At 42.9% G+C, this 144179-nt stretch overlaps 4 protein-coding genes across 10 annotated transcripts in view; 3 read left to right on the top strand and 1 right to left on the bottom strand.

The window, feature by feature from the left end:
* LOC124038628 (zinc finger and BTB domain-containing protein 18-like) overlaps positions 1-8956 on the top strand; it is a 12013-nt gene extending 3057 nt beyond the window's left edge. The window contains exons 1-4 of one of the 6 annotated variants that reach the window (XM_046354704.1): positions 612-844; positions 3259-6579; positions 6619-7315; positions 7391-8956. In XM_046354704.1, coding sequence (XP_046210660.1) covers positions 640-844; positions 3259-4886 — 1833 coding nt within the window. In that variant the 5' untranslated portion in view covers positions 612-639 and the 3' untranslated portion in view covers positions 4887-6579; positions 6619-7315; positions 7391-8956. Of the gene's footprint in view, positions 1-611; positions 845-3258; positions 7316-7390 lie in introns of those variants that run through there. The other 5 variants (XM_046354705.1, XM_046354702.1, XM_046354703.1 and 2 more) reach the window with 5 other exon arrangements.
* A 30984-nt stretch (positions 8957-39940) lies between these two features.
* LOC124038627 (adenylosuccinate synthetase isozyme 2) lies at positions 39941-68197 on the bottom strand. 2 transcript variants are annotated; one of them, XM_046354699.1, is made up of 13 exons: positions 67948-68197; positions 52883-52985; positions 50271-50339; positions 50112-50162; positions 48101-48167; positions 46791-46898; positions 46594-46675; positions 46354-46480; positions 44002-44156; positions 43441-43565; positions 43175-43272; positions 41845-41943; positions 39941-41724 (listed from the first exon to the last, which is right to left on the bottom strand). In XM_046354699.1, exons 1-13 carry the CDS (start codon positions 68137-68139, stop codon positions 41672-41674), a joined length of 1329 nt encoding a protein of 442 aa, XP_046210655.1. In that variant the 5' UTR covers positions 68140-68197; the 3' UTR covers positions 39941-41671. The 2 variants fall into 2 exon arrangements, with proteins under 2 accessions (XP_046210655.1, XP_046210654.1); XM_046354698.1 differs by having other exon boundaries at positions 41845-41994; positions 67948-68194.
* Positions 68198-68548: 351 nt separating this feature from the next.
* LOC124038626 (cation channel sperm-associated protein subunit epsilon-like) lies at positions 68549-86191 on the top strand. The gene is made up of 22 exons (XM_046354697.1): positions 68549-69094; positions 69283-69331; positions 69607-69680; positions 69842-69905; positions 70010-70095; positions 70180-70204; positions 70306-70383; positions 70478-70578; positions 70660-71155; positions 71338-71806; positions 80294-80733; positions 80917-80975; positions 81078-81156; positions 81246-81298; positions 81535-81588; positions 81666-81699; positions 81941-82020; positions 82129-82228; positions 82325-82405; positions 82533-82690; positions 85604-85657; positions 85778-86191. The coding sequence occupies exons 1-22, from the start codon at positions 69024-69026 to the stop codon at positions 85911-85913; spliced, it is 2841 nt and encodes a 946-aa protein (XP_046210653.1). The 5' UTR covers positions 68549-69023; the 3' UTR covers positions 85914-86191.
* A 26134-nt stretch (positions 86192-112325) lies between these two features.
* On the top strand, positions 112326-127301 carry LOC124038625 (p53 apoptosis effector related to PMP-22-like). The gene is made up of 3 exons (XM_046354696.1): positions 112326-112768; positions 124146-124286; positions 125447-127301. The coding sequence occupies exons 1-3, from the start codon at positions 112564-112566 to the stop codon at positions 125656-125658; spliced, it is 558 nt and encodes a 185-aa protein (XP_046210652.1). The 5' UTR covers positions 112326-112563; the 3' UTR covers positions 125659-127301.
* Positions 127302-144179: the final 16878 nt, after the last annotated feature.

The following is a 144179-nucleotide window of genomic DNA, read 5'->3' as shown; positions in this document are numbered from 1 at the left end:
GTTAGGGAAATGAATTACGGTAATGGCAAGGGCAGTGAACCATACAAAAGGGTTAGGGAAATGAATTACGGTAATGGCAAGGGCAGTGAACCATACAAAAGGGTTAGGGAAATGAATTACGGTAATGGCAAGGGCAGTGAACCATACAAAAGGGTTAGGGAAATGAATTACGGTAATGGCAAGGGCAGTGAACCATACAAAAGTTGAAAACAATATCAGCTGCGTGGATCTGTCAGTTGAAAATGGGCTGTGCTGGCCTTTGTTTATGGTTACTGGAAGGAGAGCAGGCGGCAAAAAAAAACACACACAAACTTGAGGGTATTTAAATTCATTGCGCAGGAAACTAGGTTAGAAAAAAAGTGTTGGTTTTCACACAGACCTATTTTCTTAAGTTATCCTTTAGAGTGAAGAGGTAGGGGGGAGTTGTCTAGTTCTCCACCCAAGCACCTCAATACATGTACCCCCTTTTTTTAGAGAGAGGAGAGAAAAAAGAAACAAAGTTGTATAAAGGAGAGGCTGGTGGCAGAGTGTAGAGGAGTAGCATATGGCTGTAAAAGGAGCACAGCTGGAGGTAGCATTTCCATCTGAACATGATGTCAGAGCAGCTGACAGGCTGCCATCCCCCAGTCTTTTATTCTAATGCACAGACTGGGAGTTAGTGTGTGTGCGGATCTGTGTTCAGGAGGAGGTATCTCATTCCCCTCCAACATCTCCTCCGCTTTGCATCTGTCTTCCACAGTTTGCATTTTTTTTTCTCCTACCCCCTCATTGATTCTGCAAAAAAGCTGCAGCCGGCCCAGCTTTTCTACTACAGTGGACTTAATCAAGTTGATGCATACTGCAGGTACTGTGGGAAGGGGTCCGGGGCCCTGGGAGGGTTTTATTTTGTATGAGTAGCTCTGGCTTTTCCAGGGCTTTTCCCAGGGTCAGGCTACTTTTAGTCAGAGCTCTATGGAATAGGAAGTGAAGGATTTAGTCTACATGTTGTGTATGTGTACAGTAGTTGTTTACTGTAGCTAAGCAGGGGACTGGTGTAGTCAGGAAGAGCTTTCCTAGTTTTTCTCTGGTTTGTAGTGAGCAAGTTGGGCTTGGAGTTGAATGTTTGTTGAAATTATTGTCATTTGTTTCAAACAAAATAAATGTATTAATTTGTGTTTAACTAACGATTAAATGCAATTGAACGTGTATTTATTGTCTGGTAAACACAGTATTAAATTGATCTAATCTGATCCAACAGATAACTGCTACTATCAAAATGGTCAATCTTTATACTCAACGTTATTCTGGTTAAAACATCCACAAACAATGTCAAAAAAATAAAATACAAATCTATAGGGTCATTTTTACTAAGAATAATTCAACCTTTTAAATCTAACTTTTGGGGCGGCAGGTAGCCTAGTGGTTAGAGCGTTGGGCCAGTAACCGAAAGGTTGCTGGATCGGATCCCAGAGCTGTTGTTCTGCCTCTGAATAAGGCAGTTAACTCACTGTTCCCCGGTAGGCTGTCATTGTCAATGAGAATTTGTTCTTAACTGACTTTCCTACTTAAATAAAGGTTCAATAAAAAAATACAAAATAACTGTCTTTGAAATGACTTGAAAGCCTGATGTCCTCTTTCCCTGGCTTGTGTTCATTTTTTCTGTTGGTGGTGACTAATTTAGAAGTTGCAGATTTGAGCTGCCTGAATTGGCTAGACAGCTGTAATCGCACTCCTCCTAGTCTTAATCTCTTTATCTGGGCAGCAGCTGCCATATGGCCCCAGTCAGCTGGATCAGATGTTTGTAAGCCTCCTTCTCTGTCCCTCTCTGTCCTGACAGACCCCTAATTTGATCGCTGCTACCTTGTCAGTTGTCCTACTATCTTTATTTTTAGCCATCTTAAGGATTAGGATGGCTGTAGACTACAGGGCACTTAAAGTGATTGTACTGTACATCTTCAGTGCGTTCTCTTTCGGGAGGATGTGCGGTTTCTAGAAAGATTTGAGGAGGGGGAGCGTGGGGGTGGTGGGAGTTGCCTTGTCCCTCTAAGCCTCCCATTAAGGGAAATCTGAACTCTGCTCCAGTGAGGGGGATCACACACTTGTTCACTCACATTCAAAAGGGTTTATTTAACGGCTTAATGTTCAGGCTCATGTATTATTTCAGGCAAAAAAAGATACTTGGTTTACAGGTGTGCTCTTTTTTTTCTCATTCAAAAGTATGAATCTCTATTATTCAAGTTTATTTAATGAAATGCTTTTCTGGAATAGGACTCTCTTTTTAGCAAATGTAAATAGCAGTGGGAGTTGACAATAAAAGGCCTTTTGTCATTAACACCAAGGCAACCTGTTTTTCAAACCCTTCAATTCCGCGTGTACAGTCGTTATTCTCAGTATACTTACAGTAGGCCTCTGGAATCGGTAGCTTGTGTATGTGAGGATTGCATGTGTACCTGAAATCCTGTTACCTAAAGAGTCTGGCCAGGCCAATGTGGGTTATTAAAAATAACCTCACTAGGAGCTGGGAGAGTAAAGTGTGGAAGCAGTTCAGTTAGCAGGCGGGCGGGGAGACATCTGTGTGAACAGGAGGAGGTTAGCTGCTGAAGCCTCTCTGTGATCATGTGGAGCAGCCATTGGTCGCAGTCTAGAGCAACACCTCTCCCAAATATTGTCCGGAAACATTTAGGTTTATGGAGCAATTAGACTCTACCTGTTTTTTATTTGGTGTTTGTGTGTCTGAAAGTTGGAGTCTGTTGGTGGTAAAACATGTTAGCAGAATCTAAAAAGGAAAATGAGTCTGGTGATGTTTTAGTGACAGTTTTGTAAATGTATTTTAAAATGTCAAGGATTTCTTGTGTAGGCACATTTTTGTTCCCTTTTGGGTGAGTGAGAGAGAGGGTGAGTGAGAGAGAGGGTGAGTGAGAAAGAGGGTGAGTGAGTGAGTGGGTGAGAGGGTGAGTAAGAGAGAGTGGGTGAGTAAGAGAGAGGGTGAGTGAGTGGGTGAGAGAGAGAGTGCGTGGGTGGGTGAGAAAGAGGGTGAGTGAGTGAGTGAGTGAGTGAGAAAGTGGGTGGGTGGGTGGGTGAGTAAGTGAGAGAGTGGGTGAGTGAGTGCATGAGGTGAGAGAGTGGGTGAGTGGATCCAGACAGATTGTCTACAAGCTAAAACAAAAATAATGTACCTCTAACATCTTCTAAAATAATGTACCTCTAACATCTTCTAAAATAATGTGCCTCTAACATCTTCTAAAATAATGTGCCTCTAACATCTGCTGTCTGTTCTAGGTTATGAAGACATCATGGAGTTCCCAGACCACAGCAGACATTTGCTACAGTGTCTGAGTGAGCAGAGGCATCAGGGTTTCCTTTGTGATTCCACTGTGCTGGTCGGCGATGCCCAGTTCCGGGCCCATCGAGCAGTGCTGGCTTCATGCAGCATGTACTTCCATCTCTTTTACAAGGACCAGCTGGACAAAAGGGACATTGTTCATCTGAACAGCGACATTGTTACAGCCCCAGCGTTTGCTCTCTTGCTGGAGTTCATGTACGAGGGGAAGCTCCAGTTCAAAGCCCTGCCCGTGGAGGATGTGCTGGCTGCTGCCAGCTTCCTCCACATGTACCACATTGTCAAGGTCTGCAAGAAGAAGCTGAAGCACAAAGCCACTGCGGAGGCAGACAGCACCAAGAAGGAGGAGGACGCTTCCAGCTGCTCTGACAAACTAGAGAGCTTCTCCGAGGGCAGCACGGGCCAACCAGCCACAGCTGACCTATTGCCCAGTGACGATGAGGACCTGGAGTCCAAGCAGGACCCCAGTAGCCTGTGGATAAGGCTACCCACTGACCGGGCAGGCACCCCGGCCACTGCCACCAGCCCAGGGGAAGATGACGCCCATGGCAGTCCCCCCAAGCTGCAATCCCCAACTGGCAGCCCCAGCAGCTCTATAGGCTCCCTGTCCCGGAGGTCTGTGGGCTCCCGTAGAGTGTCGTCGGATGCAGACTGTGTCCTGGACTTGTCTGTGAAGTCCAGCCTGACTGGGCCCAGCGAGGCCTTGTCCAATAACCCTTACTTCTGTGGTGTGGTGATGCCAGATAGCCTGCAGGGCACCCCGGTCCAGGTGAAGCAGGAGAAGAACACGGGCTCAGACCATGAGGACCTGGTGAGTGGTGACTACGAGATGGACCACAGCGGGCCCAAAGCCACCCCTCCCAGAACCAACGGAGGTCTGAACCACCACTTGGTCAGCAGCCATGCTCACAGACGCCTGGAGGCCCACCTGTCAGCCCTGCGTGATGCCACCCTGGCCAGTGAACTGGAGCGTGACGACAAGGTCAGCAATAATGACATGCTGGGCGGAGAGAGTGAAAGGGCCCAGGTTGAGACGGCCAGCATCGACAGCGCCCTGCTGCCCTACGTGTCCAATATGCTGAACTCCCCTCACACTCAGATCTTCATGTGCCCCCTGTGCAACAAGGTGTTTCCCAGTCCGCACATCCTCCAGATCCACCTCAGCACACACTTTCGCGAGCAGGAAGGCGTGCGCGCCAAGCCCGCCAGCGACATCAACGTGCCCACCTGCTCCATCTGCGGCAAGACGTTCTCCTGCATGTACACCCTGAAGCGCCACGAGCGGACTCACTCTGGAGAGAAGCCATACACGTGCACCACGTGCGGTAAGAGCTTCCAGTACTCTCACAACCTGAGCCGGCACGCTGTGGTGCACACCCGAGAGAAGCCGCACGCCTGCAAGTGGTGCGAGCGGCGCTTCACCCAGTCTGGGGACCTGTACCGCCACATCCGCAAGTTCCACTGCGAACTGGTCAACTCGCTCTCTGTCAAGAGTGAAGGTCTCAACCTACCCACCCTCCACAGGGACTGGACCATAGAGGATAGTTCTCAAGAACTGTGGAAGTGAAGCCTGCTGAAATAATCAAGACTCCTTTGTTTTTAAGCTAAATGAGTGAGGTGTCAGTGAAGGTTGGGCAGAGGTAAGGGAGTTGGAGCACGGGCTGTGGGTTGTGGGTAGGAGAGGGGTCTGATTTAGTCATGTTTCTTGTACGTACATTACAAAATCTGGTTAAATGGCACTTTAATAGAACATGAAGATGTTACTACTGTTTTCAGTTCCAGTCCTTTGTTCTGTTCTAATCTTTTATTTGTTCAGATTTAGTTCAATATAAAAAAACATGGGCGCTGGAATCAACAGCCAGTTGTCATGTTCTTGTGTATAGATACACTCCTTAATCTAAGGCACACCTTCAACAACAACCATATGAAGTGTTCAGGTAACACACTGACGTTGAAGATGATTAGAATACACTAAACGGGTACTGCTCATCAATTTATACCAGTACACATATGTGTGTGTGTATTAATATGTTTGTATATAGTGCACTATATTTTTATTATCAAATTTCATTGGTGTGTGTCTGTTTGTGTGTGTGTGTGTGTGTGTGTGTGTGTGTGTGTGTGTGTGTGTGTGTGTGTGTGTGTGTGTGTGTGTGTGTGTGTGTGTGTGTGTGTGTGTGTGTGTGTGTGTGTGTGTGTGTGTGTGTTTAAGGAAGCTGGGAAGAGGTCTGCTCTAACAAGCTTCTGCTCCTTAAGCTCTTGACTGATGAAAGACATATGGCACTCATGCAATGTACAGCTTCCTTTTTCACATGAATTCAAGTATTTTCTAAAATTCTTTATGAATGATTATTATACAATTTCTTAAATCTATCTGCTGCCTTTAAACATCCCTTTAATTTCATTTGGCTGTATCCTATAGGTTTCTGTAGTGATTATGGATTTATTTTTGGAAAATGGGATCTGATATTGCATGAAGTCCAACCTGTATATTTGAAATGTGAATTACTGTATAACTGTACACTATCATTGAGCAAATCTAGAACAGACTATGTGAATATCCAAGGGTGCAGTCAGTTAAGAAACACGGAATATTCCAGTTATGGAAAATGCATGAATATGATTTATCTTACATTTTCTTGTTGTTGTTTTTTTTGGGGGGGGGGGTGTATTCTAAATTAACTTATTTAATTCTAAAGTAGTTTATTTATTTTCTTTGCTCCTTTTGAGAGTCTGTCGGGACTCCTTTGAAATGTTCTTCTGGGCTGTGAAGATGGTGTCAATGCACTGGTCTTGGGTTTGAGTTTGTGTAACGGAATGTGAGGTGAAGTTTGTCTTCAGACTGACAGAGGTGGCAGTGTGGGCTGAATGCCAGTAGTGACCTAACTAATCTACTGAAGATCTCCTCTACTGTGTTTGCCTCCCGCCCACACAGCACTTCATCACAGTCTACTCTGCTGCATGGTGATCAAGGAGTTAAGGTTCCCAACTACTGTAGCTATATCCAGTTAACATTCTGCTTTGGTATTTTCTGCTTTCTCATCGACATTAAGTAAGCGTTGTGGGTCATTTATTTATATTTTTATTTTACACTTGTTTCTAACTGTGCGGCCAATGAGAAGGTTTCTCACTGATCTATGAGAGAGATGCTCACCTGCTCATACATGAGTACTCCTGAAGGTTCTTTGTTTCAACAGTAAAGCCTGAGTACTCCTGAAGGTTCTTTCTGTTTCAACAGTAAAGCCGGAGTACTCCTGAAGGTTCTTTGTTTCAATAGTAAAGCCTGAGTACTCCTGAAGGTTCTTTCTGTTTCAACAGTAAAGCCGGAGTTCTCCTGAAGGTTCTTTCTGTTTCAACAGTAAAGCCTGAGTACTCCTGAAGGTTCTTTCTGTTTCAACAGTAAAGCCGGAGTACTCCTGAAGGTTCTTTCTGTTTCAACAGTAAAGCCGGAGTTCTCCTGAAGGTTCTTTCTGTTTCAACAGTAAAGCCGGAGTACTCCTGAAGGTTCTTTCTGTTTCAACAGTAAAGCCGGAGTACTCCTGAAGGTTCTTTCTGTTTCAACAGTAAAGCCGGAGTACTCCTGAAGGTTCTTTCTGTTTCAACAGTAAAGCCTGAGTACTCCTGAAGGTTCTTTCTATTTCAACAGTAAAGCCTGAGTACTCCTGAAGGTTATTTATGTTTCAACAGTAAAGCCTGAGTACTCCTGAAAGTTATTTCTGTTTCAACAGTAAAGCCTGAGTACTCCTGAAGGTTCTTTCTGTTTCAACAGTAAAGCCTGAGTACTCCTGAAGGTTCTTTCTGTTTCAACAGTAAAGCCTGAGTACTCCTGAAGGTTCTTTCTGTTTCAACAGTAAAGCCTGAGTACTCCTGAAAGTTCTTTCTGTTTCAACAGTAAAGCCTGAGTACTCCTGAAAGTTCTTTCTGTTTCAACAGTAAAGCCTGAGTACTCCTGAAGGTTCTTTCTGTTTCAACAGTAAAGCCTGAGTACTCCTGAAGGTGCTTTCTGTTTCAACAGTAAAGCCGGAGTACTCCTGAAGGTTCTTTCTGTTTCAACAGTAAAGCCTCCTGAAGGTTCTTTCTGTTTCAACAGTAAAGCCTGAGTACTCCTGAAGGTTCTTTCTGTTTCAACAGTAAAGCCGGAGTACTCCTGAAGGTTCTTTCTGTTTCAACAGTAAAGCCGGAGTACTCCTGAAGGTTCTTTCTGTTTCAACAGTAAAGCCGGAGTTCTCCTGAAGGTTCTTTCTGTTTCAACAGTAAAGCCGGAGTACTCCTGAAGGTTCTTTCTGTTTCAACAGTAAAGCCGGAGTACTCCTGAAGGTTCTTTCTGTTTCAACAGTAAAGCCGGAGTTCTCCTGAAGGTTCTTTCTGTTTTAAATGGTAAAAGCTGAAGAATCAGAGAGCAGCACTATACGATCCTAATTTGAATGTCTGCGTGTATCTGTTTGAGTGCTCCTATGTACGTACTGTATGTATGTACATGTGCGTGTTTTGTACTGAAAGCGTAATCCTTACTTTTGAAGGGGGAGAATTGGCATGCTTGAGTGCACCATTAAAGCTTATTTAACTGAGATGTATTGCTGAAAATCTGCCTTTATGAAAATTACAGTTATAAATGATAGATTCACGAAATCATGGATACTATTACATTCAAGAGGAGATGTATTTAATCGTGAAATGATTGAGTTAACCTTAATATTATAATATCTCATTTTCATTTGAACTGTTCTTTATTTCAATATTTTATTTAGGATTTTTCACATTTTTAGGAATGTGAACATTCTGAGAAAAAAATCTGCACTCAAAAAATGTTTGTGCACAAAAATCATGGAATCAATCAATCGAACAAAAGCAAAAGTTGAACTCTACACAAACTCCGTTGTTATTAGTATGGTTATGAATGTATGCACATTGGCATGTCTGGCATGTCCACACTGGTCCGGGGGTTTGGTTTGCTCTTCAGTGGACGTGGTGGTGGCAGCATCAGCTGGTGACATGGGTGCTCCTTGCCAACTGCACACACTCATGGCATTTTGCACAGTGGTAATTGATCTCTTTGCATCCATGGAAAATATATCATATGTGAGTTAGCTCTCTGTTTGAAGACTTATTTACAATTATTGCTGACTTCTTATTGTACTTGACCGCCTTAAACTACTGTAAACAGCTTGGTTTATTTTCACGTTATCACTGGAACACTGAAAGTCTGTGTAACTGGACTGTTTATTGACCTTTTTGAAATGGAAAGGAAGCTGTGAAATGATCCAATAAGCATCTCCGTTTACATCAATCCAACTTTGGTTACTTGAAAACAGGAAAGGGCCAATGGGGGAAAAAACATTCAAATGTAGACGACAATGAAGAGAGGGGAGGGGGGAAATAGAAAGAAATTGGTTGAAAAGGACAATCACTGTCTGAAAAATAAGCAGATTTTGATTCAAATATATTTGCTTCCCTGTCAGATTTGGTTTAGTTGTCTGGATTTAAGCATTTAGCTTTGACAATCATAGTATGTTTTGTTTTTTTCTCAAGGGGAGTCAATTCTAAGGCTGTTTAGTTTTGTACTTTTTTGGTGTGCTGTTGTTGAAATTTTTAAATTGTGTGCAAACTGCAATAAATTATAAGAACCTTAAAACTCAACTCCAATGTAAATGTGTGTGTTTAATTTGTCATAAAGAGTGAATAACATGGGTCCCATTCAGTCGGCACAATACTACTGCACATTTAGAGGATTAGTTAAATGCTTATTATACTTATTAATACAGCTTAGAGCCACAGTCATATTTAAACAGAAGGAAGATGTCATCTGCTGAAATTATTGTAAAATACATTTTTTTCTTAATTTAATTTCATAAGTGTTTAAACCAACTGGACTTCTCAGAGGCCTGTATGTATTAGATACAAGCTCAATCAAATGTTACAATTACCGATGTTGGAGAAGCTACTCTGAAAATATAGTTTACCAAGCTACCTTTTACTTCACACTGGAGGAAGTTAAGCTACACTAAAGCTACCCTTAAAAATATATAGTTTACCTAACTAAAGTTACTTTGAAAAAGTAGTTCACTACATCCAAATGACTTTGTGAAAAATTGTCATATGTAAATATCAGATTACAAATTGCAAGAACAGATATTAACATAATTTAATAGTTTAATTTAGCCTATTAATCACATAAACAATGTTTCAAGTGAGAATTAGGAAGGTCTGATGCCAAAAAATAAAGTAAATTCTTGCCTACTTCACCCATATTTTATTTTTGCAAATAGTAGTGTGTAGTTCCAGTAGTTGGCTACACCACTACATGGTAAAACAGTAGTGTGTAGTTCCAGTAGTTGGCTACACCACTACATGGTAAAACAGTAGTGTATAGTTCCAGTAGTTGGCTACACCACTACATGGTAAAACAGTAGTGTGTAGTTCCAGTAGTTGGCTACACCGCTACATGGTAAAACAGTAGTGTGTAGTTCCAGTAGTTGGCTACACCGCTACATGGTAAAACAGTAGTGTGTAGTTCCAGTAGTTGGCTACACCGCTACATGGTAAAACAGTAGTGTGTAGTTCCAGTAGTTGGCTACACCGCTACATGGTAAAACAGTAGTGTGTAGTTCCATTAGTTGGCTACACCGCTACATGGTAAAACAGTGTGTAGTTCCAGTAGTTAGCTACACCACTACATGGTAAAACAGTAGTGTGTAGTTCCAGTAGTTGGCTACACCGCTACATGACTAAAAGTAATTAACTACTGAAAACATAACCTTGACTTGAATTTAGTTAAACTATCACCAAGCTACTGCAAAATGTAGTTTAGTTACTTGTTGTTCACTGCTCCCCAACACTGACAATTACACACAACCCTAAGTGTGTATCATTTAATGCGATATATTAGCTATACTTACACATCTGAGTAATTCAACATATTCTAGCATTGCTCTTCAGAACTAACTATAGTGACTGTGATTCTGTACTTAGTGTATAATCATAATAGATATGAAAACACTATATCTATCAGCAATGAAGGTAAGGGAAGCCTTGGCATTATTAATTTTTCTATGCCATGTTGTGTGTGTCTGTGTGTGTGGGGAGAGGCTGTGGATTGGGCCACTGTAGTTGCATGGCCAGTGTGTGTGTGTGGGGGGGTGTGGATCTAGATTGAGCACCTGTAGTTGCATGGCCAGTGTGTGTGTGTGTGTCAGCAGAGGCTCTAGATTGGGCCACTGTAGTTGCATGGCCAGTGGGCGTGTGTCAGGAGAGGCTCTAGATTGGGCCACTGTAGTTGCATGGCCAGTGTGTGTGTGTGTGTGTTTGTGGTGGTGGTGGGGGGGGCTGTGGATCTAGATTGGGCCCCTGTAGTTGCATGGCCAGTGTGTGTGTGTGTGGGGAGAGCCTGTGGATCTAGATTGGGCCCCTGTAGTTGCATGGCCAGTGTGTGTGTGTCAGGAGAGGCTCTAGATTGGGCCACTGTAGTTGTATGGCCAGTATGTGTGAAGGGGGGGGGGGGGGCTATGGATCTAAATTGGGCCCTGGTTGTTGCAGGGCCAGTGTGTGTGTGTGTGTGTGTGTGTGTGTGCGTGCGTGCGTGCGTGCGTGCGTGCGTGCGTGTGTGTTAATACATCTGGCTGGCTCAGGCGTGTGCTGGAACTGAGAAAATGTGCAGCAGCTTGTCGAGAACCCCCCTCCACAATACACACACACATCCTCCTGCCAAAGCTCCTCAAGTACAGTTTTCCAAGAAACAATTCAGCTTTATCTAATGTCTAGCTGTTCTGCAAACCTGGCCTTGCAGATGCATTAAGGACTGACCACAGTGAGAGTTATTCATTAGGGCATTACTACAGACATGCTGTAAGCCACCCCCCTTCACCAGCAACACTTAACACCCCCATCTCCCAATCACTGGAAGATTTGCTTCTCTTTTCACAGGCATGATATTGTTTATGAAACATGTAAGTGTTTGTCACTTGTAGATTTATTCATGTTGCCTATTCAGAGGCATCATAATAACTACATCCATGCATCATAATAACTACATCCAGGCATCATAATAACTACATCCAGGCATCATAATAACTACATCCAGGCATCATAATAACTACATCCAGGCATCATAATAACTACATCCAGGCATCATAATAACTACATCCAGGCATCATAATAACTACATCCAGGCATCATAATAACTACATCCAGGCATCATAATAACTACATCCAGGCATCATAATATTCATTATTTCAAAATACACCTTTATTTTTACATCAGTTTTAACTATGTCCATGCAATATTATCACATGTGCACATTTTTCATTATTTCATTTATTGAATTCCACTCCTTAGACAGGAGCAATGACATCAAGTTGACACTATGGATTTTCTTTAAGTCCCAAAAATAGTCATTAGAAAGACAAAAATATCACCACTATTAATGACCCTAAGTAACTATGTATTGTTTGAAAGTGTCATGAAAAATAATGAACCTTTACCTACTTCATTATTGCTAGCTACACTAGGCTCCTGAACTGGCATCTGCTTGAAGAATACAATTTGCTCTCAGATGGAGCTGGGTGTATTTAGGTCATTAATTTGTATCTGTCCTTTGTTTATGTAAGGAACGGGGACAAAATGGCAGCTGCAGAAACATTTCTCTGTGCCGAAGGGTAGTGGGCTCAACATGTTGGAATCGGCGACCAGCTTGTAGCTACAACACAGAAGTTTGTGTGAGCCAGTTCTCTACCAAGCTGTGAGCGCCTGGGCAGGGGAGAGACAATCACATGCTTTCACAAGGCCAGCTATGGCAGTGAAGTTACAAACATTCATACTGAATTGGTCTGCACTAAGTGTCCTGCTTCATATGAAAAATGTATCCTAACACCCCCACAAACGAAAGGCTGATTTGCTTGAGATGACTGTTGCTGTTGAAGAATTAGAAGTCTTGCAGTACATTCTCAAGAAGCTATAGGAGATACTGTTGCATCAGATACACAAGTTAAGTGTACCTTTGCAGAACAATTTTAATTGAGGTCAAATATCTAGAGAGCAAATATTATACATAGGAGGTAATAAAAATGTCTAACCAATAACCACACAACTCTAAACGTGCTGATTTTTCAATGCCAAACATGAAATGTTTGCAGTTGTGCCGTGGAATTAAAATGGATTGAATGCAGCATTAAGTCTGAAGAAAAAAGGGAGAAGTGTACAAGGGCAGAACTTTTAAAAGGTTACGATAACAGACAGGAGGGAGGAATTTGCCTTTCTTTTGATTGTTTGCGTATTTAAAAAGCATCCCATCGTCAAGCACTCAGCATACAAAGACAGAAGGCTAGCAACAAGCACCTTGTCTCCACCCAGACAAAGCAGTTGTCTCAAACTTGAATGTCAGTGTCTCTGTTAGAGGGGCCCAGACCATACCCCTCACACACACACACCATACCCCTCACACACACACCATACCCCTCACACACACACACCATACCCCTCACACACACACACCATACCCCACACACACACACCATACCCCTCTCACACACACACCATACCCCTCCCCTCACACACACACCATACCCCTCTCACACAAACACCATACCCCTCACACACACACACCCCTCACACACACACACCATACCCCACACACACCATACCCCTCACACACACACATACCCCTCACACACAAACACCATACCCCTCACACACACACACCATACCCCTCACACACACACCATATACCCCACACCATCACACACACACACCATACCCCTCTCACACACACACCATACCCCTCACACACACACACCATACCCCTCACACACACACACCATACCCCTCACACACACACACCATACCCCTCACACACACACACCATACCCCTCACACACACACACCATACCCCTCACACACACACACCCCTCACATACCCCCCTCACACACACACACGCACACAACACAAACACCATACCCCTCGCACACAAACACCATACCCCTCACACACACACACCATACCCCTCGCACACAAACACCATACCCCTCTCACACAAACACCATACCCCTCGCACACACACACCCTCCCCCAGGAACTTTTTGGGGGGCTTGTATGGTATGAGATCACACTCCCGACAGCTCTTTTGTGTGAGTCTTTCGAGGAGTGGGAAAAAATAATGGAGCTCCACAAATAAGAAAGAGTGGGCTGTATGGATGGTAAGAGGAAAGAAAGAGTGGGCTGTATGGATGGTAAGAGGAAAGAAAGAGTGGGCTGTATGGATGGTAAGAGGAAAGAAAGAGTGGGCTGTATGGATGTAAGAGGAAAGAAAGAGTGGGCTGTATGGATGTAAGAGGAAAGAGTGGTCTGTATGGATGGTAAGAGGAAAGAAAGAGTGGGCTATATGGATGTAAGAGGAAAGAGTGGTCTGTATGGATGGTAAGAGGAACGAGTGGGCTGTATGGATGGTAAGAAGAAAGAGTGGTCTGTATGGATGGTAAGAGGAAAGAAAGAGTGGGCTGTATGGATGGTAAGAGGAAAGAGTGGGCTGTATGGATGGTAAGAGGAAAGAAAGAGTGGGCTGTATGGATGGTAAGAGGAAAGAAAGAGTGGGCTGTATGGATGTAAGAGGAAAGAGTGGTCTGTATGGATGGTAAGAGGAACGAGTGGGCTGTATGGATGGTAAGAAGAAAGAGTGGTCTGTATGGATGGTAAGAGGAACGCGTGGGCTGTATGGATGGTAAGAGGAACGAGTGGGCTGTATGGATGGTAAGAGGAACGAGTTGGCTGTATGGATGGTAAGAGGAACGAAAGAGTGGGCTGTATGGATGGTAAGAGGAACGAGTGGGCTGTATGGATGGTAAGAGCCAAGAGTGGGCTGTATGGATGGTAAGAGCCAAGAGTGGGCTGTATGGATGGTAAGAGCCAAGAGTGGGCTGTATGGATGGTAAGAGCCAAGAGTGGGCTGTATGGATGGTAAGAGGAACGAGTGGGCTGTATGGATGGTAAGAGGAACGAGTGGGCTGTATGGATGGTAAGAGGAACGAGTGGGCTGTATGGATGGTAAGAGGAACGAAAGAGTGGGCTGTATGGATGGTAAGAGGAACGAAAGAGTGGGCTGTATGGATGGTAAGAGGAACGAGTGGGCTGTATGGATGGTAAGAGCCAAGAGTGGGCTGTATGGATGGTAAGAGCCAAGAGTGGGCTGTATGGATGGTAAGAGCCAAGAGTGGGCTGTATGGATGGTAAGAGCCAAGAGTGGGCTGTATGGATGGTAAGAGCCAAGAGTGGGCTGTATGGATGGTAAGAGGAACGAGTGGGCTGTATGGATGGTAAGAGGAACGAGTGGGCTGTATGGATGGTAAGAGGAACGAGTGGGCTGTATGGATGGTAAGAGGAACGAGTGGGCTGTATGGATGGTAAGAGGAACGAGTGGAGGAACTGTATGGATGGTAAGAGGAACGAGTGGGCTGTATGGATGGTAAGAGGAACGGGTGGGCTGTATGGATGGTAAGAGGAACGAGTGGGCTGTATGGATGGTAAGAAGATAGTCTCCTGTAATTCAACTGTGGAGCACCTTGTCAGTATGGATGAGGCTGTAATATGTTGATATTCCTAGCTTATTGCATACATTTTTTGTAAGCAATATGTCCAAAATATCCAAATGTAGAATCAGAACGTAATACTGTTAGATATACAGTTGAAATTGGAAGTTTACATACACCTTAGCCAAATACCTTTAAACTCAGTTTTTCACAATTCCTGGCATTTAATCCTAATAATAATTTCCTGTTTCGGTCAGTTAGGATCACCACTTTATTTTAAGAATGTGAAATGTCAGAATAATAGTAGAGATAATTATTTATTTTAGCTTTAACTTCTTTCATCACATTCCCAGTGGGTCAGAAGTTTACACACATTCAATTAGTATTTGGTAACGTTGCCTTTAAATTGTTTAACTTGGTTCAAATGTTTCGGTTAGTCTTCCACAAGCTTCCCAAAATATTTGGGTGAATTTTGACCCATTCCTCCTGACAGAGCTGGTGTATCTGAGTCAGGTTTGTACGCCTCCTTGCTCGCACAGGCATTTTCAGTTCTGCCCACAAATGTTCTATAGGGTTGAGGTCAGGGCTTTGTCATGGCCACTCCAATACCTTGACTTTGTTGTCCTTAGGCCATTTTTCCACAACTTTGGAAGTATGCTTGGGGTCATTGTCCATTTGGAAGATCCATTTGCGACCAAGCTTTAACTTCCTGACTGATGTCTTGAGATGTTGCTTCAATATATCCACATAATTTTCCTTCCTCATGAAGCCATCTATTTTGTGAAGTGCACCAGTCCCTTCTACAGTAAAGCACCCCCAAAACATGATGCTGCCACCCCCGTGATTCACGGTTGGGATGGTGTTCTTAGGTTTGCAAGCCTCCCCCTTTTCCTCCAAGCATAACAATGGTCATTATGGCCAAACAGTTATATTTGTTTTCATCAGACCAGAAGACATTTCTCCAAAAAGTACGATCTTTGTCCCCATGTGCAGTTGCAAACCGTAGTCCGGCTTTTTTATGGTGGGTTTGGAGCAGTGGCTTCTCCTTGCTGAGCGGCCTTTCAGGTTATGTCCATATAGGACTTGTTTTACTGTGGATATATACACTTTTGTACCTGTTTCCTCCAGAATCTTCACATGGTCCTTTGCTGTTGTTCTGGGATTGATTTGCACTTTTCGCACCAAAGTACGTTCATCTCTAGAACGCGAGTCCTTCCTGAGCAGTATGACGGCTGCGTGTTCCCATGGTGTTTATACTTGCATACTATTGTTTGTACAGGTGAACGTGGTACCTTCAGACATTTGGAAATTGCTCCCAAGGATGAACCAGACTTGTGGAGGTCTTTTCTTTTGATCTTCCAATGATGTTAGGCAAAGAGGCACGGAGTTTGAAGGAGACCTTGAAATATATCCACAGGTACACCTCCAATTGACTCAAATTATGTAAATTAGCTTATCAGAAGCTTCTAAAGCCATGACATCATTTTCTGGAATTTTCCAAGTTGTTTAAAGACACAGTGAACTTAGCGTATGTAAACTTCTAACCCACTGGAATTGTGATAGAGTGAATTATTAGTGAAATAATCTGTCTGTAAACAGTTGGTGGAAAAATGACTTGTGTCATGCACAAAGTAGATGTGCTTACCGACTTGCCAAAACTATAGTTTGTTAATTAACAAATAATTTGTGGGGTGGTGAAAAACTAGTTTTAAGACACCAACTTAAGTGTATGTAAACTTCCGACTTCAACTGTAGTAGTAAACAGTACGTAATACAGTATTTAGACTCCATAGTAAACAGTAAGTAGTACAGTATTTAGACTCCATAGTAAACAGTAAGTAGTACAGTATTTAGACTCCGTAAACAGTAAACAGTAAGTAGTACAGTATTTAGACTCCATAGTAAACAGTAAGAAGTACAGTATTTAGACTCCATAGTAAACAGTAAGTAGTACAGTATTTAGACTCCGTAGTAAACAGTAAGTAATACAGTATTTAGACTCCATAGTAAACAGTAAGTAGTACAGTATTTAGACTCCATAGTAAACAGTAAGTAGTACAGTATTTAGACTCCATAGTAAACAGTAAGTAGTACAGTATTTAGACTCCATAGTAAACAGTAAGTAGTACAGTATTTAGACTCCATAGTAAACAGTAAGTAATACTGTATTTAGACTCAGGCTATACGTACGTCAATGTGGAGAAGGCAGACTATTTCTACCTAACCAATCAGAGCTGTTGTGTTGTGGACGCCCTTGGTGTTGAGGCACTGATTACTTCCAGATCGGTTCACTGTGTGTGTGTGTGTGTGTGTGTGTGTGTGTGTGTGTGTGTGTGTGTGTGTGTGTGTGTGTGTGTGTGTGTGTGTGTGTGTGTGTGTGTGTGTGTGTGTGTGTGTGTGTGTGTGTGTGTGTGTGTGTGTGTGTGTGTGTGTGTGTGTGTGTGTGTGTGAAGAGAGGTTTGGACAGGCTGCCATGAGAAAGCCCCCCTGCACGCGTCAGTCTGTTCCAGACCGCTCCGGCACCTGCCTGCTGCAGAGGTGAGTCAGGAGGCAACACACACACACACACACGGAGAACAAGGCAGCACCCCCACACAGAGCCACATGTGGGCGAGCCAAGACAGAGGGCGCCTCCAGGGAGCAGGCAGACAGCTGTGGGAGTTGAGGACTAACACTTTGCTCCCCGTTGCATATTATTCACCATACCTTTACAGATCACATAGGACTGGGACAATAATATTTTGTCCATGGCAAAAATGAAATCACGTAGCAGATCAAACCCTTTAGTCCTTTAAAAACCAGCTGTAATATATTGTGTGCTACAGCTTGATAAATAAATACATATGACTCTAGATGACAACATAATGTATGTTTCCAACATTAGGACTGCTTTCCTAAAGGAGTTAAATCCGCTTTGTGTTATGCTTCCTTGCCACACTACCAAGGAGTATTGCGATACTGGTATCATCCCGGCCCTAAAATCACTAGCAATGTGACAGCTACAGTAGACAGGTGCATCTAAATTCCTTCATTATAGCCAAACAGTTCTATTTTTGTTTCATCAGACCAGAAGACATTTCTCCAAAAAGTACGATCTTTGTCCCCATGTGCAGGTGCAAACTGTAGTCTGGCTTTTTTATGGTGGTTTAGGAGCAGTGGCTTCTTCCTTGCTGAGCAGCCTTTCAGGTTATGTCGATATAGGACTCGTTTTACTGTGGAAATAGATACTTTTGTACCTGTTTCCTCCAGCATCTTCACAAGGTCCTTTGCTGTTGCTCTGGGATTGATTTGCACTTTTCGCACCAAAGTACGTTCATCTCCCCCCTTTAAGATTTAGATGCACTATTGTAAAGTGACTGTTCTACTGGATGTCATAAGGTGAATGCACCAATTTGTAAGTCGCTCTGGATAAGAGCGTCTGCTAAAGGACTTAAATGTAAATGTAAAAATTTCTAGGAGACAGAATGCGTCTCCTTCGTGAGCGGTATGACGGCTGCATGGCCCCATGGTGTTTATACTTGAGTACTATTGTTTGTACAGATGAATGTGATATCTTCAGGTGTTTGGAAAGTGCTCCTAAGGATGAACCAGACTTGTGGGGGTCTACAATTTGTTTCTGAGGTGTTTGCTGATTCCTTTTTTCCCCATGATGTCAAGCAAAGAGGCACTGAGTTTGAAGGTAGGCCTTCAAATACATCCACAGGTACACCTCCAAATACATCCACAGGTACACCTCCAATTGACTCAAATTATGTCAATTATTCTATCAGCAGCTTCTAAAGCCATTACGTCATTTTCGGGAATTTTTCAAGCTGTTTAAAGGCACAGTAAACTTAGTCTATGTACACTTCGAACCGACTGGAATTGTGATACAGTCAATTATAAGTGAAATAATCTGTCTGTAAACAATTGTTGAAAAAATGTATTGTGTCATACACAAAGTAGATGTCCTAACCAACTTGCCAAAACTATAGTTTGTTAACAAGAAATGTGTGGAGTGGTTGAAAAACAAGTTTTAATGACTCCAACCTAAGTGTATGTAAACTTCCGACTTCAACTGTAGGTGTTCCTTTTGTCCAGGTGGGAAAGGGCAGTGTTGAGTGCAATAGAGATTGCATCATCTGTGGATCTGTTGAGGCGGTATGCAAATTGGAGTGGGTATAGGGTTTTTGGAATAATGGTGTTGATCTGAGCCATGACCAGCCTTTCAAAGCACTTCATGGCTACAGACGTGAGTGCTATGGGTCAGTAGTCATTTAGGCAGGTTACCTTAGTGTTCTTGGGCATCGGGACTATGGTGGTCTGCTTGAAACATGTTGGTATTACATAGTCAGGGACAGGTTGAAAATGTCAGTGAAGACACTTGCCAGTTGGTCAGGGCATGCTCGGAGTACACGTCCTGGTAATCCATCTTGCCCTGTGGCCTTGTGAATGTTGACCTGTTTAAAGGTCTTACTCGCATCGGCTTCGGAGAGCGTGACCACACAGTCGTCTGGAACACCGCCTGGTATGGCAACTGCACCGCCCGCAACCGCAGGGCTCTCCAGAGGGTGGTGCACTCTGCCCAATGCATCATTACTGCATTACTCAGACCTACATACTGTATTCTATTCTAATGTATTTTGTCAATGCCACTCCGGCATTGCTCATGCTAATATTTATCTATTTCTTAATTCCATTTTTTTGCTTTTAGATTTGTGTGTATTGTTAGATACTGCTGCACTGTTGGAGCTAGGAACACAATTTCTCTACACACACAATAACGTCTGCAAAATATGTGTGACCAATAAAATTGGATTTGATTTGATATTCAGACTGTAGCACTGTGATACACCGAACAGAGATACTTGGTGTGGTATATTCAGACTGTAGCATGCTTGTGTGCGAGAAGTAAGTCCATAATTCCTGTAGCCTATGTATCCTTGCATAGTGTTTGAGCGTGTGTGGATGCTGCCTGCGTGGTTCAAGCCTGGTTTAGCGCAGGAACAGGAGTGTCACTGTGTTCTCTCACCCTGAGATGCCAACCTCTCCACTCCCTCCTAGCTCTGGAGTAGCAAGCCCCATCTGTCACCTCCCTCTCTCCCCACCAACCTGCAGCAGTGCTGGGGTGGCCCCAGGCCCTCTCCCAGGATTAATGCTTGCATCCTGATCTGGGTTAGAGAGGGAGAGACATGGGCCCAGCCTGTGGGACCTGGCACATGCAACACATTCTGCTGTCTTATTTAAGGCAACATAATACTATTAGTCGGATATCAAAGAGAGCTGTTGAAACGTGACATGGGGAGATTTGTCCAATATCGGGTTGCATTGGCATTGTGCAACACAGGTACTGTATATCAAATCAAATTGTATTTGTCACATGTACCAAATGCTTACTTACAAGACCTTAACAAACAAAGCAGTTCTAGAAAGAGTTAAGAAAATATTTAGTAAATAAATAATTTAATAAAAACTAACAATAAAAAACAATAACAAGGCTATATACAAAGGGTACCGGTACCAAGTCAATGCGTGGGGGTACAGGTTAGTTGAGGTAATTTGTACATGCAGGTTGGGGTAAAGTGACTATGCATAAATAATAAACAGTCCAGGTGGCCATATGATTCATTGTTCAGCAGGCTTATGGCTTGGGAGTAGAAGCTGTTAAGGAGCCTTTTGGACCTACACTTGGTCCTCCGGTACCTCTTCCCGTGTGGTAGCAGAGAGAACAGTCTATGACAATTTTTTGGGCCTTCCTCTGACACCGCCTAGTGTATACACTACTGTTCAAAAGTTGAGTCACTTAGAAATGTCCTCTTTAAAAAAAAAAAAAGTGCATTTTTGTCCATTAAAATAGCATCAAATTGATCAGAAATACAGTGTAAACATTGTTAATGTTGTAAATGAGCAGTGAGAGGCCCCGGTGCACAACTGAGCAAGAGGACAAGTACATTAGACTGAGCAAGAGGACAAGTACATTAGAGTGTCTAGTTTGAGAAACACACACCTCACAAGTCCTGAACTGGCAGCTTCATTAAATAGTACCCGCAAAATACCAGTCTCAACGTCAACAGTGAAGAGGTGCCCCCCGGGATGTTGGCCTCCCACTCTTTCTATTCTGGTTAGGGCCAGTTTGCGCTGTTCTCTGAAGGGAGTAGTACACAGCGTTGTACGAGCTCTTCAGTTTCTTGGCAATTTCTCGCATGGAATAGCCTTCATTTCTCAGAACAAGAATAGACTGACGCGTTTCAGAAGAAAGTTCTTTGTTTCTGGCCATTTTGACCCTGTAATCGAACCCACAAATGCTGATGAACCAGATACTCAACTAGTCTAAAAAAGGGCAGTTTTATTCCTTCTTTAATCAGGACGACCGTTTTCAGCTGTGCTAACATAATTGCAAAATGGTTTTCTAATGATCAATTATTCTTTTAAAATTATAAACTTGGATTACTGTAGCTAACACAACGTGCCATTGGAACACAGGAGTGATGGTTGCTGATAATGGGCCTCTGTACGTCTATGTAGATATTCCATACAAAAATCTGTCGTTTCCAGCTACTATAGTGATTTACAATATGAACAATGTCTACACTATATTTCTGAATAATTTGATGTTATTTTAATGGACAAAAAATGTGCTTTTCTTTCAAAAACAAGGACATTTCTAAGGGACCCCAAACTTTTGAACAACAGTGTATGTCCTGGATGGCAGGAAGCTTGGCCCCAGTGATGTACTGGGCCGTATGCGGTACCCTCTGTAGCACCTTGCGGTCAGAGGCTGAGCAGTTGCCATACCAGGCAGTGATGCAACCCATCAGAATGCTCTCGATGGTGCAGCTGTATAACTTTTTGAGGACCTGGGGAACCATAGCAAATCTTTTCAGTCTCCTGAGGTGGAAAAGGTGTTGTCGTGCTCTCTTCACAACTGTCTTGGTGTGTTTGGACCATGATAGTTTGTTGGTGATGTGGACACCAAGGAACTTGAAACTCTTGACTCCACTACAACCCCGTCGATGCATGTTGTCCATTAGGTCTTATACATGCTTTGTACATAGCATTCCATTGGAAGTGGAAGATATATATATAGATATCGCTGCAATAGTGTAAAATAAGAAATCAGAGCTGAACCTCCACCTCCTATAGGTAATGTTGACCCATTCAGACTCCTCTAGTTTAACTTACTATGCACTAGTGTCCACTGCTTGGGACAATTAGCATGTCTAACTAGACGCTTCTGGCAACAGATGTTCAAAGAGCCCTCTCAGGGAAACCATGCCATGGTAAGGCCCCTTGGATCATCACTTACTAAACAAACAAATCCAACTCAGAACAGAAAAGTTGGAACCAAATCCCATGCCTCAGTCTTAGTCTGTCTGTTACACCTGCACAACTGTGATGTGGAAGCCCCAGAGGAGTGTTTTGTCCTACAGAAGGTCAACTCTGAGCAGGCTGGACAGCATCTATCATGATGTGAGGAGGAACGGGGGCGCGTAGCCGACTGTGTGAGTTAACGACGGCCCCCTTTCCCTGAACACATCTGCACATTGCATTGTCATTAGAGCTCCCACATCTCTCAGGATCACTGACAAAGTGAACAATACCAACATTCAGCTGCAACCATATGGGGGAAGAGAAAAGAAACAAGTGTACTAGCATCTGTTTGGCAGTATTCAGAAGCTACGTTTCAAGATGAATTTCACTGTGTTAACTAAGTTTTTCTCCCCTCGAACCCCCTCTCTTTCTCTCTGACACTGAAATGTAGTGCTAGGTGCACTCCATTCTGCTGTATCTTGCAATTACCAGCAGTTCCTTAATGTGGCATCTTAATGGGGCTGTGGGTTGTCTGCCGTCCCAGATGGTAAAACAAGGTGCTTTCCACAACTCCCTCAGAGACTTTGAATCCAGCTGGATTAAGTTTTTCCTCGAGATCAGCATTGGAATTCTACCTCTTGGCTGTGATTAGCTGCAAACCCAGCCTTTAGTCTCTTTCTACCTCTTGGCTGTGATTAGCTGTAAACCCAGCCTTTAGTCTCTTTCTACCTCTTGGTTGTGATTAGCTGTAAACCCAGCCTTTAGTCTCTTTCTACCTCTTGGTTGTGATTAGCTGTAAACCCAGCCTTTAGTCTCTTTCTACCTCTTGGCTGTGATTGTGGTCCTTCTGTAGCTCAGTTGGTAGAGCATGGCGCTTGTAACGCCAGGGTAGTGGGTTCGATCCCCGGGACCACCCATATGTAGAATGTATGCACACATGACTGTAAGTCGCTTTGGATAAAAGCGTCTGCTAAATGGCATATATTATATTATTATTATTAGCTGTAAACCCAGCCTTTAGTCTCTTTCTACCTCTTGGTTGTGATTAGCTGTAAACCCAGCCTTTAGTCTCGTTATACCTCTTGGCTGTGATTAGCTGTAAACCCAGCCTTTAGTCTCTTTATACCTCTTGGCTGTGATTAGCTGTAAACCCAGCCTTTAGTCTCTTTCTACCTCTTCGCTGTGATTAGCTGTAAACTCAGCCTTTAGTCTCTTTATACCTCTTGGCTGTGATTAGCTGTAAACCCAGCCTTTAGTCTCTTTATACCTCTTGGCTGTGATTAGCTGTAAACCCAGCCTTTAGTCTCTTTATACCTCTTGGCTGTGATTAGCTGTAAACCCAGCCTTTAGTCTCTTTATACATCTTGGCTGTGATTAGCTGTAAACCCAGCCTTTAGTCTCTTTCTACCTCTTGGCTGTGATTAGCTGTAAACTCAGCCTTTAGTCTCTTTCTACCTCTTGGCTGTGATTAGCTGTAAACCCAGCCTTTAGTCTCTTTATACCTCTTGGCTGTGATTAGCTGTAAACCCAGCCTTTAGTCTCTTTATACCTCTTGGCTGTGATTAGCTGTAAACCCAGCCTTTAGTCTCTTTATACCTCTTGGCTGTGATTAGCTGTAAACCCAGCCTTTAGTCTCTTTATACCTCTTGGCTGTGATTAGCTGTAATCCCAGCCTTTAGTCTCTTTATACCTCTTGACTGTGATTAGCTGTAAACCCAGCCTTTAGTCTCTTTATACCTATTGGCTGTGATTAGCTGTAATCCCAGCCTTTAGTCTCTTTATACCTCTTGGCTGTGATTAGCTGTAAACCCAGCCTTTAGTCTCTTTCTACCTCTTGGTTGTGATTAGCTGTAAACCCAGCCTTTAGTCTCTTTATACCTCTTGGCTGTGATTAGCTGTAAACCCAGCCTTTAGTCTCTTTCTACCTCTTGGCTGTGATTAGCTGTAAACCCAGCCTTTAGTCTCTTTCTACCTCTTGGCTGTGATTAGCTGTAAACCCAGCCTTTAGTCTCTTTCTACCTCTTGGCTGTGATTAGCTGTAAATCCATCCTTTAGTCTCTTTATACCTCTTGGCTGTGATTAGCTGTAAACCCAGCCTTTAGTCTCTGGCTGTGATTAGCTGTAAACCATCCTTTAGTCTCTTTATACCTCTTGGCTGTGATTAGCTGTAAACCCAGCCTTTAGTCTCTTTCTACCTCTTGGTTGTGATTAGCTGTAAACCCAGCCTTTAGCTGGCTGTGATTAAAACCCAGCCTTTAGTCTCTTTCTACCTCTTGGCTGTGATTAGCTGTAAACCCAGCCTTTAGTTTCTTTATACCTCTTGGCTGTGATTAGCTGTAAACCCAGCCTTTAGTTTCTTTATACCTCTTGGCTGTGATTAGCTGTAAACCCAGCCTTTAGTCTCTTTCTACCTCTTGGCTGTGATTAGCTGTACACCCAGCCTTTAGTCTCTTTCTACCTCTTGGCTGTGATTAGCTGTAAACCCATCCTTTAGTCTCTTTATACCTCTTGGCTGTGATTAGCTGTAAACCCAGCCTTTAGTCTCTTTCTACCTCTTGGCTGTGATTAGCTGTAAACTCAGCCTTTAGTCTCTTTCTACCTCTTGGCTGTGATTAGCTGTAAACCCAGCCTTTAGTCTCTTTATACCTTTTATTTGATGGCATACTATACGGAATAAATTTAAATACTTCAATAATGCCTTGAAAAACAGACAAGAAGATTAGAGGTCACCTTCATAGTTGTTTAGGATGTTTGAGGGATTTTGAACAAGGTGTGAATGGGGATGTGAATGGGGATGTGAATGGGGATGTGAATGGGGATTATGTGAAGAGAAATATACTGAGAGTCAAGTGTTATTTTTTATTATTATTATATTATGGAAGGAGAATTTTCACACTATAAAATGATAAAGACTATTATTGGCAGTGGAATTCAGGCCTTTATATTGCCTTTAACCCAAATGTTACTGTACATCCACTCTGCTGATTAACATCACATTGACAGATTATTATATATATACTTTTTTTTTTTACAATGTTTGTGGAGATATGCTCTGAAGGTCGACTGACCGAAAGCTTAGCCTCTATTAAAAGAGAAGTGTGCAGAGATTCTTCCTGTTTCTCCCCCCCAAATAATTACAATAATTAAAACTATTGGAACAAAATAATCATTGTACTAAATGTGATGATATTACATGGTAAATTCAGACTATTAGGTGTTACATTTCCTCCTGTCCCACAATATCAATATGTCCTCCAAGCCTCCTAATGTTCCAAAATGTCCTCCAAGCCTCCTAATGTTCCAAAATGTCCTCCAAGCCTCCTAATGTTCCAAAATGTCCTCCAAGCCTCCTAATGTTCCAAAATGTCCTCCAAGCCTCCTAATGTTCCAAATGTCCTCCAAGCCTCCTAACGTTCCAAAATGGACTTCCAAAGACTTTGGCAATTTGTTTTCTCCAAACACCCTGCCATGGTGTCAAGTCAAACACCCTGCCATGGTGTCAAGTCAAACACCCTGCCATGGTGTCAAGTCAAACACCCTGCCATGGTGTCAAGTCAAACACCCTGCCATGGTGTCAAGTCAAACACCCCGCCATGGTGTCAAGTCAAACACCCTGCCATGGTGTCAAGTCAACTGTCTAAGTATCTTCTGTAGGTCATGCTGATAAGCCACCCAGCTCTTTTCAACCCCTTGCCCAAACAGGGCTGTCCCTCCTGGGCAAATCAAATATTTAAATTAACAACAGCCCAGGCGCCATAAAGCTGATGGGTGGTGACATTACATCTGTCAGGGTAGGGGAGGGGTGTGTGGTCGCAGCAGCTGCCGGAACGAGTCTGGACACTACTGGCGCCGACACTTGTCCGTTCTGGAGACACAGGGCCGGCAAATGTCCAGCCACCTGCAGCCACAGTCTAACAGCCATGTTGCTACTGTTACTCAAGACAGGGTGCTGTTTCTGGCCAAAAAAACACCACTGAGTCACAATATATGGAGATTAGAGGGGCAAGGCACTAATTGTACATCAATCTGGATAACAGCAAAATTTTGGAAAGACAGATTTTTGTTCTGGATTTGTAATGTTGTTTGTTTGTTGTACAGTTTGTTTTATTTACCATAAAATGTATATATTCAATTTACCCGAGTGGCGCAGCGGTCTAAGGCATTGCATTGCAGTGCTTGAGGCGTCACTACAGACCCGGGTTACAATCCCAAGCTTTGTCACAGCCGGCCGTGACCGGAAGACCCATGAAGTGGCGCCTAATTGGCCCATTGTCGTACCGGGTTAAGGGAGGGTTTGGCCGGCCGTGATGTCCTTGTCCCATCACGCTCTAGCGACTCCTTGTGGTGGGCCGGGCGCCTGCAAGCTGAGGCTTTGCAGAGTCGTGTTTCGGAGGATGCATGGCTCTCGACCTTCACCTCACAGTCCGTAGAGGAGTTGCAGCAACGGAACAAGACTGTAACTACCAATTGGGTATCATGAAATTGGGGAGAAGAGGGGGTAAAAAGAAATAGAAACATTTTTTTATACACTCACGTAGTATATATTGACTTCAGAGATTGCATCAGGTAGTGTTTCAAAGCTACTGTTGTCCTGTCCACATACATAGGGATGGAAAGCCCATGATCCTTACCTATGTATCTGTCTCATTATCATCCACACAAAACAAACAGATACACACGTTTAATGACTAATGGAAACTTCAAGTCACAAAAACTAAAAAATAACGTTTTCACTCCCAGGCCGTTTGCCCTTGTGTTTACTGTCTGAGACCCTGCTGAGACCCAAGCTGAGACCCTGTCCGGATCCAAGCTGAGACCCTGCCCGGACCCAAGCTGAGACCCTGCTGAGACCCTACTGTAGCTGAGACCCTGCCCGGACCCAAGCCGAGACCCTGCTGAGACCCTGCTGAGACCCTGTCCGGATCCAAGCTGAGACCCTGCCCGGACCCAAGCTGAGACCCTGCTGAGACCCTGCTGAGACCCTGTCCGGATCCAAGCTGAGACCTTGCCCGGACCCAAGCCGAGACCCTGCTGAGACCCTACTGTAGCTGAGACCCTGCTGAGTCCCTGCTGAGACCCTACTGTAGCTGAGAACCTGCTGAGACTCTGCTGAGACCCCAGCTGAGACTCTGCTGAGACCCTACTGTAGCTGAGACCCCAGCTGAGACCCTGCTTAAAACCTGCTGAGACCCTGCTGAGACCCTGCTGAGACCCCAGCTGAGACCCCGATTAGACCCTAATCTAGCTGAGAACCTGCTGAGACCCAAGCTGAGACCCTGCTGAAGCCCTAGCTGAGACCCTGCTGAGGCCCTAGCTGAGACCCTGCTGAGGCCCGAGCTGAGACCCTAGCTGAGACCCCAGCTGAGACCGTGCTGAGACTCTGCTGAGACCCTAGTGTAGCTGAGAATCTGCTGAGACCCTGCTGAGACCCCAGCTGAGACCCCGATTAGACCCTAATCTAGCTTAGAACCTGCTGAGACCCGAGCTGAGACCCTGCTGAAGCCCTAGCTGAGACCCTGCTGAGGCCCTAGCTGAGACCCTGAGGCCCGAGCTGAGACCCTAGCTGAGACCCCCCGTGCTGAGACTCTGCTGAGCTGAGACCCTGCTGAGACTGAGACCCTGAGACCCTGCTGAGGCCCTAGCTGAGACCCCGCTGAGACCCCAGCTGAGACCCTAGCTGAGACTCTAGCTGAGACCCTGCTGAGACCCTGCTGAGACCCCAGCTGAGGCCCTAGCTGAGACCCCAGCTGAGACCCTGCCGATACCCTAGCTGAGCCTCTGCTGAGACCCTAAACTGAGTCCCTAGCTGAAACTCTGGTGAGACCCTACTGTAGCTGAGAACCAACTGAGACCCCAGCTGAGACCCTGCTTAGATCCTGCTGTAGCTGAGACCCTAGCTGAGACCCCAGCTGAGACCCTAGCTGAGACCCTAGCTGAGACCCTTGCTGAGACCCTGCTGAGAACCTACTGAGAACCTACTGTAGCTGAGAACCTGATGTAGCTGAGAACCTGCTGTAGCTGAGACCCTGTTGAGGCCCTAGCTGAGACCCTGCTGAGGCCCCAGCTGAGACCCTGTTGAGACCCTAGCAGAGACCCTGCTGAGGCCCTAGCTGAGACCCTGCTGAGACCCTAGCTGAGACCCTGCTGAGACCCCAGCTGAGACCCCAGCTGAGACCCCTGCTGAGAACCTTTGAGACCCTGTTGAGACCCTAGCATAGACCCTGCTGAGGCCCTGCTTAGACCCTACTGTAGCTGAGACCCCAGCTGAGACCCTAGCCGAGACCCTTGCTGAGACCCAAGCAGACCCAAGCAGAGACCCAAGCAGAGACCCAAGCAGAGACCCAAGCAGAGACCCTGTTGAGACCCTGCTCAGACCCTGCTGAGACCCTGCTGAGACCCTACTGTAGCTGAGAACCTGCTGTAGTTTAGAACCTGCTGAGACTCTGCTGAGAGCATAGCTGAGACCCTGCTGAGATCCCAGTGGAGACCCTGCTGAGACACTAGCTGAGACTCAAGCAGAGACCCTGCTGAGGCCCTAGCTGTGACCCTGCTTAGACCCTACTGTAGCTGAGACCCCAGCTGAGACCCAGCCGAGAATCTAATGAAGCTGAGAACCTGCTGAGACCCCAGCTGAGACTCTGCTGAGACCCTGTTGAGACCCTAGCAGAGACCCTGCTGAGACCCCAGCTGAGACTCTGCTGAGACCCTGCCTGGACCCTAGCTGCGACCCTGTTGAGACTCTGTTGAGACCCTAGCCGGGACCCTGCTGAAACCCTAGCTGAGACTCTGCTAAGACCCTGCTGAGACCCAGCTGAGAACCTGCTGAAACCCTAGCTGAGACCCCAGCTGAGACCCTAGCTGAGACCCCAGCTGAGACCCCAGCTGAGACCCTGTTTAGATCCTACTGTAGCTGAGAACCTGCTGAGAACCCTACTCCCCCCTTCATACGTCCAACCAACTAACTCTTTCAACCCAGTCTGAGCAACAACCACTACTACTACTACCCCCTCGTAAATTCCCCCTTCCACCACACCTCACCCTACCCAGGCCAACCCCTCCTCTGACCGACCCCATCTGCTGCCTCCCTACCCCCATCAGTGAGATTCAGGGATCAGGCAGGCATTGGCCTAGGCCCCCCCTTGGTGAACAGCTGCTGGGCTTCTCAGGCCAATGGAAGGTACAGAGGAAGGGGAGGGCAGAGGCAGCAACACAGTAGACAGCATCACATCTGCTCTAATGAGGCTGTTATGGGTCACCTGGCAGGTCTGGTATGGCTCAGGCTGCAGGGCTACCAGCTTGCCCATTCGCCGCCCCGGCAATGGCTCATTTATGACCTAGCTTCCCAATCCGTGTGCGAACCAGAGGATAGGTTAAGTAATCCCTCTCACCCCACCAGATGCTCTATTGTTAAGTGACTGTCCCCTGTGTGCATTCAAAGCAGGGAAGTTGCTAAATGACTTAAATGTAATGTAAATGTAAATGAGAGAGAGACCCCTGTGTGCATTCAAAGCAGGGGAGTTGGGTGAGTTACTATCTAAATGTTAGTTACTAGTTACCTGTCCAAAATTGTAATCAGTAACGTAATTTTGGATTCCCCAAACTCAGTAACATAATCTGATTTCTTTCCCCTTAAAATCCATTAGAAGAAGACAAAAAGGATCCATCAAACGCATTTGGTGTGTCATCAGACTCTTAAAACCTGTTATGGCTGCGATCCCCATACAGGGATCAACATCAGGGGAAATTTCAGAGTGACAACTAAAAATACAACTTTGTAACATTAAACATTCTTGAAAATGCAAGTGTCTTACACGCTTCAAAATATTAGAATCTTGGTAATCGAACTATGTTTTCCAATTTAAAATAGCTATTACAGAGAACAAATACCATGCTTTTGTTTGAGAAGAGCAATCAACAACAGAAACATTTTCCGCCATGACCGTTTTTACACATTCACATCTGAAGGTAAAATTATGACTTACATTCTGATATCTTGCTCTTATTTCTCTTCCGGGGGGGTCCCAGTGATCAAATGAAGTGCCCGTTTTCTTTGATAAAATCCATTTCTATAGCCTAAATCGAAACATTTCGTAAACCGTTTGTGCCGTGAATTCCATCTCTGTCAATTTTTTTACGGAGCGTTCGACGTGATTACACACCGTAAACAATCGTTTATCTAGACATGGTTGGTTTCAGTGCATTCCTCTGGATGTTTGCAACACAGTCAAACGTCATTGTTTTTTTTGCGGGGGAGTATTGACCGAAGTGAACTGATTTGAAGATAACGAGCAATGACTACCTTACGCACCAATAATTTTAGCGAAGCTTCATTGATTGACTATATTTCTGCCCAATGACCACTCATCTTCTTGAAATCTAGCTGGGTAGATAGCCAATGAGCTGAGGTAAATGCCAGTAAGTAATGGTTTTGGGTTGGACCACAATTCCTTGTTTGTAATCACACACCAGGGAACTCCATTCTCGCCTTGACGATCAGAGGAGTTGCTATAAGGCTTTTTACAGAGGCTGTATTTCGGAAAGTTGTAGTTTCAACAATTTCATAAAGCGAAGTCAACGTCTAAAGTGAAAGTGAGACAGATTTTTTGTTTGAGGAATCTTGGCGTGTTATGATTCAAACGAACTGAGGAGCTGTTTCTGCAAGGACAGGATGTACTTCTGGACGGGTAAGTGCTAATGCCGTTTTATGAAATATAAAAACAGTGATAGTGACTCCGACTGGGAGCCCCCGGTGCCAAGCTGCCCGCTCTACCTCTGCCCCCAGTGGTGTTCATATCAAATCAAATCAAATCAAATCAAATCAAATCAAATTTATTTATATAGCCCTTCGTACATCAGCTGATATCTCAAAGTGCTGTACAGAAACCCAGCCTAAAACCCCAAACAGCAAACAATGCAGGTGTAAAAGCACGGTTCTAGGAAAAACTCCCTAGAAAGGCCAAAACCTAGGAAGAAACCTCAGAGAGGAACCGGGCTCATGTGGGGTGGCCAGTCCTCTTCTGGCTGTGCCGGGTAGAGATTATAACAGAACATGACCAAGATGTTCAAATGTTCATAAATGACCAGCATGGTCAAATAATAATAAGGCAGAACAGTTGAAACTGGAGCAGCAGCAAGTCAGGTGGACTGGGGACAGCAAGGAGCCATCATGTCAGGTAGTCCTGGGGCACGGTCCTAGGGCTCAGGTCCTCCGAGAGAGAGAAAGAAAGAAAGAGAGAATTAGAGAGAGCATATGTGGGGTGGCCAGTCCTCTTCTGGCTGTGCCGGGTGGAGATTATAACAGAACGTGGCCAAGATGTTCAAATGTTCTAAATGACCAGCATGGTTGAATAATAGTAAGGCAGAACAGTTGAAACTGGAGCAGGAGCATGGCCAGGTGGACTGGGGACAAAGGAGTCCTCATGTCAGGTAGTCCTGAGACATGGTCCTAGGGCCCAGGCCAGTTGAAACTGGAGCAGCAGCATGGCCAGGTGGACTGGGGACAGCAAGGAGTCATCATGTCAGGTAGTCCTGGGGCATGGTCCTAGGGCTCAGGTCCTCCGAGAGAGAGAAAGAAAGAGAGAAGGAGAGAATTAGAGAACGCACACTTAGATTCACACAGGACACCTGAAAGGACAGGAGAAGTACTCCAGATAAACAAACTGACCCCAGCCCCGACACATAAACTACTGCAGCATAAATACTGGAGGCTGAGACAGGAGGGGTCAGGAGACACTGTGGCCCCATCCGAGGACACCCCCGGACAGGGCCAAACAGGAAGGATATAACCCCACCCACTTTGCCAAAGCACAGCCCCCACACCACTACAGTTCATTACTGCAGGCATGACTGTGCCTCAGGGCCAAAAGGGCACAGCATGGAGGCGTCATTGTGTTCTGTGTCGCATGAAATGCACCACTTGTTCAGTTTGCCTCTGCTTTACATCAGAAAGAGACTGCTATGGGACATGGCACAGGCAGCAAAATATTGTGAAGAGGACTTCCAAGGGGTGTACTGTTTTTATTTTATTTATTTTTTCTAATTTAGAAAATATATTTTTGTGTGTGTGTGTTAGAATTTCTTTTTGATATGTTGTATATAGTTATTTGCACTGCTGTATATAGTTATAGGTTATTTCACCATTTCAGCCACTTGGGTACATTTGGGCAACTTGTGTGGGACACCTGGGTGACTTCATGCTAAATGTCATGTAGCTCACCCATTCCTGAAGTTATCAGTCTGAAACTTTGCACACCTACAGTTACCCTCTTGTGTTATCCATCAAAATTATCTCCAGCATCCTATCTGACTGTGTGGCTGTTCTAGTACATGTGAAAATGATCCTACAACAATAAAAAACAGAAAACATGCCCTTTCTTTCTCTTTTCTTCCACCAGATCTACTGTGTTATATTCTCCTACATTCAATGAACATTTCCACAAACTTCAGAATGTTTCTATTCAAATGATACCAAGAATATGCATAGCCTTGTCTCTGTGGCTGAGCTACAGGCAGTTAGATTAGGGTATGTCTTCAGGCGGAAATTAAGAACAAAGGGATGAAGCCATAACAGGTTTTAAACAGTCACCACAAGCCGGCCTGTGCCCAGTACCCTGCGTTGAACATTAGTCACGGTCACTAGTCAGCTAACACCCGGTACTCTACCCTGCACCTTAGAGACTGCTGCCCTATGGACATAGTCATTAAACACTGGTCACTTGAATAATGTTTACATACTGTTTTACCCACTTACATTTTAGTCATTAAGCAAAAGCTCTTATCCAGAACGACTTATGAGTGCATACAATTTTTCATACTGGTCCCCCATGGGAATCAAACCCACAACCCTGGCGTTGCAAGCACAATACTCTAACTGAGCTACATGTGACCACTTCATATGTATACAGTGCCTTCGTGAAGTATTCAGACCCCTTCACTTTTTACACATTTTTTTAGGCTACACACAATATCCTGTAATGACAAAGCAAAAACAATTCATTAGAAATATTTTTCTAATAAAAAAAGGAAATAAAAAAGGAAATACTACATTTAGATAAGTATTCAGAACCTTTACTCTATACTTTGTTGTCGGTACAAGTCTTCTTGGGTTTAATGCTACAAGCTTGGCAAACCTCTGTTTGGGGAGTTTCTCCCATTGTTCTCTGCAGATCCTCTCAAGCTCTGTAAGGATGGATGGGGAGCGTTGCTGCACAGAGATGTTCAATCAGGTTTAAGTCCGGGCTCTAGCTGTGCCATTCAAGCACATTCAAAGACTTGTCCCGAAGCCACTCCCTGCTTTGTCTTGGCTGTGTGCTTAGGGTCGTTGTCCTGTTGGAAGGTGAACCTTTGCCCCGGTCTGAGGTCCTGAGCACTCTGGAGCAGGTTTTCATCAAGGATCTCTGAACTTTGCAGTTTATCTTTGCCTCGATCCTGGCAAGTCTGCCAGTCCCTCCCGCTGAAAAACAGCCCCACAGCATGATGCTGCCACCACCATGCTTCAACGTAGGGAATGTGTCAGGTTTCTCCAGACGTGTCGCTTGGCATTCAGGCCAATAGTTAAACCTTGGTTTCATCAGACCAGATAATCTTGTTTCTCATGGTCTGAGAGCCTTTACGTGCTTTTTGGCAAACTCCAAGTGGGCTGTCATGAGCCTTTTACTGAAGAGTGGCTTCTGTCTGGCCACTCTAGCATAAAGGCCTGATTGGTAGAGTGCTGCAGAGATGGTTGTCCTTCTGGAAGGTTCTCCCATCTCCACAGAGGAACTCAGGAGCTCTGTCAAAGTGACCATTGGGTTCTTGTTCACCTCCCTGACCAAAGCCCTTCTCCCCCGATTGCTCAGTTTCAGCTCTGACTTGCACTGTCAACTGTGGGACCTTATTTAGGCAGGTGTGTGCCTTTCCAAATCATGTCCAATCAATTGAATTTACCACAGATGGACTCCAATCAAGTTGTAGAAACATCAAGGGTGATGTAAATAATATGTAAATAAGGTATTTCTGTTCTTACGATTTATAAATTTGCAAAAATGTCTAAAAACCTGTTTTCACTTTGTCATTGTGGGTTATTGTGTGTAGATTGCTGAGGATTTTTATTAATTTAATCAAATTTAGAATAGGCTGTTGCATAACAGTCAATGGGTCTGAATACTTTCCGAAGACACTGTATATTGTATTCTAGTCATGTTAGGTGTTACAGCACTGTTGGAGCTAGAAACACAAGCATTTCCCTGCACCTGCGAAAACATCTGCAAATCTGTGTACGCAACCAATAAACTTTGATCATAGGTGTCTCTGACTTGAGGTCAGACTTGCTCAGGTGAAACAAACTTAAACATTTTGCCAACATCCTTTCTGAATTTTAAATAATTAAATAAAAGTAATCTAGTTTTTCAAAAGTATCTGTAATCTGATGACAATATTTTAGCTGGTAACGTAACTGATTCGTTTTTTTTGTAATCAAATTACATGTAACTGATTTCATGTAATCAGTTACTCCCCAACCCTGCTCCTGGATGGGTGTGCTTTTTACACCAAGGGGATGTGGTGGGAATGGATGTAGTACAAAGTGTGGAGGTCATTACCTCAAACCACATTCAAGTAGGCGCTGTCTACTCTACAGTACATCCAATGCTTCTACCGTGTCCTGTGTGTCTAGGCTGCAGGTGAGAGGCATGCCTGGTTCCTGCAGAACTTATTTGGATGTCTATAGAATTTCCTTTCCTCTCTAGTATAATACAGTGGTTGCTGGCAAACAGAGGCCATACAAGAGGATTTAAATATGAAGGGCAAACAAAGTGGAGCCCTGGACAGTGGCCGCAACACTGAGGTTACACGCAAATACTTCACATCCAAACCGGAAAGAGAAGCAACAGCCTTGGCCAGGCCCCTGTGTGATGTGGTCTACCTGGGACTGCTCACACAATCCAGCTGCTTGTTTTATGAAGGGGATACATACATGCTTGTCAAGTGGCATTTGGTATATTTGTGGACAATGATCAGCTGTTCTTATCCATTTCCCTAGAATCACAAACAATGGTTGAATTTCATCATCCTTCAGCTTCGACCATGACTGGATTAAATGTGGTTTTACTTAGATGTAGTCAACTATCAGAGGAAGCTTGGCAAAACAAGGGAAATGAGCCAGGAGTCATAAGGTCGACTAAAAACACTGGACAAAAAAAAAGCCTTTGGAAAGTATTCAGACCCCTTGACTTTTTCAATATTTTTTACATTACAGCCTTATTCTAAACTAAATAAATAAAACATACTCAGCAATCTACACACAATACCCTATAATGGCCAAGCGAAAACAGGCAAAAAATAAAAAGAATAAAACAAATACCTTATGCAAATAAGTATTCAGACTCTTTGCTATGAGACTCGAGATTGAGCTCCGGTGCATCCTGTTCTCTTTGATCATCCTTGAGATGTTGCTACAACGTGGAGTCCACCTATGGTAAATTCAATTGATTGGACATTATCTGGAAAGGCACACACCTGTCTATATAAGGTCACATAGTTGACAGTGCAAAAACAAAGCCATTAGGTCAAAAGAATTGTCCGTAGAGCTCCGAGACAGGATAGTGCCAAGGCATAGAAACCTGGCACCATCCCTACGGTGAAGCACGGTGGTGGCAGCATCATACTGTGGACATGTCTTTCAGTGGCAGGGACTGGGAGACTAATCAGGATTGAGGCAAAAATGAACGCAGCAAAGTACAGAAAGATCCTTGATGAAAACCTGCTCCAGAGCACTCAGGACCTCCAGACTCCAGGTTCACCTTCCAATAGGACACCGACCCTAAGCACACAGCCAAGACAACACAGGAGTGGCTTTGGGACAAGTCTCAATAATCCCTGAGTGGCCCAACCAGAGCCCGGACTTAAACCTGATCGAACATCTCTGGAGAGACCTGAAAATAGCTGTGCAGTGATGCTCCCATCTATTCAACAGAGCTTGAGAGGATCTGCAGGGAAGAATCTCTCCAAATAGAGGCACCAACCTTGTAGCGTCATACCCAAGAAGACTCGAGGCTGCAATTACTGCCAAAGGTGCTTCAACAAAGTACTGAGTAAAGTTTCTGTATACTTATGTAAACGCGAATTCATTTTTTTCATTTTAATAAATTTGCTTTGTCATTATGGGGTAGTGTGTAGATTGATGGGGAAAAACAATTTAATCAGTTTTAGAAAATGTCTGTAACATAACAAAATGTGGAAAATTCAAGGGGTCTGAATACATTCCAAATGCATTGTAAACACAACACTTTAAAATAAAAGATACCAGAAATATCCATAAACTCATCTCATATTTTGTGCAATTTGTTTTCATCCCCATTAGTGAGCATTTCTTATTTCCAAGATAATCCATCCACCTGACAGGTGTGGCATATCAATAAACTGATTAAACAGCATGATCATTATACAGGTGCACCTTGTGCTGGGGACAAAAGCCCACTAAATTTTGCAGTTATCACAATGCCACAGATGTCTCAAGTTGAGGGGCCATGCAATTGGCATGCTGCCTGCAAAAATGTACACCAGAGCTGTTGCCAGAGAATGTTCATTTCTCTAACATAAGCCGCCTCGAATGTTTTAGAGAATTTGGCAGTACGTCCAAGCAGCCTCACAACGTGTAACCACGCCAGTTTAGGATCTCTACATACATTTTCCTCACCTGCGGGACAGTCAGACGAGCCACCCAGACAGCTTATGAAACTATGGGTTGCAAAACCTAAGAATTTCTGCACAAATGTCAGAAACAGTCTCAGGGAAGCTCGTCTACATGTTCGTCGTCCTCAGTGTCTAACCGACTTTAGTGGACAAATGCCCACCTTCGATGGTCATTAGCACGCCTGAGAAGTGTGCTCGTCACGGATTGATTACCATTTCAATTACAGCGCGTGTGGGCCAGCGGTTTGCTGATGTCAATTTTGTGAACAGAGTGCCCCATGGTGGCGGTGGGGCTATGGTACGGGAAAGTATGCTTTGAATGCAGATACCATTTGATCCTTAGGCCCATTGTTGTGCCATTAATCCGCCGCCATCACCTCATGTTTTAGCATGATAATGCCCAGCTCCATGTTGCAAGGATCTGTACACAATTCCTGGAAGCTGAAAATGTTCCAATTCTTCCGTGGTCTGCATATTCACCAGACATGTCACCCATTGAGCCTGTTTGGGAAGCTCTGGATCAACAGAGAATAATTTGCTTTCCCAATCATGTGAAATCCATAAAGATCTAATTTATATTGACTGATTTCCTTATATAAACTGAGTCAATTCTTAGAAATTGTTGCATGCATCTTTTTGTTCAGAGTAGTATTTGAATTCTCAGCCAGTACCATGCATTTCTAGCGGTGCAAATGAGAGTATTCAAAGGTAAACAACTCCCTCTGGTGGCCCTGTAACAAAGTACACAGGCATTTCTAACAATTACTGTAGTTGTGTTAACATAGCTAGGGGGAGACAGATAGCTTGGCGGATTCTGACCCTGGTGGTGTTGGGGGGGTGCCATGAGAGTTAAGCTACTCTTCAAAGACAGTTGAGAAACAGAAAACATTTGACCCCTCTAGAACAGACCTCAATGAATTTGAAATGTAAAAACACTGATGATATATTTGTTTAATTTATTAGTTGGAATCTTGTTCTTGGGTTGTATTCATTGTTTAATATTGAAATTACTTAAAAAAAAATTAAAAGTAAAAAAAAAAAAAAAAAAACAGTACTGTACAAATGACATTTGATAAAACTCCAGTCGAAAAAAAAGCATATTGAACACAGAGCCACAATAAGATGACGATCATATGGTATTGGATTTCATATACACACACACACTTAGTGTTAACAAAGCAGCAACACATTGCAGAACTGAAAGTAGGTAAATAGTTTCAAAACAAAAGACCAAAAATATGTTAACAGGATAAAAAGTGGAGTTCGATTAAAACCTAGTCATCAAGCTAATGAATGTTTCATTTAAAATGGCACTAATAATATTATTACTGAGTTTAGTGACTTTGGAAGGTGGTGCTGGGAAGAAAACACTGTACAGCAAACATGAACAAAATCTGGATTTTTCACCTGGATCAGGATCCACTGTACTCTACATTTCATCCCTTTGTCTCAAAGCATCAAAAACTCCTTTTGCATCCCACACATTTGTTTTTGGCTGAAGGAGGCTCGTTGTCAATACATTTTTACTCATTGCTCCTCAAAGCCTAATTAACTGACAAAGTTGTTTGGATCCCACTCAAACATCAATGTTAAGCATGCCATGTTGAGCTGATGTGGTGGGATAGAGAACACAATACTAAGCCACCTTTAAGACACTACACGGGGGGGGGTGGTAAGACCTGGACCCTGTTTTTGACTATTTATAAAATACACCCTTCCTTCCTTGAGGACATCACTGTAGTGTAGGTGAAAGCTTTGGTGTAGCCTTCTTTTGACCTATCCACTCATTTCCAGACGAGCCTCAAGGTAGAAAAGAAAGATGTCTGAATACCTCTGACATACAAGGCCCAGGTTAACATTTGAGGCCACTAAAATAACAGTCTGATATCTTAAAATCCACATGGAACAACGAAACAGACTTTACCAGTAAACATAAGCTAAGCTAACTGCTCTACTGAAAACGGTGATCTCTTACGTAAGAATGTACCCGACACCGTAACTACAGTGCATTCGGAAAGGATTCAGATGCCTCAACATTGTTACTTTAAAGCCCTATTCTAAAAACTGATTTATAGGTGTGTGTCCCCTCATCAAAACTACACAATGCCCCATAATGACAAAGCAACAGGTTTAGAATTGTAAATATTAAATTTAAGTATTCAGACCCTTTACTCAGTACTTTGTTGAAGCACCTTTGGCAGCCATTACAGCCTAGAGTCTTCTTGGGTATGACGCTACAAGGTTGGCACCATTCTTCTCTGCAGATCCTCTCAAGCTATGCTAGGTTGGATGGGGAGTGTCGTTGCAGTTATTTTTAGGTCTCGCCTGAGATGTTTGATCGGGTTCAAGTCCAGGCCACTCAATGACATTGAGACTTGTCCCGAAGCCACTCCTACGTTGTCTTGGCTGTGGGCTTAAGAGTCGTTGTCCTGTTGGAAGGTGAACCTTCACCCCAGTCTGAGGTCCTGAGCACGCGTTAATCAAGGACATCTGTACTTTGCTCCGTTCATCTTTCCCTCGATCCTGACTAGTCTCCCACTCCCTGTTGCTGAGAACATCTTCACAGCATGATGCTGCCACCACCATGCTTCACCCTAGGGATGGTGCCAGGTTTCCTCCAGACGTGTCGCTTGGCATTCAGGCCAATAGTTAAACCTTGGTTTCATCAGACCAGATAATCTTGTTTCTCATGGTCTGAGCGTCCTGTAGGTGCCTTTTGGCAAACTCCAAGCGGATGGTCATGTGAATTTTACGGAGGAGTAGCTTCCGCTTAGCCACTCTACCAGAAAGGCCTGGTTGGTGGAGTGCTGTAGAGATGGTTGTCCTTCTGGAAAGTACGCCCATCTCCACAGAGAAACTCTGGAGCTGTCAGAGTGACCATTGGATTCTCGGTCACCTCCCTGACCAAAGCCCTTCTCCCCCGATTGCCCAGTTTGGCTGGGCAGCCAGCTCTAGGAAGAGTCTTGGTGGTTTCCAAACTTCTTCCATTTAAAAACAATGGAGGCCACTGTTCTTGGGACCTTAAATGATGCAAATCTGTGCCTCGACACAATCCCATCTCGACCTCTACGGCCAATTCCTTCAACCTCATGGCTTGGTTTTTGCACTGACAACTGTGGGACCTTATATAGACAGGCGTGTGCACCTTTCCAAATCATGTCCAATCAATTGAATTGACCACAGGTACAATAAAGTTGTAGAAACATCGCAAGGGTGATCAATGGAAACAGGATGCACCGGAGATCAATTTGGAGTCTCATAGCAAAGGGTCCGAACACTTATGTAGAGAAGGTATTTATTTTGTATAAATGTGCAAACATTTCTAATAACCTGTTTTCACATAGTCATTATGGGGTAGTGTGTAGATTGATGAGGAAAACATTGAATGTAATCCTCATTTTTAGAATAAGGCTGTAACAAAAAGACCCCATTCCTGTGAAAAGGGTAAGGGGTCTGACACTAGTCTAACACGTCCACATATACAAAAGAGAAAGCACCCCAACACCAATGTAGAAAGCCCTTCTTTCACAGCAGTCTACACCCATCTCTAGAGACCTGCAGATAAAGGCAAACTCATTTTTTGAGCAATTTCCCATTCTACATGAATAGGCAGCGCATGTACAAGGTTGAACTTGAACACATGCCTCTCCCCGTAACTATTTTTATTTCATAATTGAGCCATTGAGGTTTATATATTCAATCCATATGTAAACAGGCAAGATCATTTAATGTATTTAATTTTAAATATTTAGATAGTTCTATTTCAATCACTAATATACAAACAGGAAACACATGTTACAGTGGTCACTGAGTCAGGAGACAATCTGCTGTCTAATATACTACATATGCAGAAACACCCACACGTCTAATAGTAGCAGAACAGAATCAACCATACCTAGTCCTAGAAATAAAATATACACCGATATGATCGTGTAGAAGTCCTGAGACTAGAGTTTAGCATATCTACATCGTGTTTGCGTTGGAGCTTAAATTTAGGATTGCATTCATGCGTCATTTCAAATGTGGAGTTTGATAGCAAGATGACCCATCAACATGCTAACTGACCTAAACTGCTCACTGTTTAGTAGTACAACTTTTTACTGCTTTGAAATGAGACAACATTTCTAGTCAACTGGGGAAATGAAGAGGTTGTTTGATTGACACCTTCAAAAAGGACCATTTACGATTGTAATGGAACCTAAAATATATTTTCTTGCATAATGGCTTCGTTGCTGGGAACAAGGTCTTTGTAAGAACAAACAGATTCTACATTTTCTGCAATTTGAATACAGAGACTGGTTTTGTCAGGGACCGTTGTCCATGCAGAACACATGAAATCTATAGTTGCCTAGAGGGCTGTTTCATGGCCATGGGCTCATGCTAGGTATAAAGAATACATCTACACAAACGGGCACAAGTGATTTCATCACAGTACAGCCACAAAATATCTGTTAATGAATCAACCAAGTTCCACTGCAGCTCTGTACACATGGTCATACTGAACAGTCTGACATTGGCTTGTAGACGGGTCAATGACTGTGTCACACACCTGGATCAGAGGTTGGAATATGGGGATATTGAATGGATAGGTGTGTGTATGTAGTGCATGTGCAAGTGTGTCAGAAGAGCAGATCCAGAAAGGCCAGAAGAGGGGGGCCTTCTCACAAGCCATACATGGGGAGTAACAGGTGTAGGCTGGCAAGCAACTGAAGTGTACTTCCATCTTAACAACCAGAGGGGCAATTTTGAAGAGTCTCCAATGGGGGGGGGGGGGTCATGCAGCATAGACCACCTTCCCAGGCCACAGGCCCCTGGAACCAGGCAGCCATCCGGAGGTAGGGAGAGGGGACTGAGGGTGTGGTCTGGAGGAGAAGCTCTTAGAAGATCTGGATCATGGACTCCCGAGATTTTCCGACTCCAATCCATTTCACTGTGGGTGAAGAGGAGTTATTGAAAAGCTTTACCAATAAAAACAACAAATGTCCCCAGATACACCTATGACCTCTACAACTGGACATGAATGTGGTAAGGAGGGGGGGGGGGTTCTTACCGGGCACACCGAGGTGCTCCTCGATGTAGCGGACATATTTCTGGGCGTTCTCTGGCAGCTCATCGAACGTTCTGACGGCAGAGGTGTCACTGTTCCAACCTGGCAGGGTGGCATACTGAACCTCAACACGTTGTAAGACTTCCTGGTTGGCTGGGGAGAGGTGGGGACAATGTCAGGCCATTGGCTACCATAAACGTCTTAAGATCAGACTTGGTGGCAGCTGAGCGGGGTATTGGCAGGTAGCCTAGCGGTTAGAGCGTTGGGCCAGTGACTGAAAGGTTACTAGTTCAAATACCCGAGCTGACAAGGTGAAAAATCAGTCTGTGCGTTCTTGAGCAAGGCACTTATCCCTAATTGGTTCCAGGAGCACCATATATTAAGCAAGTTCAGGAGACTAAACTGCTTGGATTAACCCTGGATTGTAAACAGTCATGGTCAAAACATATTGATACAAAAGTAGCTAAGATGGGAAGAGGCATGTCCATAATAAATGCACAGCTCTGCCTTAACACTATCAACAAGGCAGGCCCTACATGCCCTAGTTGTCACACCTGGACTACTTTTGTCATGTGGTCAGGTGCCACAAAGAGGGACGAAAGAAAATGGCAATTGGCTCAGAACAGGGCAGCACGGCTGGCCCTTGGATGTACACAGGGTTAATAATAATATGCATGTCAATCTCTCCTGGCTCAAAGTAGAGGAGGGATTCACAAAAACAACTGGTGATGAAGTCAGAGGTATTGACATGTCGAAAGCACAGAGGTGTCTTTAAACTACTAGCACACAGCGCCGACACCCAGCATACCCCACAAGACATGCCACCTGAGGTCTCTTCACAGTCCCCAAGTCCAGAACAGACTATGGGAGGTGCACAGTACTACAAATAGCCATGACTACATGGAACTCTATTCCACATCAGGTAACTGATGCAAGCAGCATAATCAGATTGAGCAAAAATTACAATACACCTTATGAAACCTCATGGACTATGAAGAGACACATGATAAGACACACAATCTACACACACACACACACACATACATAGTGATTGTAGATGTGATAGTAGAGTAGTGGCCTGAGAGAACACAATGTGTTGTGAAATGTAATGTATTAAATGTGTTAACTCCCTTAATGTTGCTGGACCCCAGGAAGAATAGCTGCTGATTTGGCAGGAACTAAATGGGGATCCTTATTAAATACAAATCCTCTTATGGCCGACCATGTAAAACACATTTCACATTTATGTGACAATAAAACATTGTTTTTTGGGGGAATAATGCAATTAGGCATATAATATGCTCCCTTATCTGCTTCACTTCATCCAGCCTACCTGGAAAATGAGGTATATTTTCACCATCCACAGAGTATGACACACCAACTTTGATCTCAGGGAGCACATCCAAGATGTCTAGCTTGGTGAGAGCTAAGCTGAACAGGAAGACAACAGAACATTGGGAGGTTAGCAGGCATGTTACCAACACCCAAATGCAGGATCTGTACAACGCTGATAAGGTCTATTTAAGTATACTGAGACCGTAGGTAAAAAGCGGGAGGTGTGGTGATGGACAGTACAGAGTTGAGGGAGTGGGAACTCACGCAGTGAAGCCGTTAATCATGTGGGCATATTTGATGAGCACGAGGTCCAGCCAACCGCATCTCCTTTTACGGCCCGTGGTCACACCCACTTCTTTCCCCCTTGTCTGCAGGAGCTCTCCAACATCCTTCAAGAAGGAAAGACGCACTCAATAATCACTAAGATCACTGACAAAGTAAACCATGGCCTTGTCAAGTTTTAAAATGTCGCCATTCTCGGTCCTGTCCAGGTGAAGAAACTGGTAGTTCCGTTATTCTATGGATTATTTCACAAGCTCCACCAGAGGGAGCTGTTTAACAACCAACTACCTTTCCCAAAACTGTTTGACACCCACACAGTCGCATGCCTCTGCCTGTGATGTTCACAGAATACACACTGGATTTCAGAACTCTGATGACTCAATCAGCAACTATGCCATACCCCCCACATTGACACTACAGTCTACTCACACTGGATACAGAGAGCAGGAAACACAGCCTTGTGAACCAATATGACTGTAGCCTGCAGCGGTCAAAGACATTAAGGCCTGGCTTCCCTCAAGGTAGATAGGCTGACATTCTTACATTGAACTGCTCAGAGGGAAAGGCTCCGATGCCAACCCGGGTGGTGTAGGCCTTGACCACGCCGAACACCTCACCCACGTTCTGAGGCGGCATGCCTAGGCCCGTGCACACCCCGCCTACTGTGCAGTTAGACGAGGTCACGAAAGGGTACGTTCCTGAAACCAACATGCCAAAGGGATACAACACCATCTTATTTCCTTCTCGGTCTTCCTCAGATAAGACATGACAATGCATTGGTGCTACAGTCAAGTTACATCAGATGATTATCATAGCAATGACTGTATTAACATACAGTACCAGTATTATCTACATTGCCGAATAGTGAAGACATCAAAACTTTGAAACACAGATGGAATCATGTGATAACCAAAACAAAAAGTTAAACAAATCGAAAATGTATTTTATATTTGAGATTCTTCAAAGTAGCCACCCTTTTTGCCTTGACAGCATTGTGCACTCTTGGCATAAGCTCAACCAGCTTCACATGGAATGCTTTATCAGTCTTGAAGGAGTTCCCACATATGCGGAGCACTAGTTGACTGCTTTTCCTTCACACTGAGGTCCAACTCATCCCAACTGGGTTGAGGTTGGGTGATTGTGGAGGCCAGGTCATCAGATGCAGCACTCCATCACTCTCCTTCTAGATAAAATAGCCCTTACACAGCCTGGAGGTGTGTTGGGTCATTGTCCTGTTGAAAAACAAAATGATAGCCTCACAACGCACAAACCAGATGGGGAGGTGTATCGCTGCAGAATGCTGTGGTAGCCATGCTGGTTAAGTATCCCTTGAATTCTAAATAAATCCTAGTGTCACCAGCAAAGCACCCCCACACCGCCTCCTCCAAGCTTCACGGTGGGAACCACACACACATGCAGAGATCATCCGTTCACCTACTTCGCATCTCACAAAGACACGGCGGTTAGAACCAAAACTCAAATTTGGACTCATCGGACCAAAAGGACAGATTTCCACCGGACTAATGTCCATGGCACGTGTTTCCTGGCCCAAGCAAGTCTTTTTTTCTTATTGGTGTATGTGCTTTAGTAGTGGTTTCTTGGCAGCAATTCAACCATGAAGGCCTGATTCACAGTCTCCTCTTAACAGTTGATGTTGAGATGTGTGTTACTAGAACTCTATGACACATTTATTTGGGCTGCAATTTCTGAGGCTGGTAACTCTAATGAACGTATCCTCTCCAGCAGAGGTAACTGTGTCTTCCATTCCTGTGGTGGTCCTCATGAGAGACAGTTTCATCAGTGCTTGGTTTTTCTTGAAATTTTACAGATTGACTGACCATGTTTTAAATGAATGATGGACTGTCATTTCTTTGTTTATTTGAGCTGTTCTTGCCATAATATGGACTTGGTCTTTTACCAAACAGGGATATCGTCAGTATACCACCCCTACCTTGTCACAACAACTGATTGGCACAAATGCATTAAGGAAAGAAATTCCGCAAATTCACAAGGTACACCTGTTCATTGAAATGCATTCCAGGTGACTACCTTATGAAGCTAGTTGAGAGAAGGCCAAGAGTGTGCAAAGCTATCATCAAGGCAAAGGGTGGCTATTTGAAAAATCTCAAATATATTTGATGTTTAACCGTTTTTGGTTACTACACGATTCCATGTGTTATTTCATAGTTGACGTCTTCACTATAATTCTACAATGTAGAAAATAGTAAAAATAAAAACTCTTGAATGAGTAGGTGTGTCAGAACTTTTGACTGGTACTATAGCTTGTAATACAAGTAAAGGAAACTAAATGCTTCAGTCTTAACATGACATGCAAACAATCTCCCTGTCAGATGTGCTTAAACAGAGGTGGATTTTCCAGTCCAGGTTAATGGGCCTTTCAGATCAGAGGGGTTGAGAAATCCCACCCATAAATGTCTGCACAGGTGCCAAAACAAAAAAACATTCTCCTTTATGCAAAACATTAGCAAAGCCATATGATACCTCCTTTCACCTACTACCATTGTGTCAAGGAAAAAGAAAATGGTGACCGTCAGTAAATAGCAACCCTCTCCTTCAGCAGTTGTGTTTATGGACTACGACATGCTTTGTGACAGAAATATCTGAAAGTGACACTAGACAACATAGCTCAGAGTCATGCATGGTATAAGAGTGCTCTCTGGTGTTCGGAGCAGTGAACAGGTTGTTCCAATCCTTATGACAGCTCCGATACAACTGTTTCAGTAGAGTTAACTCACCAGTAAAAACGGCTTGAATTTCCAGCCGACTTCTTGAAGACCATTTGTTTGTTAGCTTGACCAGTTCAATGGGGGTTAATTGGCAATTGACACAGTGAAAGGGGTTAATTGACATTATGACATAGTGGGGGATACTCACCAAAGTCAATATCTAAAAGGGCAGCGTTGGCTCCTTCTACCAGGATCTTTTTGGGAGGTCCATGTAGGGCCTCGTACATGTAGAAGACGCCATCTTTCACCATATGCTTTAACTTCTCCACGTAATCCTGGACAAGAACACCACACACACGTAAACCCTAAAAATACACTGAAATGTAGGAAGGACATAATGTATCCAGTGATCTGCTTATTCAACTGATATGGAGGACCTGATTCTGACCTTCAACTTGCACAACTCTCCATCGATGTCAATCACCAGGGTCGGGTACATAGACTGATACTGTGAGGCTAAGACTTTAAATCTACAGAGGATAGACATCAATACAGTTCCATTTGAATCTTACCAGAGCTAGTTGTACTCTGACTAACAGGAGGATAGCCATTATTGGCCATATGAGAACAAGGCCACACCCTCACCTTTCAGAGAACTGCGTGAAGTCAGACATGAGGTCACATATCCTGAGGCCGCTGCGGGCTGCTTTGGCTGAGTACACTGGGCCAATCCCCTTTTTTGTTGTTCCGAGGCTGGGTGTGGAATACAGGGAACAATACGGAGTCACTGCCTCGACATCAACCACACACACCGGTCCTTCAACATGTATTTGTGTGTGACTGTGTAAGGTCAGACGTGATGGAGTTATAGGGAAGTAGCTACTATTCTAAGTAGTGTTTATGGGTCTGGAACATCGCCTGCTGCTGACTGAAACAATGGCGCTGCCGTGAGGGTTGGAGAGCATCATCACAGTCACATGGTGCTGCTAGGGGATGTCTGGTGTCGTAACGTCCCTGATCTGATGTGGGGATGACTTCTCATGTGAGAAAGACCTTATCAGTGAGGATATAAGTGGTCTTCTGGAGCAGAGACAGGGTATCATGAGTACGAAACCCTCCAGCAAGACAGAAAAATAACAGGTCCACCACGAGACTCCTGGAACAAGTCATACTGTTACTGCAGGAGATCTAATCTAAGCCTCTGTTCTGAGGTAAGAGTGAAGTTGTAAAGCCTTGTGGAATTGCAACACCATAACTGGTAATATAAGCCTATATAAGCCTGTATTACACAAGAACTCAAAATCAGGATACTTATTTTGATCCTGAACAAAAGCTTAAAATGCCCTGTATATCAGAGTGCTGTCCTGTATCCAAGCTGTCCTTCCTAACCTCTTCTCAGAACCAGATTGGGTGTCTCCATCACATGACTAACAGGTAACAGTAGTAACCTGCAATAGCTCCATGACTAACTGGTAACAGGAACCTGCAATAGCTACATTAGTGTAGGATTTGTTTGCTATTCCTGAATATGGAATAAACCCCAGACTACAGTATGAGAGAAATGTGGCTAATCACAGCCAATTCTTTCAGGCAGAACGCACAAGGCAAAACTGTTAAAACCGCTCCACAACACCGGTGCAGAGAACAACTTTGGGATATTTCATATTTGACATCTTTGGAGACTTCAGTCAGTTGAGGTTGTTCCAGTACTTATGGTAGCTAGACTTAATGCTGAAAAGGTTTATACTGCGTATCCTCCATAGGAAGAGAATCTTGTTTTTCAGCTCTGCTTCAAGCTAGCGCCAGTTACGGTTGTTTCATATTACAAGGCTGGACGCATGGAAGGGCTAATATACTACACATTCAACCCCCCAAAATGATGTTTTACAGCACTGCTGCAAGCTAAACCATTACTGAGCCATAAACCAGGAGAATGACAGGTGGAGGGTTCTTACTTCTTGCCCGCTTGCTCTTGTCTCTGCTGCTCTTGCACACCGTCGACCGCTTGATGGAAATCAAACACTGTGGGAGGTAGAGAAGGGCAAACTCACAATCCTGGTCACCTCACCCCCGCTTCTCTGCTCCTCACTAAAACCTAGCGTAGTATCCCAATTATGTCGCCGGAAGTGTTCCCTTGTGCACTCGACACCCATTTGAAGGCATTGGATTGGTTGGAGAATCCACAACAGTTCTAACACCAATCCTTCATTTTAAAATCCATGAAGGGAAGTGAGCAGTAGTGTCTGTTGCTCTCTTCCAGTCAGAAATGACCCCTCTTTCTCACAGGGGCCATAGAAAATCAGATTTATTTTGCCCAATTCCCTTTTTTCGCTTAGTAGAGCCTTCACAAGGCCGCTTTTGGGACTAGTATCGTATAAAATCTGCATTTTCTCCATTTAGTTTCAGGTTTTTCGCCCTCAAAACGCACTTCTTTGATAGAAAAAAGTCATTTGGATTTCTAAGTACACAGCAATGCTTAAACCACACCAGGAGATTACTTTTAAGGTCTGCAGGAAAACATTTATTTTTTTTGCTTAGTTACCCTTTAATTCCACGGTGCACCAGCAAGAGCCTGTTTTTAGGGGTGTTTTGTAGCGCACGTGATGGTGGTTTGCAAAACAAATATTTACTGGATGGATAAAAATAATGATATCATTCTGCCAGGTAAGCATAGGCTACTTTGTAGTTAATATTTCATTGAGAAGGTTTTTAGGAAAGCCTTTCCAGCTACCAGAAGACTTTATTAACATTGTCGCTAACGGCTACACAACGTGGTAAACAAGCCCACTGCACAGACAGGGAATTCTCATTGTCTCTTCAGAAAGTTGCAGGAAATACAAATCACTGATTCATTTTGTTCATGTCTTATGATAAACTTGGGCAAACTAATACATGTTCAATACATTTTGTGGATTCCCTACTATGCATTTCAGAATTTTGTAGCTGAATAATGTAGCCTAATAAGTCTTAGAGATTCTGCTTTTCACAACAACAAAAAAGCTTAAGTCAGAGTGAACAAGATTCATGTAACATTTGTTTTAAAACAGGTCTTCAGAGTGCATCTTCGGTCAAATCAACCCCTCCTTATAGCTACTTTGAGGAAAAATCAACTTACCATGACTGATATGTGGTTGTCCCACCTAGCCATCTTAAGAATGCAGTAAGTCACTCTGGATAAGAGAATCTGCTAAATGACTCCGATGTAAATGTACTGTATGTACAAAATACAAAAGGTTCCTTAAACAGCTACGCTAATCAATTGGCCACCTTCACCCCCCCTCCCCCAAATAACAGAAACATGTTCTCCATGAAAGCATCCAAGTCACACAGCATTTTTGGATCTCTTCTGGGCAGCAGCTTTGCACAGACCCTGGCAGTGGTATTCACTAACTAAGAGCCCAACTTTAACTGATAAACTGATAAAATTAAAAAGAGTAATTAGGCAAGCCAGATAAGAACAAATTCTTATTTACAATGACGGCCTACCCCAGCCAAACCCGGACGGGGCTGGGCCAATTGTGTGCCATCCAGTCAGGGAGCATAGAAAATTCCCAAAATGATGGCATGGAATGGATGGACAGCAATGAAATAACACATTCAGTCCAGTCTTCCAAATGTCGTTGAAGACCGAATGCGGCCCCCGGGACAACATTAGTTTGACACCTTTAGTATAGAGTATGGGGCTCCCGAGTGGCACAGTGGTCTAAGACACTGCATCTCAGTTCAAGAGGCATCACTGCAGTACCTGGTTCCAATCCAGGCTGCATCATGGCAGTCCCATAGGGCAGCACACAATTGGCCCGGTATTGTCCATGTTTGGCCAGGGTAGGCAGTCATTGTAAATAAGAATGTTCTTGAACTGACTAGCCTAGTTTAAAAAATTTTTTTTTTTAATAAATAGAGCTTATAATGCAGCTGAAGTTGTAATGTAAAGGCCCTTAACGAAAAGCCTGAGGCAGGGCTTACCAATGTGTGCTCGGTCTGAAATGATCAGCCTCTTGTCCCAGCCCATCAGACCTGAAAACACACAAGACATCTGACAGTAGCCCCTTTAAGCAATACGGCAATCTTCCAGGCATCAGAGTAAAAGGGAATATTAAAACAGGATAGCTGCTTCATACTCACTTTTGCCTTTGCGCATATTCTTCTCAGCCTCCTCAAAGAGGCCAGGCAGATGGATCACTACCCCATTACCTGCGGAACAGACACAGGCAACATGGAAGATGTGGAGAAAGTGATGCATCAGTAACCAAACAGGGAAGTGAACAGAAGTACTTTCCCATGAAGAGCTAAATACACATACTTAATCAATAAAAAAATGTAAGCCTACGCATCATTAACCAATTAAAAACAATACTGCAGCAATAAGGTTTGTGCAGTAAGCTATAGACCCAATACATTATCACGACATACTGGCTTTGCATGAATTTACCTGCCAATGCATTGTTGCTCGGGACATTAAAAATTTTTTTCAAAATTTGAGGTCGCCTATATGATCACACTGGTAATAGATCCATTGTTGTATTCCTTGTGAAGCACATCTGAGTGAGCATACATTGAAGATATCTGCTGTTTATTTTACTGGGCTGATGGTGCCTGCATCTGGTCAGTCTCAGTGGAGGGAGAGAGCAGCAGACTGAGGGTCCGTCTCAGCGGAGGGAGAGAGCAGCAGACTGAGGGCCCGTCTCAGCGGAGGGAGAGAGCAGCAGACTGAGGGCCCGTCTCAGCGGAGGGAGAGAGCAGCAGACTGAGGGCCCGTCTCAGCGGAGGGAGAGAGCAGCAGACTGAGGGCCCGTCTCAGCGGAGGGAGAGAGCAGCAGACTGAGGGCCCGTCTCAGCGGAGGGAGAGAGCAGCAGACTGAGGGCCCGTCTCAGCGGAGGGAGAGAGCAGCAGACTGAGGGTCAGTCTCAGCGGAGGGAGAGAGCAGCAGACTGAGGGTCAGTCTCAGCGGAGGGAGAGAGCAGCAGACTGAGGGTCAGTCTCAGCGGAGGGAGAGAGCAGCAGACTGAGGGTCAGTCTCAGCGGAGGGACTGACTGAGGGTCAGTCTCAGCGGAGGGAGAGAGCAGCAGACTGAGGGTCAGTCTCAGCGGAGGGAGAGAGCAGCAGACTGAGGGTCAGTCTCAGCGGAGGGAGAGAGCAGCAGACTGAGGGTCAGTCTCAGCGGAGGGAGAGAGCAGCAGACTCAGGGTCAGTCTCAGCGGAGGGAGAGAGCAGCAGACTGAGGGTCAGTCTCAGCGGAGGGAGAGAGCAGCAGACTGAGGGTCAGTCTCAGCGGAGGGAGAGAGCAGCAGACTGAGGGTCCGTCTCAGCGGAGGGAGAGAGCAGCAGACTGAGGGTCCGTCTCTCAACATCCCTCCCCTCTCCCTTCCCTCCACTGACACTGACCAAAAAGGGACACCTTCTTCCAGATGATGGTGAAACTAGTCGCACCGCATTATTTCTGCCTCATGCACAAATTCATGTGGTTACGCCTATGAAGAGAGTTTTGGATTCAGGGTTAAACTTGGAACATTGGTATACTGAAAAGTATATGAACATTATGGCACCCCTCATGTCTCTTTTGTAACTAATGAAGTTTGGGAGGGGCTGAGTGCAGGGGAAACAATTGCATGTGACAGTACTGAAGGGGAGAAACCATTGAAGGCTCATATCACTTAGTTCCCTGCTTAGCAAGAATGATGGTATGAATACCACCACGGGGGAAACCATGTCTGTGTTACAGTTGTATCGACCCTTTGGGAAGGATTCAACTTGGTTAAGCTTCTCTAGCGTTCGTGAGTTAGACAAATTTAGAATATTCCTCAATATAAATAAAGACCCACGCCACTAATAACAACGCAAGCCTATCAATACAATCAATACTATATCCTATTACTGCTGCACTGCATGTTGTAGCGCTGAGTGGAAATTGGAAGAACAAACATTTTATGGCTTATAAAAGTGTTGAATACAAAGTGTTGACAGAGCTGAGAAAGAACTTATTAAACAACTCAGTCATAAAAACAGCAGCTCTTTGCTGTATTTGTTGACAGTCTAGTCATGGCGTTAAACCTTTTGAAATATCAGTATCAATTTTGTCATGGATTTCTTTATTGCCTGCTACGTTACTGCAGACTCAGACATCTGAGCAATCTGATTGGCCAGTGGTCGCATAGTGCACTTGATTTCCTCTCCAGGCCCACCGGGAAGGCCGAGTTTGTACTTTCAGACACATGAAATGGCAACAGTTTGCCTACCTGGCACGCAGGGCAGCTGAATTGGCTGCACCTACCACCAACAGCCTGAGACTAATAAAAACAAATATATATATAAAAAATTAAAGGAACACAAGACTTTATCCTGATCGACAAGCCGATCGGTGACCATTGGACTAGACAGTCAGCCCATTAGTGAAATGTTACTGCAGATAAAATGTAATCTGTAGCACTCTGTAAGCCTGCGAGGTGGCTCCCAGTCAAGTCAATCACATTGTGTGGCATCAGACAAAACTGTAAATATTAGAATATAATACAGATTGGCTAGATGACATTAATTTTAGCTGCTAGCATATGAAAGTGTGGATGCAAACTGCACAGGAGATTCAATAAACAGAAAGCTGTATGAACCAAAGACTAGAGAACTGACCATAGTAAACCATTAGCATTTCTTCATAGTTCAATTCTTGTGAAATCAGCCATTTTTCCTGTTCAGTCCTCAGTCCAGTAAATAGGGGACCAGAGGCGGAGTTCTACTCACCAATGAAAGCAGTAACCTTAGGGTTGATAATGCCGCTGGGTAGAAGGTGGAAGTCATACTCAACAGAGTCCACCACCACCGTGTGTCCTGCATTGTTACCACCCTGCAGAGGGACAGTCAGAGACAAGACATCCAACATTATGAAACAAGTCACCACACCACCATAAGCAATGTGAAAGGCTATAGCCTTGCTTTTCACGACTCAATATTGGACATACAGCAGAAGCACGTCAACATTTCACCCATATTTGTACAGTTTGATAATAGTACTGATAATGTGGTTTGGCCTCTAGTCTCTGACCCTGGAACTCAGACACAGATATCAGAAGAGCCCATTCAGACACTGACAACCTAGCACCTATTGACGATAATAAAACACCCCTGGCCAGAAGATGCTAAGAGCCCCGATGCATGCTCTAAACGTTAACAGGCTTACGGTAGGGTTTCAGAAACGGAAAGGAAAGTATCTTTCATATGGGCGAGAATTAATTGTCAAAAACAAAAAAATGGTTAAATTATTACACACCTTTATAGGGTTCCCACACAGCCATATTTCCATGTTACATTGATTCTAGAGCCAATTGGCCTCTAAATAGAACATACAGTGCATTCGGGACGTATTCCGACCCCGAAGGCACTGCATTGCTTAAGGCGTCACTAGAGACGCGGGTTCAATCCCAGGATGTGTCACAACAGTCCGTGACTCCCATAGGGCGGTGCACAATTGGACCAGCATCGTCCGGATTGGGGAGGGTTTCATTGGCATACAGGGGAGAAGCAAGGTTTGGTGGGTCATGTTTGAGGAAGCATGACTTGCCTCTCGAGCCCGTTGGAAAGTTGCAGCAATAAGATCAAGGAAAAGTAAAATACAAAAAAAAAGTTCAAGCGAAAAACAGGTGTAGATTGTTTTTGCAAATTAAATATATACCTTATTTACATAAGTAATCAGACCCTTTGCTATGAGACTCCAAATTGAGCTCAGGCACTTCCTGTTTCCATTAATCCTTGAGATGCTTCTACAACTTGGAGTACCCCTGTGGTAAACTAAACTGATTGGGGAAGGGTACCAAAACATTTCTGCAGCATTGAAGGTCCTGAAGAACAGTGGCATCCATCATTCTTAAATGGAAGAAGTTTGAAACCACCAAGACTCTTCCTAGAGCTGGACGCCCAGTCAAACTGGGCAATCGGGGGAGAAGGGCCTTGGTCAGGAAGGTGACCAAGAACCAGATGGTCAATCTGACAGAGCTTCTCTGTGGAGATGGGAGAATCTTACAAAAGGACACCGGCGCTGCAGGACCACCAATCAGGCCTTCATGGTAGTGTGGCCAGACGGAAGCTACTCCTCAGTAAAAGGCACATGGCATCACGCTCAGGAGTTTGCCAAAAAGGCACCTAAAGACTGACATTGCGAAAGAAGATTCTCTGGTCTGATGAAACCAAGATTGAACTCTTTGGCCTGAATGCCAAGTGTCACATCTGGAGAAAATCTGGCACCATCGCTACAGTGAAGCATGGTGGTGGCAGAATCATGCAGTGGGGCTGTTTTTCAACGGCGGAACTGGGAGACTAGTCAGGATCAAGGCAAAGATGAACAGAGCAAAGTACTGAGAGGTCCTTGATGAAGAGTGCTCTGGAGCACTCTGGACCTCAGAAGGTGAACCTCCACCCCAGTCTAACAGGACAATGACCTTAAGCACACAGCAAAGAGAATGCAGGAGTGGGTTCGGGACAAGTCTGACTATCCTTGAGTGGCCCAGCCAGAGGCCAGACTTGAAAATCTCTGGCGAGACCTGAAAATAGCTGTGCAGCTCCCCATCCAACCTGACAGAGCTTGAGAGGACCTGCAGAGAAGTATGGGAGAAACTCCCAAATACAGGTGTGCCAAGCTTGAAGCGTCATACCCAAGAAGACTTGAGTATGTAATTGCTACAAAAGGCACTTCAGCAAAGTACTAAGTAAAGAGCCTGAATTATGTAAATGTCATGTTTATTTTTTAAATAAATGTGCAAAAATGTCTAAAAACCTGTTTTTGCTTTGTCATTATGGGGTATTGTGTATAGATTAAGTTGTTTCCACTAATCAATCTTAGAAATCGCAGTAACCTAACAAAATGTGGAAAATGGCAACGGGTCTGAATACTTTCTGAATGCACTGCATCTACCTCAAATACCTTATGATATATCCTGATGCCTAGTCACATTACCATGCCTTCATGTGCATATCTACCTTAAATACCTCAACCCTGCACATTGATCTGGTACTCCCTGCATGCACCGTGCATAAAACATGCTCTTTCAATGACAGCTTTCACCTGGTAAGTCTATGATCCCCTACTGATATCACTTGTAGATGAAGCACAGGCAACGGATTAAAAATCCTTCATTAACCTTTGAGACATGGATTGTGTATATGTGCAATTCAGAGGGTGAATGGGCAAGAGAACACATTTAAGTGCCTTTGAAAGGGGTACGGTATAGTAGGTGCCAGGCGCACTGGTTTGTGTCAACACAGTTCACACTCAGTTTCCTGTGTGTATCAAGTAAAGAACGCTGTCGACACCTTGTAGAGTCCACGCCCCGACGAATTGAGGCCATTCGGAGGGCCAAAGGTCAGAACTCAATATTAGGAAGGTGTTCTTAAAAGCTTCCAAGGATTGGACCCTTTCAATTTGCACCTAAAATGACATACCCAAATCCAACTGCCTGTAGCCCAGGACTTCAAGCAAGGATATGCATATTCTTGATACGAATGGAAAGGAAATATTTTTTTTAAAGCACTGGAAGTTTGTGGAAATGTGAAATTAATATAGGGGAACATAACATTAGATCTGGTAAAAGATACAGTGATGGGTGTTCAAAAATTAGAATCCAGTTCCTACATTTGAATATAAAAATGTATTTCATCAACCAAAACTATGCTACATTTTATCTCTGGGACCCCGAGAATGACAAATCAGAGCAAGAGTAAGTAAATTCACCTTCAGAGGTGAATGTATCAAACCAGTTGCCATGGTAAGTTTGTTGTGCACTCAAACAGCATGGTATGTTTTCACTATAATAGCTACTGTAAATTGGACAGTGCAGTTAGATAAACAAGAATTGTTTAACAAATCAAGGCTATGCTATTGCACAGCCTTCTACAAGCAAGTGCCACACGGCTGAGGTTACTACCCTTTTGAAGATCGTGCTCCATGATATAATTTAACCAGTTGATATTACCATTTCAATAAATGAATCTTAAAATGGCACATCTGTGATGTATGCTAAATTGCCTCATTATTTATGTTATCTGTAACGGTTATCATAAATTAGGCACTGATGCTCAAAGTTGGCATATAGATAAACAGGTTTAAAATATGAACCTGTGCTGCCCTTGTTCTAGCAATTTTTTTTACAGCTTTATGTTTTACATTGAGTACTTGGCAGAAAAAAATGGTAGTACCGGAACAGTCAAAAAAGCTCAAATACCTATCCCTATCATAAGCTTCCTAAAGCTGCCTGAATAAATAACTTAGGTTGTTTAATAGCTCATAATGGCAGTGGAGAAAAGGGTACCATGTCGTGCAGCCCTAATAACAGCTATGTTAGGCGTTTACCATTCACGTCGATGGGGTTGCAATAGAGAGCTTCAAGTTCCTTCTTGTCCACATTACTAAGGACCTATCATTATCCAAACACACCAACATTGTCTTGAAGAGGGCAAGACAACGCCTCTTCCCCCTCAGGAAGCTGAAAAGATTTGGCATGGGGCCTTAGATCCTCAAAGTTATACAGCTGCATCCCTGGTGTGTATGGCAACTGCTTGAACCATTCATCAAGTGGCTACCCGGACTAACGCCCTTTGTTTTTTTGCACAGATTCTCTTGAAGCTACCTCATACCTCTGCACATTGACCCAGTACCGGTACTCCTTGTATATAGCCTCATTGTGATTTTATTGTGTTACCATTTCCTTTCTTTGATTCTGCATTGTTGGGAAAAGGCTCATAAGTAAGAATTTCATGTTTAATTCAGGGCATATGACTTTGTCAAAGTAAAACTGTGAAAACAGACTGAATTCAGTCTACACAAGGTAGACGCCATGGTTGTGGTAATCACTCAACCCATAGGCTTAGCTAGGTGGCTTGCCAATATATAGTATCTTTATTGACAGCCAAATCTAACTTGCATAGACATGAATGAACTTTGGTCAGATGCATTAACTGCTGTCTTCAGACATTCCATCATGCTTTTGATACTTCAACGGCAAGTGAGAAGGTACACAAAAAGCACTTGCTCGCATATACAGTACCTTCAACAGTACTAGGAGTTTGAGTCACCTTGCAATGCCAGACTGTACCAACAAGACATGGTAAGACCAGGCTCTGGTATTAGGGTTGTGTAATATGAATGTATACTGAACAAAATATAAACATGCAACAATTGCAAATATTTTGTTAAGTTATAAGAACTGTAAGGAAATCAGTCAATTTAAATAAAATTAGGCCCCACAAATGGGCTTTATTACATACAGAAATACGCCCCCACATCTGTGGCATTGTGTTGTGTGACAAACAGCACATTTTAGAGAGGGCCCTTATTGTCCACAGCACAGGGTGCATGTGTGTAATGATCATGCTGCTTCTTGATATGCCACAGCCATTAGGTGGATGGATTATCTTGGCAAAAGAGTAATGCTCACTAACAGGAATGTAAACAAATTTGTGCACAGAATGAGAAAAATAAGCTTTTGTATATATGGGACATTTTGGGGACCTTTTATTTCAACTCATGAAACATGGGACCAGCACTTCACATGATGCATTTATATTTGTGTTCAGTATAGGTAGCTGGCTATTAGTGACTGGGGGGGGTTTCGTTAGTTACATATCGATTTCCTTATGATATCTAATTTTGACAACGAAATATGTTTGCGCTAGTTGACTGCACAAAAACTCATTTTTCATCTTATTTTTTTAAATAGGGAGCCAATTTGTTTTCAGCTCTTATTTCCATGACTGATCAAAACTCGTTCTCATGGCTCTTGTCCCTTCCCAGCGCTATGATGCTTTAGAATTCAATGTGACATTAGCAATACAGTGCAGAGTTAAATTGTCAATGCTGAAGGTCTATTGGGTTGCTCGAGTAGCTAACCACACCAATTTAACTAACGTTAGTTTACCAATTGGGTCATTCATGAAACCATTAAAATACCATGGAAGTAATGATTTTAAATCTAAAACATGTAATTTAGTACTATAACAAAATATAATAAAGATAAGTGTCCTCTACCTTGCACAAAGACTAATTTCAACATACAAATTTATTATTTTTGGTAAAAATAAATGGATCTTCTACTAGATGTCATTTGAAAACAAATTAACTGAATATTCATGTATAATAATGAAAACAAATATTGGAAAAATTAAGTGTCTGAACATTTTTGAAGGACTTTACACACCGATAATTTTAAATAAAGTTTGATTTTGAATGAAGCAACACAACTGCCAGGACCTTCAAGATGGCTACCAGGTAAGCAGATCTCTATATTTCTCCAGTTAACCTTTTAAGGTATAGAAGGCAGCATTTTCACTTTTGGATAAATAGCGTGCCCAATTTCAACTTCCTGCTACTCATGCCAGGAATATAAGATATGCATATTATTAGTAGATGTGGATAGAAAACACTGAAGTTACTAAAACTGTTTGAATCATGTCTGTGAGTATAACATAACTTATGTAGCAGGCAAAACCCAGAGGACTAACTGTTCAGATTTTATTTAATTTTTTTGCCTCTGCCTCCTCAGTTGTCGGCAAGGTAGCCTAGTGGTTAGAGTGTTGGCAGGGTAGCCTAGTGGTTAGAGTGTTGGACTAGTAACCGGAAGGTTGCAAGTTCAAACCCCCGAGCTGACATGGTACAAATCTGTCGTTCTGCCCCTGAACAGGCAGTTAACCCACTGTTCCTAGGCAGTCATTGAAAATAAGAATTTGTTCTTAACTGACTTGCCTGGTTAAATAAAGGTAAAAATAAAATAAATAAAGTAGTCTTTCTCAAGGGATATTTGATAGGAACCATTTTTCAGTTCCTACCACTTCCACTGGATGTAAGTCGTTGGAATTTGGTTGAGGTTATCCATTTGTGCAACAAAGAAGCACATCCTGGAACAACGTTACACTATTGAGAGTTGCGCAAGGCGTAAAAAGGAGCATTGTTTGTTTACTTGCTGTATTGAATACAGATTGCTCAGTCTACAATTTGATCGATTATTAACGTTTAAAAATACCTAAAGTTGTATTACATTAAGTTTACACCATAATTTGCAAATAAATTCATTAAAAATCCTACAATGTGATTTTCTGGATTTATTTTCCTCATTTTGTCTGTCATAGTTGAAGTGTACCTATGATGAAAATTACAGGCCTCATATTTTTAAGTGGGAGAACTTGCACAATTAGTGGCTGACTATAAATACTTGTTTGCCCCACTGTATATGATGAACAGAGTAGCAGAAGCGTAAGAAGAGGGGTTTGGTGGGTGGTGGGACACAATGCAGATAGCCCGGTTAGCCAATGTGGAGGAGCACTGGTTGGTCGGGCCAATTTAGGAAGTATGTACATGATTATATAGTTAAAGTGACTATGCATAAAAGATAAACAGAGAGTAGCAGCAGTGTAAAAGAGTTGGGGTAAAATAGTCCGGGTAACCATTTGGTTACCTGTTCAGGAGTCTTATGGCTTGGGGGTAAAAACTGTTGAGAAGCCTTTTTGTCCTAGACTTGGCACTCTGGTACCGCTTGCCATGCGATAGTAGAGAGAACAGTCTATGACTGGGGTCTTTGACAATTTTTAGGGCCTTCCTCTGACACCGCCTGGTGTAGAGGTCCTGGATGGCAGGCAGCTTTGCCCCAGTGATGTACTGGGCCGTAGGCACTACCATCTGAAGTGCCTTGCGGTTGGAGGCCAAGCAATTGCCGTACCAGGCAGTGATGCAACTGGAGTCGTGCCTGGTCATGCAGTCGTGGGTGAACAGGGAGTACAGGAGGGGACCTACCCTCACCACCTGGGGCTATGGAGAGCGTGATCACACAGTCGTCCGGAACAGCTGATGCTCTCATGCATGCCTCAGTGTTGCTTGCCTCAAAGCGAGCATGGAAGTGATTTAGCTCATCTGGTAGGCTCGTATCACTGGGCAGCTCACAGCTGTGCTTCCCTTTGTAGTCTGTAATAGTTTGCAAGCCCTGCCACATAGGACGAGCGTCAGAGCCGGTGTAGTATGATTCAATCTTAGCCCTTTATTGACGCTTTGCCTGTTTGATGGTTCGTCGCAGGGTATAGCGGGATTTCTTGTAAGCTTCCGGGTTATAGTCCGCACCTTGAAAGAGGCAACTCTACCCTTTAGGAACATGTCCCAGTCTGTGATAGCAAAGCAGTCCTGTAGTTTAGCATCTGCTTCATCTGACCTTTTTTCATAGCCCGAGTCACTAGTGCTTCCTGCTTTAATTTTTGCTTGTAAGCAGGAATCAGGAGTGTAGTGTCTTAACACTTAGTACTTATTTATGTAATAAGAAAGACTCTGAATACAAGCAATTGAACTGGAGCTTCACATTTACTCAAACAGGTTAGTACCAGAATAACATAGAACAATACTGCGCGTGACCAAGGGCGCTTCATCCTTAAAGGGGACATCAGTAATTAACAGAACATAACATTCCTTCTCTTATACAATCAGTTACTTATACCAAACCACAACTGAAACATTTCCCAGAACTTGTTGTAGTTATTTTGCATCTTTTAATTTGAACTTGAACAGTTAGTTTTTGTTTGTTTGTTTATAAGTCTAGTCTGTCTGGTGGACGGTGCCTTCGTTCTGGGTAGCGCCTCAGATTGTCTGGAGGCTCCTGAACATCCTCAGTGTGTGCTTGTTCCATTATAGCGTCTGCTATAGCAGCACCTTCATCAACACGTTCCCTTCTTTCAGCCTGGGGTCTCTCTACTGCCCCACCGTCCTCTACAGTTCCTTGTGTGTCACTCTCGGGAGCTCTCTGTGCCTGTTCTCTCTCGATTGTTGTGCTGTTTTCCGTGGAATGCATTTGGTTAATGTGACGCCGCCACATTATGTCTGGGCTCACTTGAACCTGGTAAGTTCTGGGTCCCGTTTGTGTGTGTACGGTCCATCTTGTCCATTTCCCTCTTCTGTAGTCTCGCACCATCACTTCCTGTCCTGTTTGGAGATGGCGCTCCCGGCCACCGGAGAGCATCTTGGCTTGTTTGTTCAGCACTTCATTACGCCTGTTTGGTTTCATGATGTCCAGCTGTGTGCGGAGAGGCCTCCCGAACATCAGTGCGGCTGGGCTTTCATTTGTTGTGGCATGTGGGGTGTTTCGGTAGGAGGCCAGGAACTTGGCCAGTTTTGTTTGCAAAGTCCCTTCGTCTCGTTTTGCTGCACGGAGTCCTTGCTTTAGGGTTTGCACAAAGCGTTCTGCCAGCCCATTGGTGGCAGGGTGGTACGGAGCTGAAGTTGAGTGTTTGATTCCATTTACTGACATGAATCTTGTAAACTCGTCACTTACAAAAGCTTGCGCGTTGTCACTTACCAGCTGCAGTGGCAAACCGAAGCGTGCAAACGTTGTTCTGAGACACTATCGTCTGAGCTGAGGTGGAGGGGTCAGTGCAAAACACCTCTGGCCATTTGGAATGGGCATCAACTATAACCAGAAACATGTGCTTTTCAAAAGGGACCAGCGTAGTCCACATGAATTCTCTGCCATGGCTCTGCGGGCCATTCCCATGGGTGGACTGGGACAGGAGCAGGCATGTGAAGGGTTTCCAAACATCCACTACAGTTCTTTGCCATATTTTCTATCTGTTGGTTCAGACCTGGCCACCAGAAGTGGCTCCTTGCGAGCAGCTTCATTTTGACAATTCCAACATGACCTTCATGTAGTTGCTGCAAGACTCGATTTTGCATTTCTGGGGTATCATGACTCTCATTCCCCACATCAAACATCCCTGGTACGTTGTAATTTCATTTCTCCGCTGGAAATACGGAGTCAGCTCCTTTCTGCCAGTAGCTGGCCATCCTGACATGGTGTAGGTGTACACTTTTGACAAGGTCACATCTTTCCTTGTCTCATGTTTGATAACTGTGCTTGTGACCGGTAGTGCCTCGAGCTGAGTGGTATGGAACATGTCCACTGCATCCACCCTCTGCCTTTCTCTTGTACATGGCAGTCTGGATAATCCATCTGCATGTGTGGAGGGATGACGGCTTAAACTCAATGTCATACATACGACTGGCAAGGAACAGGGCGTATCGCTGTAACCTGGCTGCTGTCATTGCCGGAATGCCTTTCTTTGGACTGAAAATGGAAAGCAACGGCTGGTGATCTGTAACCAGTGTGAAACGCTTGCCATATAAGTATGCGTGGAATTTCTTGACGCCCCACACTAGTGCCAGTGCTTCTTTGTCGATTTGTGAGTAGTTTTTCTCTGCATCATTCAATGTTCGTGACGCAAATGCAACTGGCCTCTCGGACCCATCTTTCAGTGTGTGAAAGGACTGCCCCTAATCCATAAGGGGACGCATCACAAGCCAACTTCACTGGCATTTCAGGGTCGTAATGCATCAGGACCTGTTCAGATGTTATGAGCCGTTTTGCCTCCAGAAATGCATTTTCACATTGCTCTGTCCACCGCCACGTCCTATTCTTTTCCAGGAGCTGATTTAGAGGCTGGAGTACTGCTGAAAGGTTTGGGAGGAATCTTCTGTAGTAATTGATCAGTCCCGTGAAAGATCTCACTTCTGTGATATTTTGTGGTCGTGGTGCCTGTACCACTGCCTCGATTTTGTCCTGTGTTTTGTGCAATCCATTACAGTCAATCTCATGTCCACAGAAGACAATATTGTCTTTGAAGAACTCACACTTCTTTAAGTTTGCCTGTAGACCATACTCTTTCAGTCTTTTCAGGACCTCTTCCAGGTTAGCCAGATGCTCTTTGTCGGTGCGTCCTGTTATGATCATGTCATCCAGGATACACTGGGTTCCTGGGATTCCTTGCAAAATCTGGTCAATAGTTTGTTGCCAAATGGCTGGGGCTGATGCAATGCCAAACACCAGGCGGTTATACCTGTATAGACCTTTGTGTGTTTATTGTCAGGTACTGTTTGGAACTCTCTTCAACCGGTAGCTGCAGGTAAGCCTGTTTCAGATCGATTTTACTGAAGTGTTTCCCACCAGCTAGTGCAGCAAAGATGTCATCCAGGCGTGGTAGGGGGGTATTGGTCCACATGCAACATTGGATTCACAGTTGACACACATTCTAACAGACCCGTCTTTCTTCACAATAGGAACTATGGGTGTGGCCCATTCGCTTCTGTCCACTTTCGTCAGGATCCCTGTATCCTGCAAGCGATCGATTTCCGCTTCCACCTTTGGTCTCAGGGAGTATGGAACAGATCTGGCTTTGCAGAATTTTGGGGTTGCATCATCTCTTAGTACAAGTTTTGCTGTGAAGCCTTTTACTGTTCCCATCTGATCACTGAAAACTGTGTTGTATTTATTCCGCAAGTGTTCCAGTGTTTGGTCTGTGCCTTTCTCTTTGGACTGGAACGTGTGGAGCATTTTCAAGTCACACCAATTCAGCTTTATTTTTGAAAGCCATTCCCTGCCAAATAATGGGGGGGCCAGTTCCAGGCACCACATACAGCTGTAACTGCTGTGTTTGCCCCCCATAATGCACTCTGACCTGCAACGCCCCCATTGGGCTCAATCTCTCTCCTGAGTATGTCTTCAGCAACACATTTGTGTTCTTCAGCTTGATAGCCTTAAAGTGCTCATTGTAGACAGTAGTGGAAATTATAGACACTGCAGATCCTGTGTCCAGCTCCATTTTGAGGGGTTTGCCTTCGATATCTGGTGTCACCCATATTATGCTACTGCTGGGAGAAGTCACTGTGTTTAACTCCATTGTACCAATTAATCGTTCATCTGAATCACTGCCACTGTTCTCTGCTAGTGCATTCACAGACCTTTTAATTTTCTCAGTTTTCCTGTTGTGACTGAATTTGGCTTTGCATGCTCTTTGAATGTGCCCCCTTCTACTGCATTTGTGACAAATTTTGTCTTTGAAACGGCAGTCCTCTGCTCTGTGACCATCTCCGTCACACCTGTTGCATTTTCCGGCCACACGGGGGCGATGTCGACTGCGTGAAAACTTGTGCAGGGTCGGTACTTCTTTTACCTTGCAACTCAAAAGTATCTTTAGTCGCGATTTCCATAGCCACAGCAATTTCAACAGCCTTTGCAAACGTGAGCTCTGATTCTGTGAGCAAACGTTTTTGAATGTGTTCATGTTTCAGTCCACAAACAAATCTATCCCTTAATGTGTCATTTAGGTTCTCTCCCAACTGGCAATGTTCAGACAGTTTCTTCAACACTGCTACATATGTACTAACAACCTCCCCCTCATTCTGATCTCTCTTGTGGAAACGAAAACGTTCCGCGATGAGGAGTGGTTTAGGTGATAGGTGATTTTGCAATAACTCCACAATCTCTGTGAATGTTTTATTTGAGGGCTTCAGAGGGGCAGTCAGATCTCTTAGCAAACTGTATGTTTTTGGGCCAATTAAACTCAACAACGCTGGCACTCTTGTTATCAGCAATGTCGTTTGCAATGAAGTACTGTTCCAGTCGTTCAATGTAAGTTGCCCAGTTTTCTTTCTTTTCTTTTCTTTACCTCTGGCTCCACGGGTCTTTGATCTGCCGCCTCGTTCTCGTCAGCTCTCCCCTCGTCCTCACTGCTTGCTAGCTGTTGTGCTAAAGGGTCAAAATCTTCCTACGAACTCCATCTGTATTCGTGATGCACACTGCAGGTAATCATCCTCGTCACCATTGTAGTGTCTTAACACTTAGTACTTATTTATGTAATAAGAAAGACTCTGAATACAAGCAATTGAACTGGAGCTTCACATTTACTCAGACAGGTTAGTACCAGAATAACATAGAACAATACTGCGCATGACCAAGGGCGCTTCATCCTTAAAGGGGACATCAGTAATTAACAGAACATAACAAGGAGGATATAGTTGTGGTCGGATTTACCAAATGGAGGGTAAGGGAGAGCTTTGTACAAGTCTCTGTGTGGAGTACATGTGATCTAGATTTTTTTCCCTCTGGTTGCACATTTAACATGTTGATAGAGATTTGGTAGAACTGATTTAAGTTTACCTGCATTAAAGTCTCCGGCCACTAGGAGCGCCGCCTCTGGGTGAGCGGTTTCCTGTTTGCTTATTTCCTTATACAGCTGACTGAGTGCGGTCTTATACCAGCATCCGTCTGTGGTGGTAAAGAAACCGCCAGTATTGCTGAGAACTCTAGGCAAGCAGTGTGGCCTGCAAGTTATCACAATATACTCTACTTCAGGCAAGCAAAATCTAGAGATTCTCAGATTTCGTGCACCGCTGTTGTTTACAAATATGCACAGACCCCCCCCCCCTCGTCTTACCGGAGTGTGCTGTTCTATCCTGTCGGTGCAGCATGTATCCCGCTAGCTGAATATCCATGTCATCATTCAGCCACGAATCCGTAAAGCATAGGAAATTACAGTTTTTGATGTCCCGTTGGTAGGATATTCGTGATCTTACCTCGTCTAGTTTATTGTCCAATGATTGCACGTTGGCGAGTAATATTGACGGTAACGGCAGCATTCCTAGTTGCCTTTTGCAGATCTGGACGAGGCATCCGGCTCTTCTTCCTCTGCGTCACTTCCTTTTGCGAATAATTGGGATGTCTGCCCTGTGGGGTGTTCGGAGAATATCGTGTGAGTCCTGCTTGTTGTTGTTGAAGAAGAAATCTTTGTCTAATCCGAGATGAGTGATCGCTGTCTTGATATCCAGAAGCTCTTTTCTTCCATAAGATACGGTTGCAGAAACATTATGTACAAAATAAGTTACAAATATCACAACAAAAACACATATAGCAAGCATAATTAGCATATCTAGTCTATAGGAAGCCTATGCCCTCAGTGTCTATAGGGAGTCAATACCCTAGTGTTAGGAAGTCTACACATGCGTGCACACATCCACCACACAATCAGTAAGCCATTTAGTTTATACTATAGGATTTCCACAGAGACTGTAAATAATTCAGTCCCTACTATAGGATGTGTACACAGACAGACACACAGTAAGCCATTCAGTCTAATATAGGATGACATTTCCATAACAGTAAGATTTTCCCCATGTTTTGATACATGCTCATTTCATGTCATGCTTCCTTTCCATTTCAGATATCAAAAACGAAAGCAACATTGTAAAATCAAGAGAACTCAAGATCTGACAAAGCAACATGAAGACAAAACAGTGGTGGGAATTTCAAAGGTATTACAGAAGAAAGACACAGCTAAAAAGCTGTTTTGGCCATAACACCATCAAGTGAGGAGGATGATAGACTTCAACATGTTCAAGAAGCAAAATTAAGAAGTTGTTCAAAATCGTCAAGAAGACAGACTCCAAGAGAACTTGGGGTCAGTTGCACTACACAGAAGAGAATCTGCTGGAGAGGACCGAAGAGATGTTCAACCTAAAGACTGAAAAGACTTGAGATGATGGCCAAGAGGAAGCAGGTAATTGTCAACATGGAACGCAGTGGTCCAGAAGAAAACTACAAAGTCAGTGAAAATGATCCAATAACAGCCAGAGAAGACTAATGCACAAACTTGTTAGCCACTTCCTTCATCAAGATGAAGTATCCACTGTAATAAATGGGAAATCCAGAGATAGTCGGAAAAAGGGCCAGATATTCCATAAGAGAGCCCTAACAGACATTATGGCAAATCTTCAGAAGATGTGTGTCCGAGAATCCAAGGAACAACCTTTCCAAGGCTCAATTCTTTAAACTTGAGCCATTTTGGATTGGCCAGCAAAGAGTCAGACAGAGAAACATGTGCTTGCAAACGAATGAAAAGTTTGGCTTTACTTTAAAGAAGCTGCACCAGCTTGGGGTCATAGAAACATCGTCCCCAAGGGACACTGTACAGGCCTGTGTGTGTAGTGACAATGACATATGCTGTTAATGTTTTTGTATAGGTTCTTTGTTTTTAGCCTATGTACTTTTGAAGCACTGCAAAATTAAATTGATTGATCTTGATTCCATGATTGTGCCAATATTATCTCATTTATTTCCTACATTAAATGTTATGTTTTTAACCATACCGCAGTCGTAAATACTTACTCTCATTAACGAAATCAAACATTTCAAAAACGTATGTAAAATTACCACAACGGGTGATACTTTTATGAAAGTAAAAATAGTGGTTTGTTTTTAAATACAGGCTTGCCACCATTATGAAATACATGTCAGGTTTCAATGGAATATCAAAAATATTAGGTTGTAGATTGCGGAAGGTGTTATTTAAAAATATATATTATTTCAGAGTTTCAAGTAACTGCATGACTGTTAATACATGTAAAAAAAATTGATTAGCTTTCCTATTGGCCTTGACGTTCAGACCATTGCGGTAGATTAAGGACTTGTTTTGGAAAATATGTTAAAAAATGTGTTACATTTTCAGTAAATGTTGTAAAAATGAATGCTCAAACACTTCAGACCTTGTTATTAATGCATACAAGGGAAATTTGTTGATGCAAGTATTTTTTAAGATGTAATCTTTGAAACCAAGGTTTCGTGAGAATCACCCAATTACAAAAACAGATTTAGCTAACTAACCAGCCAACATTAGCCTAGGCGGCTAACTAGCAAAAGCAAGTTGCACAAACACACAACTACACGAGCTAGTGTTCGCTAGTTAATACGTTTTGGAATTACAACAAATGCAGATTTAGCTAACGTTAGTTAAACACAACACCAGAGAGGGATAAGAATCTCTGGCACAACAATTAAGCCTTTGGGACTAGTTCTTTTGCAACACACTGACTGTCACAACCTTGGCTCACTCACTTGTTAGCTTAGTTATATAACTAGCTAGGTAATGTTAGCTACATTATTTACAATTACATGTCCTTCAGCAAGCTTATTAGCTAGCATACGTTTAGCCCATTCAGACGGTAAAATGGCTCTGTAATTTACCTGGCATCTGCAAACAATATCGGCGTCCTGAGCGAGCAAGTCCACAACTTTCCCTTTGCCCTCGTCGCCCCATTGAGCCCCTAGCACTACAGTCACCCTGTTGCCAACATTTGGTCTGGCCACGTGTGGCTCTGTACTAGTGCTATGGGCTGCACCGTTTGGAGCAGCATCTTTTCTCCGGCTCTCCGACATGTCCGTCTCGTTCTTCGCTGCAGTGTGGCTTTGGTAGTAGTGGTTACAAAACAGCCCTGCGCGCGGTCTGAAATACAGTTTATTTTAAACAGACACGCCCACCTAGCTCCATTAATGGACAACAACAGCCAGGGTGTGAGGGGATTGGATTAATGCTCCGGCCCTGCATTGTCCCCGACACATCGAGATGGAAGTGTATTCCATCTAGCCACAAGCGTACAAACATCATAACACCGGATAACATCATTTGATTTGTCGTATGGGATATGTGGGGGCCATAATGTTTGGGAGCCAAATGATCTTTTAGGTGAACAGAGAAAAAAACATCAGGCTCCCCAAAAATCTGAATGCCCATCACTATATTATTTGTATTTAGTAGAGCGTTCATAGCGCACACCGGAAGCTCTGGCCGATGAGTAGGGTTGATCCGAGCGTTCTGACCTCACAACAGCTGTCAAACTCCCAAGCTAACTGGTTAAATTGGCTAGCTACTTCCAGACACAAATGAGATAACACCTCACTCTGACCATTTTACTCGCCTTAGCAGAGCTGGTTAGGCTGTTTTCATGTTATCTAAAACGTTGGAGACTGTAACTGATGCTGGCAATAATTTCATAACGTTTTTCCCCCGACAATAACGTATACAGGTCACATTCGATGGGTGTTGTGTATTTGTTAAATCCATCTGTTTTATTCTGTGCTCTGGCACACTCAGACGAGGGCGCTCTGAAATCGGAATAGATAGAATCAGAGTGAATTTACGAAAGCACCCATAATTAGTTTGGCTGTCTGGAACGGAGCCACAACGCACAAAAAAAGAGCGAGCCAAATTCTTTTATCCGCTTCTGTGGGCTTGCGAGTGGCAAAATATCAAGCTCGACAGGATGAGGGGGTTACCTTTTTTTCTGTCTCTCCTTGTACTTCTGAAAATCGAATTAATCGTTGGAGTATGGAGGTAATTAAACTAACTACCCATTCTTCCCAAAATAAATTATCCAGCTAGATAACATGGGCGAACGTTATTAGCAAGTTCACGTAGCCTCTTCGTATCTTTTTAGCAAGCTAACTAAGCTTACAAAAAGGGGAGTATCAAGTAGATAACAATGTGTTCATGTTAATATAATACATTCATTTATTTTACAGATACAATAATATTTTGGAGGATGAAAACTTATTTACACTACAAAATGCGGTAAGTACTCTTAACTTCTAACTATTAGCAAAGATACTAGCTAACGCTAATGCTGGCTAGCTATAACCAACAGGATACTAGATTGGTTCATCTAACAATTAATTAAAACTATTCAGGTGCATGGGAAGAATATGCATATGCTTGGAAGGAATATATATTTGATTATTGTACAAATATATCAAATTAGTTACACACACTTTTCATATTATTACCCCAAGTATAAGGTTGTAATAGCTACTCAGACTTCAGTGTGATAAAACTAGTTTTATATTTAGGTTTTCCTCAAGTACGATGGATCTGACTTTGTTGAATGGGAGTATCCAGAGTGTTGCAATGTCAACAACAAAAGGTAAAGGAAAAATATGATGAAACAGTCACCATTTGGAATCTGCAGATGTAGTGTATGTAATTATTGAACAATAGTTTACAGTTCCTCATTGGTTTTAAAGGATACCTTCATTGGCTTGACTTCTATCTGACACTATTGTTTTTATTGTGAACTCCACTTAGCTCCCCAAATGCCATCATGAAATGCACTTCTCCTGGTTTCCAAATGGTAAAGCCATTGGTGTCTGTAAGTACCTTCTTCATTTGAACTGAATGTTAACAAAAAAATTTAACTGAATATTAACAAAAAAATATTTACTTGTAATACTTTCTATTGCATGATTTGAACAGTCACCAGAGGAAGAAGAGGCACGCTATCTTTTCATCAGTGATTCATTTTTCAGTTTCATCTGGTATGCTGTAGTGCCTATTGACAGGTAAAATACTCTGTGTTTTTGTAGAATATGGATTCTAGCTTTTGTATGTTTTAATAATGGCCGTTTTAAATTGTTCTCCTTTAGAGGTTCAGCAGAAACAAGCTCCAAGGTAAAATGTATTTTACAACACAAAGATTTAGTAATAAATGGCAGCTTAACAGGAAGATCATTAACCTTTTCAGCAATGTAAATTGTCTGTTTTTCTATCAGCAAGTGAGAATGTGGATCATTGATCCAGAGCAAGCAGACCCTGCTGAAATTAACAAGACTGCACTTGTACCCTCAACGGTGAGACCAGTTCTGGCATCATCATCTCTGTCAGAAATTCATAAAAAGTATCTAAATTGTACCTACGATTTTCAGTTGCATTCTTGTCCCTCAGAAATCCAGATATATCACTAAGCACTTCTACAATAACGGACAGTACCCAGTGATCAAGTTCAAATCTAAGCAGACTCACTTGGGGCATTTCCTGAAAGATGGGTAAGCATACCACCCTAAGCCATATCATAAAAAACTAATTCTGACGTACAAATAATACACAATATATACCCTCTACTATAGGTACTGGGAAGCAGTCATCCCTGGTGATGAAAGATTCAACGATTTTCACATTTATGGTCAGCCAATCAGTTTCCAGCATCGCTTTGTCAGAGACGGTCAGCACACATTCTACTGGCCAGAACCTGCAGAGCCCAATGGGGAGAGGGAGGTGTCTTTGCGTCTGGCCCCAGGAAGCCCTTTATCCCTGGTGTGGGGCACCTGTGAGCTCTACCGCGGCCTGCTCCTCTCCGACACAGGCGCCCTCATAACCAAGAATGCTTTCCTCACCTCTGAGGAGCTGAAGGTGGACCCAGGAACTTTGCCTGTCCCTCCCGAGGGATATTTCACTGTGGACCAAGCTGCTCTTCTTGAGGACGGCATCATATTTAGAATAGATGGCGCCCTCTACTGGAGGGACAACCAGGATCGTGTGCTGACAGAACATCCTCAACTTCCCACGAGTGGAGTGATTGGCCTCTATCAAAGAACGTGCTGCGCTAGTAACTACCCTGTTCAGGTAAGCATCAGCTCCTCCCACAGGGATTCAATGTGGTTAAATGTGAAAATCGAATTAAATATGAAAATCAAAGGTGTAGTCCTTCCATCTCCACATTTAATCACTTGTAAATAACGTAGGTTTAGTCCAAATAAGACAAAGTCATATATTGTTTCTCAATGCATTTTCTTCTGCGTTTTCAGGATGTGGAACTGAGCTCTTTAATTGTGTGGAAAGACAATTTGTTGCTTGTGGGTCCAAAGAAATTTAAAAACCCGGGTAGGGAGAATTTCCTAAAAATTGTGTTGAAGGTTCCTCCAAGAGTCACCTATTTAACAGCATCATTCGGTTCCCACCCGGCCTCCCTGGCCACTCTGGTGATGTACTCCGTCCCGGGCGCTATCTCACGCAACTTCCTCACCAGTTACAATGAACTGGTCCCTAGTTGGATAACCAGCACATTCATGACCAAGTTTAAGCTGAAGGACATCCCTAAAGGTCCATTTGAAATGCGCTTCCTGGAATCAGCCGATGCATCCCTGCTGCTGTGGAACAAAGAGACCATCCTCTATAGCTTTCACAATGACAACGAGTGGGGCGAGATCAGACCCTTCAATGCATCACATCTCAGTGCTGCAGCCTTTGGCAGTAAGATTCACCAAGTGACCTTGGGTAAGATCTGAATCTTTTTGGTCAATTCCAAGACCTGCTGTGATTCTATTGGACTAAGTTGTATAATTTTTTATAATTTTTTAACTACACTAAACAAAAATATAAATTCAACATGCAACAATTTCAAAGATTTGACTGAGTTTGTTCATATAAGGAAATCAGTCAATTAAAATGAATTAATCAGGCCCTAATCTATGGATTTCTCATGCCTGGGTGTACAGATATGCATCTGTTGGTCACAGATGTTTTAACAAAAGGTAGGGGGTGGATCAGAAAACCAGTCAGTATCTGGTATGCCCACCATTTGCCTCATGCAGCGCAACACATCTTCGCATAGAGTTGATCAGGCTGTTGATTGTTGTCCCACTCCTCTTCAATGGCTGCGTGAAGTTGCTGGATATTTGCGGGAACTGGAACTTGACACGTGCTTCGCGAGGCAGCAGAAAGGTTTGCAGCATGGAGGAGGTCATTTTCGCTGTCTGGGTTCCCTGCCCTGTTCGACCAAAGCGCTGATTGCTACTGGGACCTCCATGCTAAAAATGCTGAATGCAGACACATTGCCAATATTATTGGATTCCTTGGTCAGTTGAATGTGAAATAATTAGCTGGAAAGTGGAAGCTAGGTGCTGGCAATTTCTTAGCTAAGCTGTCTAGCAAAGGGGTTAGCTTTGTAATTAGATATCTAGCTAACTGGCTTGACTGTTTATGAACTTCTGTTTATACCACTGCACGGTAAAGCAACGCTCCAGTTAAAAATATTGAACGCATGTGGAACACAGAACGCACTGCAGCCTAGTGCGGCATCTCCAACGCATCGTTGTGGACAGCCCCATTAACAATGATTGACCTCCGTCAGAACGCAAAGAGTTTGACATGACATGAGGCTGAGGGCGGCTTATGGTAAAGAAATTAACATTTAATTCTCTGGCAACAGCTCTGGTGAACATTCCTGCAGAGGATTCCAATTGCACCCTGACTCAAAACGTGTGTGTGTGTGTATTGTGTTTTGTGACAAAACTGCACATTTTAGAGTGACCTGATATTGTCCCCAGCACAAGGGGCACCTGTGTAATAATCATGCTGTTTAATCCGCTTCTTGATATGCCACACCTGTCAGGTGGAAGGATTATCATGGCAAAGGAGAAATGCTCACTAACAGGGATTTTTGTATGGAAAATATTTGAGAAATAAGCTTTTTGTGCTTATGGAACATTTCTGGGATCTTTATTTCAGCTCATGAAACATGGGACCAACACTTAACATGTTGCGTTTATATTTGTATTGAGTATAGATGGTAATTTTCCATGAAGAAAAATTGCTTTAGTATTAGTATTTTTGTGGTAGTGGAGAACTGGTGAATGGAGGGATGAAAGGAGGTTAAGTTGGACTGATTGGTGTGATAAAGGAATATGGATGTGTTGTGTCTTTGTCTATGCAGGATTAAGTGATATGACATGCTATTCTATAAAATCATTTCTCTGTAATTAATATTACCTGATTGAGCTAATCATGTAAATGTAATTAACTAGAAAGTCGGGGCATAATATTTATAGAGCTGTTATCTTCCGAATAAACTCTTAAAGACCTAGTAATATTTTACATCAATAGCAGTCAATATTAATCGTCACCTTATTTCAGTCTCATCTGAAAGTTGTAAATTTTTGGTTATCTTCACGAACCCTGGCTAACAAGTTGAATCAGCAATACAAAATTGGGTTTGATTATTTATTTACTAAATACCTAACTAATCACACAGAATTACATATACACAGAATGAATAATACATTGATTACAAATTGTCAGAAAGGAAAACGTCCCTAGCGGACGGAACAGATGTGACAGCTGCTTACACAAAGAACGGGGGTTGGGTTTGAGTGAAAGAGCGGGAAGACTGAAGAACAAAGGGAGAAGCGATGTCTCAATCGGGCCGTAGGCAGCTATTCTATCGTAAATACAGAATCTTATGCATTCTAAATTTACCGCCCATTTGGAAAAGGAAAATACAATGAATATTTACTCTGAGCTGCGCTTCGGTAGGTTGGTGGTAGATGGAAGGCCGTGTTGCCCAACAGAGTCCTTTGTCCTTTGAAGAGTGTCTCTGGTGGTGAATTGGATACGTTGTAGTGTCGTCGTTGTGTGGTAGGGATGGATACTCTGTCTGTCCTCTCCTAGCCCACGTTTACAGCGGCCCCTGCTAACTCAACGGTTAGGAGGTATGTAGCGAATAAGAGTTCAAAGTTCATACCATTCACAACCAAAGCTCACGCTGAAGTTGGCTTCGTTCTGTAGTTATTATCTGAATCCTTCTTTTTAAAAATATTTTATTTTTAATTTTCCCCCTTTTCTCCCCAATTTCGTGGTATACAATTGTTAGTAATTACTATCTTGTCTCAACGCTACAACTCCCGTACAGGCTCGGGAGAGACGAAGGTCGAAACACAACCCAACCAAGCTGCACTGCTTCTTAACACAGCGCGCATCCAAGCCGGAAGCCAGCCGCACCCATGTGTCGGAGGAAACACCGTAACTATTAAACACACCCTTCTCCCTCAACTATATAAGCCCTTGACGAAAATGTAACCTCCTGTTCAGGGTACATTAAGATGACGATCCGATGTCAGCAGGATTCAGATAATAGCTGTTCCGGGTACATTAGGATGACGATCCGATGTCAGAAGGATTCAGATAATTTGCAGTGCTAGCTGTGCCACCAGAGACTCCGGGTTCGTGCCCAGGCTCTGTCGCAGGCCAGCCGCGAATGGGAGGTCCATGGGGCGACGCACAATTGGCCTAGCGTCGTCCGGGTTAGGGAGGGTTTGGCCGGTAGGGATATCCTTGTCTCATCGCGCACCAGCGACTCCTGTGGCGGGCCTGGCGCAGTGCACGCTAACCAGGTCGCCAGAGCCCTAACCTTATGAAAACCCAAATCTCTCATTTGGAAGCTAAAATTACGTTTAATCTTTGCACCAATAATTTTATATTTTAACATTTGAATTGCACAACAATTCCATGTGAATCTGATAACTATAATGTGTAGACTTTCCCAGATACAGTTTAGGGAATCCTGTCATTAGTCATAATGTCTCAGATGACAACCGAACTGACATCATATTCATTAAGTACCAACGCATATTTTCAACTGGTTTTATTACCGAAATATGGTTCCTTTCCCTCCACTTGTTTGATGTTCCCAGACTCTCTGTTTAACAAAGGCTATTCAAGAGTCTCTCTGTAGAGTCAAGAGAGATGGAAGGGAGAAAGGTATTTTTTGGGGGGGTCATAAACCTTACCTACAGGCCAACGTCATGACAGATCGTGTGTGTTTGTGGGGGGGGGTGTAGTTATTGGTAGTAGTTATGGCTGTTTCGATTTTAGATTTGAACATCAGAGAAGTAGACCAAGGTGTCATACCCTTTTTTGTCTACGGTGTGTTGTCAGGGAAAGTGAAGGTCGCTGATTTGAGTCAAAAGTCACTGTTTACTCATTGTGTCATGCTTCGAATATGTTCCCCCATTGTTAGCACTTGAAAGATCTGGAAAGTTCTATGGTAGTTAATTAAACAGTAGTGAACGACTCCAGGGCAGGCGGAGGTTCCTGGTGGAGAGCCAGACGCAATCACCATGATGGAACATGATGGAACATGGGAGGCTATCTGCGGTGGCGATCCGCCTGTTCCTTATGGCAGCGTTCCAAACCTCGTCTGCGCCCCGACTCTGGGAGTAGAGTCCCCACTACTATTCAACACTAAAATAGTTGATGTGGTTACTAAAACAGCAGTACCTCTTGATTGGTAGTAGATATTTCTGCTCATATTTCCAGATTTGAATAGCACAGAAGTAGACAAAGATGTCGTACCCTCTTAACTTTTTGTCTAACTAGTTGAGAAAGTGATCAAAATGGCAGTTGTTTGAAAACAATTAGACAAAGTTGTTGATGCGGTCACTAAAACAGTTGTATCGTTAGCTCTGTAAAAGATATTTCTGTTCCGATTCCAGATTTGATTAGCAGAGAAGTAGACCAAGTAGTTTAGTTAAAAGTTGCGAGGAAAAGTTGTTGATGCGGTTACAATTGTTTTTATATATTTTGTCATGTAGAAGATAATTCTATTCCGATTCCAAATTTGAATAGCAGAGAAGTAGACCAAGATGTCATACCCTCTAAGTTGTTGTCTAGCTTGTTGGAAAAGTGGACAAAGTAGCTGATTTGTGTCAAGTCACATTGTTTACAGTGAATGTTGGAAGTCATGATGTCACAATGGGGAGCTTTAGAATGTTGAAAAAAGTCCCTTTACAGTGAATGAAGATTGTAAAATATATAAAAAGATATCAAAACATTAAATGAAAGCACTATTCCAGACCATTTTACTAGTTTTGGAGTTTGAACAGTGTTTTTAGCTTAAACTGTGTAAGATGTCGCATATATGCTGGGAGTCAGGAAGCAGGTGCAGAAGGTGAGTTTAATAATGAAGAATGCAGATAAACAAAACATGAGAAGTGTACGGAATGTGAATGTAATCAAGGTGATGATGAAGTCCAGGCTTGCGTAATGATGGGGAGCAGGTGTGCGTAATGATGGATGCCAGGACCGGTGGTTCGTAGACCGGCAACGGTCGAGCGCTGGTGAGCGAGAGTAGGCGTGACATAAGATGAGTAGCGTGCAGAATGATAATAATAACTATATGGTAATTGTACATGTAGTACAATTGCTGGAACTTGCGTTACTTCTTCAAAAATATTTTTGTAGTAATGGTAGAAGTTTTACTTTACTATTTAATTCAAGCAAATCAGTTTTAAACTATGTTAAGTTTTGTAAAACGTTATAGTAGTGGTAGTGTCTGCAGTAGTAAAGGTGGGGACTAGATATAGTTGGTAGATGAAAAGTTAGGATAGCCTGAACATATGTACGTTGGTTTGGTGTCTCTTGCTTGAATTGTTCAAGAGTTAGGGAAAGGGGATACCTAGTCAGTTGTACAATTGAATGCCTTCAACTAAAATGTCTCTTCCGCATTTAACACAACCCTTCTGAATCAGAGAGGTGCGGGGGGCTGCCTTAAATCGACATACACGACCCCGCGCCCGAGGAACAGCGGGTTAACTGCCTTGCTCAGGGGCAACAGATTTTTTACCTTGTCAGCTCAGGGAGCCCAAAGCTCTAACCACTAGGCTACCTAATGTTGGTGTTATTTAATGCAAATGTACAGTGCATTCGGGAAGTATTCAGACCCCTTGACTTTTTCCACATTTTGTTAAGTTACAGCCTTATTCTTTAATGGATTCAATCGTTTTTCCCTCATCGGTCTACACACAATAGCCCATAATGACAAAGCAAAAACGGCAAATAAAAATAATAACTGAAATATCACATTAACATAAGTATTCACACCATTTACTCAGTTTTTTTGTTGAAGCACCTTTGCCAGCGATTACAGCCTTGAGTCTTCTTGGGTATGACGCTACAAGCTTGGCACACCTGAATTTGGAGAGTTTGCAAAGATACTTTCAGTTTTCTCCAGAGATGTTCTATCGTGTTCAAGTCCAGGCTCTGGCTGGGCCACTCAAGAACATTCAGAGACATGTCCCAAAGACAATCCTGCATTGTCTTGGCTGTGTGCTCAGGGTTGTCCTGTTGGAAGGTGAACCTTCGCCCCAGTCTGAAGTCCTGAGCGCACTGAAGCAGGTTTTCATCAAGGATCTCTCTGTACATGCTGCCACCACCATGTTTCACTGTAGGGATGGTGTTTTTTCCAGACGTGAAGCATGGCAATCAGGCCAAAGAGTTCAATCTTGGTTTCGTCAGAGTCCTTTAGGTGCCTTTTGGCAAACATCTGTCGTGTGCCTTTTTTCTGAGGAGTGGTTTCCGACTGCCCACTCTACCATAAAGGCTTGATTGGTGGAGTGCTGCAGAGATGGTTGTCCTTCTGGAAGGTTCTCCCATCTCCACAGAAGCTGTCAGAATGACAATCGGGTTCTTGGACACTTCCCTGACCTTCTCCCCTGATTGCTCAGTTTGGCCGGGCGGCAAGCTGTAGGAAGAGTCTTTGGTTCCAAACTTCTTCCATTTAAGATTGATGGAGGCCGCGGTGTGGTCTCGCATTGTCATTATGGGGTAGATTGATGAGGAAAACAACATGAATTTAATAAATGTTAGAATACGGCCATAATGGCACAAAAAAATGAAAAGGTCAAGGGGTTTGAATACTTGCCAAATGCACTGTATATAGTTACAGTTGATAAAAGTTGTAAAGATTTTGAAGTTAGGATAACCTGAACCTGTGAAAGTTGGCTTGTTTTTTTTAAAATTTATTTAACCAGGCAAGTCAGTTAAGAACAAATTCTTATTTTCAATGACGGCCTAGGAACAGTGGGTTAACTGCCTGTTCAGGGGCAGAACGACAGATTTGTACCTTGTCAGCTCGGGGGTTTGAACTCGGAACCTTCCGGTTACTAGTCACACACTCTAACCACTAGGCTACCCTGCCGCCCCAGTGTGTTGCTACCTTGAACAGTTCAAGAATTACTGTTGACTTCTTGTTTACAAATGTATGCACATTTATTTAGTTATAGTTTATAAATGTCTTAAATAATTTCATAGCCTGAATGTTTTAAAGTTGGTCTTGTAGCTTAATTGGACAATGAGCAGGACCATTTTGAATTGCTACCTCTGTATTCCTATGGTTCTCATTCAAACCCATCTTAATTTATGCACATTTAATGGTTATAGTTCAAAAATGATATATACTGTAGTATCAAAAGTCTTTTGACAACAAGCAATCTAAGTAGGGTCCGTCTAAACATCTCACCGTTGATTTGGAGTTAATAGCGGTGAAAGAGGAGATGGGTCTCAATTTTTTAAAATTTGTAACATTCTAGTCTATTGAATTGCATTGCAATTGAATGCATTGGTATCCATTGCAATGGCTCGATTTGTGCTGCTCAATGATGCGATACGAGAGTGCTCTTAGCTGATGTTAGCTACAGTACCTGCTTTTCGTCACTAAACTCTTGAGCTGTAACCTCTTTATCTACCTTTGTGTGAGTATCCATAGCAAGAGTTCTGTTTGAGCTGCTCAATGAGTACGGTTACATGTACACAATAATGAGATTATTGTGGATAGTCAGATTTATAAGAAGAATGATTTCCCTAATAATCGTGTTTACATGGACACATCTGAAATCCGGCTACCTAATGCCACTAACACAACGTGCCATTGGAACACAGGAGTGATGGTTGCTGATAATGGGCCTCTGTACGCCTATGCAGACATTACATAAAGAATCAGGCATTTCCAGCTACAATAGTCATTTACAACATTAACACTGTCTACACTATTTATGTTAAATTTTATGTTATTTTAATGGACAAAAAAATGTGCTTCTCTTTCAAAAAACAAGGACATTTCTAAGTGACCCCAAACATTCAGTTGTTCTGAACTTACTCACGCTAAAGAGGGAGGCTCGTTGGGCTTGTGCTAGCACATTGGCAGATCAAATACACAGCTGGTATGACGATTTTAAGGTGTTACATATCCTAATAATTCGAAAGATTGCTCAGAAAACCAGTTGTTTTAATCAGCGCATGCTTACTTCGATTTTGACCCATAAAGATAAGCAGAGTAAAGTGTTTACATGACTATTGCATAATCTGCCTACTGTTGTAATCAGTTTAATATCAAATTATTACTGTGCATGTAAACGTACTCAATGATGAGACATAACAGGGCTGTTAACTGACGCTAATCTAGCTTATTTTTCATCACTCTAAACTACAAACACCTGCAATTTTTTATTGGTATAAGATTTATTTTTTTCAAAGCCAGATGTCAATAGCAAAGAAGTAGAGGAAGATTTCATTACCCTCTACATTTTTTTCTGAATTGTTGGAAGTGGTCAAAACGGTGGCAGTTTGGGAAAAAGTTGGAAAATGTGTTAATCAGATTTATTTATAAATTCCTTCTTACATCAGCTGATATCTCAAAGTGCTGTACAGAAACCCAGCCTATGCAGGTGCAATGCAGGGTAGAAGCGCGGTGGCTAGGAAAAACTCCAGTTACTAAAACAACTGTATCGTGAGATACGTTGCAGAAATTTTTGTTCCGCTGACAGATTGGAATAGCAGAGAAGTAGATGAAGATTCCATCCCCTCTCACTTTTTGTCAAACCTATTGGGAAAGTGGTCAAAAGTTCAGTTGTTTATAAAAATGTGAGTACATTTTGTTGATGCGGTTACTTAAACAGCTGTAAAGTTTGATTGGTACCAGATAATTCTGATATTATTTCAGATTTGAATAGCAGAGAAGTAGAATATTTCATTAGTTTGGAAAGGCTTCTACATGGAAGCCAAAAAAACAGTTCTACTTGGAACCAAAAGGGTTCTCCTATGGGGATAGCCGAAGAACCCGTTTGTTTACCTTCCAGATAGCACCTTTTTTTTCTAAAAGTGTAGCTGCACATTTTATTGGTGTGCATCTTCTTTTACTTTCTGCCTCAGATCACTCCTGGAATATGCTGGTGAAGATGGAGAACAATATCCTGTTCTACTGTAAAGTGGGCATGCACGAGGTGGTGCGCTTGCACAAGTGGATGGAGCCGGACAGTCGCATGGTCCTCTACCTCAACCAGAAAGAGCAGATCAACATGCTCACCCTGACACCTGAGGGGCTGCACGTCCAGAAGTACCCCATGATGATGGAGACTAAGAGCGCCATGAAGGGCAGCTACCATGACTGTCCCTTCATCTCCTTTGAGCACAGTATGAACACCATTTCCTATAACATGGATAAGGGAGACCAGATGGTTCTGTGGGCTCAGATAGTCTACCCAGAGGGAAAAGGTGTGCACGTGAAGTTCCTCAGCAACAATGCGGACCTGCTTTATATTGAGCAGAAGTCTCACTTTGAGGGTGTGAACAGTGTGGACACAGTGAACACGGTGAGGCTGTTACTTTATTGATTATGTCATATACAGTGCTGCTCTTTACAGATTTCCTTTCAACAGATTTGTAGCATGTTTTGTTCTGCTGAACTTTGCTAATGCTCAGTGAAATGGATACATGACGAGTTACCATGTCTACATTTCTAAAGACTTATTTGATGTTTTTATTTGATTTTTCAGACATTTATAATCAGCCAGAAAGTGGATTACAGTGATGCAACGAGTTACAAACATTTGACGTCAGTCCTTTTTGTTTGTCAATTTGTGATAGATGTTCATTCAAAGGCTTAATTTATCCGTTTTGGGAATATATTCACATAAACTGTTAATTTACCTCACAGAAAAAAAACAAGTGGCATTGTTACCCTGGAACTAGTACCCAACCAGATTGGCAACACTTGTAATTTGCCAATGAGTCGGGTAACAATTTTTCAAACCTATTCAACAGTTACTGCATCTATATTTTACTGTAGCACATTGTTATTTACCAACTCTCATTTTGTTGACAGATATCTCATTTTAATGTTGGCTGCCCACCAAATAGACATATCCGTGTTGCTAGGTAAGTGGAAACTATTCTGTAAGATTTCTATTCTCTAGACAGAGTTAGTGTGACTGATCTATTCTTTAACTGATAAACGTTCATGCTTTTACCCAAAGTGACTTACAGTCATGCATGCATTTTACATATTGGTGATCCCGGGACTCAAAGTCACTATCCTGGCGTCACAAGCACCATGCTCTAGCCACTGAGCTACAAAGGACCACATTGTAGTGATGCCTTCTTGTTATTTCCAGGCCTTGGGGAATGCCTTGCGAGATGTACAGCCTCACCAACTACACCATTTTAGGGTAATCAAGGATGTTGAGGGACTATTATCTCCTATTAGTATCAGTTCTCTGCATTCAAACATTCTCTTTCATCTTAGGTCTGTACTCAGAGATCCACAACAAGACGATATTGTAAGTAATTTAGTTTGCGGTTGTCAGAAATACACCGTACTAAATGTTCCTGTTTGCTAGTATAGATATGTACTGTAACTACTATAGCTAGTATTGCACCTGAGGCTAGAAATGGAAATGGAGTATTAAAATTTGGACATTTTAGTGTTGTAGTTAAATGTGATGTTTACAGTAAGTTATGTCATTTTTTATCAAAGTTAAATTGCCTTCATCATTGATTATGCATTTATTATTGTTATAGGTTGTGCATTACGACTGGGAGAAATTTGGATGTCTACTCAAAACGCACTATAAAAATCCATTTCTCCCAAGCATTGACCTGTAAGTCAAAAAAATAAAATGATACATTAACAGGAATGACTAAAACTATCAGAGGAATTCTCATTGGTTCACATATTTCTGTGTGATTACATTTTTTTATATATTCAGGTACGATGGAGACAACTATGTTAGAAACGTCGATGCCAACTTCATAGTATGGGACATATTTGGTCGGAAGGACTATTCTTTTAATGCAACCATGCGCCAGGTACAGTTTATACTCCTCTATCAAATAAGTGAACTTGGAGTGTGTTTGGGTGGGTTTGAATTTTCCTTACCGGTATGCTCACTGGGGCTCCTTCAGGTTGCCTGTCTCCGTGAATCTCAGACCTGGATCTCCATGCTGACTGGGGGGAAAAGCCTGGAGGAGGCCTGGGGTCCGGAGGTACAGAGCTGTACTCTTTATATACTGTAGTTCTCATGATCTGTATACATTTCTACCTGAATCCCAGAATGTCACAATATCAGAAACGTTGTTCTATAAACGTATTTTCTTCTTATCCCCGTTCCAGAGCTACAGGACTTGTTTTAAGGTCAGCCCTGGCAAGTTAGGGAACCTGGACCAGCCTTATGAGATAATGAACAGAAGCTCCAAAAATTTTCTGACATTTTCCCAGGTGGACAGTGCTACCTATGTGTTTAATGTCAAGATACTGGACCCCAATTACAGGTGAATGACCACTGTCCAGGGTTGGGGTCAATTCCAATTTCATTCCAATTAAATTCTTGAATTCACTCATCAAGTGGAGAATTTATGTTGAATTAAATTTGAAATGTCAACAACCTTCAAGTTATGGAATTGGAATTAGACTGTTTGGACTGTTTGAATTAGTATTATAAAAACATTTAATCTATTGAATTGGAATTTGACATTTGTACATTTCCCAGTCAATGGAATTAATGGACTTGGTTTTAAAAGTTGACTGCAGGATTTAAAAAAAAATTATAATAATAATTTCAAATTGCATTTACCGGTATATAATTCCAATATAGCTAGGCTGAATGGTGGCATGATCAGCCTGAAACCCTGAGGGGAATTGAATTATAATTTGTGCAATTGTTGGGGGATAATGTTGAATTGGGAATAGAGTTGTGGGAATTTACCTGACATTGGAATTGAGAGGAATTTAATGATCTCTGAATTCAAAGACTGACCTGGAATTTGAATTTAATTCAATTGAATTTACAAGGAGAGAGAATTTAATTTGTGGAATGCATCCCAACCCTGCCACTGTCCTGTGGTTTTATTGGGACCCCCCAGTGGTTGCAGAACAAATAACTTACTCCATCCCCTTTGAACCGAAACAAACGCACACAAATCTAATTTTATTGGTCACATGCTCCAAATACAACCGGTGTAGACTTTACAGTATAATTCTTACTTATGAGCCCATTCCCAACAATGCACAGTTAAAAAGTAAGACAAATATTTGCTTAATAAAGAAGGAAATAGTTACACCATAACAAGGCTATATACAAGGAGTACCAGGACTGAGTCAATGTGCAGGGGTATAAGGTAATTGAGGTAATACAGTATGTACACGTGTGTAGGGGTAAAAGTGACTAGGCCATCAGAACATACACTGACACAAATATAAACGCAACATCCAGATTTTACTGAGTTACAGTTCAAGGAAATCAGTAAATTTAAATAAATTAATTATGCCCGAAACTATGGATTTCACATGACTGGGAATAGATATGCATCTGTTGTTCACAGAGACCTTTAAAAAATTAGGGATGTGGATCAGAAAACCTCAGTATCTGGTGTGAACACATCTCCATCTAGAGTTGTTCAGGCTGTTGATTTCTGGCCTTTGGAATGTTGTCCCACTCCTCATTATAATGTCTGTGCGAAGTTGCTGGATATTGTCGGGAAATGGAACACGGTGTCATACACAACGATCCAGAGCATCCCAAACAGGCTCAATGGGTGACATGTTTGGCTAGGATGCAGTCCATGGAAGAACTGGGACATTTTCAGCTTATGGTAGAGAAATGAACATTCAATTCTGCCTACAGCTCTGGTGGACATTGCTGCAGTCAGCATGCCAATTGCACGTTCCCTCAACTTGACAACTGTGGCATTGTGTTGTGTGACAAAACTACATTTTAGAGTGGCCTTTTATTGTCCCCAGCACAAGGTGCACCTGTGTAATGATCATGTTTAGTCAGCGTCTTGATATGCCCCACCTGTCAGGTGGATGGATTATCTTGGCAAAGTAGAAATTCCCACTAACGGATGTAAACAACTTTGTTTGAGAGAAGTAAGCTTTTTGTGAGTATGGAACATTTCTGGGATCTTTTATTTCAGCTTGTGAAACAACACTTTACATGTTGTGTTTATTTTAGTTCAATGTAGAATAAACTGAGTAGCAGCAGCGTGTGTGAAAGTGTCTTATGTGAGTGTGGCGTCAATAAGCATGTGTGTGTTGGGAGTGTCAGTGTAGTATGTGAGTGTGTGGGTAGAGTCGAGTGATTATTGCATCAAGACAGTGCAAAATAATTAAGATAAATAATAAAGGGGGTCAGTGTAAATTGTCTGGGTAGCTATTAGGTTAACTGTTCAGCGGTCTTACAGATTGGGGGTTTTGGTCCCAGACTTGGCGCATCTGTACCGCTTGCCATGTGGTAGCAGAGAGAACAGTCTATTTTTAGGACCTTCCTCTTACACCGCCTGGTATAGAGGTCCTGCATGGCAGGGAGTTTGACTCTAGGGAGGTACTGGGGCATACGCAGTACCCTCTGTAGCGCATTGCGTTTGGATGCCGAGCAGTTGCCATACCAAGCGTTGATGCAGCCTGTCAAGATGCTCTCAATGGTGCCGCTATAGAACTTTTTGAGGATCTCAGGGCCCTTGACAAATCTTTTCAGCCTCCTGAGAGGGAAAAGATGTTGTCGTGCCATCTTAACAACTGTTGGTGAGTTTGGACCATGATAGATCCTTAGTTATGTGGACACTGAGGAACTTGAAGCTCTCGACCCGCTCCACTATAGCCCCGTCGATGTAAATGGGGGCGTGTTTGGCCCTCAGTTTTCTGTAGTCCACAATCATTTCTTTGTCTTGCCCACGTTGAGGGAGAGGTTGTCCTGGCACCACACTGCCAGGTCTCTGACATCCTCCCTATAGGCTGCCTCATCATTGGTGATTCAGGCTTACCACCGTCGTGTTGTCGGCAAACTTAATGATGGTGTTGGAATCTTAGATATGTTTTTGGTTGTTGAATCAATTAGATTAATCACATTTCAAGCTTATCTTTCAAATTAACTTTATATCAGAATATTTTGGCAAGTAAACTGGCTAAGTCATTGATCCTGCTTTGTAGTATACACCTCAGAAATGTATTTAGGTGACATTGTTGAGTGGACTTGTTTGCGTGACTTACATGTGTGCATGCCTAGAAAGTCATTGGTCCCTGCTGATAATTTATTGTAGTAACAGGTGGCAGCTGTCAAACACATTTTAACCTCATGTCTGTCGGTGCTTTTCAGCAGGTCCTGTTAAAATGTATTTTTCTATACCAAAGATTAAAATAAAATGGAACACTGCCTTCAACCAGCTTCATCTATTTTCTCTTCTCAGCTTCTGTGACCTTCATGCTGTGTTTGCAGTCCAGACCTATGGCATTACAATTCCGTAAGTTATGGGACAGAGAAAATGGCTATGATAAATAACCTGATATATTGCTTTTCAGCATTGCTTAAATGTTCTAGGTCAATTGCCCACCAACTATCTTTGCATTCTTTTTCATTACAGGAAGTATCAGCATCTAACTACATATGTGGCCATTGTTTTTACCCTTTTCTCACTCTGTATACTGGGCTACAGTTACTGTCGATATGTGACTATTTTCAGGAATCTGCTGGCAACCAAAAGGCATAAATATGAATAGGTAATTCAAATACTTTCACTAAAAGTGGTTTTATTTCAATCTTACTGTTTGTAATTATATGTTTAATGTCAGTTATGTATTTTTGAGTCATGTATTTTATAGATTGTTATGGTCTCCAACATGTCTCTGCAGTTAATGGAATTGAAATAAGATGTTTAAGAACCAATCCCAAAAGTAATGTTCAACTTTGAACTTTTTGTCTTGATTTCTTGGTGCTTTTTCAAAAATTGTATAATAAACCAAGGAGAATATAAACCAAAGCTGGGTAGTTATGTCTAACCTTCAGTTGTCATTCATTACTATTTTGCTAGATTAGATGGATTATTTAAAGCAATAGCTATTTGATGACGTTTCTCAGAGTCTTCATAAGATGTTGTATTTATAAATGTTAGGTTGATTAATGGATAGCTGTGAAATCAGCGATTTCCAGGTTGATTAAACGACTGTCGATGTATCGTTACAAAGCGCTTCACGACAGCACGACAGTGGCCACCCGTTATCTGAGAATTGTGTACATTTTCAGTTGGATATTTTTGTGGGGAAATAATATTCAACTTCGAAAAATAGTTATTAGAATATATTTCATTTTGATGTTTAAATGGCAATTTCACGCAGAAAAGATGCACACTCACTAACAACTCTATATCATCGCAAACTGTCCCCAGTCAGTACTGTAGCTATATTGCCAGCCAGCCGACTGCCTTTCACAGCTGTTTGCTTATGGAGAAAATTGCACAAAGCTTTCGGATGCGGGACTCTTGTGAACTACTTGCTGAACTGAAGGTATTGTAATGACCTGACTAGATCATAAATGAACAATTGTCCAGACAGAGGCTTGAGTTTGCGAATTGACGGTTTATTAAACCAACTTTACACAGGCTACTGTTTGGGCCGTAGCACACGCCAAATAGATGACAGATAACCCACAAGCCAATCGTGACCTCTTGTGAAGCCCAGGCGTAAGAGAGAGAGAACAAAGGCTGAACCTGGTCTTAACTTCCAATGCTCCACGCCACTCCGCCAACCACCAGGATGCCCGGCATCAGAACATTCCAGGCATTCCCGTGATTGGCAGATAGCAGGTTGATTGACATGTCGGACCCCGCGAAAACCGGGTACTGGTCAGTACAACACAAGCACCTCCTAGCCTAACACATAACACACAGCTATCTGTGCGGGTCGCTACACAGCCCCCCCCACCACAAAGTCCCTCGTCCCCGAGGGAACAAACAAAGTCTCTGAAGCGACCTGGAGGTCTCCTTTGCCTGCGTGGCCGTGATGGTCGCAGAGTGCCCCTCTGGGAACCAGGGGATGAAGGCAGGGATATGGGGGACAAGGAAGCGGGAACGGGTAATACAGTCCGTGGCTCTGGGGAACCACGCGGTGACACAGGGGGGGGAGACAGGGGGAGTGGGCTGTCTGGAGCCTTGTCTGCGGAACCTGAGGGTGGGTGCCTGGAGAATGTCATTGCCAGAGAGGGGAATTGTAGGGGTTCCTGGGGTTTGGGGAGAAGAGGCCCCTCTGTATGGGGCTAACCTGTCCCGGTGCAGTGCCACCTTTCTCCCCCTGGGAGGAAGCTGCACCCGGTACACAACCTCCCCTACCCTCTCCAGGACACTGCAGGGTCCCACCCAGTGACTGTCCAACTTGGGGCATCTGCCTTTTTTCCTTAGGGGGCTGTAGACCCAGACCAGCTCCCCAGCCACAAAGTGCCTTCCCCGGGTGTGCACGTCATAGTTCCTTTTCTGCCTCACACCTGCATTCACCAGCTGCTCTCTGGCGAAGGTGTGGGCTGTCTCCAGGCGGTCCTGGAGTCTCCGGGCATACTCCGGCCCCGGAGGAACATGAGGGCTATCCAGGGGCCGACCAAACGCCATCTCCGCAGGGGTGCGGATCTCTCTCCCCAGCATGAGGAGGGCAGGCGTGCAGGAGGTGGAGTCTTGGACAGCGGAGCGGCATGCCATGAGGACCATAGGCAGGTGCTTGTCCCAGTCACGCTGGTGTTTGGAAGAGACGATGGCCAGCTGCTGTCCAAGCGTTTTGTTGAAGCGCTCCACAAGGCCATCAGTTTGAGGATGGAGAGGAGTAGTGCGGGTCTTGTGCATACCCAGCCTCTCACAGATGGTGGCGAACACACGGGACTCAAAGTTTCTGCCTTGGTCGCTGTGGATGGACTCTGCAACCTGCTGAACATCCCCGCTGTCAGGGCGTCGACGATAGTCTCTGCCTCCTGGTCAGGCAGAGCATAGGCCTCGGGCCATTTTGTGAAATAGTCCATGGCCGTGAGCACCCAGCGGTTTCCACTGTCTGTGGTGGGAAACGGCCCAACTACATCCACTCCCACCCTCTCCATGGGAGCCCCCACTGGGAACTGTTGGAGCTGAGCATGAGAGCGGCCTGGGGGGCCCTTTCTCGCTGTGCAGTTGTCACAGCAGCGACAAAAGTCCTCCACATCCCTCTTGTGCTGCCCCCAGTAGAAGCCCTGACGGAGACGGCGCAGTGTTTTTGTGACCCCAAAGTGTCCAGTCCCCACCCCCCCATGAGTACTCTGGAGCACAGCCTCCCGCAATGCTTTTGGGACCACCACCTGCCACCTCTCCTCTCCCGTAGCTGACTCCTTCCATGCCCGCTGTAGCACGCCCTCAGCCAGCCGCAGTCTCTCAAACTTCGACCACAACCCTTTGGTCGCGAGTGAGAGCGCTGTCACCTCTTCCCATGGTGGCCTCACCTGCGCCTCTACCCACTGTAGCACTGGCTGTAGGTCTGTGTCCCGTCCCTGCTGCTGCCGCCATTCAGCCACGTCGACAGTCTGCAGCTCACAGCAGACAGGCCCGCTCGCCCGACACACTGTGGCACAGACACCCTCCTCTGCCCGCAGCTCTGTCTCCCGTCCCTCTCTCCGTTCACAGTGGCGGCAGCCGTCTGCAGTACAGGGCCGACGGGACATGGCGTCGGCGTTGGAGTGGCGTGCCCCTGCCCTGTGCACCACCGTGAAGTCATACGGCTGAAGCTCCTCCAACCAGCATGCCACCTGCCCCTCTGGCTCTCTGAAAGACATGAGCCACTGGAGAGCAGAGTGGTCAGTCCTTACAGTAAAGGGCAGACCACCCAGGTAGTACTTGAAGTGTTTGACGGAAGCCACAACAGCCAAGAGCTCCCGCCGGGTGACACAGTAGCGGCGCTCATGTTTGTCAAATGTTTTGCTGAAGTACGCCACCACTCTCTCCCCCTCTGGCCCCACCTGGGCCAGCACCCCAACTCATGCCCACATTGCTCGCGTCTGTGTCCAGGATAAAGGGCAAGGTGAGGTCAGGGGGGGCGAGCACGGGGGCCTCGATCAGTGCACGTTTGAGGGTGTTGAACGCCTCCTCACACTCCACTGTCCAAGTGAAAGCCTTGTCCTTCGGCAGCAGGCGGTTCAGTGGAGCAGCAACGCTTGAGAAGCCCCGTACAAACCTCCTGTAGTACGAGGCCAGGCCCAGGAAGCTCTTCAGCTGACGCTGGTCGGTGGGGGTGGGCCAGTCTCTGACAGCCCCTACCTTGTCCTCCATGGTGCTGATCCCCTCCTTCCCCACTCGGTGGCCCAAGAAGGACACCTCTCTCCTCATGAAGTGGCACTTCTCGGGGTGGAGCTTCAGACCTGCGGCAGCCACCCTCTCCAGCACACGCCGTAGCGCCCCCAGGGCTGACTGGAAGGAGCTGCCATGGGCCAGGATGTCTTCGAGGTATACCAGACACTGCTGTCGGGGGATGCCATCCAGCACCCTGTCCATCAAACGCTCAAAAGTAGCTGGAGCGTTGCACAGGCCAAAGCACAGGACCTTGAACTGCCAGTGTCCTCTGTTAGTGGAGAACGCAGTTTTGGCTCTGGCCTCTGGGGAGAGGGGCACCTGCCAGTAGCCACTGCGGAGGTCTAGTGAGGAGAACCAGGAGGACCCCCTAACCAGGTCCAGCGACTCATCGATATGGGGTATGAGTCCTTCCTGGTTACCTCATTCAGCCGCCTGTAGTCCGCACAGAACCTCAGCTTGCCCCCCTTCTTCGGAACCATGACGACTGGCGCCGCCCAGGGGCTGTCTGAGGGCTCAATGAAGTCTGCCCGCTGCATCTCCAACACAGCCTAGTCTGCCTCCTCCTGGCGTGCCAGCGGGATACGGCGGGGACGCATCTTGATGGGTCGAGCATCACCTGTGTCGATCTCATGCTGCACCAGATGAGTCTGACCCACCTCTTCCTCACTCAACGCAAAGCTGTCTCTGAATTCAAACAGCAACTGCCACAACCGTTCCTGCTGCTCGGGTTCAAGACCAACACAGTTCCTCCCCCATATCTCCCTCACTGCAGACAGTGTCCTCTGCTCCTCTTCCTGGTTCAACGGCTTGTTGCGGTAGAGGGATTTAGTGAACAGTGATTCTGGCAGATCATGTTTTATTATGTGCTCCCTATACCTTCCTTGGAGGGTGGCATGCATTTTCAAAATGAATTCAGCTGGATGGAGAAATTTCTTCTTTTGCAAAATGGAATGCTTCATTATCCAGAACTACTGTTCCACATAGCAGTTGGTGTCCTGTGATTTCACTGATTGCAATGTTGTGTTGGTCACATTACAATATCTTGTAAGGTTACCCAGCAGTATTCCACTCCATAGGTGGAAAATGGCCATGTAAGTGTCCATTAGAACATCGATTATCCCAGGACAGAAAAAAACAAACATTTTTCCTTCAGAAGACTCTGCAAATGTTTAAGAACTTACATGAATTTAAAACCTGTTATGGCTGCATCCCTTTGTTCTCAATTTCCACCTGAATACATACCCTAATCTAACTGCCTGTAGCTCAGCCCCAGAGGCAAGGATATGCATATTCTTGGTATTATTTGAATGGAAACATTCTGAAGTTTGTGGAAATGTTAATTGAATGTAGGAGAATATAACACAGTAGATCTGGTGGAAGAAAAGAGAAAGAAAGAGCATACGTTTTCTGTTTTTTATTGTTTTAGGATCATCTTTCACATGTACTAGAATAGCCACACAGTCAGATAGGATGCTGGAGATAAATTTGATGGATAACACAAGAGGGCAACTGTAGGTGTGCAAAGTTTCAGACCGATAACTTCAGGAATGGGTGAGCTACATGACATTTAGCATGAAGTCACCCAGGTGTCCCACACAAGTTGCCCAAATGTACCCAAGTTGCCAAATTGGTGAAATGACCTATAACTATATACAGCAGTGCAAATAACTATATGCAACATATCAAAAAGCAATTCTAACACACACAAACAAAAAAAAACTAAAATGAAAAAAAAAACAGTACACCCTTTGGAAGTGCTTGTCACAATATTTTGCTGCAGTCGCTTTCTGACGTAAAGCAGAGGCAAACTGAACACGGTGTGCATTTCATGCGACACAGAACACAACGACGCCTCCATGCTGTGCCCTTTTGGCCCTGAGGCACAGTCATGCCTGCAGTAATGAACTGTGGCATATGAACACCACTGGGGGCAGAGGTAGAGCGGGCAGCTTGGCACCGGGGGCTCCCAGTCGGAGTCACTATCACTGTGAAAGAAAACATTTAACAAAATATTTGTATTGTATGAGCCTTTTATCATCACATAAAATAAACAGATATATATTGTATAGAGCAGAGTGAACAGTCACTAAGGTGAAGTGCTGTTCCATTCAACTCCGGCCATTGTTGTAAAGTGGCTGTTCCACTGGATGTCATAAGGCGAATGCACCAATTTGTAAGTCGCTCTGGATAAGAGCGTCTGCTAAATGACTTAAATGTAAATGTAAATGTTGTGGGCCTGCCCTCTCTTGAACAGCACCCAATGGCTATTTCATATGGAAATGGAGAGGAGTAGCAGGCGCAGTGGTCATGTGTGTGTTTGCTGTTCTACTCCATTCCATTTGAATAAAAAAATGGAAAATATAATCTGACATGGGGAGAAAATATATATATATATATACACACACACACACACACACACCCAAACCAACACACACACACAAACAAACCACACATTTCATTGCATTAGCACTTACCCGTCCAGAAGTACGTCCTGTCCTTGCAGAAACGGCTCCTCAGTTTGTTTGAATCATAACACTCCGAGATTCATCAAACAAAAAGTCTGTCTCACTTTTTCACTTTCACTTTAGACATTGACTTCGCTTTGCCTGATTTATTTGCCATGATATCTTCAATGAAATCCTTGAAAACTTTCTGAAATACAGCTGTGCGTAAAAAGCCTTACAGCAACTCCTCCGATCGTCAAGGCGAGAATGGAGTTCCTTAAGCATGCGAATGCAAACAAGGAATGGTGGTCCACCCCAAAAACCATTACATACTGGCGTTTACCTCAGCTCATTGGCTATCTACCCAGCTAGATTTCAAGAAGATCAGTGGTCATTGGGCAGAAATATAGTCTATCAATGAAGCTTCGTTAAAATTATTGGTGCGTAAGGTAGTCATTGCTTGTTGTCTTCAAATCAGTTCACTTCAGTCAATATTCCCCGCAAAAAAATAACAATGACGTTTGGCTGTGTTGCAAACATCCAGAGGAATGCACTGAAACCAACCATGACTAGATAAACAATTGTTTACGGTGTGTAATCACGTCGAATGCTCTGTAAAAAATTGATAGAGATGGAATTCACGGCACAAACGGTTTACAAAATGTTTCGATTTAGGTTATAAAAATGGATTTTATCAAAGAAAACGAGACTTCATTTGATTGCTGGGACCCTCAGGAAGAGAAATAAGAGCAAGATATCAGAATGTAAGTCATAATTTTACCTTCAGATGTGAATGTGTAAAAATGGTCATGGCAGAAAGTGTTTCTGTTGTTGATTGCTCTTCTCAAACAAAAACATGGTATTTGTTCTCTGTAATAGCTATTTTAAATTGGAAAACGTAGTTTGATTACCAAGATTCTAATATTTTGAAGGGTGTAAGACACTTGCATTTTCAAGAATGTTTAATGTTACGAATTTGTATTTTTAGTTGTCACTCTGAAACCATAACAGGTTAAACCTCTTACAGCTCCCCCCTACTTTGTGCAATTTCTGCCTGAAGACATACCCAAATCTAACAGCCTGTAGCTCAGGCACAGAACCAAGGATATGCATATTGTCCGATAGTCCGAGATGGCATAGCAGTTCAGACGCCTTTTGTCCTCGTCTTGTCGTGTCCTGTGTATATATATATATATTTACAATTTTTTTCACATACATTTTATTATTATTTTCTATCAACTCATCTTCAAAACACTCCTGCAACCCGCCTCACCAATTTATATTTATAAATAAGTATTATTTACCTCAAATCTGCAATCCTCCAAGATGCTAGCTAGAAACTCCAAGAAGCTAGCCAGAAACTAACCAGAAGCTAGCCAGGAGCTAGCTAGAAGCTAATCAGAAGCTAGTTAGCTTCTTTACTGGCAAATCGTTAGTATTCAGCTAACCACGGTTTGTGGTCATCAGCTATCCTTTAGCTCGAAAATCTATCGCCAGTTTTGTATGGCGCGGCTCGGAACGGAACATACCGGACCAATTTTTCTCTCCATGTCCTTGGATTTCAACTGCTCTCTAGACATTCATTCCCGGATCTCACAGCTAGCTAGCTGCTATCCGTGTGTCTGTCTGCTCTCGTCGATTCCGGAGCAAACATCATTTACTCCGGAGCTAGCCAGCTCCGTCAATCACTCCTGAACTCCGTCAATCACTCCTGGGCTGCAGTCACCTATCCGGACCTGTTTTTACTGCCTACGCGGAGCCCCACCGGGCCTTCACAACTGGACTGCCGACGTTATCTACCCGAAGGAGATCCGGCTGGCTCCTCCGTCGAGACGTTACCTGAAAGCCCATCTGCGGCCTGCTAACCGTTAGCTGTCTTACCGGCTGCTCTCAGAATAGACAATCGGACAATTTATTTATTTTTATTAATATTATGTTTCTTATTGGGCCTCTATAACTATATCTATTGTTTTTATAAAAAATGTTGTGTGATTTGGACTAATCCCCTCTACCACACGGAACCCCACTAATCTACTGACGGAACGCAAGAGGTTAACAACAGACCTCCATCCTATGCTAGCTTGCTACCGATGTCCTGGCTAGCTGTCTAAATCGCCGTGACCCCCAAACCAACCACTCCACTCTCTGGACTCTTTTGATCACTTGACTAAGGATGCCTCTCCTTAATGTCAATATGTCTTGTCCATTGCTGTTCTGGTTAGTGTTTATTGGCTTATTTCACTGACATCCAGTGGGAGCCTCAATAGTCCTCTAAAACTTAGGGGGTGGGGTGAGAGGGATTACTAACCTACCTTATTCCAATGGGGTTTAGTTCCACCACCCACCTGGCATTTGTTCCACCATTGGGTTAGACATTTCACTGGTTTCAATGATGTTTCTTCCACCACCCACACATGAATGACATCTCCTGGTTTCAATATGTTTCTAGAGACAATATCTCTTCATCACTCAATACCTAGGTTTACCTCCACTGTATTCACACCCTACCATACCTTTGTCTGTACATTATACCTTGATGCTATTTTATCGCCACCAGAAACCTCCTTTTACTCTCTGTTCCAGACGTTCTAGACGACCAATTCTTATTGCTTTTAGCCGTACCCTTATTCTTCTCCTCCTATGTTCCTCTGGCGACGTAGAGGTGAATCCAGGCCCTGCAGTGCCTAGCTCCACTCCTATTCCCCAGGCGCTCTCTTTTGATGAATTCTGTAACCGTAATAGCCTTGGTTTCATGCATGTTAACATTAGAAGCCTCCTCCCTAAGTTTGTTCTATTCACTGCTTTAGCACACTCTGCCAACCCGGATGGTCTAGCTGTGTCTGAATTCTGGCTTTGGAAGACCACCAAAAATTCTGAAATTTTAATTCCAAATTACAACATTTTCAGACAAGATAGAACTGCCAAAGGGGGCGGTGTTGCAATCTACTGCAAAGATAGCCTGCAGAGTTCTGTCCTACTATCCAGGTCTGTACCCAAACAATTTGAACTTCTACCTTTAAAAATCCACCTCTCTAAAAACAAGTCTCTCATCGTTGCCGCCTGCTATAGACCACCCTCTGCCCCCAGCTGTGCTCTGGACACCATATGTGAACTGATTGCCCCCCATCTATCTTCAGAGCTCGTGCTGCTAGGCGACCTAAACTGTAACATGCTTAACACCCCAGCCATCCCACAATCTAAACTTGATGCCCTCAATCTCACTCAAATTATCAATGAACCTACCAGGTACCCCCCCAAAGCCTTAAACACGGGCACACTCATAGATATCATCCTAACCAACTTCCCCTCTAAATACACCTCTGCTGTCTTCAACCAAGATCTCAGCGATCACTACCTCATTGCCTGCATCCGTAATGGGTCAGCGGTCAAACGACCTCCACTCATCACTGTAAAACGCTCCCTGAAACACTTCAGCGAGCAGGCCTTTCTAATCGACCTGGCCGGGGTATCCTGGAAGGATATTGATCTCATCCCGTCAGTAGAGGATGCCTGGATATTTTTTTAAATGCCTTCCTAACCATCTTAAATAAACATGCCCCATTCAAGAAATTTAGAACCAGGAACAGATATAGCCCTTGGTTCTCCCCAGACCTAACTACCCTTAACCAACACAAAAACATCCTATGGCGTTCTGCATTAGCATCGAACAGCCCCCGTGATATGCAGCTGTTCAGGGAAGCTAGAAACCGTTATACACAGGCAGTTAGAAAAGCCAAGGCTAGCTTTTTCAAGCAGAAATTTGCTTCCTGCAACACTAACTCAAAAAAGTTCTGGGACACTGTAAAGTCCATGGAGAATAAGAACACCTCCTCCCAGCTGCCCACTGCACTGAAGATAGGAAACACTGTCACCACTGATAAATCCACCATAATTGAGAATTTCAATAAGCATTTTTCCATAATTGAGAATTTCCATAATTGAGAATTGAGAATTTCAATAAGCACTTTCCACCTGGCTACTCCTACCCCGGTCAACAGCACTGCACCCCCAACAGCAACTCGCCCAAGCCTTCCCCATTTCTCCTTCTCCCAAATCCATTCAGCTGATGTTCTGAAAGAGCTGAAAAATCTGGACCCCTACAAATCAGCCGGGCTAGACAATCTGGACCCTTTCTTTCTAAAATTATCTGCCGAAATTGTTGCCACCCCCATTACTAGCCTGTTCAACCTCTCTTCCGTGTCGTCTGAGATTCCCAAAGATTGGAAAGCAGCTGTGGTCATCCCCCTCTTCAAAGGGGGGGACACTCTTGACCCAAACTGCTACAGACCTATATCTATCCTACCATGCCTTTCTAAGGTCTTCGAAAGCCAAGTCAACAAACAGATTACCGACCATTTCGAATCTCACCATACCTTCTCTGCTATGCAATCTGGTTTCAGAGCTGGTCATGGGTGCACCTCAACCACGCTCAAGGTCCTAAACGATATCCTAACCGCCATCGATAAGAAACATTACTGTGCAGCCGTATTCATTGATCTGGCCAAGGCTTTCGACTCTGTCAACCACCACATCCTCATCGGCAGACTCGACAGCCTTGGTTTCTCAAATGATTGCCTCGCCTGGTTCACCAACTACTTCTCTGATAGAGTTCAGTGTGTCAAATCGGAGGGTCTGCTGTCCGGACCTCTGGCAGTCTCTATGGGGGTGCCACAGGGTTCAATTCTTGGACCGACTCTCTTCTCTGTATACATCAATGAGGTCGCTCTTGCTGCTGGTGAGTCCCTGATCCACCTCCTACGCAGACGACACCATTCTGTATACTTCCGGCCCTTCTTTGGACACTGTGTTAACTACCCTCCAGGCATGCTTCAATGCCATACAACTCTCCTTCCGTGGCCTCCAATTGCTCTTAAATACAAGTAAAACTAAATGCATGCTCTTCAACCGATCGCTACCTGCACCTACCCGCCTGTCCAACATCACTACTCTGGACGGCTCTGACTTAGAATACGTGGACAACTACAAATACTTAGGTGTCTGGTTAGACTGTAAACTCTCCTTCCAGACCCATATCAAACATCTCCAATCCAAAGTTAAATCTAGAATTGGCTTCCTATTTCGCAACAAAGCATCCTTCACTCATGCTGCCAAACATACCCCTGTAAAACTGACCATCCTACCAATCCTCGACTTTGGAGATGTTATTTACAAAATAGCCTCCAATACCCTACTCAACAAATTGGATGCAGTCTATCACAGTGCAATCCGTTTTGTCACCAAAGCCCCATATACTACCCACCATTGCGACCTGTACGCTCTCGTTGGCTGGCCCTCGCTTCATACTCGTCGCCAAACCCACTGGCTCCATGTCATCTACAAGACCCTGCTGGGTAAAGTCCCCCCTTATCTCAGCTCGCTGGTCACCATAGCATCCCCCACCTGTAGCACACGCTCCAGCAGGTATATCTCTCTAGTCACCCCCAAAACCAATTCTTTCTTTGGCCGCCTCTCCTTCCAGTTCTCTGCTGCCAATGACTGGAACGAACTACAAAAATCTCTGAAACTGGAAACACTTATCTCCCTCACTAGCTTTAAGCACCAACTGTCAGAGCATCTTACAGATTACTGCACCTGTACATAGCCCACCTATAATTTAGCCCAAACAACTACCTCTTTCCCAACTGTATTTAATTAATTTATTTATTTTGCTCCTTTGCACCCCATTATTTTTATTTCTACTTTGCACATTCTTCCATTGCAAAACTACCATTCCAGTGTTTTACTTGCTATATTGTATTTACTTTGCCACCATGGCCTTTTTTTGCCTTTACCTCCCTTCTCACCTCATTTGCTCACATTGTATATAGACTTGTTTATACTGTACTATTGACTGTATGTTTGTTTTACTCCATGTGTAACTCTGTGTCGTTGTATCTGTCGAACTGCTTTGCTTTGTAAATGAGAACTTGTTCTCAACTTGCCTACCTGGTTAAATAAAGGTGAAATAAAAATAAAAAATAAATATTATTGGTACCATTTGAAAGAAAACACTCTGAAGTTTGTGTACATGTGAATTGAATGTTGGAGAATATAACACAATAGATCTGGTTTAGATAAAACAATGAAAAAAAACACAAGATTTGTATTTTCGTATCATTTTTAAAATGAACAAGATAAAACAAACATTCAGATAGGATGATGGGCACAATTTCAGTGAAAAAAATATGAGGGCAACAGTACTTGTGCAAAGTTTCAGAATGATAACTTCCAAAATGAGTGTGCTACATGACATTTATCATGAAGTCGCCCAGGTATCCCACAAATAGCCCAAATTTACCCAAGTGGCCAAATTGGTGAAGGTATACATTTTAAGACAAATAACTATATACAAAATACAAAATGGTATTCTAACACACACCCCCCAAAAACTGGAGAAAACAAATGGAAAAAAATATTATTATTGATTAAAAAATATTTGAAAAAAATAATATATATATATATATATATACACATTTACAAAATAACATGGGTAAGTATTTACACACTTTCAATATTTGGAAGACCCTCAGTCCTCTTATCAAATCAAGTTATATAGCCCCAGCCTAAAACCCCAAACAGCAAGCAATGCAGGTGTAGAAGCACGGTGGCTAGGAAAAACTCCCTAGAAAGGCCAAAACCTAGGAAGAAACCTAGAGGGACCAGGCTATGAGGGGTGGCCAGTCCTCTTCTGGCTGTTCCGGCTGCAGATCACAGTGGTTGTAGAGTGTGCAACAGGACAGCACCTCAAAAGTAAAAATGAACAGTTTAGGGTTCCATAGTCGCAGGCAGAACAGTTGAAACTGGAACAGCGGCAAGGCCAGGTGGACTGGGGACAGCAAGGAGTCATCATGCCAGGCATGGTCCTAGGGCTCAGGTCCTCCTCCGAGAGAAAGAGAGAATTAGAGTGAGCATACTTAAATTCACACAGGACACCGGATAAGACTCCCATTCGGAGTCAGTGTCACTGTGAAAGAAAATGTTCAGTTAGAATAGTTTCACATATGAGCCCTGTATCAACAGGTATAATAAACAGATATATATAGAGAGTTGAAGGCTGAATATATTATTATATTATTATTACCTGCTAGATCTACTGTCTCTTTTATATTATGACATTTCAGCTAGATCTACTGTCTCTATTATATTATGACAGACCAGCTAGATCCACTGTCTCTATTATATTACGACAGACCAGCTAGATCTACTGTCTCCATTTCACTTTGGCCATTGATGTGGTCCTGCCCTCTCCCCATCAAATAAACAGATCTCATATTTCATAACATTACATGTTTATATATTGCTTCTAAAATGTAAAAAATATCACAAATAATATTTTATATTATTCATTTCAAACAAGTGCATTAGCATAATAAGAACTTACCAGTCCAAAACAATGTCCTCTCCCGTTCAAAAACTATTCCTCCACAATCGCTAAATGAAGCGTCCTACAACAATCTCTGTCTCACCTTCCCAATCAATGTAGTCTAAAATTGTATGTACATCTGTATATCTAGACTTAGATTTAGCTTTCCCTGACTTCGTCGCCATAATTATTGATATAGAAACATTCAGAAGCGTTCACCAAACAATGCAGTGCGTAATATGTGCTTCTCCTTCCGGTATGAAACTTCAATAGTGAATGACTCTCTTTACGGTCTTGCAACACATAAACATGGCGTATTGCCATTTAGCTCAGCTCATTGGCTGTCCACCCAGCTAGATTTCAAGACGATCAGTGGTCATTGGGTTAAAAGACAGTCAATCAACGAAACAGCGGGCAAATCATTGGTGCACAATGATGTTATGACTTGTTGTCTTCAAATCGGTTTCTTTCACTCAATACGTCCCGCAAAATGGCCCATCAGGTTTGATTGTGTTACAAACAATTGCAGTGAAACCAAACATGACTGGAAAAGTTACGTTCTGTGTGGGTTATTTACCTGGAATGTGTCGTTGAAAATGGAATGAGACGGAATTCACGACACAAGCAGTTAACAAAATGTTTCGTGTTAGGCTATAAAAATGGATTTGATCAAACAAAGGATCATTCATTGTGTAACAATGAGCATTGGAATTGCAAACAGACGAAGATTGTCAAAGGTAAACTATTTATTTTAATGTAGTTTGTGATTATGTTACACCTGTGCTGGTTAACCTCTTGCGCCGAGCCATCCCGGATCCGGTATCGTGACTACAGCCTCAAGCTCATTACCATAACGCAATGTTAATGATTTCTAAAAATCGCAAATGAAATGAAATAAATATGCCTGCTCCCAAGCTTAGCCTTTTCTTAACAACACTGTCATCTCAGATTTTCAAAATATGCTTTTGAACCATAGAAAATCAATCATTTGTGTAAGAGTGTTGATGGCTAGCTTAGCATTTAGCGTAGCATTTAGCACGCAACATATTCACAAAAACCAGCAAAGGAATCAAATAAAATAATTTACCTTTGAAGATCTTCAGATGTTTCAATGAGGAGACTCTCAGTTACATAGCAGATGTCCAGTTTTTCCTGAAAGATTCTTTGTGTAGGAGAAATCGCTCCGTTTTGTTACTACACATTTGGCTACCGAAACGAACCGAAAATTCAGTCACCAAAACGTCAAACTTCTTTTTCCGAATTAACTCCATAATATCGACCGAAACATGGAAAACGTTGTTTGAATCAATCCTCGAGGTGTTTTGTCAAATATCTCTTCATTGATATGTCGTTCGTGGAAGCATGGTTTTTCTCAGAATCCCATGGAAAAATACCAATTTCCACGCAGGACACCGACACCGTGCCGACACTTGGCAAATGTAGTCTCTTATGGTCACAATACGTCACAATGCTCCAGACCCCTTGGGGAAACGATAGAAAGGGTAGGCTCATTCCTGTCGCATTCACAGCCATATAAGGAGATAATGCAAAACATAGCCTCAGAAATCCTGTTCATTTCCTGGTTGCAGAAACATCTTGGTTTTGCCTGAAGCTTTTGTTCTAGGGCACTCACAGTGAAAATCTTTGCAGTTCTGGAAACGTCAGAGTGTTGTCTTTCCAAAGCTATCAATTCCATGCATAGTCGAGCATCTTTTCGTGACAAAATATTGCGCTTAAAACGAGTTCGTCTTTTTATCCAAAAATGAAATACTGCCCCTAGAGTCTCAAGAGGTTAAAAAAACATTTTTTTTTATGGGGCTCTATGCTCAGATAATTGCATCGTATTCTTTCACAGTAAATCCTTTTTTAAATCTGACAACGCAGTTGGATAAGCAAGATTCTAGGCTTTCGATACATGTGAGACACTTGTATTTTCAATATGACTATTTATGTAGCGTTTAATATTACTATTTATGTAGCGATCACCGTATGTTGTGGAATTTCAGCCCGCTAGCGGGTTCCGTGCGCAGAGAGGTTAACAAGATGTTTATCTTTCATTTGCTGTATTGGACTTGTTAATGTGTGAAAGTGAAATATTTCTAAAGAATATTTTTTGAATTTCCCGTGCTACCTTTACAGCTGAATTGGGGGGGGAGTTCCCCTAGGGGAACGCTAGCCATAACAGGTTTTAATATAATGTTTACATACCCTACATTACTCATCTCATGTGTATATATGGTACTCTATAACATCTACTGCATCTTGCCTATGCTGTTCTGTACCATCACTCATTCTTATATCTTTATGTACATATTCTTTATCCCTTTACACTTGTGTGTATAAGGTAGTAGTTGTGGAATTGTTAGGTTAGATTACTCGTTGGTTATTACTGCATTGTCGGAACTAGAAGCACAAGCATTTCGCTACACTCACATTAACATCTGCTAACAATGTGTATGTGACAAATACAATTTGATTTGATTACATGACTACAGGAGGATTACGCAATGTAGCTGGCAAGAGCTGTTCTCAATGGAAGGTTTCTGAAATACACTCTCTCCAAGGCGAAGTGACCGTGAGAGACGACTTGGAACACACAAAGGGGACAGCCCTGGTGCGTCAGACGAGAGCAGACTTCGAGGTAGTCATCAGAATGTTCCCTGGGACAATGGTGGTCTACTTTGACATCACACAGTGGACTAGTTAGATGTTCCAGTGGAAGGAGGACATCAACAAGCACATAGAGATGGCCCAGTGCTCCGTGACATGCGCATGCCCACAACTCGCCACTTTGCCATACATCAGTGTGGGCAGTGTAGTAGAACAGGGTTTCCCAAACTTGGTCCTGCCATGTAGTCTTTTGGACTTTGTACAAACAAGCTAACGTTAGCTACGTAACTGATAGAGGAAATTATGGTTGAAATGATTAATTATGTATACATTATTGATTAGAACCACTTATTCTAATACTATTATGTTATGGTATGAACTGTTACTGAAAATGTAAGCAGAACGAATTAATTGTCTGTGCCTCTTGGGAAGTTAAGGAGGCAGAGATGATATATCTTTTCAGACAAGATAAGGATGTTTGGGTTATGTTCCATTAGGGGAGAAAAAAGTATATCTTTTAGACAGTTTGGAATGTAGTTTTATGGGGGGAGTAAGAGAAGAGTTTCAGACCTAAAAACAATGGGCTCTTGTGAGAATCGGAGAGAGGGGGTGAAACTGATGACGTCATTTTATGTTCTCTCCTTAAAATGTAATGTTCTTTGTATTATGGATCAGTACTCATCAAGGATAAATGCTGAACTTGTTTTTAAGACTGGTCTCTTGCTAATTCATGCAAATGATAAACTTACAACTTATCATGAATTAGAAATGAGTGCGAATTGAATTGGTTTTGCAATAAAACATAAAGGAATTTAGAATTCCTCTATCAGTAACGTTAGCTAGTTATTTACCTAGCTAATCAAAATATCTGTTTGCATTGATTAACCTCAGTTTGAATACCACCATATAGCAAGCTATAGACAGTAGTCTAGGGCTTCGTTTCAAACTCAAAGTAGACCACCCTCGGCCCTAAACCCTCAGCCCTTGAATGACGTTTTACAATGTCACATCCAAGTGTACCTTAAATGTCCCTTACCCAAGCAAGGGAGAGTGATGATCGCAGAGGCAACGACCTTGGTGGAAATCTTGAAGTGGAGCTTAAAAACAACCAACCTAAAGCTATTAATGTACCTAGTAAGCTACCATAGCTAGGTAGCCCACCTGCCATGTTGCTAGCTACAGTTACCCATAGCTGACTAGCTAGTTTTATAGTTTGGTAATTTATTCCAATACATTTCAGAATTGCCAAAAATATGTTTATGAATCTAGCAACTTTCTATAGGCTCCTCACTACGAGACTAAGCCAAGGAGGAGGAAAATGCAAAAGATAAAATGTATGCAGCTATGTCATCTCTTTATGAGTATAATATTATGCATGTAATGAAATAGGCTAGTATAACACTTATTTGTTAGCCTATGTAGCTATGTTGCTTGCTATGCTATTACACACAGAGCGACAATATTCCGTTTTCTGTCCAACTAGCTGACACAACATTGGATATCATTTCAGTTTCATCATGATAATGTGTGCAGCCTGCAGCAAAACTATTACAACCTAACTAGCACGTTATTGATTTGGTTAACTTTCATTGAGGTGACATCATAAAGGTTTTCTGTGATTATATTGACTAGGTCCTGAGCTCAGTAAGATGAATTTCCAATGCTGTAGGTTAACTTAAAAGACATCTATATTATGTTGATATTTTGTATTTTTTGTGATATATTGAACCTTTTGGGGTGTTTTATGCCAAGAATTAGTCAAGGAGGTTGTGTGATTAATTTGGTTCCTATTCTGAAAGTTTGATAAATTGTGCATAATGAGATGTATATTTTAAAGGTGCGACAAATGTATTTGGGGTGTCAGACTCATATACTGTATTTCAATGAAAATTCTGGGGCACTTCTGCAATATTTTGGAGCACACTCTGGCTCTGGCCAGATTGAGGAGCCATCTACATCAGCTACACAGGCCTCTTCAGAAATGATCTTGGAGCTTTAGGAAGGGGGCCATCCACCTCCTCAGCCACACAGGTGTCTGAGCCTGAGGATGAAGACCCCCAGCAGGACTCTTCAGGTGTGTTTGTGCGCACGCATATGTTGATATGTGTGGGCACACACACGTGTTTGTGTGCATCCCTGCATAACATAAGCAAAATAAATAATTTCCCTTTTGCAAAGATTTAAAGTTTCCATATTGTAGGTAACAATGATGATTGTATTATTACTGGGTATGATTGTGGGATGTGTGGTCTAGATTTTCCTCAACTGAAGTAGAGTATATTGTGATAAATTGCAGGACACACTTCTTGCCTAGAGAGTTTTCAGCTATACTTTTCGTGGCTGTTTATTTTACCACCACAGACAGATGCTGGCACAAAGACCGCACTCAGTCAGGGGTATAAGGAAATAAGCAAACAAGAAACCACTCACCCAGAGGCGGCGCTCCTAGTGGCTGGAGACTTTAATGCAGGGAAACTTAAATCAGTTCTACCAAATCTCCAACATCATGTTAAATGTGCAACCAGAGGGGGAAAAAAATTCTAGATCACATGTACTCCACACACAGAGACGTGTACAAAGCTCTCCCTCGCCCTCCATGTGGTAAATCCGACCACAACTCTATCCTCCTGATTCCTGCATACAAGCAAAAATTAAAGCTGGAAGCACCAGTGACTCGGTCTATAAAAACGTGGTCAGATGAAGCAGATGCTAAACTACAGGACTGTTTTGCTATCACAGACTGGAACATGTTCCCGGGATTCTTCCGATGGCATTGTGGAGTACACCACATCAGTCACTGGCTTTATCAATACATGCATCGAGGACGTCGTCCCCACAGTGAATGTACGTACATACCCCAACCAGGAGCCATGGATTACAGGCAACTTTTGCACTGAGCTAAAGGGTAGAGCTTCCACTTTCAAGGTGAAGGACTCTAATCCAGAAGCTTACAAGAAATCCTGCTGTGCCCTGCGACGAACCATCAAACAGGCAAAGTGTCAATACAGGGCTAAGATTGAATCATACTACACCGGCTCCGATGTGGCAGGGCTTGTAAACTATACAGACGACAAAGGGAAGCACAGCCGCGAGCTGCCCAGTGACACGAGCCTACCAGACGAGCTAAATCACTTTTATGCTTGCTTCAAGGCAAGCAACACTGAGGCATGCATGAGAGCATCAGCTGTTCCAGACGACTGTGTAATCACGCTCTCCGTAGCCGACGTGAGTAAGGTTAAACAGGTCAACATACACAAGGCCGCTGTAAACGTGGGCTAGGAATGGATGGAAGACGTATGCATTCTAACACACACAATGATACTACAAGGTATCCATTTTACCACCAGAGACATTCTTCAGAGGACAAGAGATACATGCTGGACAACCTGGCCTTCTATCTATGACCTATCTACCGAAGCACAGCTCAGAGTAAATATTTATTGCATTTTCCTTTTTCAAATGGGCAGTTATTTAGAATGCATAAGATACTGTATTTACGATAGCATAGCTGCCTACGGGCCAATAGAGACAAAGAAATATTTTTGTTCCTCAATCTTCCCACTCTTTCATTCAAAACCCAACCCCCTTTCTTTGTGTAACCAGCTGTCATATCTGTTCCATCTGTGTGATTATTTAGTAAATAAATAATTAACTTCTTGCGTCAGCCATCCCGGATCCGGGATCGTGACTACAGCCTCAAGGCCATTACCATAACGCAACGTTAACTATTCATGAAAATCGCAAATTAAATGAAATAAATATGCTAGCTCTCAAGCTTAGCCTTTTGTAAACAACACTGTCATCTCAGATTTTCAAAAATATGCTTCTCAACCATAGCAAAACAAGCATTTGTGTAACAGCACTGATAGTTAGCATAGTATTTAGCGTTAGCATTCAGCAGGCAACATTTTCACAAAAACCAGAAAACCATTCAAATAAAATCATTTACCTTTGAAGAACTTCTGATGTTTTCAATGAGGAGACTCTCAGTTAGATAGCAAATGTTCAGTTTTTCCTGAAAGATTATTTGTTTAGGAGAAATCGCTCCATTCTGTGCGTCACGTTTAGCTAAGAAAAAAAATGTATCCAGGATTGTGTAAATTTATCAGCAAGCTCATTAGCATAACACAACGTTAACTATTCATGAAAATCGCAAATTAAATGAAATCAATATGCTAGCTCTCAAGCTTAGCCTTTTGTTAACAAATCCCTCTCACCCCACCCCCCTAAGTTTTAGATGCACTGTTAAGTGTTAAGTGTTAAGTGACTGTCCCACTGGATGTCATAAGGTGAATGCAGATTTTCAAAAAATGTAATGTAATGTAAATGTTAACAACACTGTCATCTCAGATTTTCAAAAATATGCTTCTCAACCATAGCAAAACAAGCATTTGTGTAACAGTATTGATAGCTAGCGTTAGCATTTAGCATTAGCATTTGGCATTAGCATTCAGCAGGCAACATTTTCACAAAAACCAGAAAACCATTCAAATAAAATAATTTACATTTGAAGAACTTCGGATGTTTTCAATGAGGAGACTCTCAGTTAGATAGCAAAAGTTCAGTTTTTCCTGAAAGATTATTTGTGCAGGAGAAATCGGTCCGTTTTCTGCGTCATGTTTGGCTACCAAAAAAAAACGAATATTCATTCATCCAAACTCCAAACTTTCTTCCACATTAACTCCATAATATCGACTGAAACATGGTAAACGTTGTTTAGAATCAATCCTCAAGGTGTTTTTCACATATCTCTTCATGATATATAATTCCTGGAAGTCTCCTCTCTGTCTCAATCACATGGATGAATGCGAGCAGCTTGGAGATTACGCAACAATTTCAACAAAGGACACCGGGTGGACACGTGGTAAATGTAGTCTCTTATGGCCAATCTTCCAATGATGTGCCTACAAATACGTCACAATGCTGCAGACAACTTGGAGAAATGATAGAAAGGGCAGGCTAATTAGTGGCGCTTTCACAGCCATATAAGGAGACAATGAAAAACAGAGCGTCAAAAATCCTGCTCATTTCCTTTTTGAAGTTTCATCTTGGTTTCGCCTGTAGCATCAGTTCTGGGGCACGCACAGATAATATCTTTGCAGTTTTGGAAACGTCAGTGTTTTCTTTCCAAAGCTGTCAATTATATGCATAGTCGAGCATCTTTTTGTGACAAAATATTGCGCTTAAAACGGGCACGTTTTTTTATCCAATAATGAAATAGCGCCCCCATAGGTTGAAGAGGTTAAACCAAATTTTGTATTGCTGATTTAACTTGTTAACCAGGGTTCGTGAAGAAGAATTGACAACTTTCAGATGAGACTGAATAAAGTGACGATTAAATATTGACTGCTACTGATGTAAAAGATTACTAGGTCTTTAAGAGTTTATTCGGAGGATAACAGCTCTATAAACATTATTTTGTGGTGCCCCGACTCTAGTTAATTACATAAACCTGATTATCCTTAACCAGGTAATATTAATTACAGAGAAATTATTTTATAGAATAGCATGTCATATCACTTAATCCGGCATAGCCAAAGACACGACAATCCTGACTTGTTGCATTACTGCCTGGTACGGCAATTGCTCAGCCTCTGACTGTAAGGCACTACAGGGGGCAGTGCGTATGGCCCAGTACATCACTGGGACTAAGCTGCCTGCCATCCAGGACCTCTACACAAGGAGGTGTCAGAGGAAGGACCTAAAAATTGTCAAAGACCCCAGCCACCCCAGTCATAGACTGTTCTCTCTACTACCGCATGGCAAGCTGTACCGGAGTGCCATGTCTAGGACAAAAAGGCTTCTCAACAGTTTTTACCCCCAAGCCATAAGACTCCTGAACAGGTAATCAAATGGCTATCTCGACTATTTGCATTGTGTGCCTCCCCCAACCCCTCTTTTTACGCTGTTGCTACTCTCTGTTTATCATATATGCATAGTCACTTTAACTATACATTCATGTACATACTGTCTCAATTGGGCCGACCAACCAGTGCTCCCGCACATTGGCTAACCGGGCTATCTGCATTGTGTCCCACCCGCCAACCCCTCTTCTATGCTACTGCTACTCTCTGTTCATCATATATGCATAGTCACTTTAACCATATCTACATGTACATACTACCTCAATCAGCCTGACTAACCGGTGTCTGTATGTAGCCTCACTACTTTTATAGCCTCGCTACTGTATATAGCCTGTCTTTTTACTGATGTTTTATTACTTTACCTACGTATTGTTCACCTAATACGTTTTTTTTTTGCGCTATTGGTTAGAGCCTGTAAGTAAGCATTTCACTGTTGTATTCGGCGCATGTGACAAAAAACTTTTGATTTGATGTTCCACTGCTATAAATGCTGTGAATAACATGTGTAAACTAATGCCCATGTGCTCTCCATTAGAAATGCCTGTAGCAGCATCCCACCAAATCCTGCTGCTGAGGATGAACAACTGTCTACAGACCCTGCTGACTGGCCTTCAGTTCTGACTGACAGAATTCAGACACAACTAGTTTGCAGAGGACCAAGTGAGGTACAACCTGACTTTGTTTTCCCAAGGAATGAGAGTGATGGAAGAAGTTGCCACCACCAGTATTTCAGGAAGACCTTGGTGAGTCATGAAAAAAATCCCTAGAAGTTGGTTGGTGTATACTGAAAGAAACAACAGCCTCTTCTGCTGCAAATTCTCTTCTAAGAAGAAAATGTATTTAGCAAACTCAGGACAGACAGACTGGAAACATGCAAGTTGAAATCAAATCAAATATTTATATAGCCCTTTGTACATCAGCTGATATCTCAAAGTGCTGTACAGAAACCCAGCCTAAAACCCTAAACAGCAAGCAATGCAGGTGTAGAAGCAAGTTCTTTGCTGACTTCACACGACAGCAGTCTAGAACACCAAAACTGCATGAAAACATGGAAAGAACTGGCAAATGAGGATCAAAAAGGGGGAAACAATTGATAAGCATGAGATGGCACTCAGAGGCTGAGAGGATAAGATGGAGGCATTGATACGTCTGACTGCTATTGTGCAGTCTCCGGCAATTAGAAATCTGGCACGAAGGGGACACACAGAAACACTGTCCTCTTCACCAATGGAAATATCCTCAGCGTTTGAACTGATGGCACAATTTGATCCAGTCATAAAAGAGCACCTTAACCATATCCAAAAAGGGACGTTGAGTCACACCACCAGCTACCTGGTTAACAAGTTAAATCAGCAATACAAGGTCATTTCAATAATAGTGAGTGACATCAAGCTGGCAAAAATGATTCTCTATCATCCTAGATTGCACCTCAGATGTCAGCCACACTGAACAGTTGTCAGTTGTGATTAGAATGGTCACTGAAGGAGGAGCCCCACAAAGACCCTGTGATAAAGATTGAGGCCCAGTCCTTGTCAGAGGAGGTGGGATCATACCGCTTCAGCATCTGTACAGTGGTGTGGTATGACATCTGGAGCCATATCCAACATGTGAGCAAGCTGATGCAGTCTCCCAGTATGCATGTGGATGTTGCAGTCAGTCTTCTCAGAAAGACAGAGAGGTCTCAGCAACTAGAGGGCAACAGGCTTTATGACTGCACAGATATAAGTCAAGGATATTTGCGAGGGTATAAATATAGATGTCGTTCTACAACAAAAAAGGCTGAGGTCCACAAAGTGTCACTTTTCATTCGATTCATTTGATGAGCCTTTGAGTGATGCCCTGAAGAAGCTGGAGGTGACATTTTTCAATGTCGTTGTTGATGCTGCAACCTCAGCCCTACAGGAAAGATTTTCCACATTGGAAAATGTGGGAGAGAAGTTAGGAGTGCTGTCAACCTTCCAAAGTCTCTCAAATGAGGAGCTGACAGAACAATGTGAGGCCCTTAGTGTGACACTGCACTATAAAGAACACCCAGACATGGAAGACAGAGAGTTTGCACAGGAACTGAAGAACTTGCCTGACTTGCCATCAAAGACCATGAGCCTGCTTGAGGTGCTGAAATGTATACATGAAAGGGAGCTCTCAGAAATGTACCCAAATTTGTGGACTGCTCTCAGGAATTTGTCTTACTCTTCCAGTGACCGTAGCTGAAGCAGAGGAGCTTTTCAGAGCTGAAGCTCATCAAATCCTACCGGAGGTCCACCATGTCACAGGAACGCCTTAGTAGCCTTGCTGTTATCAGTATTAACCATGCAATTGCTTGGCAGATTTTCTTATGATGATGTAATTAATGACTTTGCATCCAGGAAGGCAGAAAGGTCAGGGTTTAGATGGCAGATGTGTAATTTAGTTTGTGTGTTTCTTGTTTGAAGTGTAATAATCAGGTTCTTTTCTCTATAAGTGTGTTGCTCTATTTGTGTGCAATTTAGTTTTAAAACTGATCAAACTAATCAGGAATTACTGGAGCTATCATCACTGCAAATGCAGTTAGACTGTATCTACGAGGAAAAGGCCCAGGGAGTGTTTGTAAGATCAAGACAAATGGATGGCAGAGGGAGAGAGAAATACAAAATATTTCTTTAAATTTAGAAAAAAGGGCAGGCGAAATGACTTCCGTATGTAAATTAATGATTAATAATACTCCCAATGAAAATCCCAAATAAATCTCTCAGCATGTTACCCAGTTTTAACAGAATCTGTGTATATCAGCCCAGTCAACTTCCAATATGTATTATTTCTTAGACATTGCAGAAAACATTGCTAAGAAGATAGCAAATGATTTCTGTGATGAGTTTTCCGAAATTGAGATAAAATATTGTATTAAAAGCTTTTAAAGACAATAGATGCCCTGGAAATTATTGTTTAACAAGTGAGCTCCATAAAACGTTCAGTGATCGATTGATTCCTTTCATTCTTGCTATGTTCCAAGAATCAATAGAAAAAGGGGAGTTACCGACTTCCTTAAAGAAAGGTGTAATTGTTTTTATTCCCAAACCTAATAAGGATTGTCTTTATATAGACAACTGGAGGCCCATTAGCCTGTTTAATAATGATGGAAAGTTATTTTCCCTTGTATTTGCTAAGAGGTTGAAACAAGGCTTGCATCATATAATTGATGAAGAACAATCTAGTTTTATGCATGGTCGACATATTAGTAATAACATCAGGTTGATCTTAGATATGATTGACTAGAATGACCTCATCCTTGATGATAGTTTTCTAATGTTTGTTGAGTTTTATAAATCTTTTGACATTGTAGAATATAAGTTTATGCTCAAAGCAATATGTTTTTGGGGGTTTGGTGACTTTTTTAAAAAGCAGTCCAAACTTTATATAGTGGTTGTACTGGCTCTTAAATTAGCTCACGGGACATCCCAAAGATTTGATATTGGGCGTGGCATTAGACAGGGCTGCCCAATTAGTCCATTTGAATTTTTATTGCTTACTCAAATTATGGCTCTTCATATCAAGAAAGGGAATTGAAGGTTTTTCAGCACTTTTTCAGCAATGAATTTAAACTATGTCAACTGGCTTGATAATATCCACATATTTTTGAGACACAGGAATGAGTTTCTAAAGCAGTTTCCTGTATTGAAGACTTTTCCTTAGTTTTAGTTTTGAAAATTAACATCAATAAGTCAGTCTTATTTCCACTCAAGGACTGTGTTTTACAGGAAGTATATGGTGTCCAAATTAAAGATAAGGTTACTTATCTTGGAATTGTTATATGCAAGGATGAAAAATCTGTAGCTCAGTTGGTAGAGCATGGCGCTTGTAACGCCAGGGAAGTGGGTTTGATCCCCGGGACCACCCATACGTAGAATGTATGCACACATGACTGTAAGTCGCTTTGGATAAAAGCGTCTGCTAAATGGCATATATTATTATTATATTATAAAAACAAAGGAGTGAGTTAAACTGAATATTGAATATAATTGTGGTTTGGAGAAAGAGACCATTTTTTAAAACCTGTATTTATAGTTGATTTTTGGGGGATTGACATACAGAACTTTGTTACAAAGAAAACGGGACAGGTTGTACATTAATAGTTTTGATATAATGATTTCTTTCAGAAATTCTGACATTGACAAAGATGTAGTATATTTAATTCAACTGCTATTAATATTAAGTACATTTCAAATTGAGAAATGCAAATGGTCTAATTCAAAACCTATTTGTTTCCCTTTATAAATGAATTTAAACAATATAGCACTACTTTAACAAAAATGAAAAACAAAAAGGCAATTCAAACTTGTATTATGAATGAATATGATTAGTTTCTTTAGGATTCCTGGCAATGTAAATAGTTTGTATGTATGCTTGTTTGCATGTGACTATTATTTTTGTTTGTTGATAATTGTAAATAAAATACAAATAGTTCATTTAAAACGGTGTATAATCGTCAGACGTTATGAAACGTCATCAGAAGTGTCCACTTAAGGGCTGAGGGGCTAGGGTGTGTTTTTTAAGTGTTTGTATTGCGGCCACTGTCAATGGGTTGGGCTTGAGATGCTGGTTGGGTTGACTCTCGCCCCTTCGCTAAACCTGACGAGAATGAGCCTGCATGCCATTCCAAGTCATTTAAACAGGTTTAGGCCACTGTGCATGGATTACGTTGCAAACTAGGGTGGGGCTTTTAGATTTGATCAGTAAACAAAAGTGTAGCCTACACAAACCCATACGGTATTTGGACGCCTGACCGCTTCTATCACCACTGTCTGTTCTGTTTTGTCGAATATGTTTCGCTGTGGAATTGCGTATCCAAGATGCAGGTGGATCGTACCACTTCTTTTGCTTTTTGCGATTATATTTGACATTATTGCAATCGCTGCTACTTCGGGGTGGGTTGAGGACAAGGACGCAAAGTCCCACTACGCAAGTATGTGGAGTCAATGCCGTGGTCGGAATGACAACTGGGAATGCAAATCTCTCATGGAATTCTGTAAGTATCATGTTGTAAAACCATCTATAAACATTCACTTAACAGCCCTAATCATAGTGACAAGGAAAATAACACCATATTAATTATTTGACAATATAGCCTACTGTACTTAGTGTGTATGTATTCAGAATTTGATTTGGAGACTGCTCACAGTAAGGCTGATCTGGGGTGGGTGTAATTTGTGGAACGTTCCAACAGGAATCTGTTCCAAAGTACAAGGTTTGCCAACAAACAACACATACAAAGTAGCATGATCAGTTCACCAAGCTAACTAGCTGCCGAAAAACGTCATTAAATAACCCACTCCCCCACAACTTTGTATGTGTTTGTTGGCAACCTGTTTTTGGAACAGTCAAATACAAACTAGTCAAATACAAATCAAGGAGAATGATATATTCCTTTTTATTATGCAGTGTATTTGGAGTCAGTGCTGCTGGTCCAAGGTTAACAATGTTTTGGTGAGTGCAGTTGGCTGTAATGTCGCTATCTGACTGGTGCCATCAAGATGAACTAGTATTGATATATTACCACTGGAACATAACTTTGTTGTGATTAATCAACCTCAGCCGGATGTTGTCCATTCCAAGGGCCACTTACTGTCCCTTCCTGGGTGGGAAGATGGCATGGAGGGATTCTCTGGAATTAGTGGTGTCATGTTGCATGGATGATATGGGAGTTATTTGTCTTCACAATCAAACCCGTGTGAACGTTTACATTTTCTCTGTATATTGTGTAATAACACAGTAATTACTATTGTATCTACATTGTTTTAATATTATCAGACTAATTTATTAATCAAATCACATTTCAAATCAAATTTATTTATATAGCCCTTCGTACATCAGCTAATATCTCAAAGTGCTGTACAGAAACTCAGCCTAAAACCCCAAACAGCAAGCAATGCAGGTGTAGAAGCACGGTGGCTAGGAAAAACTTCCTAGAAAGGCCAAAACCTATGAAGAAACCTAGAGAGGAACCAGGCTATGTGGGGTGGCCAGTCCTCTTCTGGCTGTGCCGGGTGGAGATTATAACAGAACATGGCCAAGATGTTCAAATGTTCATAAATGACCAACATGGTCAAATAGTAATAATCACTGGCAGAACAGTTGAAACTGGATTAGCAGCACGGCCAGGTGGACTGGGGACAGCGAGGAGTCATCATGTCAGGTAGTCCTGGGGCATGGTCCTAGGGCTCAGGTCCTCCGAGAGAGAGAAAGAAAGAGAGAATTAGAGAGAGCATATGTGGGGTGGCCAGTCCTCTTCTGGCTGTGCCTTGTGGAGATTATAACAGAACATGGCCAAGACGTTCAAATGTTCATAAATGACCAGCATGGTCTTATAATAATAAGGCAGAACAGTTGAAACTGGAGCAGCAGCACGGCCAGGTGGACTGGGGACAGCAAGGAGTCATCATGTCAGGTAGTCCTGGGGCATGGTCCTATGGCTCAGGTCCTCCGAGAGAGAGAAAGAAAGAGAGAAGGAGAGAATTAGAGAACATACACTTAGTATCACACAGGACACCGAATAGGAGAGGAGAATTACTCCAGATATAACAAACTGACCCTAGCCCCCCGACACATAAACTACTGCAGCATAAATACTGGAGGCTGAGACAGGAGGGGTCAGGAGACACTGTGGCCCCATCCGCGGACACCCCCAGACAGGGCCAAACAGGAAGGATATAACCCCATCCACTTTGCCAAAGCACAGCCCCCACACCACTAGAGGGATATCTTCAACCACCAGCTTACCATCCTGAGACAAGGCTGAGTATAGCCCACAAAGATGTCCGCCATGGCACAACCCAAGGGGGGGACACCAAACCAGACAGGATGACCACATCAGTGAATCAACCCACTCAGGTGACGCACCCCTTCCAGGGACGGCATGAGAGAGCCCCAGTAAGCCAGTGACTCAGCCCCTGTAATCGAGTTAGAGGCAGAGAATCCCAGTGGAAAGAGGGGAACCGGCCAGACAGAGACAACAAGGGCGGTTCGTTGCTCCAGAGCCTTTCCGTTCACCTTCCCACTCCTGGGACAGACTACCACTCAATCATATGACCCACTGAAGAGATGAGTCTTCAGTGAAGTCTTAAAGGTTGAGACAGAGTTTGCGTCTCTGACATGGGTAGGCAGACCGTTCCATAAAAATGGAGCTCTATAGGAGAAAGCCCTGCCTCCAGCTGTTTGCTTAGAAATTCTAGGGACAATTAGGAGGCCTGCGTCTTGTGACCGTAGCGTACGTGTAGGTATGTACGGCAGGACCAAATCAGAGAGATACATGGGCTTGCTCCCACCTAATGCTTTGTAGGTTAGCAGTAAAACCTTGAAATCAGCCCTTGCTTTGACAGGAAGCCAGTGGAGAAGCTAGCACTGGAGTAAAATGATCAAATCTTTTGGTTCTAGTCAGGATTCTAGCAGCCGTATTTAGCACCAACTGAAGTTTATTTAGTGTTTTATCCGGGTAGCAGGAAAGTAGAGCATTGCAGTAGTCTAACCTAGAAGTGACAAAAGCATGGATTAATTTTTTTTTTAAATTTTTCTGACTGTAGAACCATTAAGATTAATTGTCAGATTCAACAGAAGATCTCTTTGTTTCTTGGGACCTAGAACAAGCATCTCTGTTTTGTCCGAGTTTAAAAGTAGAAAGTTTGCAGCCATCCACTTCCTTATGTCTGAAACACATGCTTCTAGCAAGGGCAATTTTGGGGCTTCACCATGTTTCATTGAAATGTACAGCTGTGTGTCATCCGCATAGCAGTGAAAGTTAACATTATGTTTTCGAATGACATTCCCAAGAGGTAAAATATATAGTGAAAACAAAAGTGGTCCTAAAACGGAACCTTGAGGAACACCGAAATTTACAGTTGATTTGTCAGAGGACAAACCATTCACAGAGACAAACTGATATCTTTCCGACAGATAAGATCTAAACCAGGCCAGAACTTGTCCGTGTAGACCAATTTGGGTTTCCAATCTCTCCAAAAAAATGTGGTGATCGATGGTATCAAAAGCAGCACTAAGGTCTAGGAGCACGAGGACAGAGGCAGAGCCTCGGTCCGATGCCATTAAAATGTCATTTACCACCTTCACAAGTGCTGTCTCAGTGCTATGATGGGGTCTAAAACCAGACTGAAGCATTTCGTATACATTGTTTGTCTTCAGGAAGGCAGTAAGTTGCTGCGCAACAGCCTTTTCTAACATTTTTGACAGGAATGGAAGATTCGATATAGGCCGATAGTTTTTTATATTTTCTGGGTCAAGGTTTGGCTTTTTCCAGAGAGGCTTTATTACTGCCACTTTTAGTGAGTTTGGTACACATCCGGTGGATAGAGAGCCGTTTATTATGTTCAACATAGGAGGGCCAAGCACAGGAAGCAGCTCTTTCAGTAGTTTAGTTGGAATAGGGTCCAGTATGCAGCTTGAAGGTTTAGAGGCCATGATTATTTTCATCATTGTGTCAAGAGATATAGTACTAAAACACTTGAGCGTCTCTCTTGATCCTAGGTCCTGGGAGAGTTGTGCAGACTCAGGACAACTGAGCTTTTGAAGGAATACGCAGATTTAAAGAGGAGTCCGTAATTTGCTTTCTAATAATCATAATCTTTTCCTCAAAGAAGTTCAGGAATGTATCACTGCTAAAGTGAAAGTCATCCTCTCTTGGGGAATGCTGCTTTTTAGTTAGCTTTGCGACAATATCAAAAAGGAATTCCGGATTGTTTTTATTTTCCTCAATTAAGTTAGAAAAATCGGATGATCGAGCAGCAGTAAGGGCTCTTCGGTACTGCACGGTACTGTCTTTCCAAGCTAGTCGGAAGACTTCCAGTTTGGTGTGGCGCCATTTCCGTTCCAATTTTCTGGAAGCTTGCTTCAGAGCTCGGGTATTTTCTGTGTACCAGGGAGCTAGTTTCTTATGAGAAATGTTTTTAGTTTTTAGGGGTGCAACTGCATCTAGGGTATTGCGCAAGGTTAAATTGAGTTCCTCAGTTAGGTGGTTAACTGATTTTTGTCCTCTGGTGTCCTTGGGTTGACAGAGGGAATCTGGAAGGACATCAAGGAATCTTTGTGTTGTCTGTGATTTTATAGCACGACTTTTGATGTTCCTTGGTTGGGGTCTGAGCAGATTATTTGTTGCAATTGCAAACGTAATAAAATAGTGGTCCGATAGTCCAGGATTATGAGGAAAAACATTAAGATCCACAACATTTATTCCATGGGACAAAACTAGGTCCAGCGTATTACTGACAGTGAGTGGGTCCAGAGAATGTTGGACAAAACCCACTGAGTCGATGATGGTTCCGAAAGCATTTTGGAGTGGGTCTGTGGACTTTTCCATGTGAATATTAAAGTCACCAAAGATTAGAATATTATCTGCTATGTCTACAAGGTCCGATAGGAATTGAGGGAACTCGGTGAGGAACGCTGTATATGGCCCAGGAGGCCTGTAAACAGTAGCTATAAAAAGTGATTGAGTAGGCTGCATATATTTCATGACTAGAAGCTCAAAAGACGAAAAAGTCATTTTTTTTGTAAATTGAAATTTGCTATCGTAAATGTTAGCAACACATCCGCCTTTGCGGGATGCACGGGGGATATGGTCACTAGTGTAGCCAGGAGGTGAAGCCTCATTTAACACAGTAAATTCATCAGGCTTAAGCCATGTTTCAGTCAGGCCAATCACATCAAGATTATGATCAGTGATTAGTTCATTGACTATAATTGCCTTTTAAGTAAGGGATCTAACATTATGTAGCCCTATTTTGAGATGTGAGGTATCATGATCTCTTTCAATAATGATAATCACTCAATAATAGGAATTGCTTGATGAGGTTAAGCTTTTTGTGATTATTAGCCTATGTAAAGTTTTTGTTGCCAAATCAATGTGATGGAGCCTACCTAAAACTGCAAGCATACCTCTTAGCTTGGAGTCACATAAAAACTTGCTCATTTAAAATGCACAGTGCATGAATGACATCAACAATACTCAAACGTACACCTGAACAAAACACTGCCAAACTCAATTATAGAATCTGTACTTAATCGCTGTAGATGACGACTCAACTGATTCAATCGATTTAAGTTCAGACCCATACTTTTTCAAATGAACAACATTGGTTTGTCATTGTTTGTTTATTTTGAACTTGATTAGAAAAGACACAAGGCAGATGTTCCCCTTCTGGAGAGTATTTAGACTCAGGTGTATTTGTGAGCTATCCTCGGCCCTGTGAGCTGTCCACATCACACTTTTTGAATTAGATTGAAGTACTCGCACTAACATTTTAAAGAGATCCTTTGCAACAGTCAAACAACTGTAACAGTCGGCTACTAATACACTAAAACTGTTCTCGACCATGGACTTGAGAAGCACATCATTTTGAGCGTGAGAATATCTACATTTTCTGAACACAAGGGACATTATCCTTTCTCACGCCACCTCTCTGTACATCTGTTTTAATGTTTGAATGATACTCTTCTGTATGGTTTAGTTCACACGAAGTTAAACTTGTTAGACTAGGATCCTGTTGTCTGTTAGAGGTAAGTGAAGGCATGACTGCAGTGCCTGAAGCTCAGGCGTAGGCTGCCTGCCATTTAATCCCGATGGTAGACAGAGAGTGAATCATTTAAGGTGTGAGCTCTGCATTTGCATGCAACAGATGTCAGTAACCCACCACCAGTAATGTGTAACCAGTAACCTACCACCAGTAATGTGTAACCAGTAACCTACCACCAGTAATGTGTTGAAATACGATGCAGTTGTGATACTGTAAAACAAAGGCTTCATTGCAATGCGGAGCAAACCTATCAGGATTCATTCATACATTTATTCTAATACACTGGTTTCATTGCAATATTTGTGTTGCGGCATGACAATGTACTAACCTCCTTACCTAATATAGGTGTAAATATTTGACTAAATTTGGCCTTCCTCTATTATACTTATGCTAAATAGTTTATTCTATTCTACTGACATTTACTTTTTGTTCATGTTCTTATATTTTCTTATTTCTTATTGTTGTTGCTTTGTCCAGCATGAACCTGCCAGTAACTATTTTGTTAGACGGTGTAAACCATGTGTTTCATGTACATGACATACGACTCTAATAAAACTTGGAACTTGAACTTGTTTATTTTTTTTAATTAAATACAGAAATATCTAATTGACATAAATATTCACACCCCTGAGTCGATACATGTTAGAATCACATTTATTCAAGTTCAAGTTTCAATGTTACAAGGACAGTGAAATGCCTTTCTTACAAACTCAAAACCCAACCATTAATCAATAACAATGTACTACTAGATGAAAAAAATAAAACGAGAAATAATAAAAATAAAAAATGAAATACACAATTAAGTAAGTAAGAATAGCATACTGTATACAGTAAATTTTAACAAGTTAGTTCCAATACCATATTTACATGTGCAGGGATACTGGATTGATATGTATAGGGGTAAGGTGACTAGGCAACAGAATATAAGATAAATAGTAGCACAGTTTGTATGTTTTATTTTTTACATTTTTTTATTTCACCATTTAACCAGGTAGGCTAGTTGAGACCAAGTTCTCATTTGCAACTGCGACCTGGCCAAGATAAAGCATAGCAGTGTGAACAGACAACAACACAGAGTTACACATGGAGTAAACAATAAACAAGTCAATAACATAGTAGAAAAAAAAGAATCTATATACATTGTGTGCAAATGGCATGAGGAGGTAGGCAATAAATAGGTTAAAAAGTAAAAAGTTGGTGAGGGAGATAAAAGTCTCCAACTTCAGAGATTTTTGCAATTTGTTCCAGTCGCAGGCAGCAGAGAACTGGAAGGAAAGGCGGCCAAATTAGGTGTTGGCTTTAGGAATGATCAGTGAGATACACCTGCTGGAGCGCGTGCTACGGGTGGGTGTTGCCATCGTGACCAGTGAACTGAGATAAGGCGGAGCTTTATCTAGCATAGACTTGTAGATGACCTGGAGCCAGTGGGTCTGGCGACGAACATGTAGCGAGGGCCAGCCGACTAGAGCATACAGATCGCAGTGGTGGGTGGTATAAGGTGCTTTAGTAACAAAATTTTGTAGATGACATCGCCGAAGTCGAGGATCGGTAGGATAGTCAGTTTTACTAGGGTAAGTTTTGCGGCGTGAGTGAAGGAGGCTTTCTTGCGAAATAGAAAGCAGACTCTAGATTTGATTTTGGATTGGAGATGTTTGATATGAGTCTGGAAGGAGAGTTTGCAGTCTAGCCAGACACCTAGGTACTTATAGATGTCCACATATTCTAGGTCGGAACCATCCAGGGTGGTGATGCTAGTCGGGCGTGCGGGTGCAAACAGCAAACGGTTGAAAAGCATGCATTTGGTTTAACTAGCATTTAAGAGCAGTTGGAGGCCGCGGAAGCAGTGTTGTGTGGCATTGAAGCTCGTTTGGAGGTTAGATAGCACAGTGTCCAAGGAAGGGCCAGAAGTATACAAAATGGTGTTGTGTGCGTAGAGGTGGATCAGGGAATCGCCCGCAGCAAGAGCAACATCATTGATATATACAGAGAAAAGAGTCGGCCCAAGAATTGAACACTGTGGTACCCCCATAGACTGCCAGAGGACCGGAAAACATGCCCTCCGATTTGACAGACTGAACTCTATCAGAGAAGTAGTTGGTGAACCAGGTGAGGCAGTCATTAGAAAGACCGAGGCTACTGAGTCTGCCGATGAGAATATGGTGATTGACAGAATCGAAAGCCTTGGCCAGGTCGATGAAGACTGCTGCACAGTACTGTCTTTTATCGATGGCGGTTATGATATCATTTAGTACCTTGAGCGTGGCTGAGGTGCACCCGTGACCGGCTCGGAAACCGAATTGCACAGCGGAAAAGGTACGGTGGGATTCAAGATGGTCAGTGATCTGTTTGTTGACTTGGCTTTCAAAGATCTTAGATAGGCAGGGCAGGATGGATATAGGTCTGTAACAGTTTGGGTCCAGGGTGTCTCCGCCTTTGAAGAGGGGGATGACCGTGGCAGCTTTCCAATCCTTGGGGATCTCAGATGATACGAAGGAGAGTTTGAACAGGCTGGTAATAGGGTTTGTGACAATGGTGGCGGACAGTTTCAGAAATAGAGGGTCAAGCCCAGCTGATTTGTACGAGTCCAGGTATTGTAGCTCTTTCAGAACATCTGCTATCTGGATTTGGGTAAAGGAGAAGCTGGGGAGGCTTGAGCGAGTAGCTGCGGGGGGGTGGGTGGGCGGAGCTGTCGGCCGAGGTTGGAGTAGCAAGGAGGAAGGCATGGCCGGCCGTTGAGAAATGCTTGTTGAAGTTTTCGATTATCACAGATTTATCGGTGGTGATCGTGTTACCTAGCCTCAGTGCAGTGGGCAGCTGGGAGGAGGTGCTCTTGTTCTCCATGGACTTTAGTGTCCCAGAACGTCTTGGAGTTGGAGCTACAGGATGAAAATTTCTGCTTGAAAAAGCTGGCCTTTGCTTTCCTGACTGACTGCGTGTATTGGTTCCTGACTTCCCTGAACAGTTGCATATCGCAGGGACTGTTCGATGCTATTGCAGTCCGATGCAGGATGTTTTTGTGCTGGTCGAGGGCAGTCAGGTCTGGAGTGAACCAAGGGCTAGATCTGTTTTTAGTTCTGCATTTTTTGAACGGAGCATGCTTGTCTAAGATGGTGAGGAAGTTACTTTTAAAGAATGACCAGGCATCCTCAACTGACGGGATGAGGTCAATATCCTTCCAGGATACCCAGGCCTGGTCGATTAGAAAGACCTGCTCGCAGAAGTGTTTTAGGGAGCGTTTGACAGTGATGAGGGGTGGTCGTTTGACCGCGGACCCGTAGCGGATACAGGTAATGAGGCAGTGATCGCTGAGATCCTGATTGAAGACAGCAGAGGTGTATTTGGAGGGCAAGTTGGTCAGGATAATGTCAATTAGGGTGCCCATGTTTACGGATTTAGGGTTATACCTGGTGGGTTCCTTGATGATTTGTGTGAGATTGAGGGCATCTAGCTTAGATTGTAGGACTGCCGGGGTGTTAAGCATATTCCAGTTTAGGTCACCTAACAGAACAAACTCTGAAGCTAGATGGGGGGCAATCAATTCACAGATGGTGGTATGTGAGCGGGTGTGCGGGTATGTAGTCAGTATAAATGTGTGTGAGTGATCAGGTGATGGAGTGAGTGAGTGTGTGTGTGTGTTGTAGTGACAGTGTCTGTGCATGTGTATTGCCCTGTGAGTGTGCATAGAGCGATCAACTACTGAATTAAAAGGTCAATAAAGAATCAAGGTAAACTCGGTCCGTGTAGCTATTTTGTTAGCTATTTATCAGTCTTATTGTGTGGGGATAGAAACTGTTCAAGCGCCTGTTGGTATAAGATTTCTGGGTAAGTCTCTAAGAATGCAAATACATGCTTTTCAACCAATCGCTGCCCCTGCCCACCCGCATCACTACCCTGGACGGTTCTGAATATGTGGACAACTACAAATACCTAGGTGTCTGGTTAGACTGTAATCTCTTCTTCCAGACTCATGTTAAACATGTTAAATCTAAAATTAAATCTAGATTCAGCTTCCTGTTTTGCAACAGTCTCTTTCACTCATGCTGCCAAACATACCCTCATAAAACTGACTATCCTACCGATCCTTGACTTCGGCGATGTCATTTACAAAACAGCCTCCAACACTCTACTCAGCAAATTGAATGCAGTCTATCATAGTGCCATCCGTTTTGTCACCTAATCCCTATATTACTACCCACCACTGCAACCTGTATGCTCTTGTTGACTGGCCCTCTCTTCCTATTCTTTGCCAAACCCACTGGCTCCAGGTCATCTATAAGTCTTTGCTAGGTAAAGCCCCGTCTTATCTCAGCTCACTAGTCACCATAGCAACACCCACCCGTGGCACGCGCTCCAGGAGGTATATTTCACTGGTCATCCCCAAAGCCAACTCCTCCTTTGGCCGCCTTCCAGTTCTCTGACAGTGACGAATTGCAAAAATCACTGAAGCTGGAGACATATCTCCCTCGCTAACTTTAAGCATCAGCTGTCAGAGCAGCTTACCGATCACTGCACCTGTACACCGCCCATCTGTAAATAGCCCACCCAACTCTTTTGCACCCCAGTATCTCTACTTGCACATAATCATCTGCACGTCTCACTCCAGTGTTAATGCTAAATTGTAATTGTAAATGAGAACTTGTTCTCAACTGGCCTACCTGGATTGTTCAATATTTGCACATTCTTTTTAATATTCTTCAAGTTCTGTCAAGTTGGTTGTTGATCTTTGCCAGACAGACATTTTTAAAGTCTTGCCATGTATCTTCAGGACGATTTTTAAGTCAAAATTGTATCTAGGCCACTCGGGAACATACAATGCCATCTTGGTAAGCAACTCCAGTGAATATTTGGCCTTGTGTTTTAGGTTATTGTCCTGCTGAAAGGTGAATTTGTCACACAGTATATGTTGGAAGGCAGACTGAACCAAGTTTTCCTTTAGGATTTTTCCTTTTTCCTGTGCTTAACTCTATTCCATTTCTTTTTATCCTAAAAACACTCCCTGGTCCTTGCAGATGACAAGCATACCCATAACATGATGCAGCGACCACCATGCTTGAGAATATGAAGTGGTGCTCAGTGAAGTGTTGTTGGATTTGCCCCAAAATATAACACTTTGTATTCAGAACATAAAGTTTTTTTAAATATTTTTTTACAGTTTTACTGTAGTGCCTTATTGCAAACAGGATACATGTTTTGGAATATTTGTATTATGTACAGACTTCCTTCTTTTCACTCTGTCATTTAGGTTATTTTGTGGAGTAACTACAATGTTGTTGATCCATCAGTTCTCTTATCACAACCATTGAACTTGTTTAAAAGTCACCATTGGCCTCACGGTAAAATCCCTGAGCGGTTTCCTTCCTCTCCGGCAACTGAGTTAGGAAGGAAACCTTGTTCTTTGTAGTGACTAGGTGTATTGATACACCATCCAAAATGTAAGTAATAACTTCACCATGCTCCAAGGGATATTCAATGTCTGCTTTTTACATTTTCACCCATCTCCCATGTCTTTGTGGTTGAATCTGTGTTTGAAATTCTTTGCTCGACTGAGGGACCTTACAATTATCTGTATGTGTAGAGTACAGAGATGAGGTAGTCATTCAAAAACACTATTATTGCCAAACAATTTATTATGTGCCTTGTTAAGCACATGTTTACTCCTGACACATGTTTACTTCCACTTTGACAAAATGGGGTGTTGTGTGTAGTCCAGTGACACAAAATCTCCAATTTAAATTCAGGCTGTAAAACAACAATATGTGAAATAAGTAAAGGGGTATGACTACTTTCTGAAAGCACTGTACTAAACATTGCTTGTTGTCTTTTCAGCTTGGGCCCAGGCTGTGGCAGCTCTTATGATCATCGGCCTCATCATCCTTATCATAGCCTTCATCATCTCCTGTATCGCTCTCTGCTGCACCCTCAACATCAGCCTTCTGCCTGTCATTGGGGTCCTGCTCTTCATCACTGGTAAGAAACACAACACCTTTCTGTTCTTCTTGGGGTGGTTTCCCGGATTAATTTTACTCCTGGACTAAAAAGCAATCTCCATTAAATGCTTTTTAGTCCAATATTAGGCGTCATCTGTGTCAGGGAAACCGCTCCCTTATGTTTTTGTACTTCAAGTGTCTGAGCTAATGGATGAGAAGTTAGTTATTGAAGACGTAGTGAAATATTAACAACTGTCTTTCCTTTGTTAATTTGGCCTTCCTCAATGTATTGCTCCAAACCTCAAACTACAATTACTCACATACTTTAGTGCTTCCTATGCTCCTCCACGTTCAAAGGGGGCTGAAGTAGCATGGCAACCATAGCTACTGTGGAGTTGGTGAGTCTTAAAGCTAGTCTTCTTATTTTAGCCGTTGCCAATGATGAGAGGGAGTGGGAGTTGTTTGTGTCCCTACTCTGCTCTGAGGTTCAGGGAAGGGCTGAGAGAATGTTCTGTATCTGGCTGAGTCACAGCACTGATAGTGAGATAATAGGAACACTCCCCCTCCTCCCTATGCCCGTCCCTTCTGCAGCTGCCACCCTAGTATGAAACCTGATAGCCTAGCCCAGCCTATGCCTAGGGGAAAGAGAGAATACACAGCCACTCAGAATTACCCTGACACTGTCTCAGACATAATTGAATCATAGAGGTGTCTGACTATAAAGCCGCCGTCCTCTCATGGGAATGTTTTCCCAGTGTTTAGAGTGTAGTAAATAAGTATTAGTATTTAGAACTAATTCTGACTGGATCACCAGTATATGTGGATGTCAAGTACTAACAGTAGTAATCATCGCTATGTGATCCATTGTTTGATCCCACTTTGTGATTCGCCATCCATACAGTGAATGTGTAAAATATCAACTTTACCTCACAGTACATCCATTTTATTATCCACCTTCTAATCTAGTTATCCACCTTCTAATCTAAATGACACATGCTCTAACTTGTTGTTACATCTAAGCCCTAGAGATTGAAGTTCACACACCCTCACGCTAGTTTTGGTAGACTCTCACACTTATGTGTCACTGTTCCACAGAGTCAGCCTCCTCCCCTGTTTGGAATGATCCATCACTGATGACCCTCTCTGTTCCTGAATGATCCACCACTGACAAATCTCTGTTCTACCTGTTTCTCACCACAGTGGTCCTTCAGTTCATTGGCCTCATCATCTACCCAGTCAGGTTCAATGACCTGATCTTCGAGGGCCACTACGAATACACCTGGGCCTACGGTTTCGGTTGGGGGGCCACCATCCTCTGCATCGGCTGTGGGATCCTCTTCTGCTGCCTGCCTCGCTACGAGGATGAGCTCACGGGCCTCGCCAAGACCAAATACATCTATACCTCAGCTTAGAGGAACCACGGACACCCCCAGGCTACATCTCAATAGTCTGAAGTGACTTCCTTCCCTTTATCTTCTTTTTCCCTTCTCATCTCCTTCTCTTCTCTTCATCTCCTTCCCTTTATTTGCACTGAGGAAAACAAAACAGGACTGTGAAAGCAATATAATAGTCATCTACCAAGAATTTACTTTCACCTGCTCAGGTTCTTTCATATCAGCCAGATAAAGGAAAGGAAGCCCACTTTAGACTATTGAGATGCAGCCCCAGGCGAACAGAAGCACCTCTGCCACCACAGAGGACACTGACACTTAGACATATCATTGGAGGTCACTTTTGTCATTTCTAACAACGCTGAATGCCCTCTCCGTTGGAAGGATCCCATAGATGTGCCCTATTTCCGCCCCTATACTGATCCCCATATTGATTTGAGTGGTCCACATGTTACCAAAGGAGGTTGCCAGGTATGGCTTTTCCAGTGGCCTTTTTTCTATCACCTTCAATGTTTTTCCACATTTGATGTTTGTGTAGAGTAGTTGAAGTGACTCGGAAGCAATATGGCAGATTATACATGAAAAATTAGCATAAACCGCCATAATCTTATCCTTAAATTAGTTGAATGCAAAATCACAGAAGTGCACTTAATATCAACGGTAAGGACTCCATCCAAGAGTTGATGGATAATGTCAAGTGTTCTAACCAGCTGAGTTAGAGGGTGTATGCCCTACACACAAAGATCATGTATTTGACTGCAGGATTGTTGAGGTTTTAAGATGTCGCTTTTCAAAAATGTATTCACTTTAATCCTAATTTTAATGGTTCAGGTCATTTCCTGGCTAAACTGAATTGTAAGTACAGTAGGGAAAATGTAAACATGAATGTATACTGTGCATGGTGCAAGGAAAGAGGAAAGTGTTGATTTGCTTTTATTCGATTATTTTAAGAATTCTGTTTCTAGTCATTGTATTATGCAACACACAGCCGTGTTTTAAGATTTTCTGTTCTTTTTTTACATTTAAGTTTTCTTACTCCAACAAGGACAATGCTCTTGATTGCCTATGAATGGGTATTGCTGGACCGTGTTCTTGATTGGGTATTGCTGGACATTGTTCTTGATTTTCCTATGAATGGGTATTGCTGGATTGTATTGTTGTGAAAACTAAAACAAATAAAGGAGAAATACACATTTGGCCTGGATTCAATCTGTAGATTGTGGATTCAATCACCTATAAATTTAAACCGCGCTATAACGCTGATATTCGGCACTGCAGATTGAATGTCCATTCCATGTGCTGATAATGGTAACCAACATGAAGCACCCAAATACAGACTTTTAGATATACAGTTCATTCAGCATTTGACTTATAAATGCTTAGAGAAGACAATGTAGCGTCTTTCAACAGCATCAGGTGATGAGTCTGCAAAAGAAGACTAGTGTCATGTCATACTCGGACGTGCCTTCATTTTTCAGAATTGCAAAATGTGTGGTTGACAATGAAGGGGACATTCTATGGACTCAACTCAAGTCATATTTCAGTTGGAATGGAAAATGTCATATCAATATTCTGGTGATAATCTTTTGGGTTTATTTAGTCCTTTTAAATATATAACTTTCAGCAGTGTCTTTTTATGCAATAAAGAGTTGTTTTTTCATCAAGTTATATCTTCAGACCGTGTTTGCGTGTGTCTCCATGGCTGTGTGTGTGAATGTGTTGGTGAGGGAACTTAGTTGTAGTCTTACTGTTAAGTTACAATAGTAGAACACACAATTGCAACACAGGTAACATTTTCTAAATGTGCTCTGTACCATCACTCATTCATATATCCTTATGTACATGTTCCTTATCCCCTTACACTGTGTATAAGACAGTTTTGGAATTGTTAGTTAGATTACTTGTTGGTTATCACTGCATTGTCGGAACTAGAAGCACAAGCATTTCGCTACACTCGCATTAACATCTGCTAACCATGTGTATGTGACAAATAAAATTTGATTTGATTTGTACATCAGCAAATTTTCTCTTATGTCAGTCAGACAGTCAATTAATTAGCATGTCAGCTACCAATTTTTTGATTAGTATCTAAACTTGCAAGGCACGTGCCCAGGGGCCCTGACCTCCATGTGGCCCCCATTGATTTTTATAGTCTCACTCCGATATCATTAACATGGCATAATTCATGACAAACTGTGTAGAATTGCATGGAATTTGTTATAAAACCACCCCATGGCAAAATGTGTAGAATTCCAGAAAACTTGCTTTAAACCTTCAAATACTTTCTCTCCACCCCATGGCAAAATGGGATGTACTTTTTAATATACTTAAAACAATTCTCTCCACCATCGACAAAGGAGCAACAAAAATGTTTTGCCCGCAAGGTGTGCGGCCCCCCAACCAAATCTCACTCAGGGCCCAAAAAAGGCAAGGACCGGCCATGTGTGTGTGTTTATAACAAAAATAGCACAATCAAACGTTTTGCACAGGTAGGTCACTCAAGACTGACTTTCAAATTAGATGTCTATCCGTGTCCTGAGGATGTCGGGAAACGAATTCAAAACCAGTCACTAGGGGCAACATTGAGCGCTATTACCATCAAGTAGGCTTGATTTTTAAGGCCTTATCTCAAACTGCATTGTGCTCTTTTTGTCCAAATTCTGAAAAAAATACAGATACCACTTGATGCACAGCAATTTTGTTCACACCAAGTCCAATGCACTTTTCCAAAACATTTGCATAATGTCATCAACGCTGCTTGGGCCATTCTTACAGGCTATATGCTGTTCAAAGTGGCTAGAGAGGATGCAATTATTATTATTGTTTTTTAATTTCACCTTTATTTAACGAGGTAGGCTAGTTGAGAACAAGTTCTCATTTGCAACTGCGACCTGGCCAAGAATGAAGCAAAGCAGTTTGACACATACAACAACACAGAGTTACACATGGAATAAACAAACATACAGTCAATAACACAGTAGAAAAAGTATATATACAGTGTGTGCAAATAAGGTAAGATAGGGAGGTAAGGCAATAAACAAGCCATGGTGGCAAAGTAATTACAATATACCAATTATACACTGGAGTGATTGATGTGCAGAAGATGAATGTGCAAAGGAGCAAGATAAATGAATAAATACAGTATGGGGATGAGGTAGTTGGATGGGCTATTTACAGATGTGCTATGTACAGGTGCAGTGATCTGTGAGCTGCTTTGACAGCTGGTTCTTAAAGTTAGTGAGGGAGATATGAGTCTCCAGCTTCAGTCATTTTTGCAGTTCGTTCCAGTCAGTGGCAGCAGAGGACTGGAAGGAAAGGCGGACAAAGTAGGAATTGGCTTTGGGGGTGGCTAGTGGGATACCTGCTGGAGCGCGTGCTACGAGTGGGTGCTGCTATGGTGACCAGTGAGCTGAGATAAGGTGGGGCTTTACCTAACAGAGACTTGTAGATGACCTGGGTTTGGCGACGAATATGAAGCGAGGGCCAGCCAACGAGAGCATACAGGTCATAATGGTGTGTAGCATATGGGGCTTTGGTGACAAAACGGATGGCATTGTGATAGACTGCATCCAATTTGTTGAGTAGAGTGCCAAAGTCGAGGATCGGTAGGATGGTCAGTTTTACGAGGGTATGTTTGGAAGTATGAGTGAAGGATGCTTTCTCGTGAAATAGGACGCTGATTCTAAATTTAATTTAGAATTGGAGATGCTTAATGTGAGTTTACAGTCTAACCAGACACCTAGGTATTTGTAGTTGTTCACATATTCTAAGTCAGAACTGTCCAGAGTAGTGATGCTGGACGGGCAGGCAGGTGCGGGCAGTGATCGGTTGAAGAGCATGCAATTAGTTTTACTTGCGTTTAAGAGCAGTTGGAGGCAACGGAAGGAGAGTTGTATGACATTGGAGCTCGTCTGGATGTTAGTTAACACAGTGTCCAAAGAAGGGCCAGAAGTATACAGGATTGTGTCTTCTGCATAGAGGTGGATCAGAGAATAACCAGAAGCAAGAGCGACATCATTGATGTATACAAAGAAGAGAGTTGGCCCGAGAACTGAACCCTGTGGAACCCCATAGAGACTGCCAGATTTCCGGACAACAAGCCCTCCGATTTGACACACTGAACTCTATCAGAGAAGTAGTTGGTGAACCGGGCAAGGCAGTCATTTGAGAAACCAAGGCTGTTTAGTCTGCCGATAAGAGTGTGATGAATGACAGAGTCTAAAGCCTTGGACAGGTCGATGAATACGGCTGCACAGTAATGTCTCTTATCGATGGCGGTCATGATATCGTTTAGGACCTTGAGCGTGACTGAGGTGCACCCATGACCAGCTCTGAAACCTGATTGCATAGCGGAGAAGGTACGGTGGGATTCGAAATGGTTGGTAATCTGTTTGTTAACTTGGCTTTCGAAGACCTTAGAAAGGCAGGGTAGGATAGATATAGATCTATAGCTGATTGGGTCTAGAGTGTCTCCCCCTTTGAAGAGGGGGATTATCGCGGCAGCTTTCCAATCTTTGGGATTCTGAGACAATACGAAAGTTGAACAGGCTAGTAATAGGGATTGCAACAATTTCAGCAGATAATTTTAGAAAGAGAGGGTGCAGATTGTCTAGCCCCACTGATTTGTAGGGGTCCAGATTTTACAGCTCTTTCAGAACATCAGCTATCTGGATTTGGGTGAAGGAGAAATGGGGGAGGCTTGGGTGAATTGCTATGGGGGGTGTCGGGCAGTTGACCAGGGTAGAGGTAGCCAGGTGGAAAGCATGGCCAGCCGTAGAAAAATGCTTCTTGAAATTCTCAAGTGTTTCCTGGCCTCAGTGCAGTGGGCAGCTGGGAGGAGGTGCTCCTATTCTCCATGGACTTTACAGTGTCTCTGAACTTTTTTGAGTTTGCGCTACAGGATGCAAATTTATGTTTGAAAAAGCTAGCCTTAGCTTTCCTAACCGCCTGTGTATATTGGTTCCTAACTTCCCTGAAAAGTTGCATATCAAGGGCTATTCGATGCTAATGCAGTACGCCACAGGATGTTTTTGTGCTGGTCAAGGGCAGTCAGGTCTGGCATGGACCAAGGGCAATAATTTGTGTGAGATTGAGGGCATCAGGCTGAGATTGCAGGATGGCCGGGGTTTTAAGCATGTCCCAGTTTAGCACGAGCTTTAAACATAGATGGGGGGCAGTCAATTCACATATGGTGTCCAGGGCACAGCTGGGGGCAGAGGGTGGTCTATAGCAAGCGGCAACGGTGAGACTTATTTCTGGAAAGGTGGATTTTTAAAAGTAGAATCTCGAATTGTTTGGGTACAGACCTGGATAGTAAGACAGAGCTCTGCAGGCTTTCTCTTCAGTAGATTGCTACTCCGCTCCCTTTGGCAGTTCTATCTTGTCAGAAAATGTTGTAGTTAGGGATGGAAATTTCTGGGTTTTTGGTGGTCTTCCTAAGCCAGGATTCAGACACGGCTACGACATCCGGGTTGGCAGAGTGTGCTAAAGCAGTGAATAAAACAAACTTAGGGAGGAGGCTTCTAATGTTAACATGCATGAAACCAAGGCTTTTATGGTTACAGAAGTCAACAAATAGGAGAGAAAATAGAGAGATAATCACATGCTACTTAAAATATTAGGATATAAGCTATTAATTCTATAAGATGAATCATGAAATGAGCTTGGCTATGTTTAATTCAGTAGCACCCCATTTAATAAGAGAGGAATTGCGAAACTGGCTTCTGTCCTTATTCCTCAGATACGCTGACCCTGATTTAAGAGATGAAGTCCAGACAGGCTTTTTTAGGAAACTTTCTGAATGGACATAGAGAATTAGTGAACTCGTACACGCCCACCCACCTGAAAGGACCCATCAATCAAAGCAGCATGCAGTGCATCTCACTCAGACACAGAAGCAAATTACATTTCTCCTTTCCCAAAAACGTTTTTAAAACCTTGCCTTTTTCGGTAGTGTATCAAAAACGAGTCTACAATATAGGATAATGCTAAATCAATGTAGCCTATCATAAATTGACGAGGAAAGTTTTAAGGGGGAGATATAGCCTAGAGACAGCTGTGATATAGGCTATGAAGAAAAATGAGAAAATATAAACATATTCATGTAACCTGTCCATAGCCTAATGAGTGAACAATGGGTGGTTGTGTTCACACTACATTTTAATTACAGTGCTTTATCTAAATCTGGGCAACCACTTATTGATAAGGGTCAACTCTGGCGGATATAGTTTTGTCTCTGTCTTTTAGGCTTGCCTACAGCACAGGTGGTCTAGGCCTAGATTGACTTTAGCAGGCCTATAATATGTAGTCTAGTGGTTAGAGTGTTGGGCCAGTAACAAAAAGGTTGCTAGATTGAATCTTCTAGCTGACAAGGTGAAAATCTGTTCCCCTGGCACCGAAGATGTGGATGTCTATTAAGGCAGCCCCCGCACCTCTCTGATTCAGATGGGTGATGTTAAATGCAGAAGACATGTTTCAGTTGAAGGCATTCAGTTGTACAACTGACTAGGTATCCCCCTTTCCCCTAATATATAGGCCATATAAATGATGCATCAATATATTAACTTCTAACTCACAAATCTCTCTGTCTTCACTGTTCCCTTCTTGCGCAATTCATGCATCTCCGCTGGCATCTCCATTGACATGCCTCTTCCCCCTCTCTCTAGCTCTTGAACATGTAGCCTATATAGACAATGAACAGCAATATAGTTTGAAACTTATTTCAATACATTTTTACAAACTAATAAGCCTAGTCCTTTTGGAGGAGGTAGGCTACATATTGCTCTCTCAATTTCAATTTCCCCGCCAGTGTATTGCCAACTTTGTAGCCTATTTTATAGTCATTCGGCAAGCAAGAGGAGGGTCATAATCCCATGACTTTGTATCAGAGGGTTGCATGTTTGAGCCCAGTGTTGAACACCAGTTTGAACACGAAATTTGATGTTTGGAGACACGTGGATAAACATGTAATTCTGCTGTGAGACTGTGAGAGCCTGTTGGTTTTGCATGTACAGTCGTGGCCAAAAGATTTGAGAATGACACATATATTAATTTTCACAATGTCTGCTGCCTCAGTTTGTATGATGGCAATTTGCATATACTTCAGAATGTTATGAAGAGTGATCAGATGAATTGCAAAGTCCCTCTTTGCTATGCAAATTAACTGAATCCCTAAAAAACATTTCCACTGCATTTCAGCCCTGCCACAAAAGGACCAGCTGACATCATGTCAGTGATTCTCTCATTAACACAGGTGTGAGTGTTGACGAGGACAAGAGATCACTCTGTCATGCTGATTGAGTTTGAATAACAGACTAGAAGCTTCAAAAGGAGGGTGGTGCTTGGAATCATTGTTCTTCCTCTGTCAAGCATGGTTACCTGCAAGGAAACACGTGCAGTCATCATTGCTTTGCATAAAAAGGGCTTCACATGCAAGGATATTGCTGCCAGTAAGATTGCACCAATATCCACCATTTATCGGATCATCAAGAACTTCAAGGAGAGCGGTTCAATTGTTGTGAAGAAGGCTTCAGGGTCCCAAGAAAGTCCAGCAAACTCCAGGACTGTCTCCTAAAGTTGATTCAGCTGCGGGATCGGGGCACCACCAGTACAGAGCTTGCTCAGGAATGGCAGCAGGCAGGTGTGAGTGCATCTGAAGACTTTTGGAGGATGGCCTGGTGTCAAGAAGGGCAGCAAAGAAGTCACTTTCTCCAGAAAAAAACACCAGGGACAGACTGATATTCTGCAAAAGGTACAGGGATTGGACTGCTGAGGACTGGGGTAAAGTCATTTTCTCTGATGAATTCCCTTTCCGATTATTTGGGACATCCGTAAAAAAGCTTGTCCGGAGAAGACAAGGTGAGCTCTATCATCAGTTCTGTGTCATGCAAACAGTAAAGCATCCTGAGACCATTCATGTGTGGGGTTGCTTCTCGGCCAAGGAAGTGGGCTCACTCACAATTTTGCCTAAGAACACAGCCATGAATAAAGAATGGTACCAACACATTCTCCGAGAGCAACTTCTCCCAACCATCCAGGACCAGTTTGGGTGACAAACAATGCCTTTTTTCAGTATGATGGAGCAAAAGTGATAACTAAGTGGCTCGGGGAACAAAAACATCGATATTTTGGGTCCATGGCCAGGAAACTCCCCAGACCTTAATCCCATTGAGAACTTGTGGTCAATCCTCAAGAGGCGGGTGGACAAACACAAGCCCACAAATTCTGACAAATTCCAAGCATTGATTATGCAAAAATGGGCTGCCATCAGTCAGGATGTGGCCCAGAAGTTAATTGACAGCATGCCAGGGTGGATTGCAGAGTTCTTGAAACAGAAGGATCAACACTGCAAATATTGACTCTTTGCATCAACTTCATGTAATTGTCAATAAAAGCCTTTGACACTTATGAAATGCTTGTAATTATACTTCAGTATTCCATAGTAACATCTGACAAAAATATCTAAAGACGTCTAAAGCAGCAGACTTTGAAAATTAATATTTGTGTCATTATCAAATCATTTGGCCACGACTGTACAGTATATTATTCACTAGGACAGAGTTCATCGGGTTGCTATTAGCTATAGCTAGGAGATATTATAGGAGATATAATATTTTAACCACTTTACAGTAACACAGGACAGTATTCCAACTTCAATGATAACACAATTGAATCCGTTATCTTCTTGCTCATCTGATACAGGCCCAAGGACAGGACATCTTATCTAATTGGGTGTTTTTAATCAGTGAATCAACCATATGTTTTAGATTAGTGCAAATGGTGATGCCTCTGCAGTTTGGTCTCGCAAAAACTCAGGAGAGATCAGCCAACCAGTAAAATAAAGCTGGACGTATTGGTAATGGTCCTATCATAGATTGACCGTGTGGTCAAAATAATTATCTTGCCTCTGCTGTGAGAATCCCATTGAGGACAAAGGAGAAAGCATTTGATACACAATAGCAAGCTGTATTACATAAACAAAAGTCTATGGACACCTGCTCGTTGAACATTTCATTCCAAAACCATTGGCATGAATATGGAGTTAGTCCTCCCTTTACTGCTATAACATCCTCCACTCTTCTGGGAATTGATATTGGAACATTGCTGCGTGGACTTGTTTCCATTCAGCCATAAGAGCATTAGTTAGGTTGGGCACTGATGTTGGGCGATTAGGCCTGACTCACAGTCAGCATTTCAATTTATCCCAAAGGTGTTCGATGGGGTTGAGGCCAGGGCTCTGTGCAGGCCAGTCAAGTTCTTCCACACCGATCTCGTCAAACCATTTCTGAATGGACCTAGCTTTGTGCACAGGGGCATTGTCATGCTGAAACAGGAAAGAGCCTTCCCCAAACTGTTGCCACAAAGTTGGAACCACAGAATCATCTAGAATGTCATTGTATGCTGTAGCGTTAAGATTCCCTTCACTGGAACTAATGGGCCTAGCACGAACCATGAAAAACAGCCCAGACCATTATTCCTCTTCCACCAAACTTTACAGTTGGCACTATGCATTGGGGCAGATAGCATTCTCCTGGCATCCGCCAAACCCAGATTTGTACATCGGATAGCCAGATGGTGAAGCCTAATTCATCACTCCAGAGATCGCCTTTCCACTGCTCCAGAATCCAATTGTGTCCAGCTTTACACCAATCCAGCCGGCGCTTAGCATTACGCATGGTGATCTTACTGTAGGTGTGCGGCTGCTCGGCCATGGAAACCCATGTCATGTAGCTCCCGACGAACAGTTCTTGTGCTGACGTTGCTTCCAGAGGCAGTTTGGAATTTGTTTGTGAGTGTTGCATTTTTACACGCTACGCGTTTCATCACTCAGGTCCCGTTTTGTTAGCTTATGTGGCCTACCACTTCACGGCTTAGCGGTTGTTGCTACTAAATGTTGCCACTTCACAATAACAGCACTTACAATTGACCGGGGCAGCTCTAGTAGGTGAAAAATTTGACGAACTGACTTATTGGAAAAGTGGCATCCTATGCCGATGTCACGTTAAAAGTCACGGAGCTCTTCAGTAAAGCCATTCTATTGCAAATGTTTGTCTATGGAGATTGCATGGCTGTGTGCTTGATTTTATACGTCTGTCAGCAACGGGTGTGACTAAAATGGCTGAATCCACTAATTTCAAGGGGTGACCATATACTGTTATAAAGTGTAGCTAGAGAGCATTCCATGAGGAAAGGACATTTGGATAATACAAAGACAGTTAAAGCAACATTTGTCCGTGGAGAGGGGACTCTCCTCTCTAGAAAAACACAGTTATACTTTATACAGTGGAGGGTAGATAGCCAATTATCAGTTATTTTCACATTCAATCTTTTTCAGATCTGATCAAAAATGTGAAAAAAATATCAGAATTGTGCTGTGTCCCGTGTGGCTCAGTTGGTAGAGCATGCCAGAGCATGGCACTTGCAAAGCCAGGGTTGTGGGTTGGTATCCCATGGGGGAATAACACGAGTCCATCTGACCTTTGTGTAAACACACACGAGTAATGGATGATCATTGAATACACACCCAGTACGCCACACCTTGGGAGTTCTTATTAGTGTGACTGACACATTTTTTGAGACAGTGAGAACTGTTTTCTATTCAGCATGCCCTGACAAGAGCTTCATCAGGCAGACAAAGACATCTGGTGCGAGATCATCTGAACTCTGATGACTGTTTAGTGTTTAGAGTTAATGATCTCACATTACACACACACAAATGGTATGTACTCACTACTGTAAGTTTCTCTCAATAAAAGTGTCTGCTGAATGTGAAAAAAATATCAGAATTGAGCTACCTGTGTAAATGTAGCCTCTGATTGGTCAAAAGACCAAAGATGAGAATAAAAGATCAGGAATGAGTTGCCCGTGTAAACACAGCCTCTTAACAGTATAGCATGACTGGTTAAAAATGGCGCTGGAGTTGAAGGCAGATGTTTTACGTGTCCCCAACCGATTGTGTTTGTTGATTTGCGTTGTTTATGACTTATTTTTTAACTTATTTTGTATATAATGTTGCCACTACCGTCTCTTATGACAGAAACAACTTCTGGACATCAGGACTGCGATTACTCACCACGGACTGGCAGAATCCTTTTTTTCCTTTAACGAGTGATGAGCCCGAAGCAAATGATATCCTGCTTTCTCTGGAACAGGCCCAGATCCCCCTAATTTGCGTGAAGGGGAGGCAGAGAAAAAGGGACCAGAGGGCGGCCTGCCTTCTGAGAATTCATAGGCGATCGAATAAACCCCCACTTCCTTCCATTCCGCTAACAAACGTGCAATCTTTGGAGAATAAAATCGATGAGAGGGACTCTAACCCGGAAGCTTACAATAAATCCCGCTATGCCCTCCGACGAAACATCAATCAGGCAAAGCGTCAATTCAGGACTGAGATCGAATTGTACTACACCGGCTCTGGCGCTCGTCAGATGTGGCAGGGCTTGCAAACCATTACAGACCGCAATGGGAAGCACACCCGAGAGCTACCCAGTGACACGAGCCTACCAGACGAGCTAAACTATTTCTATGCTCGCTTTGAGGCAAATAACACTGAAACATACATGACAGCACCAGCTGTTACGGAAGACTGTGTGATCACGCTCTCCACAGCCGATATGAGTAAGACCTTTAAACAGGTCAACATTCACAGGGCCAGACGGATTACCAGGAGGTGTACTGCGAGCATGCGCTGACCAACTGGCAAGTGTCTTCACTGACATTTTCAACCTCTCCCTGCCCGAGTCTGTAATACCAACATGTTTTAAGCAGACTACCATAGTGCTTGTGTTCAAGAACACTATGGTAACCTGCCTAAAAGACTACCGACCCGTAGCACTCATGTCTGTAGCTATGAAGTGCTATGAAAGGCTGGTCATGACTCACATCAACACCATCATCCTCGAAAGCCTAGACCCACTCCAATTTGATGATGATGCAATCTCAGTTAAAACATCTTAGGGCTAGCGGTCCAGTTAGCGGGACAACTTCCGGTGAAACTGGAGGGCACGCAATTCAAATAAATAATTATAAATAATATGGATTTTAAACATTTATCAGCTGAAAATTTTAATTCTTGTTCATCTAACTGTACTGTCCGATTTACAGTAGCTATTACAGCAAAAACATGCCATGCGATTGTATGGGGACGGTGCCCCATATCAAAATATTTTTCAACCGGCACAGGTTTCATACATTCACAAATAACGATTAAATATTCACTTTTGAAAATCTAAAAAAAAAAATTCCTCTGATTTGTCATCCAAAGGGTCCCAGGTATAACATGTAGTGTCGTTTTGTTAGATAAAATCCTTCTTTATATCCCAAAAAGTATTTTTAGCTGGCGCCATCGATTTGAGTAATCCACTCGTTCAACATGCAGAGAAAGGAATCTGAAAACCTACCCCTAAACTTTGTTAAAACAAGTCGAAGTACGTTTCTATTAACTCCTCTGATACTCTAAAATGCAATCAAACTATAATATTTCTTACGGAAAGAAGTATGTTCAATAGGAAACCGATTTTCGCAGGTGCTTAATTTCTTCAGGGCTCGCGCAAACACGAGTTTCCAAGACTGTGTCCTTCTGCTAAAACTGATATTTCTTATTAGTTTTTGAAGTTACAGTTACAAGCCTGAAACCTTCAGACTATTGACACCCTGTGGAAGCCATGGGAATTGCATCCAGGGAGCTATTTACTTTTACTTGCCTTTCTAAAAGGATGATCTCTCTCAACAAAAAAATCTGGTTAGTTTGTCTTTGGATTTTCTCCTACCATATCTATTGTGTTATGTTCTCCTACATTATTTTAACATTTCTACAAACTTCAAAGTGTTTTTTTTTTCTCAATGGTACCAATTACATGCATATCCTGGACCCACTCACTGTCACAGTCATACGCTGGACCTAGTTGTCCCATGGAATAAATGTTGTGGATCTTAATGTTTTTCCTCATAATCCTGGACTATCGGACCACCATTTTATTACGTTTGCAATTGCAACAAATAATCTGCTCAGACCCCAAACAAGGAGCATCAAAAGTCATGCTATAAATTCACAGACAACACAAAGATTCCTTGATGCCCTTCCAGACTCCCTCTGCCTACCCAAGGACGCCAGAGGACAAAAATCAGTTAACCACCTAACTGAGGATCTCAATTTAACCTTGCGCAATACCCTAGATGCAGTTGCACCCCTAAAAACTAAAAACATTTCTCATAAGAAACTAGCTCCCTGGTACACAGAAAATACCCGAGCTCTCAAGCAAGCTTCCAGAAAATTGGAACGGAAATGGCGCCACACCAAACTGGAAGTCTTCCGACTAGCTTGGAAAGACAGTACCGAAGAGCCCTTACTGCTGCTCGATCATCCTATTTTTCTAACTTAATTGAGGAAAATAAGAACAATCCGAAATTCCTTTTGTCAGGACCCGGTTACGAACCCGGGTCTCCGGAGTGAGAAACAGTGACTTAACCAACTGAGCCACAAATAGTCGGCAGAACCCAGAAGATGAGGCAGACACAGCAGTACTTGAGACGGTGTATTTAATGAAGTAAAAAGTGAAGTTCTTCAGGAAAACATGTAACTCCACAACCTCAAAAGGAATTCCATAAGAACAAAGGTAATCCTCCAAGACAAAAAGGTAAATCCACAAGGTGGAATGTATAGCACAAAAAGCCTCAAAAGATACTCAAAAAAACAAAAAAAAAAAAAAACAAGAACAAAAAACAGAATTCCTCAAGAGAGTCCACCGGGATCAACAAGAGTACACAGAGTACTAGGGCTGGGTGCTAACATACAAACACAGAGCACAGAACTGAGGAAAACAAAGGGTTTAAATAAAATCATGGGAAACGAGGCACAGGTGCAAATAATAATGGGGATCAAGGGAAAACAAAAGGTCAAAAGGCACAATGGGGGCATCTAGTGACCAAAAACCGGAACAACCCTGGCCAAATCCTGACACCTTTTTGATACTGTAGCAAAGCTAACTAAAAAGCAGCATTCCCCAAGAGAGGATGACTTTCACTTTAGCAGTGATAAATTCATGAACTTCTTTGAGGAAAAGATTATGATTATTAGAAAGCAAATGACGGACTCCTCTTTAAACCTGCGTATTCCTCCAAACCTCAGTTGTCCTGAGTCTGCACAACCCTGCCAGGACCTAGGATCAAGAGAGACGCTCAAGTGTTTTAGTACTATATCTCTTGACACAATGATGAAAATAATCATGGCCTCTAAACCTTCAAGCTGCATACTGGACCCTATTCCAACTAAACTACTGAAAGAGCTGCTTCCTGTGCTTGGCCCTCCTATGTTGAACATAATAAACGGCTCTCTATCCACTGGATGTGTACCAAACTCACTAAAAGTGGCAGTAATAAAGCCTCTCTGGAAAAAGCCAAACCTTGACCCAGAAAATATAAAAAACTATCGGCCTATATCGAATCTCCCATTCCTCTCAAAAATTTTAGAGAAGGCTGTTGCGCAGCAACTCACTGCCTTCCTGAAGACAAACAATGTATATGAAATGCTTCAGTCTGGTTTTAGACACCATCATAGCACTGAGAAGGCACTTGTGAAGTTGGTAAATGACATTTTAATGGCATCGGACCGAGGCTCTGCATCTGTCCTCGTGCTCCTAGATCTTAGTGCTGCTTTTGATACCATCAATCACCACATTCTTTTGGAGAGATTGGAAACCCAAATTGGTCTACACGGACATGTTCTGGCCTGGTTTAGATCTTATCTGTCAGAAAGATATCAGTTTGTCTCTGTGAATGGTTTGTCCTCTGACAAATCAACGGTAAATTTCGGTGTTCCTCAACGTTCCGTTTTAGGACCACTATTGTTTTCACTATATATTTTACCTCTTGGGGATGTTATTCGAAAACATAATGTTAACTTTCACTGCTATGCGAATGACACACAGCTGTACATTTCAATGAAACATGGTGAAGCCCCAAAATTGCCCTTGCTAGAAGCATGTGTTTCAGACATAAGGAAGTGGATTGCTGCAAACTTTCTACTATTAAACTCGGACAAAACAGAGATGCTTGTTCTAGGTCCCAAGAAACAAAGAGATCTTCTGTTGAATCTGACAATTAATCTTAATGATTGTACAGTCGTCTCAAATAAAACTGTGAAGGACCTCGGCGTTACTCTGGACCCTGATCTCTCTTTTGAAGAACATATCAAGACCATTTCGAGGACAGCTTTTTTCCATCTACGTAATATTGCAAAAATCAGAAATTTTCTGTCCAAAAATTATGCAGAAAAATTAATCCATGCTCTTGTCACTTCTAGGTTTTAGACTACTGCAATGCTCTACTTTCCGGCTACCCGGATAAAGCACTAAATAAACTTCAGTTAGTGCTAAATACGGCTGCTAGAATCCTGACTAGAACCAAAAAATTTGATCATATTACTCCAGTGCTATCCTCTCTACACTGGCTTCCTGTCAAAGCAAGGGCTGATTTCAAGGTTTTACTGCTAACCTACAAAGCATTACATGGGCTTGCTCCTACCTATCTCTCTGATTTGGTCCTGCCGTACATACCTACACATACATTTTACATTTACATTTAAGTCATTTAGCAGACGCTCTTATCCAGAGCGACTTACAAATTGGTGCATTCACCTTATGACATCCAGTGGAACAGTCACTTTACGATAGTGCATCTAAATCTTAAAGGGGGGAATACTTATCCTATCCTAGGTATTCCTTAAAGAGGTGGGGTTTCAGGTGTCTCCGGAAGGTGGTGATTGACTCCGCTGTCCTGGCGTCGTGAGGGAGTTTGTTCCACCATTGGGGGGCCAGAGCAGCGAACAGTTTTGACTGGGCTGAGCGGGAGCTGTACTTCCTCAGTGGTAGGGAGGCGAGCAGGCCAGAGGTGGATGAACGCAGTGCCCTTGTTTGGGTGTAGGGCCTGATCAGAGCCTGGAGGTACTGAGGTGCCGTTCCCCTCACAGCTCCGTAGGCAAGCACCATGGTCTTGTAGCGGATGCGAGCTTCAACTGGAAGCCAGTGGAGAGAACGGAGGAGCGGGGTGACGTGAGAGAACTTGGGAAGGTTGAACACCAGACGGGCTGCGGCGTTCTGGATGAGTTGAAGGGGTTTAATGGCACAGGCAGGGAGCCCAGCCAACAGCGAGTTGCAGTAATCCAGACGGGAGATGACAAGTGCCTGGATTAGGACCTGCGCCGCTTCCTGTGTGAGGCAGGGTCGTACTCTGCGGATGTTGTAGAGCATGAACCTACAGGAACGGGCCACCGCCTTGATGTTGTTTGAGAACGACAGCGTGTTGTCCAGGATCACACCAAGGTTCTTAGCGCTCTGGGAGGAGGACACAATGGAGTTGTCAACCGTGATGGCGAGATCATGGAACGGGCAGTCCTTCCCCGGGAGGAAGAGCAGCTCCGTATTACGCTACGGTCACAAGACACAGGCCTCCTAATTGTCCCTAGAATTTCTAAGCAAACAGCTGGAGGCAGGGCTTACTCCTATAGAGCTCCATTTTTATGGAACGGTCTGCCTACCCATGTCAGAGACGCAAACTCGGTCTCAACCTTTAAGTCTTTACTGAAGACTCATCTCTTCAGTGGGTCATATGATTGAGTGTAGTCTGGCCCAGGAGTGGGAAGGTGAACGGAAAGGCTCTGGAGCAACGAACCGCCCTTGCTGTCTCTGCCTGGCCGGTTCCCCTCTTTCCACTGGGATTCTCTGCCTCTAACCCTATCACAGGGGCTGAGTCACTGGCTTTACTGGGGCTCTCTCATGCCGTCCCTGGGGGGGGGGGGGGGGGGGTGCGTCACCTGAGTGGGTTGATTCACTGTTGTGGTCATCCTGTCTAGGTCTCTACTATTATTCAGACATTTCACTTTAATTAAAATAAAGTGGTGATCCTCACTAACCTAAGACAGGGAATTTTTACTAGGATTAAATGTCAGGAATTGTGAAGAACTGAGTTTAAATGTAGTTAGCTAAGGTCTATGTACACTTTCGACTTCAATTGTATGTAATATATTCCCCCTCAGGAGACTGAAAATATTTGGCATGGGTCCTCAGATCCTCAAAAGGTTCTACAGCTGCACCATCAAGAGCATCCTGGTTGCATCACTGCCTGGTATGGCAACTGCTCGGACTTCGACCACAAGGCACTACAGAGGGTAGTGCAAACGGCCCAGTACATCACTGGGGCCAAGCATCCTGCCATCCAGGACCTCTATACCAGGCGGTGTCAGAGGAAGGCCCTAAAAATTGTCAAAGACTCCAGCCACCCTAGTCATAGACTGTTCTCTCTGCTATCACACAGCAAGCAGTACCGGAGTGCCAAGTCTAGATCCAAGAGGCTTCTAAACAGCTTCTACCCTCAAGCCATAAGCCTCCTGAACACCTAATCAAATGGCTACCCAGACTACTTGCACCCCCCCCCGTTACACCGCTGCTACACTCTGTTGTTATCATCTATGCATAGTCACTTTAATAACTCTACCTACATGTACATATTACCTCAACTAACTGGTGCCCTCGCACATGAACTCTGTACTGGTACTCCCTAATAGTCTCGCTACTGTTATTTTACTGCTGCTCTTTAATTACTTGTTACTTTTATTTCTTATAATTATCTGTTTTTAATACTGCATTGTTGGTTAAGGGCTCGTAAGTAAGAATTTCACTGTAAGGTCTACACCGGCACATTTGACTAACAAAATTTGATTTGATGTATTATTCTGCCACCTTTTTAAATGTGACTCTGAACAATAACCAAAAATAATACTGTTTGCAAATGAATTACTTAAAAATCATACAATGTGATTTTCTGGATTTTGGTTTTAAATTCCGTATCTCACAGTTGAAGTGTACCTATTATAAAAATGATAGACCTCTACATGCTTTGTAAGTAGGAAAACCTGCAAAATTGGCAGTGTATCAAATACTTGTTCTCACCACTGTAGATCGGCGGTAAGGGTGCTCTCGAGTGGCTAGATGTTCTTTCCCATTCGGCATCAGATATGCCACCAATGCTCATCACTACACTCTATACTCCTGTAAACTGGTCATCTCTGTATACTGTACCCGTCACAAGACCCACTGGTTGATGCTTATTTATAAAACCCTCTTAGGCCTCACTCCCCCTATCTGAGATACCTACTGCAGCCCTCTTCCTCCACCTACAACACCCGTTCTGCCAGTCACATTCTGTTAAAGGTCCCCATAGCACACATATCCCTGGGTCGCTCCTTTTTTCACTTCGCTATATCTAGCGACTGGAACGAGCTGCGAAAAACACTCAAACTGGACAGTTTTATCTCCATCTCTGCATTCAATTTAGGGCTCCCAAGTGGCACAGTGGTCTAAGGCACTGCATCTTAGTTCTGGAGGCATCACTACAGACCCTGGTTTAATTCTAGGCTGAATTACAACCGGCTGTGATTTGGAGTCCCATTGGGAGGAACACAATTGGCCCATCGTTGTCCTGGTTTTGCCAGGGTAGGATGTCATTGTAAATGAGAATTTGTTCTTAACTGACTTGCCACGTTAAATAAA

Source organism: Oncorhynchus gorbuscha, linkage group LG06, assembly GCF_021184085.1.
Source record: "Oncorhynchus gorbuscha isolate QuinsamMale2020 ecotype Even-year linkage group LG06, OgorEven_v1.0, whole genome shotgun sequence".
Taxonomy (NCBI): domain Eukaryota; kingdom Metazoa; phylum Chordata; class Actinopteri; order Salmoniformes; family Salmonidae; genus Oncorhynchus; species Oncorhynchus gorbuscha.
The sequence above is the reverse complement of the archived record's forward strand: the minus strand, read 5'-3'. Positions and strand labels throughout refer to the sequence as shown.

Coding starts and splice junctions, on each gene's coding strand:
- LOC124038625 (XM_046354696.1), top strand. CDS start 112,564: ATGTTTCGCTGTGGAATTGCGTATCCAAGATGCAGGTGGATCGTACCA. Junction 112,769..124,145: donor CAAATCTCTCATGGAATTCT/GTAAGTATCATG, acceptor TTGTCTTTTCAG/CTTGGGCCCAGGCTGTGGCA. Junction 124,287..125,446: donor GGTCCTGCTCTTCATCACTG/GTAAGAAACACA, acceptor TTCTCACCACAG/TGGTCCTTCAGTTCATTGGC.
- LOC124038626 (XM_046354697.1), top strand. CDS start 69,024: ATGAGGGGGTTACCTTTTTTTCTGTCTCTCCTTGTACTTCTGAAAATC. Junction 70,205..70,305: donor CAGCAGAAACAAGCTCCAAG/GTAAAATGTATT, acceptor TTTTTCTATCAG/CAAGTGAGAATGTGGATCAT. Junction 85,658..85,777: donor ACCTATGGCATTACAATTCC/GTAAGTTATGGG, acceptor TTTTCATTACAG/GAAGTATCAGCATCTAACTA.
- LOC124038627 (XM_046354698.1), bottom strand. CDS start 68,139: ATGTCGGAGAGCCGGAGAAAAGATGCTGCTCCAAACGGTGCAGCCCAT. Junction 46,899..48,100: donor CAAGAGCAAGCGGGCAAGAA/GTAAGAACCCTC, acceptor TTCCACACCCAG/CCTCGGAACAACAAAAAAGG. Junction 43,566..44,001: donor TTCCCTCTGAGCAGTTCAAT/GTAAGAATGTCA, acceptor TCCTTCTTGAAG/GATGTTGGAGAGCTCCTGCA.